The sequence below is a fragment of the Protopterus annectens genome, chromosome 4.part0 (assembly GCF_019279795.1).
Source record: "Protopterus annectens isolate FY-2018-M chromosome 4.part0, PAN1.0, whole genome shotgun sequence".
NCBI lineage: Eukaryota > Metazoa > Chordata > Ceratodontiformes > Protopteridae > Protopterus > Protopterus annectens.
The window spans coordinates 465,828,489-465,972,667 of NC_056733.1; positions in this window are offsets into that span (position 1 = coordinate 465,828,489).

Consider the following 144,179-nt stretch of genomic DNA (forward strand, 5'->3'; position numbering starts at 1 on the left):
AGTTGTACCAATTTCAGTAAGAAGCAGTTCAAATATGCAGGCACTATAAGCCTTTAACCAGAAATTCCCAGCTTAGAAGGGCAGAGTCCAGCCTCTCCTCCCACAAGAGTGCAGACCACGAACCCTTTTAATGTAAAATAACTGGCTTGAAGCCCAAGTGCTTAAACCAGAATTAATACACTTTTAGAATAACAGACAATGAGCCCTCAATCAGCAGTTCCCAACTTAGAAGGATGTAAGCTACCTGTTCTGCCACTACAGTGCAGACCACAAACCTTCTTAATGTAAAACAACTGGTCTGAAGCCCAAGTGCTTAAGCTAAAAGGCTTAGAATGAGTTACACCAAGCAGTAATAAATACAATTGAGTACTTTTAAGATGACGCAAAAGCAAAATAAAGTAGAAAGAAACACAAATACAGTAAAATCAGATAATTTGAGTGAGCTAATGAGATGGGCCCAGCATTATCAGGACAGAAACGAGTGCAAATGCAGGCCTTCAAATATATATATGTATGTGTGTATATATATGTATGTGTGTGTATATGTGTGTATATATATATATATATATATATATATATATATATATATATATATATATATATGTATATATATATATGTGTGTGTATATATGTATATGTATATATATATAGATATATATATATATATATATATATATATATATATATATATATATATGTATATGTGTGTGTGTGTGTATATATATATATATATATATATATATATATAATGTATAGGCAGGCTTTTGGGAATTGGCGATATTATGGACATCGTCAATAAGGTATTATCCAGGCAGCTTGGTTCTTTTTGGAGGCGGAAATTACAGTTCTGCATTAATATGGCAACTGGACTTGATTTTAAGATGTTTATGGAAAATTTAGCAGCAGATAAAGATGATTGTTCCTTTTCCATGAATAGAACTTATACTGGGAGTGAGTCGACAAGTATGGGGCATATGTATATGCAGCAACAATTTAAGCAACTCGCAGACATTTCTAAAAAGGTACGTTCATTGGTATGGCATTGTAAATTATTGAAAGCATATTCTCCAGGCTAAAATAGCTCCATGGGAGCTGCGGGTGTATGTGGAACCAGGGGTAGGCATTGATGATGTAATGTTTATGAACAAATGGAGAACAATTCAACAAACTGCATCTAGTATGTTTATACAGCTACTTATAGAATATTATGAAAAACAGTTGCCTGAACTCTTGTCCAAATTAGAAGCTTGCCATGAACGTACAACTACTTCTTGTGGTTTACCTCAATATGAAGAACAACATGCTGAGATGGCAGATGGATGTGCCTAAATAGAAGAGTATGACAAGCAATTGTTCATTAGTTCACACAGGTAAGATAGGACCACTGAAGGTTCTACAGCCAGTGGCTGAGGTTCTTGTTTTAGACACCAAAGAGAAAACCTTTTCCACTTGGATAGATAAGATGTTCTGATAGTGGGTTTTCTGACCTTCTGCAGAACCTGAAGCAACACGTCCTCAGTATTAAAGGTGCCTAATGGGATGCCCTATCACCCACAGGGGGAGTATAAGAGTTCCCTTCTCCTATGTGAGTAGGTCCATCCTGAGAGGTAACTTGTGATGATTGGCTAGATAGTGTAGAGGGGGAAACTAGTACTGCCTTGGCCAAAAGGGGGTCACCAACAAGATTTGAGGTTGTTCTCTCTGAATCTTCAGCAGAATGTTTTGAATGAGAGGGAAGGGTGGAATGCATAAGTGAACATCCCCTTCCATCAGAATGAAAGAGCTTCCACCTTCCATGTCCTAGGGGAGTATATCCTGGTGCAGAAAGTTGGGAGTTGTCTGTTCATGGGGGGAGGCAAACAGGTCTGCTGGAGATATATCCCATCAATGGACCAGGTCCAAAAACACATCCCTGTTCAACATCCATTTGTGGTATTGAGTCATGGACCTGCTTAGAGCATTTGCCATCACGTTGTCAGTAGAAGGTATGTAGACAGCTAGAATGGATACTTGTCTCTGTTGGGCGATCTCGCATGCCTGCAGAGCCAATCTGCATAGGAGGCAAGACTTTGCCCTCCCTTGCTTGTTGATGTACCACAGAACAGTGGTGTTTTGCCTGTGTGCCATCTCAGCACTCATGGGAGGATATGATCCTCGAAGATTTGGAGGGCAAATATCAAGGCTCTCATCTCCTTGATATTGATGTGTTCCCTCTGTTGTGAGAGAGAGACCAAGTGTCCCTCACTCTCCAGTCTCCTAAAGTTGCCCCCAACCCAAGTCTGAAGCATCTGTGTATAGATCCTGATTGAGGGGAAGGGGTTGCAGGGGAAGGCCTGGATTGGCAGAAATGTAGGCAATCCACCAGTTTAATTCCCTCGCAAGGCAGGGAAGAAGGGGCACCATAAACTCCAGAGGGTGCAGGTGTTATTTCCAGACCGTCCTTAAGTACCATTGAAACCTCCTCATGCGTAGCCTTGCTAAGGGTACCATGGGAATGGTGGAGTCCATGAATCCTAGGAGCCTCAGAAACTCCCTGGCTGACCGGAATTGGAGAGAGAGAATTCCCTGGAAATACGAGGTGAGGGACAGAATATTTTCTGGAGGAAGACAGTCCATCATTTGTCCTGTGAGAATCTTGCATCCCAAGAACACATGATCCTGGGAGGATCAGAGAAGATTTTTCAAGGTTTATGGTAAACCCCAGGCATCTCAGAAGGGAGATGGTGAAGTCCAGGTGCTGTTGAACCATCTGAGGGGATGATGCATGGATGAGGATATCGTCCAGATAAGGAAAAGGTTGGATTCCCTGCATTCTGGTGAAGGCAATGACTGGGGCCAGACACTTTGTAAACACTCTTCATCATTCTTGGTGAGGGTAAGATGCTACTCAAGGTCAGGGTCATACCGGCCTGGGCTACATGCTCAGTAGTCCAGGGAGGTAAGTCTCAGGTCATTCACACCAGCATGGACAATGACTGAGTCATATTTGTACTTGCCTTGGAGTGACCTGAGTGCTTGTGTTATGTGGCGGATCCTAGCGCCCGACAGGCAGCTCACCGTGACCTTCTCCTTGTTCAGCCTGGTGAGTGGGACGTCAGTGTGCCTGACGATAGAGTCACCTATTACAAGTGTATCAGGTGTGTTGTTTAGCCTTAAGGGCTGTGACTGTTCGGCACACTGGCTTTATGAGCTATGTGTTGCATGTGTTTTGTTTTGGGGTAGCGGTTGCTTGGGTGTCTGCTTTGGAGGTCTCTGCTGCTTAGGCAGATTTTTATTTAGAGCCTTAGAGTATATTTTTGTGTGTTTGTGTTTGGTTTGCTGTCGTGGTAGGTCTATGTGAGACTGGAATTGTAGTGAGTGTGGTTTCCTTCTCCTCCTGACTGGTTTCGCCAGTACTGAGTTGAGAGAGCTTAGCCTCCAGTATGGCTATATGGTTGCATCTCTCACATGTGTTGGAATTTGTTGGGAGGAGGAGAGGGTTGTCTGTGTACAAGAGGCAGTTGTAACATTGCCTCAAGATTCCCAGATTCACCAGCTGGACCGGAGAGGAGATTGACAACTGACCTTTGGACATGCTAGAATAGTATGGGGAATTCCTTTATAATTGAAAAAAAGGACCAGTGGGGAACAAGGTACTCAAGGGGAGTTTGTGAGGGTGTAGTGCTTTTAATTTTTTAGTGCTGACTTATATAATTGCTTTAGTGAGCAAGTGCCAGGTAACTTAAATGCAATGTGTTACAGGTAACTTAAATGCAAAAACGACAAACAGTAACTTTCTTTCAAGTGAAACAAGGAAATAAGTACTGTAAGCAATGCAGATATCACTAGGGATCCACAGAAGAGCTGAAAAGCCGCGTTTTAGGTGGAATTAGCTTTTCAGGGAAATAACAAGCAAAGAAACAACAAGCTAGATTCATCAGGCCTGGATCTAGTCTATGCTACAGCAAACAAGGTGTACCAATTTCATTAAGAAACAGTTCAAATATGTAGGCGCTATAAGCCTTTAACCAGAAATTCCCAGCTCAGAAGGGCAGAGTCCAGCCTCTCCTCCCACAAGAGTGCAGACCACGAACCCTTTTAATGTAAAATAACTGGTCTGAAGCCCAAGTGCTTAAACCAGAATTAATACACTTTTAGAATAACAGACACTGAGCCCTCAATCAGCAGTTCCCAACTTAGAATGATGTAAGCTACCTGTTCTGCCACTACAGTGCAGACCACAAACCTTCTTAATGTAAAACAACTGGCCTGAAGCCCAAGTGCTTAAACCAGAATTAATACACTTTTAGAATGACAGACACTGAGCCCTCAATCAGCAGTTCCCAACTTAGAAGGATGTAAGCTACCTGTTCTGCCACTACAGTGCAGACCACAAACCGTAATGTAAAACAACTGGTCTGAAGCCCAAGTGCTTAATCCAAAAGACTTAGGATGATAGCTACACTTTAATCAAGTTACTACCAAGCAGTAATAAATACAATTTAATACTTTAAAGAATGCTTGGATTAGTGCTCAAGTTATACAAACAAAGCTAGATTCAGCAGGCCTGGATCTAGTCTGTGCTACAGCAAACAAGTTGTACCAATTTCAGTAAGAAGCAGTTCAAATATGCAGGCACTATAAGCCTTTAACCAGAAATTCCCAGCTTAGAAGGGCAGAGTCCAGCCTCTCCTCCCACAAGAGTGCAGACCACGAACCCTTTTAATGTAAAATAACTGGCTTGAAGCCCAAGTGCTTAAACCAGAATTAATACACTTTTAGAATAACAGACAATGAGCCCTCAATCAGCAGTTCCCAACTTAGAAGGATGTAAGCTACCTGTTCTGCCACTACAGTGCAGACCACAAACCTTCTTAATGTAAAACAACTGGTCTGAAGCCCAAGTGCTTAAGCTAAAAGGCTTAGAATGAGTTACACCAAGCAGTAATAAATACAATTGAGTACTTTTAAGATGACGCAAAAGCAAAATAAAGTAGAAAGAAACACAAATACAGTAAAAGCAGATAATTTTTGAGTGAGCAAATGAGATGGGCCCAGGAGTTACAGGACAGAAACGAGTGCAAATACAGGCCTTCAAATATATATATGTATGTGTGTATATATATGTATGTGTGTGTGTATGTATGTATGTATGTATATATATATATATATATATATATATATATATATATATATATATATGTATATATATATATATATATATATATATATATATATATATATATATATATATATATATATATGTATATATATATATATATATATATATATATGTATGTGTGTGTGTATATATATATATATATATATATATATATAATGTATAGGCAGGCTTTTGGGAATTGGCGATATTATGGACATCGTCGATAAGGTATTATCCGGGCAGCTTGGTTCTTTTTGGAGGTGGAAATTACAGTTCTGCATTAATATGGCAACTGGACTTGATTTTAAGATGTTTATGGAAAATTTAGCAGCAGATAAAGATGATTGTTCCTTTTCCATGAATAGAACTTATACTGGGAGTGAGTCGACAAGTATGGGGCATATGTATATGCAGCAACAATTTAAGCAACTCGCAGACATTTCTAAAAAGGTACGTTCATTGGTATGGCATTGTAAATTATTGAAAGCATATTCTCCAGGCTAAAATAGCTCCATGGGAGCTGCGGGTGTATGTGGAACCAGGGGTAGGCATTGATGATGTAATGTTTATGAACAAATGGAGAACAATTCAACAAACTGCATCTAGTATGTTTATACAGCTACTTATAGAATATTATGAAAAACAGTTGCCTGAACTCTTGTCCAAATTAGAAGCTTGCCATGAACGTACAACTACTTTTTGTGGTTTACCTCAATATGAAGAACAACATGCTGAGATGGCAGATGGATGTGCCTAAATAGAAGAGTATGACAAGCAATTGTTCATTAGTTCACACAGGTAAGATAGGACCACTGAAGGTTCTACAGCCAGTGGCTGAGGTTCTTGTTTTAGACACCAAAGAGAAAACCTTTTCCACTTGGATAGATAAGATGTTCTGGTAGTGGGTTTTCTGTTCTCCTGCAGAACCTGAAGCACGTCCTCAGTATAAAGGTGTCTAAAGGGAATCAATGCCTTATCACCCACAGGGGGAGTATAAGAGTTCCCTTCTCCTATGTGAGTAGGTCCATCCTGAGAGGTAACTTGTGATGATTGGCTAGATAGTGTAGAGGGGGAAACTAGTACTGCCTTGGCCAAAAGGGGGTCACCAACAAGATTTGAGGTTGTTCTCTCTGAATCTTCAGCAGAATGTTTTGAATGAGAGGGAAGGGTGGAATGCATAAGTGAACATCCCCTTCCATCAGAATGAAAGAGCTTCCACCTTCCATGTCCTAGGGGAGTATATCCTGGTGCAGAAAGTTGGGAGTTGTCTGTTCATGGGGGGAGGCAAACAGGTCTGCTGGAGATATATCCCATCAATGGACCAGGTCCAAAAACACATCCCTGTTCAACATCCATTTGTGGTATTGAGTCATGGACCTGCTTAGAGCATTTGCCATCACGTTGTCAGTAGAAGGTATGTAGACAGCTAGAATGGATACTTGTCTCTGTTGGGCGATCTCGCATGCCTGCAGAGCTAATCTGCACAGGAGATAAGACTTTGTTCCCCCTTGCTTGTTGATGTACCACAGAACAGAGGTGTCTGTGTACCATCTCAGCACTCCTGGGAGGATATGATCCTTGAAGATTTGGAGGGCAAATATCAAGGCTCTCATCTCCTTGATATTGATGTGTTCCCTCTGTTGTGAGAGAGAGACCAAGTGTCCCTCACTCTCCAGTCTCCTAAAGTTGCCCCCAACCCAAGTCTGAAGCATCTGTGTATAGATCCTGATTGAGGGGAAGGGGTTGCAGGGGAAGGCCTGGATTGGCAGAAATGTAGGCAATCCACCAGTTTAATTCCCTCGCAAGGCAGGGAAGAAGGGGCACCATAAACTCCAGAGGGTGCAGGTGTTATTTCCAGACCGTCCTTAAGTACCATTGAAACCTCCTCATGCGTAGCCTTGCTAAGGGTACCATGGGAATGGTGGAGTCCATGAATCCTAGGAGCCTCAGAAACTCCCTGGCTGACCGGGATTGGAGAGAGAGAATTCCCTGGAAATACGAGGTGAGGGACAGAATATTTTCTGGAGGAAGACAGTCCATCATTTGTCCTGTGAGAATCCTGCATCCCAAGAACACATGATCCTGGGAGGATCAGAGAAGATTTTTCAAGGTTTATGGTAAACCCCAGGCATCTCAGAAGGGAGATGGTGAAGTCCAGGTGCTGTTGAACCATCTGAGGGGATGATGCATGGATGAGGATATCGTCCAGATAAGGAAAAGGTTGGATTCCCTGCATTCTGGTGAAGGCAATGACTGGGGCCAGACACTTTGTAAACACTCTTGGGGCTATAGAGAGACCAAATGGCAAAGCATAAAACTGAAAATGCACAGAACCCACAGAGAATCAAAGGAACTTCCTGAAAAGTGAATGGATAGGAATGTGTAGGTAGGTGTCCTTTATATCTAAGGACACCACGAAGGTCTGATGAAGGATCAGGGGAAAGAGTGTAGGGAGGGAGTGGACTTTGAGAAAAGTATTCAGGTGGGACAGATCCAGGATCAGTCTCCAAGGACTTTCTTTCCTGGGAATCAGAAACATCCTAGAGTAGAATCCTTTTCCTCTTAAATGTAGGGGTACCTCTTGAATTATACATTGAGAGAGGAGGGCCTGCAGGATTGGAGGAAAGAAAGCAATTTGGTTTCGAGGGTATTGAGGAATACCTTTGAAGACTGGTCTGGAATTCCACACCATGAAGTAACATTTTATGATTGAGAGGACCCAAGAGTCCTGGGTAATCTGTTTCCAAGCATGAAAGGTAGGAAGAGATGCAGGGAGAGAGAGGTAGCTGAGCTTGGTAGTCACAGACTACCAGGTTTGGCCTGAAAGGGCAGTTTCTGAATGGGAGTAGAGGGAGAAGACTTGGAAGGGGTCTACTTCCTAGAATATTTTTTCCCTTTGGAGGACATATGTCTGGAGGGCCTTCTCACAAAGGTTGTTCTAGCTGGATAGTTACTCTGAAAGCGTGGAACTGGGGACACAAAAATGTGCCCAAAGTACTGCAGTTATTTGCCCTTCCCTTGAAGGGCCTTAAACAGTTCAGCGGCCGCTGAACCAAATAAAGCCTTGTTATCCAAGGGTGTGTCCATTAACTTTGGTTTAATGTCATCTGGCAAAGGCTGTAGCCTGAGCCAGGAGTATCTCCTGATGACGCCTCCATTGCATTATAACTGCACTTTATAGTGTGTCTAGTGACTTGACTGCAGGAATTTAACAGGCTGGAAATCTTAGCTTTATTGGGAGAATCAGGTAGGTCACCCAGTTGTTAAATGGCATCAGTGAGAAGGGCCAAGGAGTATTTGGCTATATGAGTTTGACAGTTTATAGCTCTCACAGCTAGGGTGGCAGACATATAGACTTTTTTGCCCAACCTTTCTACTCTACTTTCCTTATCTGAGGGAAGTGAAGTTGAGGGAAGAAGCTTAGATGTTCTGTCTACAGCCACAGAAATAGATGATGGATCTACAGAAGGGGCCTTGAAGAGGAATTTGGTATCTTCAGGGACTTTATAAAATCTATCTAGCACTTTGGTGCAGGGAGTTGTGAATCTGGGGCTCTGGAAGCAGCCAGGAAGGTATCCAGGAATGCAGGATGCACCAGAGGAACCGCAGATGGGTTAGAGGACTCCATTTGTTAGAGGTCATAATACCTCTTTTGGGTCTCAGTAACCTGACTGCAGTCCCATTTAAGAAAGTCCTTCATTTGTACTATTGTTTCCCCAAACATAATGTCTTCCCCAGGGGAATCGGTTCAGTTTGGCTCCTCCTCTAGGGAAGCATACTGTAGAGAACATGCAATTTGAGAGGTGTAAGTGAGGGATTCATCCCTTGAGGAATCCTCTTCCTCAGAGGAAATATCAGGTAATAGTTTACTCTTTGGATTGGAAACTGAAGGGGCCTGGCATAAGGCTAAAAAGGCATTAAGTAAGCCTTGAGTAAAGGCCTGCCAGTCAGGGGTTTGGTCCGACGGCATGGTCAGATGAACAGGGGCAGAATGTTTGGTTTTCTGCTTCTTCTTCTTGGGAGCAGCCAATGCAGAAGTCTTTGAGATGCGATGTAGAGAAGGGGGACTGGACGTCGGGCGACATTCAACGATGTCTGAAATAACATCTTCCTGAACTACTATTTGGGTAACCCTATGCAGGCTCTCGGAAATGATCAGCCTTGGTTCCCTTGACCCCTGACTTGGGCACCTGTGACTCCCTCATGAACATGCTGGCAGCCTCCTTAATGGCTTCCTCCCGGGAACCCATCAGTGGAAGGTCCACAGGTTCCATCTCACTCCGGGCCTTCACTGGCCTCGAGAGGTAAGGTTGGAATAGAGGGCACGGTCATAGGATCAGGCCTAGTCTTCTTGGCCTTTTTCCCGGCCAGTTCCTCCAAGGATCCTGACATCAGGTCCATATCTTTAGCTAATCGTTTCAGCCTTTGATTCTCTAGGTAAAGATTTAAAGCAGCCAGACAACTTTGAAGTGTTTTAGGGACAAAGGCCAAACAGATTTCATAAGAGGTGTGGTTGTGGTCTTGGCCTTGACAGAATAAGCAGAGCTCATGTGAATTTTTATGTGGAATCTGCCTTCCACACCGATACTTGCCCTTTCCATTTGACATTAACCCACAACACAGTAGCAAAACCAAAACCCCCTACAGGGTACTTATACAAACACAGACAGGCACAACATCACTTTTCAAGTGAGAGATGACTGGAGCTGGCAGTCACATAGGCAGCAGAAAAGTTCTGTGGTAGGTACGTGCTGACATCCCCTTTATACCTGATGTCCGTTTATGGCTGATGTACACTGAGTGATGCGGACCATCACACGTACCTTCGCATAGCATTTATCTGTTGGCCAGATGTAAGAGTCAACCAGAGGCAGACTCCCTCATATTATGGATACAGCAGCATATGAATAGAAGGACATCAAAGGAGACACAACTTATCAGAGTGGAACCCTCCCACTTTAATTTTGCCTTTGATTCATCATATATCCTCCTAATTAACATTATTATTGAATCAGGGAATGTGAATGCTTCCATTGCCCTACACATAAAATCCCACTTTACTCTGAATTCCTTCTCTGCATCAAGACCCACCCGCAGCAGTAGTATTTTCTTACATTTCTTGCTCTCTGGATCATCATTGTTATATTAATGTTGTCAAATGTTTGCCCCCCATATCTGTCAATTTTGGCAAACCCTTTGCCATTCTTTTTGCTATTTTTTTATTTTGTAACCATGGTTTAAAATTTAAATGGGTGGATATGAAGTTAGATCTGATGGGTCTTTACCATCCTTAGGTATTACAACCACCACATCCTTCTTCCAGGATGTTGGTGCTTCTTTTTTAAAATGCTTTTAAACAAAACCTTCCAAATGTTTATCACTTTCTTCCCTTCTAGCTTCCAGACTTCCATATGGATGCCATATTTTCCTGGAGACTTTCCTGCAAATTGATTGTACATTATCATTTTTATCTCAGCTCCTCCAATCTTAACTGTTAGTTGTTGATTTTTGCTTAACTCTCACCATGGTGTACTCAAGTCATCCATGAATATTTCCATTTGTACTTGTTCTTGATTTCCACATTCTTCTGCTTTATACAAATTTTTATAATATTTCTGAAATATCTCTAATACGTCTGTAGGATCTCAAAGTTATTTTTCTTGTTATAGGCTACCTAAGTTAACCAAACATTAGTAGGTGCATGTAACACAAAAGCTGCTCTTTCTACTTTCTGTTGCCTAATTCATTGTACTAAGAGTTTTTGTGTTCTGGAGTTATCAAAAAAACAGTTGCTTAACAGTAATCTACATAAACTCATGCGTATTACCCAGACACTACCTTATTTTCTCTTTAGCACTCTGCAGTTATACCTCTTGTTCTGTGAGATTCCTCATGTTCTGCTATACTTTAACATCTGTCAGACACTCTAAATAATTATTCTTACTTCTTAACCATATTTCTTTTACTTTTATTTCTATCCTATTTTTAAACTTCACTTTCATTTTATCCCACTCACTAGCTATAACTTCTGAAGGATTTTCTATCTTCCCCAATAATTCTCAAATAATTTCCAGTACCCATTCCTTAAGCTCCTCTCTTATTAACAAGTAGGTGAGAAAGCACCATTGTTTCATTTGTATTGCATTACCCTGCATATTGATCTTAGTTGTTAATGGTGTATGATCTAAGATAAATGACTGGATGTTCGTCAAAACTTTCAGTTAAATGCACATGCTCCTGTGAAATATAATTTCTGTCTTGTCTAGCCCAGTTATTGTACCTTGGGGGAATAATATGTAAATTCTCCACCCAGGTTCCTACTACTGAACTCATCTATTCCATACTATTTTTTTTTCATAAATTTCTTTAGAAATCTGCACTCATTTGTTATATTTTCCCTTCTAGGTCTCCCCAGATACATCTTCATTGTTGCAAATCAAATTCCAGTCCCCATCTATAAGTAATATTCTTTGTTGAAAACTCACTATTTCTCCAAAAATTCCTTAAGCTCCATACTAGCAGCTTTAGGTGGAATATAAATACATGGCATCATAATCATTTTCCCTTGCCAGTAGCCCCTTACTACCACAAATCTAGTATTACTATTTTTTTTTTTAACCTCTTCTGCCACTATTGGTGCTCCTCTAAAATTATATAAGTACTCCTCTTTTCCTTTGTCCCTGATATTCTGCTGAATATCCATTATGAAATCCTTTCTTTATCAAATTGACATGATCACTTCTTTCCTAATGTGCATTGCTATTTGCACTATGCATTTGTTAATATTCTTAAGTACTCTTCCCTTTTTGTCTAACCTTTGAGGACATTCATGTTCAAAAATAATACGTTTAGTGTAGTCATTATGATAAGACATTATTATTATTATTATTCCCGCCTATTATATATTATTTTATATATATATATATATATATATATATATGTATATATATGTATATATATATATATATATATATGTATATGTGTATATATACGTATATATATATATATATATATATATATATATTGTTACGTGTCTGTTTACAGCTTTTGTGTTACATGTACCCACTAATGTTTGGCAGTTTCATCTTCTTTACAGTTTCTTTTCATCTCCATTTGAACCTATGTCACATTTTACATGACTTTTTATTTTAATGAAAACCCTAAAAAACACACTCCCAGAACCTATTAACTTAAAACAAACACACAAACCTAAGTACATGTTCAAATAATAAAGTTTAACCCTATTGATAGGAATAGTTGTCCCAGGTTGGCAGCTGCACATACAGGAATAAGTTAACCTAACCTTAAAGTTATCCATGCCAAGATGCATCTCACAGCCTGTACTTCTACTTATACTCATTGGTGTCTGTTCTTTTTTTATCCTCTTTCCCAGTGAGATATGAAAGGCAGTTTATATGCTTTCAGAAATCATTAACCTTTAAAAAAGTATTTTGGTATTTAATTGCATCTCCCTATAGTTACCGTGCCTCCATGAAAACACAAGTACAATGTACAGTTCTTCAAACCTCTCGGCTTATACTGAACATTAACTTGCCAAAGGAAAACTTTCATTACATTCTGTGTCCTCTTATTTACTTGCATATACAAAAATGTTTTTTTAGATTAAAAGGTCATACTCCAGATATTCACCTATGCAAAAAAGAAAGAAACAACACATCAGATTTACATGTATCCTAATCTGTGCACTTTTGTACCTCATCCCCCAACTCAAGATTGCAGATTATTATCTTAAATATGCTTTGTCCAGGCTTACTTCTCTTTTTTTATATTGTAATGCATACATTTCTTAAAACTAAAAATAAGAAAAAAGGCACTTGCTTACCTTATCTTTATCACATACAACAATAACTGAAAATGCTTTACTGTATAACATGCAATTTATATCATGAAATGTTTTTTAAATACCTTTATTGAATTATCACTTGTGACATAGGCAAATTTACATTTATGTAAAAGTAATCAAACTGTATTAACAAGTTCACATTTACAAACATTATACTTCACATATATTGCTATATATCATATAACCTAAGCAACATCACAGAAATTATTCAATTCCTGCCCCTTTTTGTTAAACAAGTAACATCTTTATTAAACCATCACTTACAACGTAAGCAATTATACATTTACATAAATGAAAACAAACCACACAGGCACAATAACAGTTGCAAGCACTGTACATCACAAAGCATAATGACACATTCCCACCTGCAAACATTATACATCACTTATAATCTACCCCCAGTCATTTTCAGTCCAACATTACATAGTTCATTTAAATCCTGCCTTCTTTTAATTGACTGCGGTAGCGTTGTCGCCTCACAGTAAGATGTTGTCCTGTTCGATTCTCAGCTAGAGCGTCTTCTGTGTGGAGACATGCGTGAATGGGCGTACCTTCGTTGAAGGTTGTGCATCAGGGCTGGCAACTCGGCACGTAAAAATCCACTGCCAGTCATTAGCAGACCGGAGTTCCGCTGTGGTGACCCCTAACCGGGAAAAGCCGAAAGACACAACAACTTCTTTTAAACCTCATTCCTCCCCTGTATGTATTGTTCCCACAATTCTTATTTTTTCTATGTAGTTTGCTCCTACCCTTTTCTAAAGATCTCAGTTCCAGTTGTTTTATCTCTGTTACTATACTCTACTTCTAGTATAGTAGGTTTAGATTTTGATTTCCATTTTCTTGTAATTAATTTTTTGGAAGACACAGTAATTAGATTGAGCAAGGCCTTACCATGTCCAGGCAATGCTGATGCTGTACCATAGGTAAAATTAAAATAATTTCCCTTGACACACCAGTCTGCCCACCTAGCATCTCCAACAGTGCATCCCGCAGGGAAACTTTAAAGTATGCTAACTCACCGCACTCCCAGAAAATATGTTCACAATTATCTCTTTTTTCCCCATCACACCTCCAACATTTGCTGACTACCTGAGGAAAAATTCTTTGGCGTCTGCTTGGGGTATAAAAATATCTATGTAAACATTTCCAAATAAAAATCCTAAATCTTCTAGATTTTGTTGCTTATTTGGGAGAAATACATATATCCTCCATTGTTTCTTTATGAATTGCTTATTCATTCTCCCTTTCCAATCTTTTCTAACCTCTTCTGACTGATTCTTATACTTATCATGTAATATTTTATATGCTCTACTGATTATTCCTTTTTAATAGCCGCTTCTGTTCTAGATTCTATTAAAATCTCTACCAGTACTGATCTTTCAATTAGGAACCCCTATTTCTTTTCTTTGCCTATAGTGTGATATCAGTCCTTCATAGTGAAGGCAATCTCTAACTTGCAGTCCAAATAAATTCTTGGTGTCTTTCCATTCTATCATCTTTCTCTCTCTAGTTATTTGTACCCAATACATTGGCTCCTTTATCAGTTTTCTCCAACAAATTCCAGCCTCCTCTTGCCTATCAGCAGAATCTCCTTTCTCCATTCCCATGTTGGCTTAGTTCTTAGGATACTTTCTGCTACTTTACAAATATAATATTCTGTATGACTATTGTTCTCTTTAAAGGCCTGCATTTAAAATCCTAGTCTCTCCTTGTTTCTTGAGCTTTCCCGCTGTTTCATCATCCCTTTCCACTTTGAATTATAGTGTTCTGCTTGTGGTATGTATTGAAGCCTTAACTGTGTAGCTCTGAAATACTCCATCAAATCAGGTAATCCCAATCCACCCTATTCTACTGGAAGAATTAACTTATCCCACTTGACTCTTGCCATCTTCTCTTCCCAGATAAAGTCCTTCAGTTCTTTATTAATTGCTATCCACAGCTTCTCCTCTGGTGGATACAAATATGCCTGACCTGTGTATAAGACTAATGCCACTAAAAACCTTTTAACTGCTTGCATCTTACCATCCATATCCATATAACAAAGCTTGCAGTTTCTCAGTTTTTTGTATTATCCTTTGTTTAGTCTCTATCCTTAGCTGCCACACCAGAATCATTTTTAATCCGTACTCCTACATATTTCATTTTATCCTGTTCCCATAAATATGGATATTGCTGAACCAATTCATATGTGGGTACATAATTTACCTCTGTTGCCTTTGTTTTAGCTTCATTAATTAATTAATTAAGTAATTAACTGGTATTTGTTTACTGGGAAAGTCCACTGGGCCAAAGTAAGCCCATTTTCAGTGGAGGCCCGGGAAGAAAAGCACCAAGGTTACAATAAGACTTGTATAGTAGTTTCAAAATAAGTTTCAAACAATTTCAAAATATCCAGATAATTACATAAATGATCAGAAATTCATATAAAGTAGATAAACTGATAAAACATCATACTGATAGCAAAAATTAAACATATGCGTAGTATAGAGAATAATAACATGACATAACACTAGGCAAAACAAGACTGTCCAATGCTGTATAGTTATGAGTACCAAGGAATGCAAGTATGTTCGGGTATTACATAGAATAATAAGATAATAAGATGTGTGTAGAGAGAAAGACATAAGAAAAGTGTGTGTGTGTGTGTGTGTGTGTGTGTGTGTGTGTGTGTGTGTGTGTGTGTGTGTGTGTGTGTGTATGTATATATATATATATATATATATATATATATATATATATATATATATATATATATATATATAATGTATGTATGTGTGTGTATATGTGTATGTATGTATGTATGTGTGTGTATATATGTATATATGTATATATGTATATATATATATATATATATATATATATATATATATATATAGGAGAGGGTATGTGGAAAGAAAAGAGGAAGAATTGAGATTGGGAAGGGAAAAGTAAATAGGATGGACCATGGGGGGGGAGAAAGAGGAGAGAAGGAAGAAGATGGAAGTAGAGGGAAGTGGGAGAAAAGAGGAGGAAAGGTGTTTAGAGAAAGTAGGAAGAAGAATTAAGTAATTAAGGGTTTGTTATGAATTATCAAGAAAACAATAGTTGGAGCATAATCAAGAATAAGCACACATTTAGGTTTGGTTGGTAGAATTAAGTAATGACAGAGGAAGCAATTGAACAGTGCAGTTTTGAAATTAGAGGGGATTTGTTCAATGTGGATATGTAGGTAGATTATTCCATATCCTGACAATGTTCCAAGAATATTTTTGTATCCCAAACGGATGTGAAACTGCCTCAGAATGTTTCACAACACTGTAATGTCTGTTTCTGGTTTTGTCAGGTGTAAAATAATATAATTTGCAAATAGTCAGTTTTTCTTGACTACCATACCAGTTATATCCTTGAATTTCTGAGTCCCTTATTTTCTTTGCCAGTGGTTCTATATGTAATGCAAATAAAGGGGAAAGAGGACATCCCTGCTTGGTTCCTCTGCACAGGCAGAAATTATCAGAGAAAACCCCATCCACTTAAAATTTTAAGGCTGATTTAGGAGGGTATGCGAGGGATTGAAGGCAAACATTTAATTGGGGAATACAAATGCTTCCATTGCCCTGCTCATAAAGTCCCACCTTACTCTGTCAAATGCTTTCTCTGCATTTAAGACCCACCAACAATAGTGGAATTTTCTTACATTTTGCTTCTCTTTCGATCATCAGTGTTCTGTTAATGTTGTCAAATGCTTGCCTCCCCTCCACAAAACCACACTGATGTATATCTATCAGTTTTAGCATAAATTTTGCCATTCTTTTAGCCACTATTGACATAAACACTTTATAATCATGGTTTGGCATTGAAATGGACCTGTATGAAGCTGGATCTGATGGTTCTTTACCCTATTTATGTATTACAGCTACCATTGTTTTCTCCTAGGATGTTGGTACTTTTCCTTCTCTTCAAATACTGTTAAAACCTTCCAGATCTTTATCATTTTTTTCCTCTCCTAGCTTCCAAACTTCCACAGGAATACCATCTATTCCTGGGGACTTTCCTGTAGATTGGTTATACATCACCATTTTTATCTCATCTCCTCTTATCCTGTTAGTAATTGAGCCTCATCTACCTCTAACTTTGGCATATTTAATTCCTCCATAAACATTTCCATTTGTACCTTTTCTTGATTTCCATATTTCTCTGTTTTATACAGACTTTCACAGAATTTCCAAAATATGTTTGATACCTCTACATGCTCTCTTACTATAGGCTCCCTAACCTTGGTGACAGCCCTTTCTACTTTCTGTTGCTCAACTTATTGTGCTAAAAGTTTTCATGCTGTAGTATTATTAATTAGAAAAAAAACAGTTGTTTAACAGCAATCTTTCTAAACTCAAACATATCAAGGTGATCCCATATTTTCTGTTTAGCATTCTGCAGTTGCTCCTCTTTTTGTTCTGTGAGATTCCCCTTATTCTGCAATACTTTTACATTTGTCAGTCTCTCATAAGAGAAGTATACATTTTATATATATATATATATATATATATATATATATATATATATATATATATATATGGGAGTGTGTGCAAAGAAAAGAGGAAGAAGGGAGATTGGGAGGGGACAAATAAGTAGGATGGACTGTGAGGGGGGGGGAGAGAAAGAGATAGGAGAGAAGGAAGAAGATAGAAGCAGAAGGTTGGCTTAGTTTCTGGTGTCATTCCAGGGTGATCTAGTACCTGACAGCCTGGGAAGATATGATCGACAGACCATGATGCTTTGCTAGAGATGGCCTGCATCTGTATCACCTGTGCTTCAGGATTATGGCAAAGGCTCTTGCCTCCCCTGTAGTATCTTTTTTAGGAAAAGTGATGAGGTTAAAACTGTCGCCATAAAAATTTCAACAAAACACAAATTAAAGGTCATGCTGCTAAATGTTAGGAGTTTAAACATGAAACTGCACTCATTGCAAGAATTCCTAACCCTAGAAAATGCTGACATCTGTGTGGTCACAGAACCTGGTTCAAAGCTGCGGAAAGTACCCCAGCCTTACCTGGTTACTCATCCGGCTCTATATTAGATCACTGAATGCTTAGGTAAGTGAACGGTGATTAATTGACCCCATGTAAGCGAAGGCTTACAAAACCGAACTGTCAGAATAGGGATTTTTTTTCCAAGGGAAACAAAATCGTTCCAACAAAAAAAAAAAAAAAGCACATTAAAACATGAGATTAAGTGGGGGGCTTTGCCCCCACACCCCCCGATGTGGGGGGCTGTGCCTCCCACCCCCCCTACTTAAATATACCAACTCCGAGACTGCACTACAGTGCCGAAAACGGCAAAGTACCGAAGCGGCCAAGCAAATTGTTTCCCAGGGGAAATTTTGCTTACATGCCGCTTCGATATTTTGCAGTTTCAGTTTTGTCAGTTCGACCAAGATGCATTCAAAAATATGCATCTATGGTCTGATGATAGGAACCCACTCATCCTATCATACATTCAGACCCACTCCAAAACACAGAAAAAACACTGACCAAATAAAAGATAAATAAAAGAGCTGCACCAGAATCCAAGAAAGTAGATTTATTTAGCACTCTCGTTTTTCATTGAAAACTTCTTCAGAATACAAAAACATCAAAAACACTGACCCTATTTATACCTCTCCACTTAATTAACTTAATTAGAAAAATCTTGTACCAATAATAGCTTAAAAACCTCAGCTTTGGCCGGTTAAGATCTAGCTGTATTCAACTGGACATATGAGAGAATTTAAGTACCTTTATCTGCACTTTTTTTCAAAGAATACAGTATTTAAATTGATTTAACTGTGTTGCAGGAATATTAACTGAACTGGAAGTTTTGACTCTGCTCTTCAGTTAGTCCCACCCACTCTCCCTGTTTTTGTTTTGGTGTTAATCTTAGTGGCCTTGAAACTGCCCGCCCCTCTTGTAAATTTGTGTTTGGATACTCCTGGGCCCATCTCATTTGCTCACTCAACTGAGTACAGTGAGATCATATCCTGATTTCAGGCACTCCTACTGTGTACAAAGAGAGCATCTGGGAAACAGAAGAAAAAAAAATTTAAGCTTGTTTCCTGCCCTTCCTGTTAAGTGGTATAGACTGTAGGCTTCTGAGCCCCCAAGCCCTTCTGTGTTGGAGGGAAGCCTTCTAGCTTAGTTTTTTTTTTTTTCTTGTATCTAGCCAGTTTTCTAGTTTCAGCACTCCTATCTGTTTCTTTGAACTCAGCACTTGTTCAGAACTCATTGTAAGCACTACATAAGCTGCAAATTACTACAGCACTCAACTTTCCTCACTTGTCTAGTGGAAAGCAGTTTTTAGTACTTAATAAATAAGCACTTATCCAGGCATGTCTAAGGGTCAGCTCCCAGTGATTTCTCCTGTCTACCTGATGAATCTGGGCATCTTGAGGCAATGCAGCAACTGCCTCATGTACACAGACAACCCTCTCCTCCTACCACCCAACACTACAACCTGTGAGAGATGCACTTATATAGCCAAACTGGAAGCAAAGCTCTCTTCACCCAAGACTGGACTAGACAGTCAAGAGGAGAGGGTAAACACTTGCACCACACCACACTCAACACAGTCCCTCAAAACCTACACCACCAAAACACACACATAGAAACACAAAACACACACCTACATTCGCGGAGGCTCTCAATAAAAACCTGCCCAAGCATCAGGGACATCCAAAGCATAAATGCAAGCAAACTCCACCCCCCAACACAATCCAAATGACACATAGCCCACAAACTCAGTGTGCCACTCAACCACAGCCCATAAGGCATAACAATGTACCCAACACTCTAGTCATAGGTGACTCTATAGTCGGGCACACTGATGTTCCACTCACTAGACTAAACAAGGAGAAAGTTACTGTCAGCTGCCTGTCAGGTGCCAGGATCCGCCACATAACGCATGCACTCAGGTCACTCCACAATAAGTACAAATATGACACTGTCATTGTCCATGTTGGTGTAAATGACCTGAGACGTACCTCCCTGGACTACATGAAAAGAGACATGGAGGAGCTCTCCGATCTTGTATCCCAGGCAGGTATGACCCTAACCCTGAGTAGCATCCTGCCATCACCCAGAATGATACCACAGTACAAGGACAAAATGATTGACTTCAACAATTGGCTAAGCTTCTGGTGTCATTCTAAGGGGATCCAGTATTTGTCTGCCTGGGCCAACATGATCGACAGTCCACGATGCTTTGCCAGAGATGACCTGCACCTGTCGCCCTTAGGATTCCGGATACTGGCTAAGACTCTTGCCACCCCATAGTGCCTTTTTTAGGCAAGGTTCAAATGACAAATTCACCACCGTAACCGGTACAAGCAAGCAAAATCTGAGGGTAATGCTACTCCATGCTAGAAGTCTAAACCTCAAAATGCACTCTCTCGAGGCACTCCTTAAAATGGAGAACATTGACATCTGTGCAGTGACAGAGATCTGGTTCAAAGCTCCAGAGAGCACCCCTGCATTACCAGGATTCAATTCATACCACACCTTTCGGCCACCTAACCCAGAAAGAAGCACTAAAGGTGGAGGCGTGTCCATATTCATTAAGGATATCCACACCTCCAGGCTAGTTGCACAGCATAATGCATCCGAGATTATCCAAGTGCAACTAACTCTGGGCAAGACCGCAATCCAAATTGTAGCTTGCTACAGACCCCCCACCATGCCCCAGGATTCACACTCCTCATTTCTTGATACACTGGAAAGTATTAGGGTACAAACCAACACCCTAATAATGGGCGATTTCAACTACCCCACCATTAACTGGGAAAACTACTCATGTACCAACTCTTTTGCTCAATGTTTTCTAGAATTCATAAATTCCAACACCTTGGATCAACTTATTCACACCCCCACCAGGAGCAGCAATATCCTAGACCTGGTCATTGCCCACATGGGAAACCGGTGTTCCACACCAGAGGTCAATTCCTCATTGGTCAGATCCAACCACAAGCTTATCAGCCTAGACATCCACATCCCACTCACAGCCCCAATTAGGGAAACCATTGTAAAAAAAACTTCTCAAAAGCCAACTTCACACTTCTTAAGACAGAAGTGGCAAACTTCATGACACCCATGCAGACGGACAATAGAGGTATGACTGCCGAATCCTACACAAATGCACTTTATAAGCACTTACACGAGTGCATGGATCATGCTATCCCTAATAGAACCAAGATGTTATCCTCCAAAAAAAGGAAGCCAATCTGGTGGTCCTCTGCCATAAACAAACTCTACAACAGAAGAAAGAAACTGTTGCAAAAAGAGTAAAATCCCATGACTGGAGGAACTCCCTGGTCAACCTCAGTAAGAAGCTGAGATCCCTCATAAAATCCTCCAAAGCTAGTTACGAAAACAAAATTGCCACTGACTCTAAAGACAACCACAAAGCATTCTATAGCTATGTCAAGAATCTAAATGGGAACACTCAGATCTGCTCTGAGTTACAGCATAATGGCACTAAATATACAGAACCAACTGATCTTGCCAACATCCTAGCAGATAGGTTCAGTGCTAACTTTACCCCCCTCTCACCCCCTAGAGGGCCCATCTCTATACCGGAAGAATGCAAAGTTCCTATAATCACGGCTGCACAGGTAAAAAACACACTCTCCAAAGCCAAGAACACAGCATCCATGAGACCAGACAATATCCCAGGCTGCGTTCTACACGAACTACAGAATGAACTGGCACCCTACCTAAGCACCATGTTCAATCATAGCCTCACCTCAGGCTTTGTACCCACTGAATGGCGCACCGTGACAGTTATCCCACTCCACAAAGGGGAGCCACGATGGACCCCGGGAACTACCGCCCCATTAGCCTGACGAGCCTGGTCTGCAAGGCCATGGAACGTATCATCATGGAACTCATAAACAAAGACATTGGTAATTTCCAAACTCTGGACCCTACTCAGTTTGGATTTCTAAAAGGCAGATCATGTCTCCTAAACCTGATTGACTTCTTTGAAGCAGTCACCAAAGCCATAGATGAGGGTAAAATGGTTCACACAGCTTATCTAGATCTCGCCAAGGCTTTCGACACCATCCCCCACTCTGGAATTACAGATAAGCTCACTAAACTAGGTGTAAATCTCTATGTCACAAGATGGGTTGCCAACTGGCTCACGGACAGAACCCACACTGTGAAAGTAGCGGATTCCAAATCCGACATCAGACCAGTGACAAGTGGAGTACCACAGGGTTCAGTCCTGGGTTCCTCTCCTGTTTGGTATCTACTTCTCTGAAGTGCAGGCCAACACAGAAGGTCTTTGGCTAACAAAGTTTGCAGATGACTGCAAACTAGGAGCCATAATCGAAACTTCTAACGATGTGGACAAACTACAAAAGGGCCTCACTGAGACAGATACCTGGTGTCAAAGCCATGGCCTGAAGCTCAATGCCAAAAAGTGTATTGTCATCCCCTTTAGTAAAAACTCTGTACCCATGAACTACCACATAGCTGGTAGTCTACTTAATGCCGAAAATGTGATGAGACCTTGGGACACAGGTGGACAGTAGTCTCTCCTTTGATAACCACATCGCCACAGTGATCAGGAAATCCTTCTACGTGGCTCATCTCATCACAAAAGGATTCTCATCCAGAAAAAAAGAGGTCATTGTTCCCCTCTACTCATCACTCATTAGACCCATTATAGAGTACAACGCCCCCTTTGGTATGTACCTCACAAGACATCTACAACAACTGGAAAGACCACAGAAATACCTCACAAAGACGATTACTGGCCACAAACAGATGCCCTATGCAGACCGTCTCAAAAAGCTACAGCTTTACTCCATCGCATATCACCTACTCAGGGGCGATCTCTGCCTAACATACAAAGCTATGTCAAACCCTGAGATGTTGGACATGCTCCACTTAAAGAAATCCCAATCCCTCCGAGCTACACGCTCTAGGGACCTTAATCTTGTCACCAAAATAAACAGAACATGCTGGAGGGATAGATTCCTGTCCCAGACACTTCCCATACTCTGGAACAGACTACCTATCTATGTCAAACAGAGCTCCTCATTAGCACTCTTCAAGAAAAATCTTGATGATTGGATGGGAAATGGGAAATTCACCCCGGGGATCACTTCTGTGGCTCTGCTCGACAGGGGCACAGGAAAATAATTTTCTTGGGTGGCAAAAGCCAGGGTACATTTTTGGCTAGGCTTGTATGGGCCCTAGGGCCAATAGCCTAGTACCTACCTATGAACTAAAAGGTACATACCTCTTAAAAATGCACTCAACATATACAGGACATAAAGTGAACTATAAATATAAAATATGACATACATATTAAATATACACACACACACACACACACACACACACACTAAAATCACACAATATACATTTTAAGAAATCTTGAATTACATATAACCTTCAGCTTTTAACCTAAGAATAGAGCTTAAGGAGATAGTACTATGTAGACCTGGATGCTCAGTGGCATTAGATCTAATTTGCCAACTTTGTTCTCTTAGTTCTAAAAAATCATTGAGTGGACCCCCTCTGTCCCCCAATGTTACTTGCTCTAAAATCATAAACTTAAAACTGTATCCCTCATTTTTATGAACATGTACTGCCAAAGCATTCTTCGTGTCTTGTCTGTTGATGTCATAAAAATGTTGGTAAATTCTGCTGCTAAGGGCAATTGATGGTTTTCCCTATGTAAAAACCTGGGCACTTTGTGCACTGGGCAAGGTAAACTACTGCCTTACTACTACAGGAGAATTTCTTCCTGAGGACATGTTTACCATAATTTGGTACTGCTACCTCAGTGCCTTCAATAATAAATTTACACTGTAGGCAGAAGCCACATTTTATCATACCACCCCTAGCCGTGTTTATTTTATGTGTTCTCTCTAGCATATTTTTAAAAGTGATGTCCTTTTTATATACAATTTTAGGGAGTGTCCCCACTAGGTCCACATAATCTTTACTGGTATTAAACAAGTTCCAGTTATGCTGTATAATTTCACTAATATCTGGAAATTGCTTATTATAGCTAAAAATAGCAATAAGAGGTTGTTTCTAAGAGGCAAATGGGTCATTTCGTACCACTACTTGGAAAGGGAAGTGATATACATGACAATACACCAGGTTTTGAAGCCACTGTTTTTAAAAAATCAGCAATTTTTAGCTGCAATACACAATTTCCAGATATTAGTGAAATTATGCAACATAACTGGAACTTGTTTAATACCAGTAAAGATTATGTGGACCTAGTGGGGACATTTCCTAAAATTGTATATAAAAAGGACATTACTTTAAAATATGCTAGAGAGAACACATAAAATTAACACGGATAGGGCTATGTTAAAATGTGGCTTCTGCCTACAATGTAGATTTATTATTCAAGGCACTGAGGTAGCATTACCAAATTATGGTAAGCATGTCCTCGGGAAGAAATTCTCCTATAGTACTAAGGCAGTAGTTTACCTTGCCCAGTGCACAAAGTGCCCAGGTTTTTACATAGGGAAAACCATCAATGCCCTTAGTAGCAGAATTTACCAACATTTTTATGACATCAATAGACAAGACACGAAGAATGCGTTGGCAGTACGTGTTCATAAAAATGAGGGACACAGTTTTAAGTTTACGATTTTAGAGCAAGTAACACTGGGGGACAGAGGGGGTCCACTCAATGATTTTTTAGAACTAAGAGAACTAAGGTGGCAAATTAGATCTAATGCCACTGAGCACCCAGGTCTAAATCTCCTTCAGCTTTTAACCTAAGAATAGAGCTTAAGGTTTTATGTAATTCAAGATTTCTTAAAATGTATATTGTGTGATTTTAGTATGTTTGTGTGTATATATTTAATATGTATTTCATATTTTATATTTATAGTTCACTTTGTCCTGTATATGTTGAGTGCATTTTTAAGAGGTATGTACCTTTTAGTTAATTAATTATTGGTACAAGATTTTTCTAATTAAGTTAATTAAGTGGAGAGGTATAAGTAAGGTCAGTGTTTTTGATGTTTTTGTATTCTGAAGTTTTCAATGAAAAACAAAAGCGCTAAACAAATCTACTTTCTGGATTCTGGTGCAGCTCTTTTATTTATACATTCAGACCCCAAACTGTGGGTAGTAAAGCCAAAGGAGGTGGAGTTTCAATATATATTAAAGACATATACACCCCCAGGCTGGTCAAATAGTATGACGCACAGGAGACACTCCAGGTGCAGTTAACTATTGACAAGACCCCTATACAAATCATAGTTAGCTACCTGCCCCCAAATCTGACCCAAGATGCCCAAACTGTTTATCTAGACCTCTTCAAATCTATCAAGATTCAACCCTTTACCCTGGTCCTGGGTGACTTTAACTACCCAAACAGACTGTAAGAACTACTCTTGCCAGAACACAAATGCCCAGAGATTCCTCAGTCTTGTCAATGCAAATGCTTTGCAACAGCTGGTCTATACCCCCACAAGAGGTAATAATATCTTGGACTTTGTATTAACCAACATGAGTAACCACTGCAGCATCCCTGCAGTATCATCCTCCTTGTAAGATCCGACCATAAAGTGGTCAAGTTTGTATTCGCCATCTTCCCCGACGCCGCTCTAGCTAGGGTCAATCAAAAAATCTTCTCCAAAGCTGATTACAGCCTCCTGAGGGATAGTATAAACAGCTTCACAGTCCCCTCCCCCTCTCTAGGAACTGGCACCAGTATCCAAAACTATACTAAATTACTATACAAACATTTATATAGATGCATGGAATCAGGAATACCTGACAGGACTAAATCATCCTCTGCAAGGAAGAGTAAACCTGTCTGGTGGACACCTGCAATAAATAAACTGTAGAACAAAAGGAAATAAAATGCTGTCCAGGACCAAAAAGGAGCAGGTGCCCAATTGGAAGCAATCTGTTGTTAGCCTAAACAAGCAAATAAGAGCACTTGTAAAATTCTCCAAAGCAAAATTCAAGTCCAAATTGGCCACATTTACTAGAGACAATCATAAGGCCTTCTTCACATATGTCTGTAATCTCAAAGGTAGCACCCAGATCTGTTCAGAACTGATGGTCAAGGACATCGCATATACAAATGCTGTAGCTATAGCAAACTTGCTGGCTGACAGATTCAGTGAAAATTTCACCCCTCTGTCCCCCCATCAGTAAATCAGAACGTTCCCAGTACCTGCCCCCTTCCCTTTATATCTAGGGATCAGGTCATCACTGCTCTCTCAAAGGCAAACAATACAGCCTCCAAGGGACTTGATAACATCCTAGGCTGCATCCTACATGAACTCAAGCAGGAACTTGCAACATCATTAGGCACCCTATTCAACCAAAGCCCGAGTACCAGTTTTGTCCCAGCTGAGTGGAGGACAGTCACTGTCATCCCTTTACACAAAGGTGGAGCATCCACTGATCTGGGAAATTATAGACCCATCAGCCTAACTAGCCTGATCTGCAAGACCATGGAACAGATTATCATGCACCTCATTAACAAGGACATTGGCAACCTCCAGACACTTGATCCCACACAGTTTGGCTTCGTCAAGAGGAGGTCATGTCTGTTAAATTTGGTTGACTTTTTTTGAGACAGTCACCAAAGCCATGGATGAGGGAAAGACGGTGCATACCCACCTACCTTGACCTGGCCAAAGCCTTTGACACTATTCCCCACTTGGGCATAATAGATAAACTCTCTCAACTAGGCATCGATCCGTATGTTACTAGATGGGTAGCCAACTGGCTCACTGATAGACCCCACCTAGTCAAAATAGGGGAAGCTACCTCAAGCAATAGACCCGTATTGAGTGGCATACCCCAGGGTTCGGTCTTGGGACCTCTGTTATTTGGGATATGGTTTTCTGAGGTACAGGCCAAAACCAATGGGCCATGGCTGACCAAGTTTGCAGATGACTGCAAGTTGGGAGCTGTCATCAATTCTCCTAGTGACGTGGACATCCTCCAAGAGGGTCTCACCCAAACAAATGACTGGTGCCACAAACATGGTCTCAAGCTGAATGCAAAAAAAATGCATCATCATTCCCTTTGGGGAGAGAGATGTCCCCACAAATTATTACATAAATAACGTTCTAAGCATGCAGTCAGCCGTGAGGGATTTGAGCACCCAGATTGATAGCAGCCTGGCTTTTGACCACTATGTTGCTTCCATCGTACGGAAAGCTTTCTACATGGCCCACCTCATAAGTAAGGGTATCTCATCCAGGGACAAGGAAGTCATAACATCCCTGTATTCTTGCCTTATAAGGCCCATTATTGAGTACAATGCCCCATTCGGCATGTATCTCGCAAAGGACATGCAGCAGCTGGAGAGACCACAGAGGTTCCTCACCAGGAGAATCCAGGGCCTCAAAAATCTACCATACACAGATAGGGTAAAAACCCTATGCCTCTACTCTGTTTCATACATTCAGGAAATGCAAATGCTTCCATTGTCCTGCTCATCAAGTCCCAGCTTACTCTGTCAAATGCTTTCTCTGCATCAAGACCCACCAACAACAATGGTATTTTCTTACATTATGGTTCCCTCTAGATCATCAATGTTCTGTTAATGTTGTCAAATGTTTGCCTCCCCTCCACAACACCACACTAATCCATATCTATCAATTTGTCATTACTTTTGCCATTTTTTTGCCTCTGTAGACATGAACACTTTATAATCATGGTTTAGTATTGAAGTGGGTCTATATGAGGCTGGATCTGATGAATCCTTACCCTCTTTAGGTTTTACTGCTACCACCACTTTCTTCCAGGATGTTGGTACTTCTCCTTCTCTTAAAATACTGTTAAACAAAACCTTCCAGATAGTTGTCAGTTTTTTTCCCTCCTAGCTTCCAAACTTCCACAGGAATATCAACTATTCCTGATGACTTTCCTGTAGATTGGTTATACATCATCATTTTTATCTCCTCTTCTCCTATCCTAACCATTAGTAATTGAATGTAATCTACCTGTAACCTTGGCATATTTAAATCTTCCATAAACATTTCCATTTGTATCATTTCTTGATTTCCATATTTATCTGCTTTATACAGACTTTCATAGAATTTCCAAAATATTTCCAATACCTCTACGAGATCTCTTGTTGCTTCCTTGTTATGGCTCCCTAAGCTTGGCGACAGCCCTTTTTACTTTCTTTTGCCTGAGTCGTTGTGCTAAAAGTTTTTGTGCTCTAGTGTTTATTATCAAAAAAAAAAACGGTTGATTAACACCAATCTTTCTAAACTCATGTTTATTAACAAGGTAATCCCTTATTTTCTGCTTAGCATTCTGCAGTTGACCCTCTTTTGTTCTGTATTCTGCAGTACTTTAATATTTGTCAGTTCCTCTAAATAATTCTTACTACTTCTTAGCTATAGCTCCCTTTCTTTTATTTCCACCCTATTTTTAAACTCCACCTTAATTTTATCCCACTCCCTAGCTGTATTTTCAGACGTAATTTCTATCCTCTTGAATGGCTCCTGAATAATCTCAACTACCCACTAATTAAATTCCTCACTTTTCAACATATAGGTGGGAAAGCACCAGTATATCATTTTTATTTCATTACCCTGCATTTTTATTTTAGTTATTATTAGAGCCTGATCTGAAATAGTTATTGAGTGCATATCAAGACATTCAGTTAAATGCACATGTTCCTGTGAAATGTAAATTCTGTGTAGCCTAGCCCTGTTTTGTATCTTGGGGAATAATATGTAAATTCACTCTGAACTCCTATTACTGAATTCACATCTTCCATGCCAAATATTTTCATAAATTTCTTCAAAAATCTGCCCTCCTTTGTTATACTTTAGCTTCTGCGCCTCCCCCCCAAAACACATCTTCACTGTTGCAAATCAAATTCCAGTCCACACCTATAAGTAATGTTCCTTGTTGAAAACTAATTGTTTCTCCCAGTTTTTTTAAGCTCCTTTATAGCAGTTTTAGGAGGAATATAAATACATGCCAGTGTAATCCTCCTCCCTTGCCAGTAGCCCCTTAGCACTACAAATCTGCCATTATTATCTTTTTCATCCTCTTCTGTCACTATTGGAGCTCTTCTTGCAATTAATATAAGTACTCCTCTTTTTTGTCCTAGATATTCTGCTGTCAACCACAACCCCTCTGTTTTGGCCTGAACATCTGAGAAGTATATTCCAAACAATAGGGGGCCCAGCACTGACCCCTGTGGAACTCTACTGCTGACAGGTCTGCTGGTTGATTTAATGTCCCCACCTTTGATTGACTGTGATTTGTATGTGAGACAGTTAGCAACCCAGCTGACAACATAAGGGTTGATAGTCAACTGGGAGAGTTTATAAATGATGCCCGAATGTGGGATTGTATTGAAGGCCTTGACTAAGTCAAGGTAGGCTGTATGTACAGATTTGCCTTCATCTATGGCTCTGGTGACATTTTCAATGAAGTCCACCAGGTTTAACAGGCATGACCAGCCTTTGACAAAACCAAACTGTGTCAGATCAAGGGTCTGGAGATCACCTATATCCTTATTTACAAGGTCCATGATGATTCATTCCATGGTCTTACAGATTTATAAATAAGACTGGTTAAGCTTATGGGTCTGTAGTTCCCAACATCTGTTGCTGTATCTCCTTTATGAAGGGGGATGACCGTTGCTGTTTTCCATTCAGCAGGGACAAAACCAGTACTCAGACTGTGGTTGAAGTGAGTGCCTAATGGAGTTGATAACTCATGTTTTAGAACATTTAAAACACAACCTGGGATGCCATACAGTCCAATAGAGGCTGTGTTTTTGGCCTTAGAGACAGCATTAATGACTTGCTCTTTGGAGATGGAAGGTAGGGGATATGTAGAAGAAATGCTGTGTGGAATGTTGGGGGGGACAGGGGAGAATTTTTCGCCAAACCTGTCAGCTAATAGGTTAGTTATTTTCACAGGATCAGTGTGTGTGATGCCATCTACAGCTGGTTCAGCACACATCTGGTTCCTACTGTTTAGGTTACGGATATAGCTGAATAATGCCTTATGGTTATCCTTGGCTATGGTTGCAAATTTTTTTCAAAGTTACCCTTAGAGGATTTTACAAGTCATCTTATTTGTTTGTTCAAGCAGAGGAGGGTGTTCTTCCAGGACTGGGACCTCTCTTTTTTTTAATTCTTAGACAGCAACATTTTCCTCTTGTTGTATAACTTATTAATACTAGATGCCCACCAAGGGGGCTTGTTTTTTCTTGAGAATTGTGTTTTGATCCTATCAGGTACAGCCTTGTCAGTACATTTGCATAAGTGTTTGTACACCGCATTTGTGTATACCTTAGTATAGTTGTCAGTGCCATCTATAGTAACAGAAACTTAGAAGTTATTTATGCCATCCCTTAGAAGGGTATAATTAGCATTGGTGAAATGTTTTAGCTTGATTTCACTGAAGAGGGGTTCAGGTGTTATAGCTACTTCAAATGGGACTGATTTGTGGTCAGATTTAACCAGTGAGGGTCCTATACTTGTGGTGGTGCAATGGTCACCCATGTTGGTGAGGACCAGGTCGAGAATATTTGAGCCCCTTATGGGGATGCATACAATTTGTTACAGGGAATTAGTGTTAACAAAGTCCAGGAACATTTGTGTGAGCATGTTGGTACTTAAGTAAGTTTCCCAATTAATGGAAGGATAGTTAAAAATTGCCCATGAGTAGAGTGTTTGGTTCTCAAGTAGGTCCAAATAAGCAGCGTGGGTATCTTGGCTCATTGAAGGAGGCCTATAGCTAATGATGACTTGAAGGGGGGGGGTCTTACCCACAGTTAGTTGAACTTGGAGTAACTCCATGGAGTTTTCCTATCTAACCAGTCTAGAGGTATATTTATCTTTGATAAAGATAGATACTCCTCCTCCTTTAGTTCTCACACAATCATTTTGCAGTCTGAAAGTGTGGAAGGCACTGTAGCCTTGCAAGGCCGGGGTACTCTCTGTAACCCTGAACCAAGTTCTGTGACTGCACAGACATCAACATTCTCCAGGGAGAAGAGTGCTTCCAGAGAGTGCATTTTCTGATTTAAACTCCTAGTCAGAAGTTTTGTTCTTGAGACCTTTCCTAAAAAAGGCTCTGTGGGGGAGGCAAGTACCTTAGCCAGGTGACAGGTGAAGACCATCTCGGGCAAAGAAGCATGGTCTGCCACGTCATCCCAGGCTGACAGGAACTGGATTGGATTCCTCTTAGGATGACACCAGAAACTAAGCCAATTGTTGAAGTCCATCATTTTTTGTTTATATTGTGGTGTCATCCTAGGTGAGAGTAGAATGCTTCTCAAGGCTAGGGACATACCTGCCTGGGACACGTATTCAGAGAGCTTAATAATATCTGTCTTCATATAGTCCAGTGAGGTACATCTCAAGTCATTCACATCAACATGAACTATGACTGAGTCATAACGGTATTTGTTGCTGAGAGACTTGAAAGCATGTGTGATCTGATGGATCCTGGCACCCATTAGACATCTGACCATAACCTTCTCCTTGTCCTGCCTGGTGAGTGGGATATCTGTGTCTCACAATGGAATCACCTATGACTAAAATATTTGGATTAGATGTATGTTGCCTTAGGGGCTTGTTTGTATGTGTCTTGAGTGCAGTAAGTGCTGTATTAGGTGTATTATGTTTGTGTTTGGAAGGTCTCTGGTGTTTACGTAGGTTTCTGGTGAGTACCTCCACGTATGATGGTTTATGTGTTGAGAGCATGGTTTACGTAGGAGTTGTAGCATATGGGCTGACAACCTGTTCAGTGCTACTATTCTGTGCATGAGAGAGCAAGGATTCCTGATTCTTAGTTTAGATATATCTTTCACAAATTGTACTTGGGTGATTTAGGAGTAGAGGGTTGGTGTACATGAGACGGTTGTTACACTGCCTAAGGATACCCATGTCAATCAGGCTGGTGGAAGAAATGGAGGGAAACTGACCATCCATAAAGCTAGGTTAAATCCTATTTTCACAGTGGGGAGAGACATGGAGGAGTGTGGTATAAATGGGTGCTCTAAATGGGGGGTTCTATAAAGGTTCTATACTGGCAATTGGGAGACTATGGAGAGAGTTTCTTGTAGAGGATTTAAACCAGAGAGATTTGTGTTTATGCAAGTTTGGGGAGCTGCGTTTGTGCACAGACACAAGGTTTTTATACCAGCAGGATGAAATACTTTTCTAAAGTTAAAACCTCAGGCCAATCGGATAAAAACACAAAAGCTATGGACAATAGCTCCCACCTTGGATGGGTTGAATTTAGTTCCCTACCCTCACTAGAGTGCAAAAAAAAAAACTCCCATTGTAAAAAAAAAAAAAAAAACAGCTGGCTTTGAGCTCAAGTGCATTAACAAATGCTTTAGAACAGAATTAAGAGTTCCTGCAATGTCAGGAATCCTTGGATTTCCTGTTAAGTATAAAGCCTGTTTGGTTTTTAATTATTAAACCAATAAGTATTAAGTGTAGTCTTTTTTTGAAATCTACATTTAGGAGAGATATAGGATGATAAGATGAGCATGAGGTAGGATCACTGTTTGATTTTAATATTGGGGTGATAAGTAAATATTTCCAGGAACAGGGAAGTTAGAAGTATTCTTGACTTCTTCAAAAGTGTTTAATAAGATTTTTAAAATGTTATCAGGCATTAGTTTATATACTCCTGGAATCATTCCAAGTAGATCTTGTGCTGTATTTGGTTTTACATTTTTCATCTGTTCTTTTAGTTCTCTAAAGGAAAAGGGTTTATCTGTTTTATGTTTATGTTCTTTTGATAATTTTTGTTGTATATTGTCTTTTAAGAATTTATCTAGAATGTTACTACTACTACTTAAATTTGGTTTTGTTTTGTTAATTTCATCATAGTACTTATTAAAGCACTTTAATATATCATTCAGATGTGTAACTTTCACTACTTTCTCCCTTTCTTTATATAGAATTTCCTTAATGTGATTAATTTTGTTCATATTTTTTGATCCAGTTGGTATTTTATGTAAGCTTTTGGGGTTGATTGAGTATGATTGTGATTTGATTTTTTTCTAAATTGATGAGATCTTATGTTGAAGGATATCTAGATATTTCTTATTTAGATGTTTGAGTTTATGTAGTATTAAGTACTTGTTAAGACTACTTCTCTTTATTGGGTTATTCAACCCAATAACAATCAATAAGAGAAAGTTGAATACAGGCATTATTCAGTATATAGTGTTAACACAAAATAATTTTAAAATAGTTTTATGTTCCTTAAAGTAAAATTAAAAGTACTTGTTATGGACAGTGAAAAAGAAGTCAAAAGTAGTAACTGTAGGATATAAAACATTTACAACATTCCACATGGAATATATGATTCCAGACTTGATGAATTCTCCATGCAAGCCTCTAACTAACAAAACCATGTGACCTTCATTCACTATATTACTACTTCTAATATATAAATAATTCATATGTAAATATTACAGACAGTTAAAGAAAATACTATTTGCATGTATAGAAGTAAATATTAAACAATAAACTTATTGTATAAAATAATTTTTAGTATTTAGTATCATTTTCACTTCATTTATAATTAACAAATGAGTATATGTGTTGTGTTTTTGTTTAAAATATTTGGTTCTAAATATAATTATAACATATTTGTAAACGTATATGATATGAATTAATCACAGGTTTAGAAAAATCATGTTGTTAAGATTACAGGTCTTTAAAATACCACTGGTGTTTTACATTAATAGATGTTCATTCCTCACCAATAATTTAGACTAAGACAACATAGCAACCAATGTTTTGTTTAGCAGATTTGTATTGTAAGCTATGAGGTATATGTAGTCAAATACAAATTACTATGTAATTCCTTTAAATAAAATGTGGAGAGCACATTTATGTAAGAAAATATTCTAACCTAGGAGCACTAAGTGAATTAATCTGGTCATTAAAATGCATGTGTGCTGCATTACTCGGTGTAAATTTAGTAATATCACACTAGCTGCTTCTAAGATGTATGTTGCACAGTTTCACTTTGTTCACATAGTAATATGTTATTCACATAATGGAAATGAAACCAGTGGAGTGGTTATTCACTGAAGCTCAACCTATCTGCAGATTTTGCAGCCTTCCCACTGTATAAATACTATTAAAACAGAGAGCACATTTAAAAATGTTGAAAAGCTGCAATAGATGCTGTGAAGGATGCCAGCCTAGCTAGATAGAATTTTGTAGATAATTCTATGTCATTGTAAATATTAATGTAATCCATAGGCTTGTTTTACAAATGTAAAGAGAACTATATGTTACGGTTAAACTACATGTTGTACTGAGCTTCAAAAAATGTAACCACAGTGCACCCTGCTGGAAGAAAGCTGTTAAGTAAAGAATTACAACTGTGTTTGATCTCAAGCTCGGAGACAGGAAGTGGGAAGGTGAGTGTGAATTTTACAAGGAGTCTGTTGTGGCATATGTCCTAAACCTCAGGACAAGGCTCAGGGAACTCATGGGCTTGGCCCAGGAGAACCTGGCAGAAGCCCAACAGAAAAACGTCTGGTATGACAGGAATGCTAGAGCTAGAGAATATGCTATAGGGCAGCAGGTAATGGTTCTCATTCCTGTCAGACACAGCAAGCTACAAGCAGCTTGCGAAGGACCCTACAAGGTGGCAAGGAAGGTCAGTGATTTTAACTACATGGTAGAACTGCTAGGCAGGAGGCAGAGGCACAAATTGCACTATGTTAACATGATGAAACCTTACCACGATAGGGAGGCCCTTGTGCTTAGTATTTGCAGTGGATTGCAGGAGGAGTCTGAGGGAGATCTGGTGACTGATCTCCTCTGTGAGGCTCGGACTGACACCCAAGTGGAAAAGGGTAGCAGTGTCCCAGCAGCTATCTCCTACCCAGGTTCAAGAAATCCTTATAGGGTGCCTAAGAGAGTCAAACAGACTGAGGGAGGAGATAAGGAAGTGTTGGAACTAGGGGTAATTCAAGAGTCCAGCAGTCCTTGGGCCTCCCCAGTGGTGCTGGTGCCAAATAAGGATGGAAGCATCAGGTTCTGTGTGGACTACAGGAAATTTAAATAGTCACACAGAGGCAGATGCTTACCCCATGCCTAGGACAGATGAAGCCCTAGAGCAGCTGGATGGGGCTAAGTATCTTACCACCATTGATCTTACCTAGGGTTAGTGGAAGGTGCTCTTGACTCCCATTGCTAGAGAGAGGTCAGCCATTGTGACTTTTTTTGGCTTGTAAGAGTTCACAAAGATGCCCTTTGGGATGAAAAATGCCCCAGCAACTTTCCAGAGGCTGGTAGATCATATCCTAGCAGGAGGGTTTGCCCTTGCTTACCTAGATGATATTGCCATCTACTGCCGTTCCTGGCAAGAGAACCTTCAACATGTCAGGGAGGTGCTGGGCAGACTACAGAGGACAGGGTTGACCATTAAGCCGAGCAAATGTCAGGTTTGTATGGCAGAGGTCTCCTACCTGGGACATAGAGTGGGGAGTGCTAAGATCAGGCCAGAACCTGCCAAAGTGAAAGCCATTTAGTCATGGCCTGCACCTGTCATCAAAAAGCAGGTAAGGCCATTCTTAGGAACAGCAGGGTACTACAGAAAGTTTGTCCCCAGTTATAGTACCATAGCTGCTCCCCTCACAGACCTGACAAGGAAAAACAGACCAGATGTGGTAGTGTGGACCCCAGCATGAGAGCAGGCATTCCAGAAACTTAAAGAAGCTTTGGGAGCACCCCTGTGTTAGCCAGACCAGATTACAGCAAAGAATTTGTTGTGCAGGTGGATGCTTTGAACCATGGGGTGGGGGCTGTACTTGGCTCGATTTCTTCAGAGGGAGAAGAGCACCCAGTGGTTTAGCTCAGTCGTAGGCTCCAACCCAGGGAGGAATGCTATGCAGCTGTAGAAAAGGAATGTCTAGACATAGTGTGGGCACTGCAGAAACTTCATCCTTATCTGTATGGAAGGAAATTCACTATAGTTACAGATCACAATCCCCTAACATGGTTACATCGAGCCAGCAAAATACCACATTGCTAAGATGGAGCCTAGGGTTGCAAGCATATGATATGTCAGTGCAGCACTGCAGTGGGATTAGCAATGCCAATGCAAATGGGCTCTCAAGACAGGGAATGGGGTAATGTATACCCAGATAGACCTAACTATCTCAAGCAGTGTTTCTCAAGGGTCACTTGAAAAACTAGCTTGAGTTCTTGTGGTGGTGGGGGGGTTGTGAAGGTTGCTAGCCTAGCTAGATAGGATTTTGTAGATTATTCTTCTATGTCATTGTAAACATCAGTGTAATCCACAGGCTTATTTCACAAATATAAAAATAACTATGTGTTATGATTAAACTGTATGTTGTAATGAGCTTCAGAAAATGTAACCACAGTGCAACCTGCTGGAAGAAAGCTGTTAAGTAAATAATTACAACTGTGTTTTTATCTCAAGCATGGAAACAGGATGTCTGGGCTAGCAAATTCTTTCTATTGTTATTAAGGCAGAGATAATTGCTAGATTTTACATGTAAAAGTGTCTTGTATTGCTGTGGCTTCCTGGTCAAGTGCAGCTTACCAAGAAAGGTAAATTCTGAGTTTCTGTTCGCCTGTGAACTAAAGGAGAAGTGATAAAAATGATGTAATGTGAAATTACTCAGCAGTAGTGGATGTTATCAATTTAAGACTTTCTCTGAGAGGATGATTGAGCATTTTATATTTTGTCTGAAGCTGACAACAACTCACCAGCACTTTGCCTTATAAGTAAAGTTATTTAGGACATAGTTTCTCTTAGAGTTAGATAGGAATTTAGCCAGCTTAGTCTAGCTGTTTTCTACATTCATGTCAGACTATCCTACAATATTGTTTTAAAGTTCCTGTGTCTGAACTCTTGATTATCACTGTGTTGAATTGATGAGATTTGTCTTGTGTTTTTATTATTTATTATTAAATATTTTTAAACCTTTCAACTGTGGCTGTTTTGTGTATAGATAATTTAAGCTCTTAAGAGAGCACTCCAGTAGTCTTGCTGCTCAGTCACACCTACTATTTGGATAACAGTAATATTACACAGTGAAATTGGTCACTCTTTGGGAAGGGACTTGTGGTAGTTGATAATAGTGGTTGGTGGCAGTCGGTACTACCTTGTGGTCTGGGCAGAAAGGGGCATAGTTGGAGAACCTGTGCCAACCTTCCCCAGGAGTGTCTGTGTGTTGGTATATAAATCAAATCTTAAAGTGTGTGTGTGTGTGTGTGTGTGTGTGTGTGTGTGTGTGTGTGTGTGTGTGTGTGTGTGTGTGTGTGTGTGTGTGTGTGTCAGCTACTTGAGCAGGGACACTGGTTGGACAGAGAGTGTGGGGGAGGTTTTAGCTTGACCACTAGGCTGAGATCTGGACCCTATAGCTGTTCCAGTGGGGAGTCTTATTGTGGATCTGGAGAGAAAGGGAGAAACCAGCCCCGACTGACTCTGATTTCTGTGTGCTCTTAAGAGAAATTGTACTGTACTGTGTGTGTGTACTTGTTATCCTCCCAATGTGTCCTCCCCTCACTGGTGCTAGTGGTGAGGATTGAGGCTTCTCGATTACTGGGCCAGTGCATGGGTGTCACACATGTATTACTAAGTCAAATTAAATTACTAATACCATTCTTCTGTTTCGGGTTTACTTTCCACAAAAGGAATGAGTTAGATGTTAACTTGGTAGTATAACAAAATCTAATAATAAAAAAAATACAGATGGTGCCACCTTTAAAAATCTCATTTGTGTGACATTATAAAGATTCCTTCTTGTTGTGTTTTGCACTAAGAACTATTAAACAGTTTGAAATACATCAGTGTATTAATTTGATAAGCAACTTTTAGTTTAAACTGCTTTACTTGCAATATTCTCTCAAGTACAAATTATATTTTCACTCAGTCAGCCTTTAAAACAGTTTGTTTTTGCATTATTTTATTTTCTATGCAATTTCTGCTTCTGAGAGTTCAAAGGTTACAGCAAACTTCCTTTTTGACATGCAGTCATTACCCTGTGAAGATGAACTGTTGTTCAAGCTCTTGTTTAAAAATATCTCAAAAGCACTGTAAGTAAAGTCATTGGGAGAATAACACTAAAAATAAAAGCTTTTAACACGAATGACTCATGGATGCATTCTACAAGGTGATAATTAACCGAAAAGCTGTTTTTTCATATTCATTTCAAAGGAAAAAGATAAAAAAACTGTTAAGTATTAAAAGCATTAGGCAAGTGAATTTTGTAGACAAAACAACAGCAAACCTAATCTACATTTGAGGACCTTATTACTCTCTAAATTTAAAAAAAAAAAAAAATATATATATATATATATATATATATATATATATATATATATATATATTTTAAGGGCACCAATGAGAAGTTTAAACAGTGAATATAACCTGACTAAGTAAACAATATATATATCAGTTTTTTTTAAATAATTCCCATGCCTATATTTAAACTGATAGAAACGTATGCTACCATGTTGTAAAACTTATATTATTATATGAAGTTGTAAGGGTGAGGGTGTTAAAAAGAAAGCAGTATAACTAAGACAATTACTATTTGTTTATAATAATTACAGTAAGACTGTTAGTATTAATCTGCCCCTAGGTATGTTGTTTAAACATTACTGTAGTGCAAGAGCTAATGTATATTAAATTAGTTCTAATAATAAGAGAGTTACCTTTAGATGATTTTCTGTGGGAAGTGAAAGAGCAAAATAACTTAAAACATTTAACTGAAGTTGTAGTTAAACGATTGACTCTAGGTTTTTTTTTTCTCTGTAACAGACTAGTCACTGTTTGTTGCTTGTCTCTTTAAAGATCCACTTACATCCATGTCTTCAGCAGAAGTCAAAATATTCTTCTCCTGGACAAAGGAAACAGCATCTTCTAAGTTGTCAAAAGTTTTAGTTCCCTCAGGCAAAATAAATTTTGTTGGGAAGATTAGATGGGTCTTGATTACAGCTTTTTTTCTAAGAGTTTAGCAGAGGTATGCAGGCTTTTCTTTTTGAGACCACTAGGGAGGAATAATCATCATCAAATATGATATTTGAATGTCCAGTTTTTAAACGAGATGCTGACCATGCTGTTTTCAGAACAAGGTCTTTGTCTCGAGTAGAAAATAATTTAACTATGATGGATCTAGGATGTACATTTTTTATTTATACGAACAGTAATGAGAGATCTATGAGCTCTTTCTATTCCATAGGACAGAGCTTCTGGGAGATTTAGTATTTTTCGGATCCAGGATGTTAGAAAAGTTTACTATAGTGTCACCTTCCATTTGTTCAGTAACCCCGTATATTCTGACATTATTCCTTCTTGCCCTGTTCTCCAAATTGTCAATTTTTTCAATTAGTTTGTTCTATTGTAAAATGAAGTTAATGTACTCTCCTTCAGATAATCTTCCCTCTATGTCTGTAACAGAGTCTTCCAGAGCTGGTCTTTTTTTTTTTTTTTTTTTGTTGCTTAATAACCTAATCGATTAATTCCATTTGTTTAGTACAGTCTTCTTTTATTTTATCTATTTTTGAATCTAGTTTTCAGGATAGATCCTAGATATTTGAAATAACTGACTGCAGCTCCATCTTCATTGAGTTTTCTTGTAAGACGCCTTAGAGTGATTCATCTTTTTTCTTTAAAAATTTCCTTTTGATATTTTGACAGGAAAATGTATGAAATATTTTTAGATTTTTTCACCAAAATAATCCACAAATCTTACAGTTTAATAATTTAGTACTTTTAAAAGGCATCTGATGAAAATACCAATATATTTATATCAGAAAAGAATGAATGAAGCAGAGCAAAGAAACTGTGCTGCTGTCAGCATGCCATCTTGGCCACAACCCCAGGTTGCTTTCTCATAGCCAGATTTGGAGCAGTCTTTCAACTAACAATTCCTGCTGTGGAATACCAGTCCAGTTGCTTATTTGTGCTTTCATAAAATTAATGCAGCATATTCCTTCCAACTTATCTCATATAGCTGAAAATCTCAGGTTTTCCATAAGTGCTCTGTCCTGTAATTCTATTATTTTTTTAAACATCTCTTCCTGAGCAGTCTCGTATTTAGCCAGCCTTTTCTTCATTTTAATCTCTGATTTTTGCAGCTTCATCACTTCATCTGAATATCTGTTTAAAGCTTCTTCCATTTTTTCCAGTCTTTTGTTGTTTATGTTGATATACTCCATCAGTGTTTTGTTTATTTTAACCAGGTCTGTGTGCAGGTGTCTTATGTCTTCTTATAGGTTTTGGAAGTCATACATGGAGGTTGTATTGCTTTTTTTGCTGAGCAGCTGCAGAACTTTCCCCATTCAGTGTTTCTTCTTTATTTTTTGTAGATGATTTTTTTTCCAGGAGCTCTGTATTTCTTTTTTCTATCCAGGCAGTACATTTACTATCCAGTTACTGAAATTTACCCATAAACTCAAACATCTACTGGTCTTCTCTGTTGAGTTTCCTTTTTCACACTGGGAGAGCTAGAGTTAAGCTGTTACTCAATGTGCAGCTGTCTTGGAAGTCCTATCATGAAATGTTTTATACAAATGCTGTTAAGAACAAAAATTGTTTACTTTTTGTTTTCTTTTTTTCCACCTTCCCTTCAGTAGCCTTCCAAACATTAATGACATGAAGTACGGCATATATGTTTCAGTCTTCCCACAAGTTTAACAGAGTCAATAAAAGTCCAATCTTTCCACTTTTTCATGTAAAACTATATTTCACAAATGTGATTGTTTTATAGTCTCATTTATTTACTAATTTTAATGTTGCTGGTCTTCTTACTGTTTAACCCCATCTGCCTATCCCAGATTCCAGTTCAAGTCCAGGGTTCACCCAATTCTTTTGGTTAGCCTCAGTGATTATTTTTTTCTGTCTTTCAAGCATTTTCCTTTGGAACATTGGAAAAGGTTTCACTGGTAAAATTTTTCTATAAGCTTTATTATCAGAAGAATGAGAAATTGAGTTCCCTTCTGTTTGATGACTCACTTTTTGTTGAACAAACTTTTGTATTTCTCTCCTTCGCCTGTTCTACATCAACAAATGACTGATCCCCCAAGAAAAATATGCTAAAGACAGCTGGGTACAGCAGCTTGAATCTCACTCCTGCATCTCAACATTCCGTAATTGCTGGGATAAATTTACTTCTCATCTGCCTGGTGTACAGTGAATAATCATTTTCCACAAATACCCTATTGTCTCCCATTTAATACATTGCCCTTTTACCACAGTTTTGTCAGTATCAATTCCTCCTCCTGGTATGATTGCATCTTTACTAATACAGGTCTTGGCTGCTTCTCATAGCCAGGCTTGGAGCATACACACAATGTGCCCTTTCATTAACAAGTCCTGCTGTGGAATACCAATCCAGGTGCTTAGCTGTGCTTTCATAAGATTAATGCAGTATGATGTCCTTCTGTTCCAGTGTTGCAGTATTCATAACATGAGGGAGATTCCAGCTAGATGACCCAAACATCAGGCCAGTATGCCAAAGACTTAAGCTACTGCAAGGTACGTGCAACATCGCACATAGTACAGCCAAATATTGGACATAAAAGTGACGTCTGCTTGTACCATCCTCAGAACTTCTCTGCTGCCAGTCCAAACGACAGCTTCCAGCCATCTGTCTGATCACCAAATGTTATTCTTCTTTTCAGATAAGTGCCCTGTTGGGGAACATCTTTTACAAGTTTGCTACTGCATGTTTGTTAGAGGTTAATGTCATCCAAGAAGGGCAAGTGCCATTGTGGAAGACAGATTCCACAGAAAGACAACCATGACTAGTGTCTTTTTGTCTGAGGTCTGATCATAACTACAAGGCCTGTGCCATCTCTCAGGCATTTGTCCTAAAACTCACGTCAGTCATCTGTCTGCCCTTAACATTTACTTACAAAACCAGAGACTTAAGAGGTTAGTGTTGGGTATGGAAGGTACTGCTGGTCCATCAGGTGAGCCTCTGAAGAAGAAGGTTAAGAAGGTAAGGCCTGACTCTTCGTCTGCACCAATGGTCCTGGATGTCCCTCTCTAGACCAGTGAAGACCCAGGGTCTCATGGTTTTGGGTCCTCTTCCTTCTGCGGGTACTACTCTAGAAGCTGCTAGGGAGGGTTCCCATAGCACATCTGCAGAGGTCTTGCAGACATCCAGTTCAGATGGGATGGGGGAACCATGGCTTGCTCCTTCCAGCATTCTGGTCAAGTACCTTCCAGCATTCTGGTGAAGTACCTCTCCTGTCCCTTCCATCAAGGTTGTAAAGACATATGACCAGCAGCCCAGGCCTATGTTGGCTCTTCCTTCCCAGTCTATGGTAGGACTTTCTTTTAGGAGAAAACAAAAACATGTTTCCTCCAGTCAGGAGCTTTCCCCTGACTGGCAAGCCTTTTCTCAAGGCATTTTGAATGCCATCCTGGCACTTAGGCCTTCTTCCTTACCTCCTCCTACACCTGCAACCCCTACCTCCTCCCTCCATCTGCTGAGTTACAGGCATCTGAGGAAGATGAATCCTCTTCAAATGAATCCATGGCATATTCCACTCAGACTCTCCCTTGGAATATGCTTCCCCTGATGTGGATTCCAGTGGTGGGGATTCTTCAGCAGAGGATATTTCCTTTGGAAAAACTATTTCTAAAATGAGAGAGTTTTTCAAATGGGAATGCTCTCCAGTCTCAGAGGTACAGAAGAGGTATTATGACCTCTTGCAAATTGACACTCCTGCTCCTTCAGCCATCCTGCCTGTCTTGCCAGCCTATCAAGATGCTTTCCTTACAGCATCTAAACATTCTGATTCTCAACCCCCTGCACCCAAGAGGCCAGACAGTTTCTGTAAGGTTCCTGAGGACACCAGCTACTTGTATAAATGCCCCCTTGCAAACCCAGCTGTGATGTCCTTGTCTGCTGATAAAACATCTAAATTACTGCCCTCCACCAATCTTCTTCCCTCTGATAAATTCAGCAAGATGATGGAGAGAATTGAGAAAAAGGTATACACCTCTTTCACTTTGGTGTTTAGGGCCATTAACTATCAGACACTCTTGTCCAAGTATGTTTTAGCTCTCCTTTCGCAAGCATCCAAATTGCTGACAGATCTCCCAGACTCTGCAGCAAAACCCAACTCTCTTCCCTTTTGGGGATTTCTTCCCAAGTAACTAGACATTCCATTAAATGCAGCTATGGTGTAGCAGAGGTGTCTTTAAAATCAGCTCCAGCTGGTTCTGTCCTCAGGAGATTTTCCTGGCTGAGATTACAGCCTTTGCCTGAGGACTTCAAAGCAAAGATCATGGATGCATCTTTGGACAATGCTGCCTTGTTTGGCTCTAATGCTGCAGCCCTTTTCAAAACCCTAGGGGGAAATTTATTTAAAAGCAGCACTTGACTTGTGTAATTTAGATTCAATGAAGTCTGTTGTATGCAGACAAAAAGCTGTATTGTGCATTATATAAGCTTAAATAAATTTATGGCATCAACCTTCAACAAAAGTGCCTAACTTTGGATCTGTTTTGCAGTTAGTGATTGTATTTGTTTGGGCTATCTAGCTGGTTCTCCAAATTGTTGCATCTTTTTCAAAACCCTTCAAGAGAAAGAGAAAGAGAAAGAACTTAAACGCATCTTTGTCTCTCCTGTTCCTAAATTTCATAGGAATTACCCCCTCTAGAGCAAATTTTGCAAGAAGAAAAACTCTGACTCCTTCCCAACAAGACAAGAAGAGTACACGCAGGCAGATGTCTCCTAGGTCCCAGTCTTCCTTTGTTCAGAAGACCCCCTTTCCAGACAAGCCAGGTATTCTGTGACTACCTGACAACACTATCAGATATTCCCCTTTCCCAGTGCTCTTATTTCCTCTCCATTTGGACAAGCATTACCGCAGACAATTGGGTCCTATCTGTTGTTCAAAAGGGTTATTACATGACTTTAATAACCATCCCACCTTTCATGGGAATACCACAACCACAACAAGGATCAGATTCACCTTTTCCCTCAAGTCATTCAAGACTTGAAAGGACAAGGAACCTTTCAGGAGGTGTCCCATTTCAGAAAGAGGAAAAGGGTTCTATTCAGGAATGTTTGTAGTTCCCAAGAAAGATGGTCCTTGGAGACCAGTTTTTAGACTTGTCCCAAGTCAGTCTATTCCTTCATGTACCCTCCTACAGGATGCTCACCCTGCAAACTATGATCCCACTACTGCTACCTCAAGCTTACATGTTCTCCTTGGACATAAAGGATGCTTACATCCACATTCCTGTACAGAGAGTGGACTTCTTCCATTTTTCTGTCGTTTCCTCTCTTTTTCAGTTCTGTGCTTTGCCCTTTGGACTCTCTACACCTCCAAGGGTATTCACAAAGTACTTGGCTCCTGTCATTGCCTTTTGCAGGCTCCAGGGAATTCTCATTTACCGTTACTTGGATGACCTAGTAATTCAGGCATAACTCTCAGTCACCTTGCAACAGAACCTTCAAACCACCAGCTCCATTCTCCACAGCCTAGGGTTCACCTGCAACTACAGCAAGTCTTCCCTGACTCCCTCTCAGGACCAGGTTTTCCTAGGTTGTACAATAAGGACAGACCTTAAGATGGCCTTTCTACCCCCACAAAAGATGCAGTCTCTGCAAACTTACTTCCTTCAGTTGCTTCCACTGCCCTCTCTGACTGCCAGGGAATTCCCCCAGATGCTTGGATTCATGGTTTCAGTTATAACAATGCTACCCCTAGCCAGGCTTCACATGCACAAATTCCAGTGATAATTTGAAAACTCTCTGGTCACAGCATGCTCATTCTCTGGAATTTGTTCTTCTACTTCTTCCACGCCTGAAGAGAGAATTGCTTTGGTGGATTCAACACATCTCCCAGAATCCAGGACTCACCCGCCACTACCTCCAGTTCAAGAACTCTTCACAGATGCTTCAGATCTGGGGTGGGGGGGTCAACTCTGGGAAAACTAAAAGTGCAATGTCTTTAGTCTCCCTCCATAAGGAAACAACACATCAACATCAAAGAGATGAGAGCTCTGATAATGGCCCTTCAAGACTTCAGATCATCTCTTCCAGGTCCTTTGAAACTGTTCACAGACAACACCACCGTTCTCTGGTATGTGAGCAAGCAGGGGGAACAAAATCTTATCCATTTTGCAGGTTAGCAATCAAAGCCTGGGAGACTGCTCTGCAAGCAAAGGTAAATTTGACAGCTGTTTGCTCAAAATATTCAAGCAGACAGTCTGAGCAGATCCATGACACAGGCCCATAAATGGATCATCCACAGGGACGTGTTTCTGGACATTCTCCACCAGTGGGGTACACCTCAAATAGACCTCTTTGCCTCCTCTATCAACAGTCAGCTTCCAAGGTTCTGTGCCAGAGTCCCTCACCATCTGGTCTCGAAGGTGAACGCCCTATCATTCTCAAGGAGGGGGATGTTTCTTTACACATTATCCCCTTCCCTCTAATTCAGAAAATCTTCTTGAAGATTCAGAAGGACAAAACGGAAATCTTGTTGGTGACTCCGTTTTGGCCAAGACAGCATTGGTTCCCTCTTCTTCTGCAATTAGCCAAGGGCAATCATCACAAGTTACCTCACAGGGTGGATTTACTCCACAACACAAGGGATCTCTCATTCATCCACATTTATCAACACTGAACCTGACCTTGTGAATAATAGGCTTCTGATCCCTTTCAGACACTTTTTTTCTGAGGATGTGCTTCTTGTCTTGCAGGAGGCCAGGAAATCTACTACAAGGAAATCCTACTTATCCAAATGGAAGAGGTTTTCCATCTGGTGTCTTAATAAGAGGATAGCTCCATTTTCTATTCCTCTAGTCTTACGTGTATGAATTGCTCAAGGATGGATTGACCTATTCCTCAGTTAAAGCCCATCTTTCAGCCATTTTTGCATGTCTACCTTTGTCTCCTCCCTTAGCTTCTAGATTAGAGGTCAAACTTTTCTTAAAAGGCATCCTTCAAATTAGGCCTCCAAGGAAACCTGTTCTGCCTCCTTGGAACCTAAAATTTGTTTTGGAAAAACTGACCCAAGTATCCACTGAACCTGCTTCTTCCCTAAAATTTTGTACTTGGAAATCTGTTTTACTGTTTTACAGGTAGCCATTACTTCTGCTAGGGAAGTTTCAGAATTCCAAGCTTTAATGGCCTCTCAGCATTTTCTGTTTTTTTCACAAGGATAGGGTATCTCTTCATACTAACCTTTCCTTCATGTCTAAAGTGGTTAATGACTTGTCCCTTAAGCAAGCTGTTCATTTACCCACATTTTCCCATCACCTTAAAACTCCAGTGAGAGGGTGCTGCACACCTTAGATGTTCACAGACAAACTCAGATTTTACCTGGACAAAACCAAATCCATTAGGAAATGAGTGGTCATTCATTTTTTTTCACCCCAGAGCACTGGGAAAACCTATTTCTAAACAGACTATTTCTACTTGGATCTCTAAGGGTATTACCTTGTGTTATTTCTCTCAGGGGAAAACTCTGCCTTCCTCTGTTAAAGCACATTCAACTACAGCTGTGGCTTCATCTGCAGCCTTCTTAGAGGCAGCTACTTGGTCCTTCATCCATACCTTTACAAAAGACGACAAACTAGATTCCATTTCCAGATCCAGAGCAGGATTTGCTAGAGCAATTTTGCATGGCTTTGTGGAAACTTCTTGTTCACCTACCCCCCCCCCCCCATTTCTAAACAGACTATTTCTACTTGGATCTCCAAGGGTATTACCTTGTGTTATTTCTCTCAGGGGAAAACAATGCCTTCCTCTGTTAAAGCACATTCAACTACAGCTGTGGCTTCATCTGCAGCCTTCTTAGAGGCAGCTACTTGGTCCTTCATCCATACCTTTACAAAAGACGACAGACTATATTCCATTTCCAGATCCAGAGCAGGATTTGCTAGAGCAGTTCTGCATGGCTTTGTGGAGACTTCTTGTTCACCTACCCCCCCCCCATCCCCCATTTTCACTCATGAGCTTTGGTATTCTACCTCATGTTATAAATACTGCATCACTGGAATAGAAGGGCATAGAATAGTTTTGTAAAATCTTACCATAACCATAGATGCCCTTCTCTTCCATGTTGCAGTATTCCATCCCTTCCTTTTTCCCCCTTGATTAATGCTCTTCCTTTGGGGTTTTCCTGGGAATTTTCTTTACCTCTTATTATAGGGCTGATGTTCTGACTGGGGCATTCAGTTCTTAGGATGGTACATGCAGATGTCATGGCTGTACTATGTGCAACATCGCACATACCATGCAGAAGCTTAAGTCTTTGGTATACTGGCTGGATGTTTGGGTCACCTAGGTGGAATATCCTTCATGTTATGAATACTGCAACATGGAAGAGAAGGCATATATGGTTATGGTAAGATTTTACACAACTATTCTTTCCTTCCAGTTTCACTAGTGACAACAGAAAATGTTAGTTATTTTTGTGTGCTCTGTCCTCTAACAGTACCATTTTTTGAAACAGCTGTTCCTGAGCAGTCTCAAACTCAGCCAGCATTTTCTGCATTTTGACCTCTGATTTTTGCATTTTTTATCAGTTCACCTGAGTATCTGTTTAAAGTTTTTTTTCATTTTTTCCAGCGTTTTGTTATTTAAATTGATACACTCATCCAGTGTTTCATTTATTTTATTTTCTCTGACCACATTTAATTTATTTTTTCTTCTAGATTACTAAAAGCCATGTCTTGTCCCAAAGCTGGAGCTTAAACTGCTTTTTGCTGAACAGCTTCAGGATTCTTCCCTTTCAGTATTTTCTTCTCACATTCTCTAGTCTGATTTCTTTCAGGCTAAGTTTCTTCTTTGTTGGCATCCATGCAGTGTACTTACTAGCCAGTAACTAAATTTACTAAAGCTTGGCATATGTTCATCGTGTTTCACTGTTGCAGTCATTACACTTGGGTTATCCTGCTGGCAGGCGACCCGCAGTCAGCCCGAGTTCCAAAGTCTTGGTCCGGCGTCGGTTGCTGTCGCCTCTTCCCTGACGTCAGTGTGCCAGGGGTATAAAAGTTGCAACTGACGCAATTTTCTTCAGTCTTTTTTGCTGCGCAGTGCCCGAAGCAAAAGCTGTTCGCAAGTGCAGGTCGGCCGACTCCTGAGATTTTCAAAATTGAGTTTCAGAACTGAAGTCTTCAATAAAGCTAAGTACCCCTTTGGGGAAACTTTTTCTTGCTCCAGACCGATGTCAGTAAAAGTTAATAATTGTATTTCTTGTGGGAAGCAAATACCTCATAAGGATTTTCACTCTTACTGTATTCCTTGCCTAGGCCCTGACCACGACGTTACTAGTTGTCGGTTTTGTGCTAGATTCAATAAACACACTATTAAACGTCGGTTTGATTTTGCTTTACATTATTTTGGCTGAAGGTTTAATTACATAATGCCGTCGGAACAACCGACGACTGGAATTTATAAAAAACGCAAAGATAAAGAAAAGGACAGGCATCCGAGGTCCAAAACCGACGACGAAGCCTCTTCTAGGCCAGTCGCCGGTTCTCAGTAAGGCCCTTTTGCAGCCCCTGACACCCGCTACCTCAGAGCCACAGGCCATAACCGACAGCCACATGGAGACACCGAGGTCTGTGGAAACTCAAGGTATTGGGCCTATGGAAACTATATCCTCAGATGGGTCCGGAGCCACTGAGCAGGCATCGGCTTCTGCAGGTGTTTTCAGACCTTCACAGCTTACAATTAAGCCCACTACAGCAGCAAAGGCAAAGTCAAAAACACCATTAAAGACAAGGAAACAAGTACAGCATTCTCCAGAACAGTCATCCATGCCAAAGAAACATGCTTAAAATGGCCGAAGACCTAATTACTTTAATCAGGGGTTCCCATCTCCCTCCTGACAAAAGGCCTGGGCAAGACACTGATTATGATTCCTCTGACCAGGTTTCCATTTCCTCTGATTCCTCTTCTGATCAGGGATATTTTCTCCCTCCCTATGAGGACTCTGATGCAGAAGAGTCCATACCTTCAGCCTCTCCACCTGAGGATTATTCTTTTGGGGAAACCCTGCACACCATGAGGGAGCATTTCCATTGGGAGAGCCAGGATTATTCAGAATCCAAGAAAAGGCTCAGACTTCCTTTTATTGCCTCAGCACAGGCCCTTGGCTATCCCCCCTGTGCTTGATATTGTTGATTATGTTTTTTCTGAATCCAGTCTGTCTCCTGATTCTTTACCCCCTGCACCAGTCAAGCCAGACCGGTACTACAGGGTCCCTGACTCTCATACATTTCTTTACAAAAACCCTGCTGCAGACCCAGAAACAATTTCTCAGGGTCCTAAAGGGGTTAAGGCTTCCACTGCTAAAAATCCTGTCCCCTCGGATAGGGATTCCAGAGCTCTGGACAGATGGGGGAAAAAAGTTTACACTTCTGCTACTTTAGCTGTAAGAGCTTTAAACTGTCAGTTTCACATGCTTAAATATCAACAGTACCTCGTGTCATTGTTTAAACAGAAAATGGTTTCAAATACAGAAAGTCCTGACAGTAAGGAAATGCAGGATTTACTGCATGCAGTTGAACAAGTGGAAAAGCATACTCTGCAATGTGGTTTTGATTCATTAGAGGCTTCTTGTAGAGCCGCAGTTACAAGCTCTGTTATGTGAAGGCATGCTTGGTTGAAAGAACAAAGTTTACCTGACCATGTTAAAGTAAAGTTATTGGATGCTCCATTACAGCATGATACTTTGTTTGGTGTTAAGGCAGAAGATGTGTTACAGAAAATGGAGGATAAAGCAAAGTCAATGCAGACAGTGAAAGATTTCTTACAGGTTCAACCACCTAGACTTAGCAGAAACTGGCCTTCAAAAAATTGGTCCTTTCCAGTTTCAGACAGGCCACAAAGAGGCTGATACAGACGCCCAAGAGGCAGATCTCAGCCCCAAGGCTCCTACAGACCTAAACAATGGGGTGCTTCAGCCCCCAAAGGAGGGGAAGACAAATCACAACCTTATAGGAAACAGTCCCAATGACTTCCCTCTGCAAATGCCAAGCACTTACCTTTTGTCAGCACCCCTAGGGGGAAATCTAGCACTTTTCTCAAAAAATTGGCACATGATCACCCAGGACCAATGGGTGCTGAATATTGTTTCTCAGGGTTACAGGTTCCACTTCCACACACTTCCAAAACCAAAAGGTATGCCAGACCTGCCACAAAACCAATGGGCAGAGGCACAAAAACAGATTGCTGCTCTTATGGACATGGGAGCTATTCAAAAAGTTCCACAGCAAGAACAGGGACAAGGATTTTACTCAAGACTTTTCTTAGTACCCAGAAAGGACAAAGCCTGGAGACCAATACTGGACCTGTCAATCCTAAATACTTTCCTGGATGTTCTAAAATTCAAAATGTTAACACTACAGCAACTTCTGCCCATGCTGGGCAAGAAGGTGTGGCTAGTTACTTTGGACCTCAAGGAGGCATACCTGCATGTCCCAATCAGACAATCCTGCAGAAGATACCTCAGATTCATAGCAGGCTCAATGCATTGCCAACTCTTTGCACTGCCCTTTGGCTTATCTACTGCGCCCAGGGTCTTCACAAAATGCCTGGTATCAGTAATTGCATTTTGCAGACAAAAAGGAATTCAAATATATCCCTACTTGGACGACTGCCGTATTCAAGCAGAGAGCAAGGACATTCTTCTAAAGCATCTGGCATTTGTAAAAAGATTGCTAATTTGCCTAGGGCACACAGTAAATGAAAAGAAATCAAAACGAGTGCCCTCTCAAGAGATAATATTCCTGGGTGCAAGCTTAAATACAGCTGCCCAGATGGCTTATCTCACGCCAGACAAACAAAGGCAACTGACTCATTACTTTCAAATGATGGCAACAAAAACCCAGCTCCCTGCAAGAAAAATTCTGTAGGCCCTGGGCTTCATGGCATTCTGCATTCTACTAATTCCATATGCAAAACTGCATATGAGGAAACTACAATGGTATCTAAAAAATGTTTGGACTCAGTATTGTCACAGCCTGAAGACAATCATAACTTTAATTCCCTGCCTACAACAGGAGTTTCGATTGTGGTCCCAGGCCTGTCACCACAACAAGGGACAGCCTTTCACCTTATCCACAGCCAGGCAGACAATAACAACAGATGCATCGGATTTTGCCTGGGGGGCACATATGGCAGGAAAATGTATTCAGGGCACGTGGCCCAAGGAACAAATGCATCTTCACATCAATCAAAAAGAGATGCTAGCTGTACAGAATGCCCTGACAGCTTTCAAGGACCTAATACATCCAGGACAACTATTAATAAAGACTGACAATACCACAGTTATGTGGTACATAAACAAGCAAGGGGGCACACATTCCTACCCCCTATGCAGACAAGCCATGACTTTGTGGAACACAGCACTGACCTATCAAGTACATCTGCAGGCACAATTCCTGTCAGGAACAAAAAATACACGAGCAGACAAACTAAGCATAAATCTCATGGAACCTCATGAATGGAAGCTAAATCCACAAGTGTTCAGCAAGATAACGAGGAAATGGGGACGCCCAGACATAGATCTTTTTGCCTCCCCTCACAATTGCCAACTACAGAAATTTTGCACAAGAACTTATCACTCCCAAGCATGGAAAGTGGATGCTCCATCATTCAGCTGGAAAGGCCTGATAGTCTATGCCTTCCCTCCGATGCCTCTTCTCACCAAGGTGCTACTAAAATTCAGACAAGAAAGGCCAAAAATGATCCTGATTGCACCAGACTGGCCACGTCAGCACTGGTATCCAATCCTAAAGAGTTTGTCTCAAGGCCCAGCTTGGCTTCTACCTCAAATTCCTCCTCTTCTGACGCAACAGAACAATCAGATTTGCACAGTCAACTCAGTACCTTAAACCTGGCAGCATGGCAGATAATGTAGCCACTCAGACTGCACCTCTTTCTAAAGCTGTTATGGATGTTATTTTAGAAGCCAGGAGGCCCAGCACTAGGAAATCTTATGCAGAAAAATGGAAGAGATTCTGTGCTTGGAACCAGGCACAAAGGCTCAAACCACTTGTCCCTAATATACCTCAGATTTTACAACACCTAACTGAGATGCTGGACAAAGGTGTATCTTTCTCATCTATTAAAATCCATGCCTCTGCCATTTCAGCTCATTACAATACGGAATCTCCTATTTTTTCACATCCTGTACTATGACAGTACCTCAGAGGGGCAAAAAATATAAGACTCCCAAGGAGAGCACCAGTACCTACTTGGGACCTCAATTTTGTTTTAGAAAAACTCACACTGCCTCCTTTTGAACCAGCCAGCACAGCTGATCTAAAATTCTTGTCATGGAAAACTGCTCTGTTCCTAGCAATAACTTCAGCAAGAAGAGTCTCAGCGTTGCAGGCATTAATGGCCATGGAACCTTTCCTCATTTTTCATCAGGACAGGGTTTCTCTTAGGACAAACCCAATATTCATGCCAAAAGTGGCCTTCAATGTGGCCTTAAACCAAACCATTCGTTTACCTACTTTTTACCCAAATCCCCAGAATAAAGGGGAGAGACTTCTGCATGCTTTGGATATACACAGACAGCTACGATTCTACTTGGACAAAACAAAAGCTTTCAGAAAAACTGAGCAACTGTTTGTAGCATATGCTGTAGGATCACAAGGAAAGCCTATTACAAAGCAGACAATCTTGAAATGGATAGGACACTGCATCTGCTTCTGTTATGCACAACATGGCAAATCAGTGCCTAAGGGCATTAGGCCTCATTCTACCAGAGCAGCAGCCACTTCAGCAGCTTTCCTCAGAGGAGTACCAACCAAAGACATTTTAGAAGTTGCAACCTGGAGCTCAGTGCACACTTTCACCAAGCACTACCACTTAACTCTCTACTCCAAATCCAGAGCAGGCTTTGCCACTGCAGTTCTGCAGGACTTGTTAGCCTCTCCAAATCCAATTTAGATCCAGCCACCCAACCTCAGCTTTGGGATTCTACCCAAGTGTAATGACTGCAACAGTGAAACACGATGAACATAGTACAGTTGTGTACCTACCATAAATGTAGATGTTCGAGTGTATTCACTGCTGCAGTCCAGGTTACCCACCCACCATCCCCCTTTTTTCATTGCTGGGACTTTTCTGTACTTCTCATCTCTATACTACCTATGTGGTGTATTTGCTTATAGATGAAGGAAATGTTTATAGTAATATATGCATATTGTTTGGCATAATTTTATCTTTCCAGCCTTCCTGTCTGGGGGCACCTGACATCTGGGGCAAGAAAAACTGAAGAAAATGGCGTCAGTTGCAACTTTTATAACCCTGACGCAATGACGTCAGGGAAGAGGCGACAGCAACCGACGCCGGACCAAGACTTTGGAACTCGGGCCAACTGCGGGTCGCCTGCCAGCAGGAAAACCCAAGTGTAATGACTGCAACAGTGAATACACTCTAACATCTACATTTATGGTAGGTACACAACTGTACTTTCTGGCCCTTATCTCGGTTTCTTTTTTTTCACACTGAGAAAGTTGAAATCAAGTTGTTGATCAGTGCCCAGCTATCTTGGAAGTCAATCCAGAATCTTTTAAGATTTTTCAGCCTTTCTTTTCCAAATTTTCAAAGGGATTCTCTAACTCATTTGCTTTTTGTCAAAAAGCAGAATAAACGGGCTCAACAAAATATAGGTAATTGGACATTTACAAAGTAATGGAAAGGGAGGTCCAAAATGAAGCTTTGAATCTCTCAAAACCAAGGACAATCCAACAAGTCTGAATAACTGTTCAAGAGACCTTGTGACCCATTCCCACCTTGGTGCCTTTTTTCATTTCTATAAAGTTGGAATCTCCAGTTTTCTCTGAGGCAACAGTTTCAGACAAATGGGTTCTTAAGATCATTCATCAAAGTTATAGACTGCAGTGGGATGACAATTCTCCTTTCTAGGGAGTCATTCTTCATCCTCCTGATCAGACCCTTTTTCCCCCCCCACTGGTTCTTTATCACATGCTGTCCCAAGGAGTGGTAAAACCAGTTCCTCCTTCCCAGATGGAGAAAGGATTTTATTCGGGGATCTTCTTAGTGCCAAAGAAAATGCTTGGAGACCAGTTCTCTTTATTTCCTAAATCTGTTTGTGATAGCCCCCAAACTCAAAATGGTGGCACTTCACAACATGTTACCATTTCTTCCTCTTTCAAGTTTCATGGTAGCACTAGACTTAAAAGATGCCTACCATCACATCCCCATTCATCCAGACTTTGGATGTTTTGTAAATGTTTTGTGTGTCTGGATCATATTATTAGATCTGATGTCAGTTTTCATTCTGTCCTAAACTGTTGGGTTCAGATCCGATCTTCATACTCAACTCAGCCGTTACTAAAGGTTGTGGCAACCAAGAAGCTCTCAAGCTTCTCCCTTGCACATAATGCACCAGCCCTAAGCTACCTCAGATCTTGATTGCCGCTTTCTGCGAAAGACTTGGTTGACCTCACTCTCGAGCTTTAATAGATAAATGATCATTATTTTCTTCTAAACTATCATATATTGTAATATTTTCAAATATTTTCTGATATTTCATGTATTTCTCGTCCCTTACCTTTTTACGAAATAGTAATTCTTCAATTAACATAGTTGGCATTTTTCCTTATCTATATCTATTGTACAGTGCTTCTACTTTTATGATTACTATCGCTAGTAATTTTTTTTCTTCACTTTTACTTTTCTAAACTTTAGTGTAGCCTTTTATTATCATTGCAGGTAGTTTTTTTCTGCCTTCTTTCTTTCTTTCTAAAAAAAAAAAAAAAAAAAAAAAAAAAAAATTTCAGTTTCTTAACTTTTCTTGTTTATAGTGGCTAGTATAATGGCAGAAAAAAGCCCTGCAGGATTTAAAGTGTGTGAAGTGCAGGCATAAGCTTCCGATGTCAGATGCCCATACGATGTGTGTTTAATGCCTTGGGCCATTACATTTACAGGAGGATTGTTCCATCTGCCATGGTATTAACCCTAGGGCTCTAGTAGAATGAAAAAATAAGCTTATTTTAAAAGGTTTACTACCATCTGATTTTGGAGAGGCAATATCTGGGGCTGAATCCCCTAGAAGTAAAGTACTGAAGCCTTTGCCTCTGAAACCATCCACCTAGGTTTTTCAGCAATCTAGGAAAAGTGAATCCATGGGTGCAAGGAGGAAAGTTGTGGTTACAACAGCGGAAGTACACCATGGAGCCAATGGAGAAGTTCAAACTACACTGCAGAGGCAACACCCATTGCCACATTTGGAAGCGGTTACAGCAGCTACACAAGCCCTGGTTTTTCCGCTTCCTATGAGGGACAATTCGCTGAACCGGAGAGCGCCTCAGGGGTCAGGTTTTCAACCCAGGGGCAGGAGCAACACACGCCACAAAAGAAAATTCGAAGAAGTGAAGGAGAATACGTACACAATAAAGAAAGCATTCCAGAATGTAAGACATTAATAACTAATCTTTCTAAACGTACTTTAACTAATTCTGAGATTAATGTACCTTCTAGGGGTCTGTCCTTCATACCCACTAGTGATATGAATATAACAGATTTGATTTTTGACATTAAGATGTTCACAAGGAATCTGATGCTTAAATATATGTTTCATCAGAATCAAGTAAGTAATAGTAATGATGTCAGTCATGTCTTTAATAGACCCAGTACGTATGTCCCCAAACAGACAGCACTGATTAATGCTTTTGAACAAATAGTGATAGATGATATATATAGAGTACATAATAGCAAAGTGAATAAGAACAAGTGGCATAATCTCAGTAGGAGTGAATCAGAAGCTCTACATGATCTTGAAAAAGATGATGACCTGGTTATTAGACCTGCAGATAAGGGTGGGCGTATAGTTGTCCTAGACACTGAGCTATATGAAAATTTGATGTATGAGATGTTAGGTAACACTGATTTTTACAAGAAAATTAATTACAGTGAGGTGAAAGGAATGGTAGAATCAGTTAATAATTATATTAAACATTTACATCATGCACAGATGATTACCAAGGAGCTATGTGACTATTTCTTTAATATTAAATATACCATTCCGTATATAAAAGGCTTGCCTAAAGTGCATAAGAACCCCAATAGACCACCCATGAGGCCTATCGTCTCGAGTGGTGGATGGTGCACAGAAGCGATATCAATATATTTGGATAAGAAGCTTAGAACAAAAGTGGATAGCTCTGAAGTCATTCTTAAGGATACAGAGCAGTTTTTGCATGACCTTTTTGCTTTTATGAAGAAGGATATAACTAGTTCTGGCATTATCTTGGTGACGCTTGATGTTGTGTCACTATTTACTGTAATTCCCAATACAGTGGGTTTGGGGTTATTACATGAATTAATGAATGATGTTAATATATATAAACCAGATGAAATAGTGATACTAATTGAATTAATGAGAATCATGCTTAATAATAATGTATTTCTATTTAAGAAACAGGTCTATCATCAAATGAATGGTGTAGCGATGGGTAGCTCGTGCTCAAATACCTATGCCAATGCAGTTGTTAGCCTGGGAGAGAGTACACGTATTGAATGGACCCTTTAGTGACATGATACCTTTCTACAGGAGATTTGTAGATTATCTTTTTATTCTGTGGAAGGGTAATATGACAGAGTTGTTAGAGTTGGTTGATTATATTAACAACACAACAAGCTTTTTAAAATTCACCTTAAATTACTCTGAAGAAAGTGTGAGCTTTTTGGATGTATTAATAGAAAGAGATGAAAAAGGAGCTATTACCACAAGATTATATAGGAAGGAATGCCATGTAAATAGCTTATTATCAAGGGAGAGCATGCATCCTAAATATGTGTTCAGGAACGTTACCCAGAATCAATTTTTTAGGGCATCCAGATTGAGTGTGAGACATAATGACTATGCTTGTTAAGACCTGTTATGAATTGGATGAGAGGGGTTATGAGAGAAGTATGATAGAGGAAGGCTTTATAAAAGCACAGCAAATGAGAGGTACAAGGGCCAGACCTTATTTCTCAGATAAATTTAACAGGGAAGCTAAGACAAGTGAGAATAAGCTTAAGGTCAATATTTCCTACTCTAGGGATGTGAGGAAATATACAGAGATAGTTAATAACCATTGGAAAATTCTGATGACCGACCCAGTAATTAGTGAAGTGGTAGGATGTAAACCACAATTCACCTTTAAGAATAAAAAGAATCTCAAAAGGAGATTATGCAACGGTCGAGACGAAGTGAATCTTGAGATTATGATTGGCATTAGACCATGGGGCAAGTGTAATCAATGCCAGTATATTTGCAGTGATACTCACTTTGTACATCCAGATACAAATGCACTTTATGAGCTTAGGGTTGGTGGTTCATGTTTGACCACCCATGTGGTTTATCTTGCTATCTGTGGCCAGTGCAACTGTTTTTATGCAGGCAAAACAGACCGCAGCCTCAGAGAAAGGGTTAGAGAACATGTATACCACATAGGGAAGGGCTCAGAGAACAACGCTTTGTCTAAGCATGTTTTGAAGGTAGGCCAAAAACATACATTTAGGTTTATGATTGTTGCAAGAACTTATGAGAATATGAGAAATAGTGACATTAGAGATAGAACCGAAGAAGCTGAAGCAAGATGGATAGCTATGCTGAGAGCAAACTTTGGTCACGGGCTGAATGACAGCATGCCCATTAAGCCTATCTTAAGAAAAAGGGGGCTATGTAGGTAAATAGATGGCTATGGGTTCATGTTTTTAATACATTAATATATTTTTATGCAATGTTTGCTATGAAATATCTATATTTATATGTTTTAAGAATTTTATTAAAACGATGCATTAAAATTTATGTATTTTTTAGAAGTTCTATATATTTTTAGAAGCTCTACATTATGAATATGAAGATAGAATGTTTTCTAGATATATATTATGTATTTTAGATTTATTGTATTTTATTAAATAGTCACACTTTTGTTGTGTCATACACACTTAGCTTTAAGCAGTGCTTTCTGATCTTTAAGAGAGAATACAGCTTTAATGGTAAATGGGTTATTGAGTCACATGATTATTTTAGTTAAGTATATATAGGTGTGGTTTACCTTTGTTAGTATACACCTGAGGAAGCAATATGTGAAAGCGCTTGTGTGACAATAAAGAATACTTCTTATACTTTTATTCTTCGATTCAAGTCTGCTTTTTTACCTTTATTGAAGACTGAAGACTGCTTTTTTACTTTGATTTGGACACTGGAGCCTAACCTCAGCATTTTTTCTGGATTTTTGTTTGCCTTTACTGTGTTTGCAGAGGTATTCTGGTTGCTATTGGGCATTTTCTGCATAATCTAGGAAAAGGCCCAAGCTGAATCTGATTGGATCCAACAGTTCCTTGCCCTTGGATATGAGGAAGGAAAAAAGTAATGGATCAGACTATCTTGGATCTGACAAAAAAGCCGTCAGATCTGACTGCCTCCCATTCTATAGCTTTTCCCAGGATGAGATATTTACTGTCCATTGATCCAGTACCTTCAAGGGTGCCCTTGCCCTTTTTGGAACATCAGCAGTCCAGGTCACCCTCTTTTGTTTTGTTTTGACTCATTCATCCAGAAGTTTGAGGAAGATGTGGAAAGAATGATGTGGAAGATCCTCTCAGTGCAGACTCAGATGGGTGCCTTAGTGGCTCCTACCCTTTTAGGTGAGTAGATCTGCCCTTTGACTACACTCCCACTTCTTCAAGTTTCTCCTCTGATTCCTACTGTTGCATCAGACTCCCTGGATCTGAGCATTCTGGATTTGTCTGGTTTGGATCCAAAGATACTCTTGTCTTCAGATCCAAAGCTTACTTTGAGTGCTCTGGTTCAGTCGGATCCAGAGGGCTGTTGGAGTCGAAGCTTCCCTGTCATATCTGAAGCATTGGAGTCAACTCAGAAGTTGTCAGAGCCATCTCTGCACCTTGGAGTCTCACCACTGGATAGCTGGGCTCTAACTTCCTCCTTGGGGAGATTGCTTTCAGAGCAGGGGAGGACAGTGGCCCAGAAACTTGTCTTCTCAGTGATGGGGGTCCTCTCTCTTTCGCTCTGTCTCTCTGGGGTGATCAGTCTTCGAGGTTGTGAAGAGGGTCTTTTCTGGGCTGGCAGAATGGATGCATCCAACCCCCTCAGATCTACAATCTTCTACCGTGATGTCTCTGTGCTTGGAGCTTCATCCTTCCTTACCACAGTCCAAGACCCCAGGCTTTCCAGCAGGGTATAACAATTTCTTTTGATACCTCCCTGGAACATCTTACTGAGAAGGTCCCTAGGAAGAAGAAGTGCAAGAGGAAGCACTTGGACTCTCCACAAGAGTCAGTCATGGAGGATAGATGTAGGTGAAGGGTCCCCATGATCACCCCCTGAGGACATCTCATTTGGAGACATCCTTGGACATCGAGCAACCCATTATCTGAGGAGTCGGTATTACTGGAGGCTTTCGGTACTGGCCCATCTACCTCCTGGGTTACTCTGACTGGCAATGAGCTTATAGATCTGGTCTCTCAGCAGGTGTGGAAGGAACATGACACAGTCAAACCCATACCCAGAAGACCAGACAAAATTCTGGCACCACATTCTGGGAAAGAGTTTTAAACTACAGGGGTACCCGTTGATACCATGCCCATGGTGGAGGCCACAAAAAATGAACTTGATGAAGAGAATACCACTGTTCCTCCACCTAACAAGGAGTCTAGGGTGATGGACACATTTGGGAAGAGTGTCTATGCTTCAGCGACCATCACTGTATGGTCGCTGAATTATATGGCACATTTTACAAGGTAACAGAGGGATTTGATTAAGGAACTGTCAAATACCGTCTCAGAATCCATTACTGCAAAGGCCCAATCATCCATGACGTTTCAATTTGCCATCCTATAATCTATTTCAAATTCATCCATGAGGCTTATTTTGCAAGCAGCCGAAGGCACCTCACGAACAGCGGGTTCAGGCATTTGCATCAGGAGATATGCCTGGATGAGCTTATGTGATTTTTGCGGAGCCCTTCTAGTCTTTGTTCATCAATGCTCCTTTTGACAGCACGTTTTTGTTTGGCCCCAAACTGAAGGGACACTTTTTCCAGTTGTGAGAAGGATGGAAAGACCCTCTCTGCAGTGAGCATATGTTTTTCAACCAATCAAAGATCCTTTTCTAGGAATCAATGAGGTGGTCAGAAAATGTGATTTAGTTAGTCCCAGGGTCCTTTCCAGGACACACATGGAGTAAGTTTGCCTAGGGTCAGAGGGGTAACTCTAATGGTCGACCCCACCCCTGCAGCAGAGGAGGCTCACAAAACCAGGGTTCCAGAGATTCTTTCTCTGACCGACCTTACCAGCACTCCTGAAAAGAGACCCAACTGTCCACCTCTGAAGGCAATTGGGGATCAATCATCTTTGCACCAGAGAGCCTGTATAGACATAAAAGATACTTGGGTGCAGAAGATTATATCCAGAGGGTATATAATACCCTTTTCCCTTCTACCTCCAGTCCCAAGAAAAATCCCTGATGTTCTACCCAGTCAGAGGGAAGAAGCAGCAATTCAAATACAAAAGCTGCTAGAAAAAGAGTCATCCAAGAGGTCCCAACTGACCGGATAGAATCTGGAACTTACTCAAGATTTTTTTTAGTGTCAAAGAAAACAGGGGACTGGAGAAAAGTCTTGGATCTCAGCAACTTGAACCAGTCAGTTCAACATATCAAGCTTCGGATGGTCACAGTTCAGTCCATTCTCCCTTTTTGTAGGCAAGGACAACTGGACGAACTCAATAGACCTTCAGGATGCATACTATCACATAAAGATGAATAGATGCTGCAGAAGGTATCTACACTTCTGGCTGGAAGCCAGTCACTACCAGTTCAGAGCTCTGGCCTTTGGTTTCATCACAGCCCCCAGGGTGTTTACCAAATGTAGGCCAGTAGTAGCGGCTCACTTGAAACTGCAAGGATTCTGGGTGTTTCCATATCTAGATGACTGGCTCATTACCACCCTGACCAAGCATCAGTTGAAAAGGACAAGAGATCAGGTTCTTCAGACTTGTCGTAGTTTATGGTTATTCTGAGATGAGAACAAGTGTCAACTACAGCCAACTCAAGTTTGGAACTTATAGGCGCAATTTTCAATAGAAAGACAATGGTAGCTTCAACTTCTCCCTCAAGAGTACAAACTATTAGATCACAGGTTAGAAAAATAATCTGCAGAACCAAAATTTCAGCCCACTTGGTCCTTCAAGCTCTAGAATCAGTATCAGCAGCAATAACCTCAGTACCTTTGGCCAGATTTTATATGAGGATTCTCCAGTGGATGCTAGCAACACAATGGTCAATACTTTACCAATCCATGTCAATTCAGATAAGAATCACTCAGACATGCAAGAGAGATGTCAGGTGATGGGATTCAATCAGACCACATTCTTCAAGGCCATCCATTCATTTCCCCTCAACCTACGAACATAGTGACCACGGATGTTTCCTGGTTTGGGTGGGGGGCATTTTTTGAGGAAAATAGTCCAAGGCACTTGATTCCCTGAAGAAGCCAACTTGTATATCGATGTCCTAGACATGAGAGCAGCTGTCTTAGTGTTGCAGGCCTTCCAGGATGTTCTCCCTCCAAGGACAATTGCAATTCAAAACATAATATATCAGTAGTTTGGTACATCAGCAAACAAGGAGGGGCCAGATCATACCCCTTGTGTCAAGAAGCACTCACAGTGTGGTAATGGTTGATCTCATCCAACCGCTTTTTCATAGCAAAGCACATTCCAGGGAAGTCCAGTGTGATAGCAAACAAACTGAGCAGGTACATTCTTCTAACTCATGAGTGGTCTCTCAACAGGAAAGTGATGGGAATGATTTTTCATTGATGTGGCCAGCCTTGCTGCACTCTATTTATTTCCCCCTAAACAAGAAACGCAGCAGCTAATTTGCCCTAATCCCCCACACTGGGAATCATTGAGGGCTGCTGTATTTCATGATTGGCCCTTCGGTCTACTTTATGCCTACCTACCAGTCCCATTGATTCCAAAATTTCTGCAGAAAGCTGCGAGGTTGAAGAGCAAAGTTGTCCTCATTGCACCTTAATGGCCTTGACAAGTTTGGTTTCCCTTCCTTTGGCCTCACTTATTTCACCATCCTTGGATTCTGGATCCAATTCCAGACCTCCTGTCTCACCCGACGGGCATGATCCATCCAGATATTTCAAACCTCAGGCTGACAGCCTGGTTTCTCCAATTCCATTAGTAGCCACGATCCTCACTTTCCCTGTCCATCATGTACTTTTATCTTCCCTTAAACCTTCAACATGAGCACTATTTACAAGTAAATGGAAAAGATATGTTTATTGGGTACAACAAAATCATGTTGATCCATTCTCAGCTCTGATACACAGCGCACTCAAGTTTTTAGCTTTACTTTTTAAAGAGGGAGCTAAATTTCAGTTAGCAGCAATATCAGATTTCCACATTGGGTTTGAAGGTTCTTTAGTAGCCTCTCATAAATTGCGCAGAACTTTCTTGCAAGGCACTATTCTTTTGAAACCCCCATTTGAAGGCCCCACTCCCCAATGGGATCTTAATCTGTTACTGCAGGCACTAATACAGTCTCCATTTGAACCAGTAGCTAAATGTGAGCTTAAATATCTTACTTGGAAAACTGTTCTTCTAGTAGCTATTACTGCTGCTAGATGAATTTCAGAGATTCAAGCCTTATCTTCAGAACCTTCATACTTGATCTTTCACAAGGATAGAGTGGCACTACGAACAAATACATCCTTCCGTCCCAAGGTGGTGTCAAACTCTAATATCAATCAGTCCATTCATTTGCCAGTATTCTTTCCTAATTTTGCAAACAAGGGTGAATACATGTTACATTTACTGGATATTCACAGGCAATTACATTTCTACCTGCATAGAACAAAAGAGATGAGAAAAACAGACCAATTGTTTATTTTCTTTGCAGAACTGAGATTGGGTAATTCAGTTGCAAAAGTAATTTTAGCCAGATGGCTAACTAATTGTACTTCATTTATATATAACTAGTTTGGTATTATCTTGCCAAAAACAGTACGAACATATTCAACTAGATCCATGGCAACTTCTTCATAGGTATGTACTAGGCTAATGGCCCTGGAGCCTTTACAAGCCTAGCCCATAGGATTACCCTGGCATCGTGCCACCCGACCTTAGTTCCCAGTGCCTCTGTCGAGTAGAGCCACTGGAGTGATCCCCGAGGTGAATTTTCTATTTCCCATCCACTCAAGATTTCTGTTGAAGAGGGGCAGTGAGGTGCTCTGTTTGATATGTATGGAAAGTCTATTCCATAGCATGGGTAGTCTCTGGGTTATGAACCTGTCCCTCCAGCACATTCTGTTGATTGTGGTAATGAGGTTGAAGTCTCTGGACCTTGTGGTGGGGAGGGATTGGGATTTCTTTTAGATGTAGCATTTCTAACAGAGCTGAGTCAGACATGGCTTTGTAAGTCAAGCAGAGATCGCCTCTAAGTAGGCGATATGAGACAGGGTTTTTTTTTAAGTCTGTCCATATAGAACAAGTGTTTAAGGCCCAGGATCCTCTTTGTGAGGTACTTTTCTGGCCTCTCCAGTTGTTGCAGGTGTCTAGTGAGGTACATGCCAAATGGGGCATTGTACTCTATGATTGGCCTAATGAGGGAAGAGTAGTTCAGTTCAGTTTTTCTATCCAGAGCTTCCATGGACAATATATGTGCAGAAGCAACTTGGGGTACTCCCCATACCTCTGTTACTCATTACAAACTGGATTTGGTCTCCAGGGGTTGAGCATCATTTGGTTCAACTGTGCTCAGGAATATCCTTCCTCCGAGTCTACCCAGGATTGTAGGTAGCTGGGGACTCTGTCCCAACAGTTAAAGATAGAATAAAAATTGACAACATCAGATAAAGAAGTGTTGTCTATTTTCATTCTTCCTCGCCTTCCCGCCCACCAGCCTCCATCCCTTTTGTTCACAAACTTTTGGAAGAATGAGTTCTTAGAGGGATGTCACTATTCTTTATATTGAGCTCCAGATATAGTTTCTTCTTTTATGGAACACATACAAGTTTAAGTTGTCTACAGTTATGCATGTTAAACATTTCCTTTCTGGTAAATTCAGGAAACAAGATCTGAGGTAGCTTAGGGCTGGTGCATTGTGGGTAAGGGACAAGGTCAAGAGCTTCTTGGTTACCACAAGGTTTAGTAGTAGCCGAGTCAGATCCGGGGATTGAATCCGAACCCAACAGTTGAGGAAGAATCAAAATGGGCAACACAGAATGTTATGGTTAGTACATACTACTTTTTCTCTGACTTATTCTTTGGATTATCCAGTGCAGAAAGAATGTTCACAAAGTGTCTAGCTACACTAATAGCTCATTGCAAGCCACAAGGTATCCACATTTTGCCATATTTAGATGACTTGTTTATCTTTGCAGACCATTTTTCAAAGTGTCAGGAATTTATCTCTGTTGGGCAAGAGATCTCTTCCACAAGCTGGGATACCAAGAGAACATTTAGAAGTCTTTCTTGACTCTTTCACACAGGATTGTGTTCCTTGGATGTCAGCTAGACACCTCAGTTCAAAGAGCTTTTCTTCCGCAGAAAACAATAGGTCTATATCTAGATCTGTTTCTGAGATTTTCCACTCAAACTTTGGTCATTGTGGGGGAATATCTCAGGATTTGGGGTTTCATGGCCTCTATGATTATCATGATACCCCTGGCAAGATTCTACACTTGAAAGATACAGTGGCATCTGAAGTCTCTTTGTCTCAGCACAAATCCAGTTGTCTTTTCAAATCCTAGTGCTGGGGTTTGTCAGAAGAGAAATCATTTGGTAGAGACAAAAGATATCTTTAAATCTAGGTTTCCCCTTCTCCCTCCCTGTTACAAAGCGCTGTAGTCACCACAGATGCCTCAACTGCTGGATTGTCAGTTGGCTCACAGATAGGATGCAGATAATAAATATAGGGGAAGTTACCTCCACAAAGAGACCATTCCCCAATGGAGTCCCTCAGGGTTCTGTGCTGGGACCTCTCATGTTTGGCATCTGCTTTTCTGAAATAAAAAACAATACCAAACGGGTCTGGCTGACTATGTTTGCAGATGACTGTAAGCCAGGTTTAGTCATTGAATTCCCAAATGACTTAGCCATCTTGAGGAATGTTTGTCTCAAATAAATAACTGGTGTCAAAATTATGGTCTGAAACTAAGTACCAAAAAATACATTATTGTATCCTTTGGGAGGTCATCTACCCCAAGGAACTACCATATTGATAATACTCCTCTAAGAGTTGACCCAGTTGTTCAGGAATTGGGAACTTGTATGGACAGTGACCTAACTTTTGATCAACATGTGTCTGTTCTTGTAAGAAAGTCTTTCTATATTACACCGTTTTTAAACAGAGATTGTGTCTAGGTCTAGGGATGTCATTGCCCCACTTTACCCAACCCTCATTAGGCCAGTCATTGAATATAATTCCTCCTTTGGCATGTATCTGTTCAGACACATGCAACAACAGGAACGCCCACAGAGATACCCTACTACAAGGATATAAGGCCTAAACAACATGTTCTACATGGACTGACTCAAAGCCCTGTTACTATACTTGGTATCCTACAGACTGCTAAGAGGTGACCTGTGTCTGGCATACAAGGCATTCACATATCCATTACTGATGGATTTACTGCACATCAGTAAGTCAGATGACATCAAAAATACTTGGTCTAGGGATCTAAACTTCTTTTGCAGCATCACCAGAACGGTTTGGAGTGACAGGTATATTTTGCAGTCGATATTGCTGTTGTGGAACAGACTCCCCATCCACATAAAACAAAGTTCATCCCTATCCATTTTCATGTGCAACTTAGATCTGTGGACAGGAAACAGAAAATTTACCCCATGACTACTCCCTGTACTAGTAATGGATAAAGAATGTAGAGTTTTTAACAAGACACGGACTTCTAAGTATTTATTTATTGAAGTCAAAGGTAAAGCTGTGTACTTAGTTTGTGGAGAACAGATTGCTGTGTTTAAGGATTACAATTTGAATCACCATTATGAGACTAAACATGCAATGAAATATAACAACTTGACTGATGCAGAGCTGGGTGCAAACATCTGAAGCTTTGCTAGCTAAGCTGAATGATCAACAAGGACTTTTTAATAAGCTCTACACATCCAGGGTGGAGCAGTCAAGACCAGCTTTGTGATATCCCACAAAATTGCAGAGAGCCATTCTGTGATGGGGAGTTCATCAACGGCTGTTTGGTGGATGCTGCAGTGCTAATATACCCTGAGAAAAAAAAAGCAGTTGAGAATGTGCCCCTCCCCAGGCAGACTGTAACGAGAAGGATCAAGGACACTGCAGGAAATCTGGAGCTTCAGCTGCAAAACAAAGCAGACAGTTTTGACATTTTCTTCTTGGCTCTGGAGGAGAGCTGTGATGTCTGTGACACACCCCAGTTACTCATCTTTGTACATGGGATAACAAAAGATTTTGAGATTACAGAGGAGCTGGCAGCAATGCAGTCAATGAAAGGGATGACGACAGGGAGTGATTTGTTCATGGACGTAAATGCATGCTTGGACAATCTGGGACTGAAGTGGGACAAACTGGCAAGTGTTACAACTAATGGTTGTCCAAATCCGACAGGAAAAATTGTTGTACTTTTGAAACGGATGCAAGATAAAGTGACTGAAATGACGCCAGAACAGAAATTGGTATTTTTGCATTGTATTATACATCAGGAGGTGCTGTGTACATCTGTGCTAAAAATTTACCATGTTATTGATGTAACTAAAACAGTTAACTTTATCAGGGCAAAAACATTGTATCACAGACCGTTTGTTGCACTTTTGGAGGAGTATGAAACTGAATGTGGTGACATAGGATACCACACAGCTGTCAGATGACTCAGCCTGGGCTGGGACCGGAGAGCAGAGATTTGAGAGTTTTGTGAGAAGAAAGGCAAAGACACCTCACAACTCTCAGATGCCGACTAGTTGGAGATCTTGCATTTGCTGTTGATGTGACTGCACTAATGAATGAACTAAATACCAAACTGTAAGGCAAGGGGCTATTTGCACATGAAATGTACAGTCTAGTGAAGGCTTTCATGAGAAAATTGCAGTTTCTTTCAAGCCATTTGGAGAGCAACATTCTCATCCACATGCCAACACTGAAAGAAACCACACCATCAGGTGATCACCTCTGCAGGTACTCATCCATGTTAGCAGCATTGCATGGTGAGTTTGCAAGGCAATTTGAAGACTTCAAAACAAATGAGAGTGAAATGCATATGATTTCTGCTGCCTTGACTTGTATTGTGCATACTGCACCCAGTGATGTTCAGCTCGAACTCACTGACCTGCAGTCTGATGCACTACTGGCAGAGCACTTTTAAGTCAGTATCACTGCTGGATTTTTATTCTTCTCTCAAAGAAGAAAAGTTTCCAAACCTGAGGAGGCATACTCAAAAGATGTTGGTTCTCTTTGGGTCTACCTACATATGCTAACAAACATTCTCGGTGAGGAACATTTAAATTCAGATACAAATCCTCTCACTGATGATCACCTGTCAGATGTCCTTCCCATATCCATCTCAGACATTCAACCTGACTTCAGTGCACTTGTTTAAGCCCAAGACAGATTAGATTTCTCAAACTGACTAAAAAAATGAAAAAAAAAAACAGCAAAAGAAGCAATTAGGCTACAAAAATTGCAATAGCAGTCATTACTTTTTTGTATAATTGCAATAGCAGTCTTATTACTTTTTTGTATAAAGTTAAATGCTGCTCTGAAATAGTGCAAAAACATGGACATTTTCAAAATTGTTTGTGTGACTGTTGATTAAGTAATTAAATGGTGATGTAATTTTGGTGTTTTTACTATGCCTGCTTTACATTTTCATAGACTAATTGTAACATCTACCAGTAGCAGCTATTCTAAAGCATACAATTTACTGCTTTTTATAACAAGATAAAATTAATGTGGAGCAGAATTGAGTTCAGCCTATTGGCCCAGCCCTCCAAAACAGTCCCAATTTCTCATATGGCCCCTTGGGAAAATGAATTTCCCACCCCTGCTCTATAAGTATAGATACAAGGTAAGGAATAACTTGAGTAGCAATCTTCAGGTATTTTGGTAGAAGATTAACTGTGGCTAGGCTGGTGGGTTTTAGTCTGAGGAGATATATTCGATGGCAGAAGTAGGGACTAGTTTAAAGGAGAAATTTGAGTGGCAGTTGGACTGATGAAGGGGCAATGGGTCGAAGGTAGAGTTATGCTTAATTAGTAAGGTTACAGCTTGAATAAAGTGTGTGTTGAATTAGTTTGCAGTCATTCACTGAGGGTTAAGGTTGTGAGGTATACCCAGGGTTTAATAGGTTTTAAACAAATATACTAAATGCTTTGGGATTTTATTGGTGTGTTTCTTATAAATTCTCCTTGTTTTATGTTGCAGCTGCCGTATACGGCAAAGTTACTTTTTCCACATGATTTTATTCAGCTTGCTTTGGCAGGGCAACTATTCTCACTTGTTAGCTTTTCCTCTCAGTTCTTGCAGGTTGTGCTACATTGTAGTGAGTGTACTTTCACTGAGCAGCTTTTCCTCTCAGTTCTTGCAGGCTGTGCTACATTGTAGCGAGTGTACTTTCACTGAGCAGCTTCTCTCAGTTCTTGCAGGCTGTGCTACATTGTAGCGAGTGTACTTTCACTGAGCAGGTTTTTTTTATGTTTTATCATGCTTGTTTGAAAGCACACAGATGTATGTTGTCCAGGTCCACTATGCATTGCAATGGGATTTTTCACTTCCCCGTTGCTGTATGATAATGGAATTGGTATACATAATGCAGGGGTATAAGGTAAAGCCCCTCCATATGATGGTACAGGCCACTTGCTTCACGCAAACATGTCTTATATTATATTTTACCACATCTCAGAAACCAGTGACACCTTCTTCTGGATAAAAACCTGTTTAATTCCACAGTGAATTTTACAGCAAAGTAAGTAGTGAACATTTCACCATAAAAACTCCTAGCGCCTCGGCCGTATTAGCCTTTACAGAGTAAAATGCCAGCTCACAGCATACCTATTTATACCTAAATCTACTGCAATTAATCAATCAATTAAGACATTTAAAGCAGAATCTACATTACTTAAAACTAAAACAGAAATCAAATAAAACTCTGCCAATGACATTCTTTGTTTAGCCCATTAGGCTGCATAGTACTATAACAATGAAAATTGATTCCTTTATTCTTAATAAATATTTCAATAAATCATCGCCAGTAAAGTACAAAAAAATGTTCCAAAACTGTTACCTCTAAACTGTCAATATTACCCATGTGTACTGTGTTAAAATGATATGCTACGTGACTTATTATTTTATTATTTTTTATGTCCCTAACATGTTTTTTTATTCTTTCACTTAAACTTCTTTTGCTCTCACCAATGTAAAAGTAGTTACAAGAACACTTTATTGCATAGATTATTCCCTTTGTTGTACAGGAAAAAGAATCCTGTACTTGAAATTTTTTTCATTAACTTTATCAAATGTGGGTACTATATACTGACAAATGGAACATTTACCACAAGGGTTAGTGCCCAATTTTTTCATACTTCTATTTATTGGTTCTTTTGGTCTAATATATTTACTATGAACTAGAAAATCTTGTAAGTTATGTCCCCTCTGATAAGATGTCCTAAGTTCTACTTTTGACAAACAAGATACTTGTCTCCTTATTAATTTCCAGTATTCTCTCAATAAGTTATTGAATCTCTCGAAAAAACTGTATATTTGGTAACAAAAAATATAATATTATTCTCTAAAGTTATATTTCTGTTTCCTACATTACCCATATGACTCTTATTTTTTCTAATGCTGTAATTTTCATAAATTTAATATAACTGTCCATTATATGTTCTTTATATCCCCTATTCAGAAACATTTTCATAGCTCTTACAGCTTCTGTTTTTGAATCATTGTTGTCACTACATAATCTCTTAATTCTCAACAATTCTCCATACGGAATAGAAGCTAGAGTATGTGGTGGATGGCAACTAGTAGCCTGTAACATTAAATTTTGCTGATTAAATTTTCTATGTATTTTAGTTATAATTTTCTCATTATTTACTCCTTCAATAGTAATATCAAGAAAATTAACTTTCAGTCCAACTTGTGCTTGGTCATACTTAATTCCAAATCTATTACTGTTCAAAAAGTTCAAAAACTCGGATACCTCTTCCCTACCTTCATGACATATAAAAATGAGGTCATCTATAAATCTAAAATAATATTTTTATAATATTTTACATATTTCTGAAAAAAAATATATTTCTATATATATGGGTACCCTCCATTAATCCCATAAACATATTTGCATACATGGGGGCAAAAGCTGCCCCCATGGCCCGTGCCCTGTTTCTGTTTGTAAAGGCTTCCATCAAACTCAAATATATTGTTATTCAAACAGAAATATACTATTTAATGTATTGTGTTCTGGGATTATCTCCCAATAAAAATTGTATAGCTTCCAGTCTATATATATATATGTTGTATATTGGTATATAGACTGGTCACAGCTACGACCACAAAATACATATTTTCTTTCCATTTCAAATTTCTCACTCTATCCAGGAAATCAAAAGAATCTTTTATATACGATGGAAGCTTAAGTACTTCCTTCAACAACACTTCATGTAGAAGACATCCTAAATTATGTGTAAAGTATCCTATGGCTGAAACTATAGGACAACCTGGGGTATGTTGTAAATCCTTGTGAATTTTGGGCACATACAAAAATCTAGCTACTGTGCTCTGTTTATTTATAAATTTCTTTGTTACTTCCGAGGCTAAAAAATAATGTAGCCTCACTCCTTTATCTAGTAAGGCCTGAAATTCCTTTTGGGCCTGATTTAAAACTGTAATATCCACTTTTTTATAAATCTGTTAGTTATTTAAATGTTGCATACACATTTCATAGTACATTGCAGAATTCATAACTAATTTACCCCCTTTGTCTGAGGATTTAAAAACAGTGTTATCATTCTTACTAAGTTGTTTCAATTTATACCATTCATTTTTTGATAAATTATAATACTTATTTGTGTTGTTAAATTCATTCAGTTCTTTTTCTATTACTAAATTCATAGCATTATTAAATCTTTGTATGTTAACATTTTTAAAAGGTGGCATAAAAGTATGCTTAACTGTTATTTTACTTGTGTCTAACAAAGTATATGCATTATTTTCAACATTTGAATCACAGGAATAAAAACTACTATCACTAGATGAATCTGTAACTTCATTTATCAAATTCATATTATATGGTACACTATTATAAAAATTTTCTTTCAAATGCATCTTTTGAACTAATTTAAATAATTCTGCTTTAACTTCATGCATTCTTGGAAAAACAGTGGGAATAAATTTTAACTCCTTTTGTAAAACAGACATTTCATCAGTGTCAAACTCATAATTAGATAAATTAACTATATAAGAGTCCAATATATCTTGCTTTACCTGAAAATTCACTATATTTTGCAGTACCTGTTCAGTTAGTCCATCTGCTTCATTTATATGGGCCTTGGCCCTGGTCCCTGTGATTACCGTATCCCTGCTACATTCATTTTCTTGTGTCATAGTCCATAGTACCTGGTCCACGAAAATTTTGTTGAAAAGATTCCGTGTTACCAGGTCTAGGTAGTAAGGGATATTCTCGATCGATACATTCTTCTTCTTCCATGGAAGATGCCCCACTTTCTACAGAATACACATTTTGACTATTTTGTTGACCATGAGTTCCTTGATTTTGAAAACTAACTCTGAGCAGCTTGGACTGTTGATTAGATGACAATATAAATGCCTTCTTCTTCTCATAATCTCTCAAATCTCTTTGTAGTTTGTTCTTCTTTCTTTGTATTAATTCCTTTTCATAAGTAGTGAGGCGATCATTAATACTCGCCAAAAAAGTCTCTAATGCTGAATTAGATGTTGTTTTAATCACCTCCTCACACATTTTCTTAGTTTCTTCCAATATCTTGTTTCTTTCATAATTGTCTCTATCTATTAGTATGGAAACCCATTCCATACTGCACCGATGTGCTGTAGCAATCCATCTACCATGGAACCTCTGTCCTTGTTCCTCTGATAGTTGGAACAGAGTAGAGGGACTTTTGATGGCTCTAAGCCCCCTTGGTGTAATTTGTAATTCATGGTATCTTTGTAAACTATTTAAGTTATAAAAAGTAGTTGTTTCCTTAAACAGCAATTTTTCCAACTGGGAACAAAGTTCTTGTGCTGCAGGGAAAGCAGACAGTTCTGTTCTCTTGCCTATAGCAGCAAAAGGATTAGTAGCAGTGCGGAACCTAGATTCCTCCCATTTCTTAAAAACATTTGTTTGTCTATTAGATTGTTGTTCCGCAAAACCACTGCTTTGTTGATTCATCATCTCATCACCACTATTCGTTGTAATTTTGGATTCAGCAAGAACATTAACAGGTTCATTTCTTGGAGTAAATTCCAAACCCGCTTCATGAAAAATATGGGGTAAGGAAGAAAATGAGTCACTGGTCATACTTGTAATTAAACCACACTGTTGAAAAAGATATTTTACCATGTCTCAGAAACCAGTGACACATTCTTCTGGATAAAAACCTGTTTAATTCCACAGCTAATTTTACAGCAAAGTAAACTGAAAATTTCACCATAAAAACTCCTAGCGCCTCTGCCGTATTAGCCTTTACAGAATAAAATGCCAGCTCACAGCATACCTATTTATACCTAAATCTACTGCAGTTAATCAATTAAGACATTTAAAGCAGAATCTACATTACTTGAAACTAAAACAGAAATCAAATAAAACTCTGCCAATGACATTCTTTGTTTAGCCCAATTAGGCTGCATAGTACTATATTTAACAATGAAAATTGATTCCTTTTTTCTTAATAAATATTTCAATAAATCATCGCCAGTAAAGTACAAAAAAATATGTTCCAAAACTGTTACCGCTAAACTGTCAATATTACCCATGTGTACTGTGTTAAAATGATATGCTACTAGACTTATTTTATTATATTTTATGTCCCTAACATGTTCTTTTATTCTTTCACTTAAACTTCTTTTGCTCTCACCAATGTAAAAGTAGTTACAAGAACACTTTATTGCATAGATTATTCCCTTTGTTGTACAGGAAAAATAATCCTGTACTTGAATTTTTTTTTTTTAAAAAAAAAAAGAAAAAAAAATATATCCTTGTTTTCCCACTTTTCTAAACTAGAATAGTCCAGTCTTCAGATTTTGCTGATCTCTGGGCTTTGTCTTGGTTCCTGTGCTATCCATATCCTTATTTGGATAAGAGGAAGCTTCTTTGTTCACCAGTGGGAGTGGGGAGCACTGAGCAACCTATTTGTCCCTAGAGGAGTGGTTCCAACCCAGCAACTTGTAGTTTATTGGCCATTTTGGGTCAATTCCTGGCTCTTTTCAACCCCCTGCTATAAAGCCCGTTTTTGCACGCTTTTGCGCGAAGTTGCGCATCGGGCAGCGCCAGTTAATCAAGTTTAAACTATTTCTGGCTCCGTAAAGTCTGCTCTTAAATTATTCCCTTAGAACTGCTCTACTTGCAATCTAAGCAGCCTATACTCTATCTGAAAAGCTCAGCACTTGCTCCTAAAGCATTTTTTATACAGGTAAAGCACTCTTAAACAAAAGAAAGCACTTCATTCACCTAAATTCCCTTGAGCACCCATTTCCCTATAGGTCCTTTCTGACTCAGTTACACAGCAATCTTTTTCACTATTCTAGCATGTTGAAGGGTCAGTTGCTGGCATCCTCTCCTGTTCAGCTGGTGAATCTGGGAATCTTGAGGCAATGTTACAATTGCCTCATGTACACAGACAACCCTCTCCTCCTCCCAACAAATACAAATATATGCGAGAGATGCAACTATATAGCCAAACTGGAAGCTGAGCTCTCTCAACTCAGTACTGGCAAGACCAGTCAGGAGGAGAAGGTAACCACGCACACCACAAACCCAGTCTCACATAGAACTATCACAACTGCAAACCAAACACATAAACACACAAAAACATACTCGGAGGCGCTGATTAAAAATCTACCAAAACAACAGAGGCCTCCAAAGCAGACACCCAAGCAACCGCCACTTCAAGACATAGCACATGCAACACATAGTTCACAAAGTCAGTGTGCTAAACCGTCACAGCCCTTAAGGCCAAATAACATGCCAGACACACTTGTAATAGGTAACTCCATAGTCAGACACACTGACGTTCCGCTCACCAGACTGAACAAGGAAAAGGTCACAGTAAGCTGCCTGTCAGGAGCTAGAATCCGCCACATAACACAAGCACTCAGGTCACTCCACAGCAAGTAGAAATATGACTCAGTCATTGTACATGCCGGTGTGAACGACCTGAGACGTACCTCCCTAGACTACATGAAAAGAGACATAGAGGAGCTCTCTGATTATGTAGCCCAGGCCGGTATGACCCTGACCCTGAGCAGCATCTTACCCTCACCAAGAATGATGCCACAGTACAAAGACAAAATGATCAGTTTTAACAATTGGCTTAATTATTGGTGTCATTCTAAGGGGATCCAGTGTCTGTCTGCTTGGGATGACATGCTCGACAAGCCACGCTGCTTCGCAAGGGATGGCTTGCACCTGTCACCCCTGGGCTTCCGGATATTGGCCAAGGCTCTTACCACCCCCATAGTGCCTTTTTTAGGCAAGGCTCAAATGACAAACCTACCTCCCTAGAAAACACAAGTGGAAAAAAACTAAGGGTAATGCTGCTCAATGCCAGAAGTCTAAACCTCAAGATGCATGCTCTCAAAGCCCTCCTCAGTATGGAGAACATCAATGTCTGTGCAGTGACTGAAACCTGGTTCAAGGCTCCTGAGAGCACCCCAGCACTATCAGGTTTTACCTCATATCATGCTTTCCGGCCCCAAAACTTGGACCGAACCACAAAAGGAGGGGGAGTATCCATATTCATCAAAGATACCCACATCTCCAGGTTAGTGGCAACGCACGAAGCATTGGAGACCATCCAGGTGCAACTAACCATAGGCAAAACTGCCTTACAGTTTGTAGCATGCTACAGACCACCCTCTCAAACTCAGGAACCCCACACAGCCTTCTGAAGACACTGGAGAGTATGAATGTCTCTCCAAATACCATCATATTGGGAGACTTCAACTACCCAAACATAGACTGGGAACATTACTCAAGCCCCAACACCCTATCCCAAAGGTTCCTAGAATTCATAAACTTAAATGCGATGGAACAACTAGTCACCATTCCCAGAAGAGGAGACAATATACTAGACCTGATCATCACAAACATGGGGACAAAATGCTCCACAGCGGAAGTATATCCCTCATTGGTAAGATCAGACCATAAATTAATCTCACTGGAAATCCACATCCCGCCCCCACCCCCTGCACAAAAGACCACAGTGAAGAACTTCTCAAAAGCCAATTTCACACTTCTTAAGACTGAAGTGGTATCCTTCAAGGCCCCTGGGCCAATGGAAACCACAACCCACACTGCTGAATCCTTTACAAATGCCTTCTACGGGCACCTTCAAGAATGCATGGATCATGCAATCCCAAATAAAACCAAGACCCATTCCCCCAAAGGCAGGTGCCCAGTCTGGTGGACCCCAGCCATAAACAAACTTTACAACAGGAGGAGGAAGCTACTACATGACAGAGCAAAATCCCTAAAAGGGAAGGCATCTCTGATCAGTACTAGCAAAAAACTACGATCACTCATAAAATCATCCAAGGCCAACTTTGAGAGAAAAATCGCAAAAGACACAAAAGACAATCACAAGGCCTTCTTTAGCTATGTTAGAAACCTGGGTGAAAACTCCCAGATATGCTCAGAGTTAGTCCAAAATGACACAAAATACACTGAACCCATTGACATTGCCAACATTCTGGCAGACAGGTTCAGTGCAAATTTCTCCTCCCCCCCCAAAAAGGAGAAATAACTATCCCAGCAGAGTGTAGCCTCCCTAACATCTCAGATGCCCAGGTGAGAGCTGCCCTCTCTAAAGCTAAAAACACAGCATCAATGGGACCAGACGGTGTCCCAGGCTGTGTGCTACATGAACTCCAAGAGGAACTAAACCCACACATAAGGCTGCTGTTTAATCTTAGCCTTACTACAGGATACATACCCAAAGAGTGGCGTACGGCAACAGTGGTCCCACTTCACAAAGGCAGTGCTTCTACGGACCCTGGAAATTACCGCCCCATAAGCTTGACGAGCCTGGTCTGCAAAGCTATGGAGAGGATCATTATGGAACTCATAAACAAAGACATTGGGGACCTACAGACATTGGATCCTACCCAATTTGGCTTTGTCAAGGGCAGATCCTGCCTTTTGAACTTGGTCGACTTTTTTGAAATAGTCATTAACGCCATTGATGAGGGTAAGGCAGTTCACACAGCCTACCTTGACCTTGCAAAAGCCTTTGACACAATACCCCACTCGGGCATCATAGACAAACTCACCAGCTTAAATGTAAACCCATATGTCACAAGATGGGTTGCAAACTGGCTGAAGGACAGAACCCACAGGGTCAGAGTTGCTGGAGCTATGTCAGACTCTAAGCCGGTCACAAGCGGTGTCCCACAGGGCTCAGTCCTGAGACCCCTCTTGTTCGGCATTTATTTTTCCAAGGTACAGGCAAACACAGGAGGATTGTGGCTGACAAAGTTCGAAGATGACTGCAAACTGGGTGCCATAATTGATACTCCAGCGGACACAAACATCCTTCAGAGAGGCCTCATAGAAACGGATAATTGGTGCCAGAGCCATGGCCTTAAGCTGAACGCCAAAAAATGTATAGTCATACCCTTTGGGAAAAACAAGGTACCCACAAATTACCACATAGGTGGTAATCCATTAAGTACAGAAGAGGTAATCAGGGACCTAGGGACCCAGGTTGACAGTAACTTCTCATTTGACACTCACATTGCCAAAGTGGTTAGGAAGACCTTCTGTATTGCCCACCTTATCATGAAGGGTTTCACATCTAGATCAAGAGAGGTCATTGTGCCCCTGTACTCTTCTCTTATCAGGCCAATGATTGAGTACAATGCCCCATTTAGGATGTATCTTTCCCGACACCTGCAGCAGTTGGAAAGACACCAAAAGTTTCTCACCAAGAGGATAAAGGGTCTTAAACATATGTCATATGCTGCCCGACTGAAAAAACTCCAGCTCTATTCAGTCGCATACCGCCTACTCAGAGGTGATCTGTGCCTGACGTACAAGGCCATGTCCAATCCGGAATTAATGGACATGCCCCACCTCAGAAAATCCAAATCCATCAGAGCCACGAGAGCAAGAGACTTAAACCTCAACACAGAAATAAATAGGATGTGCTGGAGGGACAGATTCATAACCCAGAGGCTCCCTACACTCTGGAACAGAATCCCAATCCATGTTAGGAAGAGCCCCTCACTAACTCTATTCAAGAGAAATCTTGACGAGTGGATGGGAGATCGTAGGTTTACCCCGGGGGTCATCTCTGTGTCACTACTAGACAGAGGCACAGTAAACTAAACCATAAATGGGCGTAGTATTCTCATCCTAAGGGGTGGTGAAAGCCACACACACTCTGGCTAGGCTTATAAATGCCCTAGGGCAGATAGCCTAGTACGAACCTATGAACCTATATACTGACAAATGGAACATTTACCACAAGGGCTAGTGCCCAATTTTTTCATACTTCTATTTATTGGTTCTTTTGGTCTAATATATTTACTATGAACTAGAAAATCTTGTAAGTTACGTCCCATCTGATAAGATGCTCTAAGTTCTACTTTTGACAAACAAGATACTTGTCTCCTTATTAATTTCCAGTATTCTCTCAATAAGTTATTGAATCTCTCTGAAAAAAACTGTATATTTGGTAACAAAAAATATAATATTATTCTCTAAAGTTCTATTTCTGTTTCCTACATTACCCATATGACTCTTATTTTTTCTAATGCTGTAATTTTCATAAATTTTAATATAACTGTCCATTATTATATGTTCTTCATATCCTCTATTCAGAAACATTTTCATAGCTCTTACGGCTTCTATTTTTGAATCATTGTTGTCACTACATACTCTCTTAATTCTTAACAATTCTCCATATGGAATAGAAGCTAGAGTATGTGGTGGATGGCAACTAGTAGCCTGTAACATTAAATTTTGCTGATTACATTTTCTATGTATTTTAGTTATATTTGTTTTCATTATTTACTCCTTCAATAGTAATATCAAGAAAATTAACTTTCAGTCCAACTTGTGCTTGGTCATACTTAATTCCAAATCTATTACTGTTCAAAAAGTTCAAAAACTCGGATACCTCTTCCCTACCTTCATGACATATAAAAATGAGGTCATCTATAAATCTAAAATAATATTTTACATATTTCTGAAAAAATATATTTCTATATATATGGGTACTCTCCATTAATCCCATAAACATATTTGCATACATGGGGGCAAAAGCTGCACCCATGGCCGTGCCCTTTTTCTGTTTGTAAAGGCTTCCTTCAAACTCAAATATGTTGTTATTCAAACAGAAATATACTAACTCTTTAATGTACTGTGTTCTGGGATTATCTCCCAAGAAAAATTGTATAGCTTCCAGTCCATATATATGTTGTATATTGGTATATAGACTGGTCACATCTACGACCACAAAATACATATTTTCTTTCCATTTCAAATTTCTCACTTTGTCCGGGAAATCAAAAGAATCTTTTATATACAATGGAAGCTTAAGTACTTCCTTCAACAACACTTCATGTAAAAGACATCCTAAATTATGTGTAAAGTATCCTATGGCCGAAACTATAGGATGACCTGGGGGATGTTGTAAATCCTTGTGAATTTTGGGCACACAAAACATCTTATATTATTTCTGATCTACTTTGCACAGTTAAATCTAACTTTAACTCGCAATACATTGATTCACATTAATGCTGGTGAAGCATTCCTATATAATGAATAGATGTATGAAATTCTCTTTTCATCTTGCCTATGCTGTTGTGCGACTTTTATTTTTATTATTTATTTAATTAGGGGAGTGAACTGATCCTAGGACCTTTTCATCCATGACTCAAACCATGAGGTACTAGGGAAATCAAAAACATTTTGGTAAGGGTAAAAGATGTATTCCTCTGCAAAAGTTGGAACAAAATATACACCAAATGTTAAAAAATAAACAGTTAACATTATATTGTCTCTGCAATAAGTAGACGGTTAGTAACAGTAGCAAGTAAGGACACATTCAAATGCCATAAAGAACCACTTTTACAATACATTTGATTTAAAAGAATATTAGTACAAAAGGTAATGATGGAATTATTTATAGATAATCATCAGCAAACATAGTCATGTATAATGTTCAAAATTGGCCAACACAAGCTCAAACTGAAATAGCAACACTTCTACCTTCTGGCAGGAGCACGACCAATTAGTGGAATATTACTGCATGAAAGTTATGTCTCTAGAAATCCCTTGCACAATTAAACAATGGTGCCAACTGAGCCGATCATGTTCTGACAACCAGGCAAGATTTAGTATGTAAAACTGCTACAGTGAAAATGGAAAAACAAAAATAGCATTTAAACAGAAATCTGCAGTCAGTCTAATATTGCTTGATATCTTTATGGTGCCTCTAACACAAATTCTTAGTACAGCTGTAAGAAACCAAAGTAGTGCATCATGCACATAAATAAGGAATTACTATTATTTCTAGCAGATTAGTAGAGATTTCATTTGAAAGGTTCATGAAGACATAAAATGGATTAATAGTGAGATCTTGAGGTGTTTCGGGAAAATAGGCATCTTCTCCTATCTCTCCTTATAAGACTGAATATTATATTATACAGCATGCAAAAGTTCATGAAAACTAGAATACTTGGTACCCCATAAGCGGTACATGAGATTTTTGTTAGGAGGTTGGAACTGGCATGAAATGGACACTGAAACAGCTGAAATTTCAGATGTCTTAGCTGACCTACATGACTGTGATGATGGGTGATGAAAAAGAAACTGAAAAAAGTTCTAGTGCTTTTTCTTTGGGTCTAACTTTAAAGTTCTCATGGTGTATTATTTTGTCAGAGCTTCAAATTATTATAGTTAAATTGAGTGATTTCAACTAAAAATTGTATCGTGATGAAAGGGGATACATTGAAAATGTTTATTTGTTTGAGCACTGGTGGACGCCGTTTTGTTTTTGCAACCAAAGAAAGAAGTAGAGATGGGCTAGTTCCTGGACTTTCTAGGAAAGTTCAACAGAACTGGCCACAAGTTGAGTGATTTAGTCAATAATATTCAGAGAAAGCATGTCTGTGTGTCCAAGATCCCAGAACAAGAAATTTCAAATTGTTTAGAAATACATAAATGGGAAGTTTTGTCTATTTTTTAATGAAAATTACAGGACTTGAAAAGGCATATTGATTTTTTTTCTCATTAGGAGAGGATATGGATATTGGGTGACTTAAAATTGTTGTAGTTGACTGATTTCCTGTCAAGTTTGGAACAAGGTTTCAAGTGTATGGTTGTTGTCAGAAAGATTTTTTAACATGATTTTTTTTCAAAACAAACATTTTAACAACATGCTAGATGCTTTGATGCTCCGAGGGATTGTCACTGAAAAAATAAATAACGTTCAGTATGTTGTATTCTGCTATCCTCGGGTTTGTGAATCCAGTGAGAGCACTGGATAGAGTACACAAATTTAAACTTCAGAATGTGAATGAAAGTTATCAGTGAGACTTTTCTGGAAAAGACAGGGTAAGTCCTATACTATATTTGCCGAGCATAATAGATGATCAATAGATTTTTTTTATTCAATGTATGTAGAGGATTTGCAACAATATACATTTTTTTTCTTTAAATGCAGGCAGGTGCAGTTGCCAGAGTCATTGATGACTGAGGGCTGATGGTAAAGTTGCTGATCCTTGAGCCTGTAAGATTATACTGAAGACTGGGTTGATTTATAGGCAAAATATTTGAAGCTGCTGATAAATTTCTAGGATTTTGTACATTGTTATGCACGACGGATAACAGCTTCATTTGTACAGTTATGATTTCATGAGACTGCTCACCATCTTCTTTTTTGTATGTGAAGTATACCTGTGCGCAAATGTATAGTAGTTTATTTGATAGGTATGATTAATGACTGATTTTCACAGTGTTGTTTTTCACAAATATAATTTTGGTCTTTGAATAATTGGAGGCAGTTTTTGACTCACATTTCTTAGTGAAAACATTTTCAAGATTAAATTTGGATCTCCCTTAACTTAAATACTGAATTTATAGGTAACCATTTGGAATGTCAGGACCCATTAGAGTGAGTCCCAAAACATGGAGATTGAATTGGGGAAAAAAAATTGGACCTGCATATACTAAGTCTGAGATGGCCATTTCTTTGAATATTCCCTCTTCTTTGAGGTGTGACGATTTAGGAGTTTTATATAGTTTGGGAGGTGCAGGGGGTCTTGCTGCCTACAAAAATGAGGTTTAAAGGAGAAGAGCAATGTTCAAGATAAGCGCTCCTTCTGCATTTCTGATATATATTTTTTTCATTGTGTTGGTATTTGGCATTTCAAGTGCCAGCATTTCAACAGGGAACCAGACTTATAACTTTGTGTGTATACATTTGTCACATGGCTGCTTTTATAATTCAAGGTCTTCCACAAATATATTTGGATGTGATTTGTTCAGCCATGGCTGGGTGCAGGGGATGGTGTTTACAGAATAGTTAAGAGGCATAAAGCATTGGCATACAGATAAGTGAAATCCACCTTTCTGGTCTTAATGAGATGTGGGGTTTCTACAACTGATCTACAGGGGAAACACAAATCTGCTCATACTTTTTAACTGTTCAGGAAAATAACGATTCCACTTTCTCATATTATAGCCTGTTAATGATGATAGTTAATTTGAAAACTAAATTTGGTTCCAGGAGTTGGCAGTTGTGAAGAAATTCAGTTGTGACTGTTGTGAGAATTGCACCTGGTTGATGCAATGGATTACATGCGTTTAGGGGACTGTATGAGAATGGTAGTGTCTGCTATGGCCTGCTTTACAGTGAGAAAAATATTTGTGTGGTATATGGCTGATTAGATGCTATCTGATTTCTGTGGCACCTGATTATGGTCAGACCTTTCACAAACCAGACAGAAATAAAATGTTAAGAATGCTAGAAGTATGTTTATATGAGTTGTAGTTAATACTTATGGCAAATCATGACCTTTATATTGAAAGAGTCAGAATGAAAATGCATAATGCAATCAAGATTTCATATGTGATCATTAAAGATATTCACAAAGCTGGAGCTTCTGTATTTTGAGTGTCGAAAAAGTGCTTGAGGGTTACTGGTGCATTGGTGTGTGGTCATGCCAGTGTACATAACCCAATTGTTTCTGTTAAGTCAAGTAATCAAATTAGAAAGGTAAAACCTGACATTTTAAATTACTGAAGGCCCATTACTGGAGAGCAATTGGAGCTTTTCTTCCCAGGCATCCACTGAAAATGGGCTTTTAGCTTATTTGGCTATCCTAGCCTACAAAAACAAAATGTAAATAATATAACATTTTCATTTAAGTTAGATCTGCAGGGTATCAGATATGCATGATAATTAATGAACTCACATGCTTTATCCCACAGAACATCACTGCAGTTTTCTTCATACTCTGTAAAATCTCCCCAAAATTAGTTTATATATTTCTTCATACTCTGTAAAATCTCCCCAAAATTAGTTTATATATTTTTCAAGAAGTGATAATTCAAGAACTAAGTAGGTATCATGTAAAGTATGTAGAAAGAGAGGGCAGGTATAAATATGGAATGGGAACCTAGTAAAGAAGTTACCTTAGGCTAATAGTGCAGGAAGATTTTGGATATTGGCAATATTATGGCTGATTATTGCTGTATATATCATCCAGTATGAAGCTGATGAGTTAAGTGTGGTACTGTCAGCCCTCCCACTCTAAACTAATACTGTTAAAAGTCAGTAATCTAGAGAAATGTTATTCAGATGCACTTATACAGTATTAAAATACAATCTCTCAAAGTCCTGCATGTCTAAAATGTGACAGAAAAAAAGGAAGAACTTGTTGCATGTCCTCCCTGTGTTTGCATGGGTTTCCTCTAGGTGCTGTGGTTCCTCCCACTTTCCAAAGACATGTAGTAGGTGGACTGAACATACTAAATTAGCCAAAGGTGTGAATGTGCATATGAGTGTGTGGCGTGGAAGAACAACCACAGCAGGGCTAGCCACCCAACAATGTAAACCTTGGCTCTAGATGATTGTCGCTGTTGAAGTGACACCCCGACCCCATGTGCAAAAATGGGAAAAAGGGGTTGTGGATGGATGGATTGTGGAGAAAATAAAAAATCTTCAGGCAGTGAAAAGCAAGACACATAGTGGAGAAGAATTGTGAACTGCTAACATATCTTACGAATGAAAAGAATTATTATAAGAGACAAAAAAACTGGAAGAGAGATCTTTAGAAAAGGGAAGCAGCAAATTACATGGAAGTAAATGGAAATTGTGAGAACAATATATGCATGCTAATGTTTAGGAGGAGGAGTGAGGTTTAAGGGAAGGTAGGAATCCAGCAATTTCTTTTAATGTTAGACTGACGATAGTAGCAAAGAAAATATATGTGATGCACTGTATATTGCATTTAAATGGGAAAAATGTTAAAATGGTTTGCTTTCTTTCCTGCTAATGTAGGTTTTCTTTTGTCATAAGTGATAATTTAATAAAGGTGCTTAAAAAGGAGGAAAACATCTTCTGAGCAAGAAAAGAATAATTGAATATATGAAAAATTCATAAGGACGGATGAATGTTACCTTATCAGACTATACAAGTCTAATGAAAGACAGGAAGAAGTGGAGGGGTCTTTATCTTGTCAGGCAGATGAACTAGCAATAATACAGAGAACAGGTTTAGTTTAAAGCAAAGAACAGTTAATTTGAAAGCCAAAAAAAAAAAATACAGAAAAAAGTTGTAAAGCTGGAAGAAAGAGCTCATTGAGGAAGTCTTTGTCAAATATGCTGACATTAAAAGGCTAGAAATAATCCAGAAGTTTTTAATAGGAAATTAAATAGGATGGCTAACACTAGCTATGAGCAGAGATTAAGTTCTCTCAATTTATTTTCTGTTTGCAGTAGAATTGTAAGAGGAGACTTAATCTGGGTATAAATGCTTTAGGAAGCAATAGCTGGAGATAACTTTGGGTGTTAACAATTACTAGTCATATGGCCATTACATGGAATAATTGTTTTAGTTGACTTGGAAAAAAATGAAGTCTAAGCTACAGAGACATATTTTTCATTATAGAGTAGGTAGGAAATGGAGTGCTTTACCTAAGGAATTGTGATTTGCTGAAAATCTAGGAATTTTAAGACATATCAATGGATTGGGCATAGACCACATTGGACCATTCTACTTGAAGTATGGCGTGTAGTGATCTCATATGAGACAGTATATAGCCGATTTTAACAAATGTGCCAGAAAAATTGGAGAGCTCGGACTGTATGTCTTTTATTATTAAACAACTTATAGAATGTATGGACATTCCAGAATAAGAGACAATCATTAAGGGAGCCCATAAGCCTTTAATATCAGGACACTCTGCCAGGAAAATGCCCTAGACCCATTTTAGTTAAATTTCCATTAAAAATAATAAAATACTTTCCAGGCTTTAGAAGAAAGCAACTGACACAGTTTGTGTGAGAGATGTAGTTATATGATGTTATTGGAGGCAAAGCTCTCAAATAAAACCACTACACACAGCAAACACGTTGTCAGTAATGCACAACAGCAGTCTATACCTGTTGCACAGAATACAGACCAAACACAAAGGCTCTGTGCTGAGGTTCTTTAAAGTAACCTCCCTAAACCACAAAGGCCTCCTAAATGTAACCTAAAAAACACATACCCTAAGCAACCTCACATTCAACTCAGGCAACACACACCATGTATGTATGACTAAGTCTCTCAACTCATACGTCCAAAAGCCAAACTTCAACACAATCCAACTTCCTGGTCATAGATGACACCATAGTGAGACACTGATGTAGCACTCACTGGACTAAGGAGAAGGTCAGATTTAGTTGCCTATCAGGTTTCAGGATTTGCCTCATCATGTTGAACTCATGTCCTTGCAACACAAGTACACATGTGACACAATCTTAGTACATGTAGGAGTAAATGACTTAAAGCCTACCTCCCCTGACAATATATAAAAAGGCTATCAGTCACCAAGGCAGTTATAAACCTAGCCTTGAGCAGCATTTTACCATTGTCGACAATGATACCACAATCTGAACCAAAGATTATTGATGTCACCAATTGGCTTAGGTTCTTGTGTCATTCAACAAAGGGTCCAATTTACATCAGCCTAGAAGGAGATGGTAGGCTATCCTAACTGCTTTGCTATGAATGATGACCTGCATCTATCTTCCCAAGGCTTTCATATATTGGCTAAAACCTTCTCCACCCCATAGTGCCTTTTTTAATCAATGCCAGTCCTGAAAGGCTGACATCTTAAGCAAATAGAATCTGGATAACATGAAGGCATTGCTGCTCAACACTAGGAGCCTCAATAAAAAACATCACTCTGTACAGACACGGCTTACCCTTAAGTGCATTGATATTTACAGAGATGTGGTTTAAGACCATTTAGGGCATTCCATTAGTAAAGGGTTTCAACACCTACCATGCATTTATATTCACAGCACTAGATAAAGGTGCTAAAGGCAGCTGTGTCACTATAGCTGTAAAACAAAATTTCAACTCCAGGCTCTGACAGCATAATGGTCTAGAACTCCTCAACCTCCAGCTTACCATTAACAAAACCCCTTATCACATCAGTGCTAACTACAGAACAGCTCTATGCCACCATTGTGAAATACCCACTATTTCTTTAATATAGAGCCCCCATGTATTTACCAAACACCATTCTCCTAGAGGACTTCAACTACCCTTCCATCAGATGGGAGAGTTATATATCCCTGATATGTATGTCCAGAGATTTTTAGACTTAATAAATACAAACTCTGTGGATCAGTTAGCCTGCTTCCCAACTAGGGGAGACAAAATCCTGGACTTGGTCTGCACCAGCATAGGACAGCTCTGTTCCTCACCAGGTGCATCCCTTTCTTTAGTCAAATTGTACCATAAATCAGTCACATTCTCCATAAGACTGAAGCTGGAAGCATCTGTATTCAGAGATTATGTGAATGCTAATCTGCTAAAACTGAGTGACCCGGCTTAATTCAACAACCCTGTCCAACCTGATGACCTCTCTGCTTTTGTGGAATCCTTCACCAACAAATCCCTATGCACATGTGAATAACCACATAGATGCATCTGTCCCCCTCCAAAGTAAATACAATGCCAAATTTAAAAATAAACCTATATGGTGAAACCCAAATATAAATAAGATCTGCAATAAAAGAAGAGAAAAAAAATCAGTGCATGCAGTAATACATGTAATTCTCAAAATGTCAAAAAAACTCTTGGTAAACTTAAGAAACTACTGTCCCTGAGCCAAAGTGAGATATTAGCTAAAAATAGCCAGACAGGCAAAGGACAACCATAAGGACTTCTTCAACTATGTTAGAAACCACAAAAACAATGCTCAGCACTGCACAGAGCTAATAGTAAATGATATCACGTACTCAGACCCTGTGAACACTATGCTAGATTTATCCACTAGTAAATTGGTTAATGTCACCCCATCTCTCCCCCTACTTCCCTAGATCACATACCATCTACACCACCCTCAAATATTCCAAGAAAAAGTTCTCAAAGTACTTTAAAAGACCAACAACACTGCGCTGTGAGGCCAAATAACATACCAGGCAGCTTAACTGCCAGCCTAAAACAGGACCTGTCAATCCATCTACAGAAGCTTTTTAATATCAGCCTTAAAACATGTTTTATGCCAGACAGATAAAGGACTGCAACAGTCTTCACCCCTCACAAAGGTAGTGGAATGTCAGTGGATACAGGCAATTGTAATCTCATAAATCTGACCAGCCTCATCTGTTAAGTTATGGAGAAGTTCAGTATAGAATTAATAAATGATAACATAGCTAACCCACAAACTCTTGACCCAAACCAGTTTGGTTTTGTCAAGGGCAGATCCTGCCTGCTTAACCTGGTTAAATTCTTCAAAAAGGTTACAGAAGCAAGAGATGAGGGAAAATCGGTACACCCCACGTACCTAGACCTTGCAAAGGCATTTGACACCATTCCACACTCAGATATTGTTACTAAACTCTCCCAGCTAAGTGGACTTCCAAGATGGCTGCACATTGAGTAACAGCTTAATTCTAGCTCTTCCAGTGTGAAAATAGAAACTCAGCAGAGAAAGTCAGTGGACTTGTATTTCTGGGTAAATTTCATTAACTGGCTAGTAAATGCACTGCCTGGATGCCAGAAAACAAATGAAATACAGAAGACCTGAAAGTAAATCAGCTACAAAAGATGAGGAAAACACACTGATTGGAAGAGTACTGCAGCACTTCAGCAAAAAAGCAGTGCAAGCTCCAAACATGATTTCCAGTAACCAACAGGAAAGTATAAGACAGCTGCACACAGAGCTGGTTAAAATAAACAAAACACAGATGGAGTATAGCAAGTGAAATAACAAAAGGCTGAAAAAATGGAAAAAGCTTTAAAAAGATATTCAGATGATGTGATAAAAGTACAAAAATCAGAGATCAAAATAAAGAAAAGGCTGGCTGAATATGAGACTGCTCAAGAAAAGATGTTTCAAAAATTAATAGAATTAGAGGACAGAGCACATGTGGAAAACCTAAGATTCTCTGCTGTACCAGAGAAGTTGGAATGAACAGATTGTACTAATTTTATGAAAACACAAATAAGCAGCTGGACAGGTACACACAGCAGGAGTTGTTAATTGAAAAGGTACATTGTGTGTATGCTCCAAACCTGGCAATGAGAAAGCAACCTAGAACTGTAACACTAGAGATGCAATCCTACCAGCAGAAGTAGATCATTCTGACAAAACTGTGGCAATAGGACAAAGTACTAAAAGTGAGAGACAGCAGAGTATTTGTGGAGAATGATTACTCGCTGTATACCAGGCAGAACAGGTGTAAATTTATTCCACTGTTCAGGAAATGACAAGAGGCAGGTGTGAGATTCAAATTGTTATACCCAGCTGTCATCAAAATATTCTTTCCTGAAGGGACAAAATCATTTTTTGATGGAGTACATGCAAAGGAGGAAATACAAAAGTTTGTCCAAAAAAAATGAGATGTAAAACAGAAGGCGATTCTGCTTCTTGTTCTTGTGACAATAAAGAGCACAGACAGACCATGCTATTGAAACATTTTCCAATGTTTCAATGGAAAATGCTTGATGGAAGGAAAAAAGCACAAGAGATGACTAGAAGAATCAAGAGTAGTTTGGAAATTACGTGATGATGATGAAATGGAGGGAAGCTCAAGAAACAAGCACAGACTAGGATTTTGGATGCAGGCCTTTAAGGAGAACAATAATCATACTGAATATTATATACATAAAGTAGCAGAAAGTATTACAAGAACTAAGCCAACACGGGATTGGAGAAAGGAGATTCTGCCAATAGGAATGACTGCAATTAGGGATATAGACAATAGGTGGGGGGGCTGGAATTTATTGGAGAAAACTGTTAAAAGAACCAAGTTATTGGGATCAAATAACTAGAGAGGGAAAGATGATAGCATGGGAAGATGCTAAGAATTTATTTGGACTTTAGGTTAGAGATTGCCTTCGCTATCAGCGATTGATATCAGAGTATAGGCAAAGATAAAGAAATAGGGGAGTCTCTAAAATAAAAGACCAGCACTGGTAGAGTTTTTAGTAGAATCTAAAGTAGAAGCTGCCATTAAAAAAGGAATAATTAGTAGAGCACATAAAATATTGTATAATAACTATACAAATCAGTCAGAGAAAGTTAGAAAGGATTGGGAAAAGATTTGATAAGCAATTCACAAAGAAACAATGGGAGGATATTTGTATGTCCCCCAAATATGCAACAAAATCTAGAAGATTTAGGATTTTTACTTGGAAATGTTTACATAGATAAGTCTATACCCCAAGTAGACTCCAGACAATTTTTCCTCAGGCAGGCAGCAAATGGAGGTGTGACAGGAAAAAATAGGTATTTTTTTCTGGGAGTGCAGCGAATTGGCGGACTTTAAGGATTCCCTGCAGGATGCACTGTTTGAGATGCTGGGTGGGCAGACTGGTCTGATGAGGGAGATGGTTTTTCTGAGCTATGATACAGAATTGGAATTGCCTAGACATGGAAAGGCCTTGCTGTGTCTAATAATGGTGGCTACCAAAAAAGAAATTACTAGAAAATAGAAATTAAAATCTAAACCAACTATACTAGAAGTAGTGAATATAGTAACAGAGGTAAAACAACTGAAACTGAGACCTTTAGAAAGGTTTAGCAGCAAACTACATGGGAAAAATGGGTATTGTGGGAATAATACATACAAGGGATGGATGAGGTTTAAAAGGCAGCAGGATTTAAATGAGCTACAGTATGTAATGCTTGACTGAAAAAGATTGGGTAGATTATAAGTGATGTATAATGTTTGCAACTGGGAGTGTGTCAGTATCGTTTGTGATACAAATGCTTGCAACTAGGATTGTGTCGGTGTGATTTATTTTAATTAATATAAATGTATGATTGCCTATGTAGTAAAGTGATGGTTTAGTAAAGATGTTTCTTGTTTAAAAAATGGCAAGAATTGAATAATTTATGTAATGTTGCTTAGGTTATATGATATATACCAATATATGTGAAGTATAATGTTTATGTTAATTATCGTTTGATTACTTTTATATGAATGTATATTTGCCTGTGTCACAAGTGATAATTCAATAAAGGTGTTTGGAAAAAAAAGTATGTTGGAAATGAAACCGAGACAGGATTTCGGATACGGAGATGAACAGGAATAAAACCAGTAACTTGGAAAATGACAAATGTGAGATTACAAAGCAATAATTTTATTTGTGAAACATGACAGAACAAGAATATCTGGAAATATTGGGCTTTTTTGACTTTATTAAACTTGTAGGGAACTCTAAAGCATATGCCCTACTTTGTGTCAGTAATGTTTGGAAAATACTTAGAAGAGGGGAAGAGGAGGGAGAAAATTAACTGTAAGTAAAACAAATGTTCACATAGTAGTAATATATTTATAGTGTATTAATTTCTTTGCATGATATAAAGTAAAGTTTTTCCAGTTATTTTATGTGTAATAGGGATACTAATGTAAGCAGGTGCTCCTGTTTTTTTTTTCCTCCTTTCTTCGATCTGTCTACTTGTTCAGTTTTAAGAAATGTAAGCAACTGCAATGTAAAAAAGAAGAAAAGTCTGGTCAAAAGAGCATTAAAAAAGAAAAAATAATGTACTTTTTCTCATTTTGCTTAGGAGGATGACTGGATTAAGGCCCTTAGATTGATCTAGTTACAAGTGTTTTAAGAGAAAACAAGTAAATAAAAAAGAACATTGAATATTTAAAGCTTTTTTTCTAGCAAATAAATATATGCTATTGGTAGCGACTTTGTATCTGGTCCTCATGTTTCCATGGAGACAATCTGATAAAGAGAAATGTCTAGGAGATGATGTTTTCTGAAAGCATTCAAATGTTTTCCCAAGTGGGAGAGCTATAAAGATAAGAAAACCAGACAGCACTTAGTAGAAGCACAGGCTGTACCATGCATCTTGGCATAGATAACCTGTCTTTTAGGTTAACCCAAGTTTATGAGCGTGGCTATCAGTTTGGGACACTTGTTCCTATTAGGAGGGTAAAACTTCAATATTTGAAGATGTACATAGTATTGTGTGTTGGTATTAAGTTAATAGGTTTTAGGGGCATATTGGGAGTGTTTTTTGAGAGCTTTCAATAAAACAAAATGTTTTGTAAGATGTGACATAGGCTCAAATGGGTATGACAAGAAACAACTGTGTAAAATATCAACCTGCCAAGCAGTATATGCATGTAACACAAAAGCTGGAACTAGACACTTAATAAAAAATGTTACACATAAAAGGTGGGAATAATAACTTTTTGACACAATGATGCTTTCTCTAATGTCTTTAAATGTCAATGGTCTTACAGATAAATACAAAAAAGAAAGAGTAATGAACTATATTTAAAAATGTAATGTGCAAATAGCTGTGCTACAAGAGACACACTTGAAAAGAACTGCACTTGTGAATTTGATAAAGAATTGCTTTCAGGATGGTTATTCAGTGGAATACCTGGGACAAAGGAAAAAAGGAGTACTTATATTAATTGCAAGAGGAACACCAGTAGTGATAAAAGAGAATAAAAATATAATAATGGTAGATTTGTAGTACTAAAGGGCTGCTGGCAAGGGAGGAGGATTATACTGGCATGTATTTATATTCCAGCTAAAACTGCTATAATGGAGCTTAAGAAAATTCTAGGAGAAATAATCAGCTTTCAGCAAAGAATATTTACTTATAGGTGGGGAATGGAATTTGATTTGCAGTGAACATGAGCTGGGGAGGCCCAGAATGGAAATATAACAAAGAAGGGTAGATTTTTTGAAAAAAAATATGAAAGTATTTGGAATGGAAGATGTGAATTCAGTACTAGGAATTTGGGATGAATTTATATATTATTCCCCAAGATACAAAAACTGGGCTAGGCCAGACAGAATTTACATTTCACATGAGCATGTGCATTTAATTGAAAGTCTTGATACACCTAATAACTATTTCAGATCATGCACCAATAATAACTAAAAGAAAAACACAGGCAATGAAACATAAGTGAGACACTGGCACTTTCCCACTTATCTGTTGAAAAGAGAGGAATTTATGGAATGGTTAGTGGAAATTATTCTGGAGCTATTAGAGAAGATAGTAATTTCTTCTGAAAATATAGCTAGGGAATGGGATAAAATTAATGTGGAGTTTAAAAATAGGGTGGAAATTAAAGAAAAAAAGATTTGGTTAAGAAGTAACAGTTATTTAGAGGGACTGACAAATGTTAAAGTATTGCAGAACAGGGGAATTTCACAGAATAAGAGGAGGAGAAACTGCAGAATGCTAAACAGAAAATAAGGAATTACTTTGATAATATGCATGAGTTTAGAAAGACTGCTGTTAAGCAATTTTTTTTTTTAATACTAACTCTAGAGCACAAAAACTGTAGCATAATGACTCAGGCAACAGAAAGTATAAAGGGCTGTCACTAAACTTAGAGAGCCTATAACAAGGATCCTGTGGAGGTACTAGAAATATTTCAAAAATTCTATGAAAGTCTGTATAAAGCAGAGAAATATGGAAACCAAGAAGAGGTACAAAGGGAGATGTTTATGAAACAATTAAATATGTCAAGACTAGAGGTAGTTGAGGCTCAATTACTAGCAGTTTGGATAGGAGATGAGAAAAATGGTGATGTATAATCAATTCATAGCAAAGTCCCCAGAAATAGATGGTATTCCTGTGGAGGTTTGGAAGCTAGGAGAAAGAAACTGATAAAGATCTGGATGGTTTTGTTTAACAGTATTTTAAGAGGAGGAGAAGTACTAATCCTGGAAGAAAGAGGTGGTGGCTCTAATACCTAAAGAAGGTAAAGACCCATCAGATCCAACATCATACAGGCCCATTCAATCTTAAACCATGATTATAAGGTGATTATGTCTATAATGGCTAAAACGATGACAACACTGATGCCAGAAGTGATATATGGATCAGTCTGGTTTTCGGAAGAGGAGGCAAACATTTGACAACAGTAGCAGAACATTGATGATCCAGAGGGAAGCAGAATGCAAGAAAATACCTCTGTTGTTGTTGGGTCTTGATGCAGAGAAACCATTTGATAGAGTAAGCTAGAAGTCAATGAGCAGAGCAATGGAAGCATTTACATTCCATGATAAAATTATAAGGTTGGTTAGGGAAGATTTATGAGGAATTGAAGATGAAAATTGAAGTGGGTGGGTTCCACTCTTATAATTTCCACTTGAACAGAAGAACCAGCCAGGGATGTCCTCCTTCCCCTTTGTTATTTGCATTGTATTTAGAACCATTGCTTAAGAAAATAAGGGACTCATTGATATGGTACTCAAAAGCTGGCTCTATTTGCAGATGATATTATTTTACACCTGAAACAATGAGAAAAGGACATTTCATTCTTGTGAAACATTTTGAGACCGTTTCAAATGTTTTTGGGACACAAAATTAATGATGCTAAAAAGGCAATAGCTATAAATTACGTACCCACACACAAACTAGTTCAGCAATATACATATTTATGGGGATATGATAAAATGAAGTACCCAGGAGTATAGATTAAAAAGGATTCTGTTGTGGCAGCTAAGGATATGTGGGAAGAGACTAAAATGATAATAGAAAAACTGGGAAATCGGAAGCTCTATTATATGGATATGGATAGCAAGATGCAAGCAGTTAAAACTGTTTTTAGTCCCTTTTGTTTTATACACGGGTCAGGCATATTTTTATAAACCAGAGGAGAAGTTGTGGATACCAATTAATAAAGAGCTGAATGATTTTATATGGGAGGGGAAGATGGTAAGAGTCAAGTGAGATGAGCTTATTCTTCCAATAGAACAGGGTAGATTGGAATTACACAATTTGAAGGGGTATTTCAGAGCAACACAGTTAAGGCTCTTATTCATAGCACAAGCAGAAAACTATAATTCAAAGTGGAAAGTGATGATGAAACGGGGGAGCTCAAGAAACAAGGAGAGACTGGGATTTTGGATGCAGAGCTTTAATGAAAATAACAATAATCATACAGAATATTATATTCATAAAGCAGCAGAAAGTATTCTAAGAACGTAGTCAGCATGGGAATGGAGAAAAAAGATTCTGTTGATAGGGATGACTGCAGTTAGGGATACAGACAACAGGCAAGAGGGGGCTCTAATATATTGGAGAAAACTGGCAAAGGAACCAAAGTATTGGGTGCAAATAACTAGAGATTGTAAGGTGATAGAATGGGAAGATGGCAAGAGCTTATTTGGAATGCAGGTTAGAGATTGCCTTCCCTATCAATGATTGATATCAGAGTATAGGCAAAGAGAAAGAAATAGGGGGTCCTAAGTGAAAGACCAGCACTGATAGAGGTTTTTAGTAGAATCTAGAACAAAAGTTGTCATTAAGGAAGGAATAATTATTAAAGCATTTAAAATAGTGCATGATATCTATAAGAATCAATCAGAGGAGGTTAGAAAGGATTTGGAAGAGAGATTAGATAAGCAATTCACAAAGTTATAATGGGGGATATTTGTATGTCTCCCAAGTACACAACAAAGTCTAGAAGATTTAGGATCTTTGCTTGGAGGTGTTTACATAGGTATTTTTATACCGCAAGTTGACTCCAAAGAATTTTTTCTCAAGTAGATAGCAAATGTCGGAGGTCTGATGGGGAAGAAAGGGGTAACTGGGAACATATTTTCTAGGCGAGTAATGAGTTGGCAGACTTTAAATATTTCCTGCAGACTGCTCTGTCGGAGGTGCTGGGGGAGCAAATTGGTGCAACTAAGGAAATTATTTTTTGAGCTATAATACAGAGTCAGAATTGCCTAGATATAGTAAGGCCTTGCTGAGTCTAATTATGATGGTTGCCAAAAAACAATTACTAGAAAATGGAAATCAAAGTCTAAACTAACTTTACTAGAAGTGCTGAAGATAGTAACAGATATAAAACTGGAACTAGGATCTTTAGAAAAGGGTAGGAGCAAATTATATAGGAAAAAAATGGGTAGTGTCGGCAGAGTAGTAACAGGGTTTAAAAGAAGACAGGAAATGAATGAGCTATGTAATGGATGACTGACAGTGACTGGATATATTATAAATGATGTGTAATTTTGCAGCTACAGTTGTGTCAGCATGGTTTGTAATGTATAAGTTTGCAACTGAGATTGTGTTGGTATGGTTTATTTTCATTTATATTAATGTAATATTGTTAAAGTATCATGTATGACATACACAAAGATGTTTCTTGTTTAGAAAATATACTGTTATGGGTAAGTAGGACTTGCACAACTGTGCTATGTTCTTTATTCACACTGCTGCAGTTGACTGTGGGTAGATTACCAAAGCTTACCCTACCTGGGAAGAGGAAGGATAAGGGTCCAGGATCCCCTGAAGAGTGGTCCTAGCAGTCTGTCCTGGTCCTAGAGAAGGAATCCAGTTTGTAGTGCTTTGTGAAAGTATAAATAGAGGACCAAGTTGCTGCATCTAGAATAGTTCTAGGATGCACCTCTTTCCAGTGTGCCACTGAAGAGGACAAGGCCCTGGTAGAATGTGCCTTTACTTTGCCTGGTATAGTTTTACCATAGTGGGAACAGCAAAAAAAAAAAAAATCAAAAAAACAATAGCAGAAGACAACCATCTGGATATATTCTGTTTAGACACAGGTTGCTCATTCTTAGCCCTAGCATAGGAAACAAGCAGCTGGTTAACCTTCCTAAAGGACTTGGCTCTGTCAAGGTAGTACCTGAGCTACCTGTGCACTTCCAGTCTATGTAGAATCTGTTCACCCCTGTTTTTTGTCTCTGGGAAGAAAACTAAGAGATTGATGGCCTGATTCAAGGTAAACACAGAAACAACATTTCATATAAATGAAGGATTAGTGCATAATGTGACCCTATCCCTGTCGAAAACCAGAAGGGTTCACCTAACATGAGAGGTTGCAACTTAGGTATTCACTTGTAGATGTAAATGCAACAAGTAAAACAGTTTTCCAATTAGTGAACTGCAGGTAAGCCTGAGAGGCCATATCAAAGGAAGTTAAGGCTTTTTCTAGAACAAAATTGAGATCCCAAGGAGGAGAAGTTTGTTTATTAGAAGGTCTCGTGCAACATTTCTTTCAGAAACTGACCAGAAACGTAGAAGAAAGAGGGGGATCCATAGGCAGACAACCTGAGATGGGATGATGGAAGCATACAAGTGGTTTCTAATTAGCTTATACAAATATGCGAGAACCAGAGGTGCCACTTTCCTTTTGGAACCCCTGTGACTGGCAAGGTACCAACTAGAAAATCATTTTCATTTGCCAAGATGACTTTCTAGTAGTAGGTTTTCTTGCCTCCTTTAGTACCTGTTCCACATCTTCAAGAAGAAGATGCCTAAAAGATATTAAAATTGAATAATCCAAGTAGTTAGTTATAGTTGATTGATGTGGTGTAAAAACACTTCCCTTATTCTGTGTAAATAGATCAAGTCTGTGAGGAAGCTTATGTTAATTGGCCTTGTCCAATTCCATAAAAAAGCAGAAACAATTTTGTCTGGGTCAGAATGGAGTCACCATGATGATTTTTCATAATTCTTCCACCTTGGAAATCATAGGAAAGGGAGAAAAAGCTTGCAGGAACATACACAGCCAACAGAATGACAGAACATTTGTTTCCTATGCTTGACTGCAAGGATGATTTGAACACTATTTTCCGAGTTGTCTGTTTTGTAAGGAGCTGAACAGATCTACTTGGAGGTGTCCCCCACATCTGGATTGAGTCCAGGATCTGCTAAGTCTGCCATAATGTTTTGTTCTGATGGAATGTAGGAGACCTGAAGAGTAAGAGAATGCTGGACTGCCAACTCCCAAACCATCATTGCCAGTTGGCAAAGAAGGTATAACGTTGTACCTCCTTGTTTGGTAAGATACCACATCACTGTGGTGTTGTCTGTAGCCAACTGTAAAGGCCTGTAGATGGTGTATAGATTTCAAAGCATTAATCACTGCAAGTATTTTTTTAAACAAGAAACATCTTTATTAAATTATTTTGTATGACATAGGCAATCATACATTGATATAAATGAAAACAAACCATACTGACATAAATTTAGTTGCAAACATGCATCACAAACCATATTAACATAATTGTAGTTGCAAATATTATACATCAGTTATAATCTATCCAGTCATTGTCAATCAAACATTACATAGCTCATTCATATTCTGCCTTCTTTTAAATCTTGTTCCTCTTATGCATGTATTGTTCCCACAAGTCCCATTTTTTCATATGTAATTTGCTCTTACCTTTTCCTAAATATCCCAATTCCAGTTGTTTTATCTCTTATTACTATATTCACTACATCTAGTAAAGTTGGTTAAACTTTAGACTTTGATTTCCATTTTCTATTTGCTTTTTTGGCAGCCACCATTATTAGACGCGACAAGGCCTTATTATATCTAAGCAATTCCAATTCTGTATCATAGCTCAGAAAAGTCATTTCCTTAGTTACACCAATGTGCTCACCCAGTATTGACAGAGCAGTCTGCAGGGAATGTTTTAAGTCTGCTAACTCATTACACTCCTAGAAAATATGTTTCCAGTTACCTCGTTCTTCTCCATCATACATCCAACATTTGCTATCTACCTGAAGAAATATTCTTTGGTGTCTCCTTGGGGCAAAGATCCTAAACCATCTAGACTTTGTTGCATACTTGGGAGAATACATATATCCCTCATTGTTTCTTTGTGAATTGCTTATCCAGTCTTTCTTCTCAATCTTTTCTAACCTACTCTGATTCTTATAGTTACCATGCTATATTTTGTATACTCTACTAATCATTCCTTTTTAACAGCAGCTTCTGTTCTAAATTCTGTGAAAAACTCTACCAGTGCTGGTCTTTTGTTTAGGATAACTGTATTTCTTTTTGTTTGCCAATACTCAGATATCCTTGATAGGGAAGCTGTAGTCCAAGTAAATTCTTGGCCTCTTTCCATTCTATTACATTTCCTTCTCTAATTATTTGCTCCCAATACATTGGTTCTTTTACCAGCTTTCTCCAATAAATTCCAGCCCCCTCTTACCTATTGTCTGTATCCCTAATTGCAATCATCCCTATCGGCAGAATCTCCTTTCTCCATTCCCGTGTTGGCTTAGTTCTTAGAATACTTTCTGCTACTTTATGAATGTAATATTTTGTATGGTTATTGTTATTCTCTTTAAGGATCTGCATTCAAAATCCCAGTCTCTACTTCTTTCTTCAGCTTAACCTCTGTTTTATCATCATCCCTTTCCACTTTGAATTACAGGTTTCTGTTTGTGCTATGTATAGGAGCCTTAATCGTGTAGCTCTGAAATACTCATTTAAGTTGGACAATCCCAATCCGCCTTGTTGTATTGGTAGATCAGCTTATCTCACTTGACTTTTGCCATATTCCCCTCCCAAATAAAATCCTTCAGCTCTTTATTAATTGTTATCCACAACTTCTCCTCTGGTTGATAAAAATATGTCTAAGCTGTGTATATAAGACTAAAGGGACTAAAACATTTAACTGGTTGTATCTTACTATCCATATCCCAGTAGCAGAGCTTCTAATTTCTCAGTTTGTGTATTATCTTTTGTTTAGTCTCTTTCCATATATCCTTAGCTGCCACACCAGAATCCTTTTCAATTTATACTCCTCTAAGTACTTCATTTTATCACGTGTCAATAAATATAGCTATTGCTATATCAATTCATGTTTGGGTACATAATTTACAGCTATTGATTTTGTTTTAGCTTCATTAATTTTGTATCCTGAAAAGATTTGAAACTGATCGAAGATGTTCCACAAGACTGAAATGTCCTTTTATGGTTTTATCAGGTATAAAGTAATATCATCTGCAAACAAAGACAGCTTTTCTTCACTACCATACCAATTATATCCTTGAATTTCTGAGTCTCTTTTCTTTGCCAGTGGTTTTAAATATAGTGTAAATAACAAAGGGGAAAGAGGACACGGCTGCCTGGTTCCTCTGCTCAAACAGAAATTATCAGAGAGGTACCCACCCACTTTAATATTCACCTCTGATCCATCATATATCCTCCTAATTAACCTTAAATTTTTAACAGGGAATGCAAATGTTTTTATTGCCTTGCTCATACCAGCTTGCTCTGTCAAATGCTTTCTCTGCATCAAGACCCACAACAACAGTGGTATTTACTTAACATCTGGCTTCCCTCTGGATCATCCGTGTTCTGTTAATGTCAAATGTTTGCCTCCCCTCCATAAAACCACATTGATCCATGTCGATCAATTTTGGCATCACCTTTGCCATTCTACTGCAAGCATTTTCTTGATATTTATGTGCTTTAGTCTGTCTGAGGAGTCCCACCGATCTTGTAAATTTACTGCCTTAGAAAGTGCACGAGAAGCAGTCTGAAGAGTCTATGTCGACAGACTGAACTGGGTTTGGAAAAAAAGAGTGTGTCCTGGATTGAGAGCCATTTCATCCCCCACCACTGCAATTCTTGTCTTACAACCCCCTGAATGGGAATCTGATAGTCAAACTAGTGAAAGTGCTAGGTCCAAAAATTATATATATTTTTTTACTAATGGTACCATTGAATTTTTCTCGTGTAAATCTGTTAAGTGGTATCATGAGGATTGTGGATGCCATGAAGCCTAGAATCCTGAGAAATTCACTTGCAGGAGCCTGAAGCTGTTGAGAAAAAACTCCAAAAGATCTGTTGGTAAGTTATTACCTTTTCTTTTTAAAAGGATGGTCTTTTGCTTCAGTGTATCTATCAGACATCCCAAAAGACAATTTTGTGAAAGGGTGCGAGACGAGACTTGCAGGTTCAGCTGAAAGCCCAGATATGACAGGAGGTTGGACACTTTGTTAAGGACTACAAACACTGCAGAAATCAGCAAGTCATTTAATTGGTCTTACCTTGGGAATTGCCGATTGTTTTTTTTTTCACTCAGGCTGTTTTTAGTAGTGGGTGTAGCCCCGCTACACTTGAGCTCACGCCATTCTTCTACCCTATCCCCATTCCCACACACCCCGCTTTAATTACATTTATACTCTTTAAGACACTCCCTCAACATACATTCATCCAACCATAATCCAACACTGTGATTACATCACTACTCCACACCCTTATTAGCTCTTCTTACATTCACACCCACTCTTCCTCACTAAACAATTACATTTGAACAGACACACTAGTATTCATACTTCCCATTACTGCTATAAGGCCCAACACCACCACACACTACTTCCATCCAAAACCTACACTAGAGTAAAGCTAGTTCTAGAATAACTATACCTACTTCTTCTCGTAACATGCCCTATGTGATACTATTTTCTCAACCAATACTAGTAACAACCCTTGTACTGCTTGCACACATCACCTCATAGCAAACCACACAACATACTACCCCATCATACCACCTCAACCTTTTACACAACAAACAAAACCCCTCTCACACCTTACATCCCCCCATGTATCCTACACATTCACACCTATCCTCATACTCTTAAACCTAGCTTATCCACACACCTTACCAGTAACCTATCCATAAAATATGACAAGCACATAAATAACATCATAAGAACCAAAGTATAAATAGCAGCCAGACTCTCTCTCATTGGAAACATACATACATCCAAATCCCGGCCCATCTGTTAACTATACCCAGTTATCCAATTGTAATCTATCTCAAAACAAATTCCAACTTCCAAGAAAAGTAAATGACCTGCGCATTCTAAATATGAATGTTAGAAGTATTAGCAATAAAGTCCATGACCTTCATGCCAATGTTTCACAATACTCTCCAGACATAATATTATTAACTGAAACTTGGCTGAAACCCGATATCTCCAATAATGAAATCCTAGCACCAGGCTATAACATGCTACAGAAGGAATGAACTTCAAAAAAGGGAGGTGGTGTAGCTATACTATTTGAAAACCAACTACTTGTTGAAAGCCTAGATATTAGCACTCCTATCTTAGGTGATGCAGATATTATACTTGTAAAATTAAAACTTACCTCTGGAAAATGTATTAATATAATTGGCTGCTACATACTTCCCAGCAACAACACACCTATCCTGGAGACCCTACTTGACTGGGCTTCTGAGTTTCTTCAACATGAAACCATCATGTTGGGGGACTTCAACATTGACTGGTCAACCTGTGACTCCAGTTCCCCATCAAACATCACCAACCTCCATGGATATTCTCAGCTTATCCACTCCTCCACTAGAATTGACAAAAGCTCCAACAGACAATCAGTACTTGATTGGATTCTGACAAACAGACTAACCCTTATATTTCATTCAGGCTGCCTCCCTGACAGCATGAGTGACCACTTACCTACATATATAATTAGACATTGCACCAACCAGAAAAAGCCCACTACTAAGATAACATGAAACAAGAAAAACTTCAATCCATCTAGCTTTAATATAGCAATAAAAGGATGTAAATGGACTCCTCTCAGGAACCCTAAGCTTGACAATGCAGTCCAGTACTTCAACTCTACCTTCTTAATATCTTAAACTCCCAGGCCCCTCCCTGAAAAATTAGAGTCAAAGCCAACGACTCCCCATGGTTGGGCAAAAAGACTATATCTCTGCTGAAATCCAGAGATAAAGCCTGGGTACAAAACTGGATCCCACATAGATAGGCAGGCAGGCATATTTAGAACTGCGCAACAAGTCTAAGAAAATGTCAAAAAAGACAAAATCATCTACTACCACAGTATACAAACAAAATATCAAAATAACCCCCAAAAATTCTGGTCAGCCATCAACAACATTCTCCTTCCTGGAAAATCAGGTACTACCCCTCCAAAAACAACCAACATCACACTCAGCGTTGCCACCCATTTCAACAAATTCTTCACTGAATCCATTCTCGCTCTAGCTGCATAACTCACAGACTTGCCAATCCTCTAACCTTCCACCTGACAATCATACTAAACAATGGCTTTACTCTACATCCTGTCTCTGACTCTATTAAAAAGCTCCTTATGAAACTTAAACCTACCACCCTAGCCACTGATAATCTCCCTGCAACTGATGCTATTGCATACTCCGTATCTATTATCAACCATTCAATCTCTGAAGACTTAGTCCCTGAAATATGGAAAACTTCTTATATCATCCCACTCCACAAAGGAGGTAATTCAAGCGTTAACTATCGGCTAATAACAATACTCTCACCACTGTCCAAAATACTTGAGAGGTGTGTATACACACACAACTCATGAATTACCTTAACACCCACAACCTCCTCACAAACACTCAGCATGGTTTTAGGCCCTATCACAGCACTACAACAGCCCTCATGTCATTCTGTCAAACGGTATACAACCACGAAAACAATGGTAACTATGTCTCTGCTATCTTTCTGAATCTCTCTAAAGCATTTGATATGGTTAACCACAACAAACTCATTAGTTCCCTCTCAGAACTTAATCTTAATAAACCCACCATCACATGGTTTCAAAGCTACTTGTCCAGTAGGCAGCAAGCAGTACAGTGGAGAGAGGAACTCGCCTCTATTATCAGTCACACTGGGTGATCCTCAGGGCTCGATCCTGGGTCCTTTAATTTTCTCCATCATCACTAATACCCTCCATACGTCTACTCTACATGCCTCAGTCATCCAATATGCTGATGACTCTACACTAATCTGCGCCTCTCCCTCCCACTAAGAAATCCACCTACAAACACAGGCCTCTTTCCTTCCTGTAGAAGAATGGCTTACTTAATCTTGGCTAATACTAAACCCCAACAACACCAAAACTTCTCATATTCCAACCTACTAACCACTCCACTTCCATACCCACCTTTTTATCACCTCTAACAAGACAACTATCTCTCCAATTACTCACACCAAACTCCTAGGAGTTGAAATCGACTGTTGTATGAAATTTGACATCCAAATTACTCACACCAAACTCCTAGGAGTTGAATTTGACTGTTGTATGAAATTTGACATCCACATTTCACTCACCATAAAGAAATTTCATAAAAATTGGGGGCACTATATAGAAATAAACAATTCCTCACAAACACCACCAGAGCTAAAATAGCATCTCATCTCTACACTTCTTTATGCCTCCCCTATTCTCACCAATCTTAGCAAATCAGACTTCTCTAAACTTGCATATAAAATTGCAAGGTTTACCAGCAATAGTCCACATCAAACAAACCACTGCTCACCCTTTAAACAACTCAACTGGCTTGAACTTGCCCATCTTCTCCTTTATAACCAGCTACTCTAACACACAAGATTCTCTTCTACCCTGATAAAACTGCATTACAAAACCTAATACACCCTTACTCCAGTACTAGAGTCTTGCATTCTAACAATAAACCTATCCTTCAAGTCACTAAACCCAACAACTCCGCAAGAGCCTCTCCATATTCAAATTTTATAGCTAAAAATGGAACACTCTGCCCACCAACATTTCAGCCACAATATCTCTAGCTCAGTTTAGGAAGGCTCTAAAACCATGCCTCCAAAGTAACTGGATCTGCAACTGTGACTCCTCAGGCTAGTCTAACTCCATCTTCTCTTAACAACCTTACCCTCAGGCAATGGACAGATGAAGGCATCCTAGCTTTATTTGATGTAATGTTTTTTCTGTTGACATCCTAGTTTTATTTGATGTAATCTGTATAAAGATCTTAGCATTACTTGATGTAATGTTTTTTTCTATTGTCATCCTAGTTTTATTTGATGAATAAAGTTATATTTGTGTAACTGTGTAAATGGACACTATTATACATGTTAAATGTGGAGTTTTTCTCCCCGGGCCTCCGCTGAAAAAGGACTTGTATCCAGTCGGACTTTCAAAGTAACCAAATGTAAAATAAATAAATAAAAATAAGGAAAAATGTGGATGCCCTGCTGTAAGAATTGATAGGAGTGTAGATAGTCTGGAAGAAACTGGAAAGAGGCTGGAATTAATGTCTTTATCTTTCTACCTAGAACTGTGCTGAACAGGTGCCAGTCTCTGCTTTTTGTGCCAAATCTAGTACCTTTCAAAATAAAGGCTTGCAGCTCTGTACTTTGGTTAAGAATGTTTTAGTATGTACAGTGGAGGTAGATGTAAACAATATCCGAATCAAGTCTTACTGTCTCCAATAACATTGATAATAAACTGAAATAGACTGAATTATGTCCATAGCTTCTGCACTCATTTTAATGTCCGCAGGTTTTGTACTCAAAATGTCAACAATATCCAAAGCAAATCTGCCTCCAATAACAGTATTGATAGACTGAATTATAATGTCTGTAGCAACTGCACACATTATGCTCAGAATTATTCCTTTCCTCCTGAATAACATAATTAATATTCTGGAATGCTGAATATTTGACCTGACTTCTACACTCACTCCTGACTCTGCACTCAATCTTGAGTGTCTGTACCAAACTTCTGTGGACTGCACTACAATGACTTGAGTATCAGTCCAAACTGACTGACTCCCTTGTATGTCTGAAGTACATCTCTTAATAATACTAAAACCCTATAACTTTCCTACAAGTTCTGTACACCTCTTTAACATTGGTTTCCAGGCCTTCTACCATTTTATGAAGATCTGCTTTTACTCAATGCACTGAACATTCTGTTAGTACATTTTATTTTTATCAGTATTCAAAAGAAGGTTATTTTATTTGTACTGAAACATTCCTTTCTACTGCATGAAAATGAAGCTATATGTCTCCTTTAATATGGCTGCCTTTCTAGGTCTATGTGAGCAGAATACTGTATTTATGTCTGACAAACTGCATTTAAATGAAACCTAATTTTACAATTCCCTGAGACCCCTGAACAGGGGTTACAAAAAGTAATTTTTGTAGTTACTTTAAAATATGAAATATAAATGAAACATAGGCCTGATGTTACATTTTCGGGCCTATCTAAAGTCTATTTTACTAACTGTATTTGTGTTGGATTTATTAAAATATAACAATTGTCTCTAAAATTATTGAAATGGGATATATTTTTTAATTACTTTATAAATTAATTAATATAGTCTGTAAAGGATACCATAATGATTACTAGAACTAATATAACAGTGATAAAATAATGTGCCCTTATCTGATAAATAAAAAAAGAAATCCGTGGTATCCCTCGAAGTCTCAGGAGAACTCAGTGTGCAACCTATACTGGGTACAAAACAAACCAAGAAGAAAATTCTCAGTGTGGAGGGTGTAATGTTCACTTCCTAAATTATGTTATGCACTTAGTTCACTTAAAAATTGAACTGTAAAATATAACTATAAAATACGTTCTAAAAAAATCAAATAAAAAAATAGGTAGTCCACAGCTGAGTTAAAAATAGAATATCCTTTATTGAAACACACAAGCGATCCTAGTTGAGTATAATGAAAAGCATCAGAAACATTCCTTATATATAATCAGGTTGTTTGGAGCAGGATAGTAGTTACAGAGGGTGGTTCTGTTAAGAGCAATAAAAACATTAAAATCATTCCTTTAGCCAAGTCCCCCTTCCCCCCCTTAACACCATAGTGTTATCAGAGACTGTGCTAACTAAAACTAAATCTAGAAAGCTATAGCTAAATTATTGACACTTTGTACAGGCTAACCAACTAATCAAAACTTTATTAATTAAGAAACTAACTAAAAAATGACTGACTGACCAACAAAATGATCTACCAATATACATCTACCAGAATAAATATTAATAAATATACAACTTTTAACAAAGATCGCTTTTGTATCAAATAAATACTTCAGGTTTGTGTGTCAAAAGCAAATCATAACATGAATGAACATGTGTATAGATATACAACTGAAAACCTAAGTAGGATGAAAAAACAAAAATAATTGCTAAGCTGGAAATACAGGGATAAATGTTAAAAATAAAGCACTAAGGTTATGGGGATCTGTTAAATTCTGGCATCTAAGAAAACAATTAGTTTGACAGTGTTAAGACTGCACTCGAGTAATGGCAGCCTTAAGCACACACTCCAGGTGCGAACAAGAAGGAAAGACCTTGTCTGCTGTGGGTCTACGTTTTCTAGCCCAAAAGGTCCTTCTGTAGTAACCAATGAGGAGGTAGAAAAATGTGGTTTTAAAAAATCCCAGGGTCCTTTCCAGGAGTCACATGGAGATTGCCTATAGGGGAACTGAGGGAATCTCGAATGGAAGATGCTGCCCTCACAGCAAAGGTGGTCCACAAAACCAGGGATCTTGAGATTCTTTCTCAGGTCCTATCAACACTCCTGAAAGGAGGCCCGACTGTTAGGGGTCATCTATCCCTGCACAAGAGAGCCTGGCTAACTATCACAAAAGATTCATGAGTGCAGATGATTGTATCCAGAGGTTATGTGGGTCTATATTAGTTCGCCGAAATGTGATTTCAGCGAACACCTCAACATCAACCGCACTTCAGCGAAAATCATTTCAACAATTTGCTGAATTTACCAAGGGCAAAGAAGCTGTTGGCCAACTACTCAACTTTGCCCTTTTCTCCACTGTAGTGTGATCTTGGAGTTGGTATATATAGTTACAGGGTGTGGGGGCAAAGCCCCCCACTTGGATGGGTTTGATTTACTTAAATGTTGATCCATTGTGCTGCAGGGCAAGTATTTACTTGCCCCTGGTAAATTCAGCAAATAGTTGAACATTTTTCACTGAAGTGCGGTCGATGTTTAGGTGTTTGCTGAAATTGCATTTTGGTAAACTAATATAGACCAGGTTATATCATGCCATTTTCTCACCCCCGCCAGCAGTTCAGAAGAAAAGCCCTGATGTTCCACCTAGTCAGAAAGAGGCAGCATCTCTAAAGATAAAAGAACTGCTAGATAAGAGTCATCCAAGAGATCTCCCCAGACCAGAGAGGATCCAGAACTCACTCAAGATTCTTCTTGGTCCCAAAAAAAAAGATGGGGACTTGAGGCAAATTCTGGATCTCAGCAAATTAAATCAGTTTGTGCAGTATAAAAAAAGTTTCAGATGGTCACGGTTCAGTCCACTCTACCCCTTCTGCAGAAGGATGATTGGATGTGTTCAATAGATCTTCAAAATGCATATCATCACTTCATAATGATCAGGCATTCCAGGAGATACTTATGTTTCCTTCTGAATGCCAGTCATCATCAGTTCAGAGCATTGACTTTTGGTCTTGCTAGAGTCCCCAGGGTGTTCACCATATCAATGGCAGGTGTAGCAGCTCGAGACTGCTAGGATTCTGAGTGCTTCCATATCTAGATGACTGGCTTTTGACTGCTTCAGCCAGACATCAACTGATACAAGCAGGTGGCAACATACTCCAGCTGTGCTCCTATCTAGGAATATCAGTCAATTACAAGTCTCCACTTACAGAGTCTGGAGTTCATAAGTGCATGTTTGGATACACTCAGTCAGATAGCTTCACTTCCCTCAACTGGAATAATCACTCCACAATCCCAAGTCAAGAAAGTGATCCAGAATTCATCCTATCCAACCAGACAAACTACAGACTTTGGGTTCCATGGCAGCAGCTATCACCCTTGTCCTGGTGGCCAGGTTCCATAAAATAATTCATCAGTGGACTCTTATCAACTCAATCGTCCATGCTACATGCTACATCATCCATTATCCATGCCAGTTAAGATAACTCGAGAGCACAAATGATACCTTTCATGGTGGATTCACTCAAATCAGCTCTGCAAAGGTCATCCCTTTGTTCTTCCCCTCACCAAGGCCACAGTAACCATGGATGCCTCCCAACTTGGGTAGGGGGCACAGCTTGGAAATGATGGTCCAAGTTACTTGGTACCCCATAGAGACCCAGGTGCATATCAGTGTCCTTGAGATAAGAGCTGTCCTCCTAGCCTTGCAGGCTTTTCAAGATGGGCATGTCAGTAGTCTTGTATATCAACAAACAAAAAAAAAATCAAATCTTACCCTCTTTTTTGAGAAGCTATGAGAGTATGGAAATGAGTGATCTCTTCCAATTGCCTTCCAATAGCAATGCACATCCCGGGGGAAATCTAGCGTGACTAAAGACAAATTAAGCAGGTCCATTCTTATGCCTCACAAGTGGTCTCTCAATGTCAATGTGGCAGAGAGAATTTTCTGTCAATGAGGCCAGCCATGCTGCAAGCTTTGCACTTCTCCCCTCAACAACAAATGCAGCAGGTTCTTTGCCCTGATCCCTCCAATGGAGGAGTCACTAAGAGATCACAACTGACTCTCCGGTCACCTTTATGCTTTTCCACCCTTGCCACTAATTTTTAAGTTTCTTCAGAAAGGAGTCTGGTTGAAGAGAACAGCCATCCTCATTTTACCCTTTTGGCCTCATCAGATTTGGTTCCCGTTCCTCTGGCCTCATCTTCTACATCCACCTTTTATTCTGGATCCAACTCCAGACCTCCTGTCTCAACTGGCAGACATAGCTCCTCTGGATATATCAGGCCTCAAGTTGACCACATGGTTCCTCCAGTTCTGCTGATTGCCAGACCGCCAAGGCTCTCCTTCCCTGTCCACATTTTGCTAACTTCCCATAAGTATTTTACTAGAAAGATTTACAAGAGTAAATGGATAGTATTTCTCTTTTGGCCCTCAGCAAAGACTTGGATCCCCTTTCAGTGCCTATCCCAACTATCCTTGAATTCTTAAGTGAAGTGGTTCCTTTCACAGAGAAAGGAATTCGGCAGTCCTTCCATTCGGTGTAGTGCCACTTCAGAGGAATGAGCTTGGGTAAATGACATTCGTTGAAACATACTTTCGTTTAAAGAAAGTAGACCCATATATATATATATATATATATATATATATATATATATATATATATAAATATATATACACATACATATATATATATATACACATACACACACACACACACACACACACACACACACACACACACACACACGTGCGCATGCACACACTTTACTAAAACTGAAATAATCTGATCTGATTCTGGAACTTTACCTCTCTGTCCTTTGCAAGTATGTGAAGTTTCCACATATAGTAAAATTACATTGCATTCTTTTCCTGATATGAAATTTGAACCTGTGGCTCCAATAAGATATAGTACTTATGCTGCACTCTTTTTTTGCATGGGATATAAACTTTTGATTATACTGTCACTTTTAAAATTTTGTTAAAGTAGGAAGCACCAGAACAGAAATGGCTTACACCATGTAGGTTTGAGCTGATATATTTATTTCATTTAAGCCGACAACAAGCATTAACCGACTGACTTTAAAATACTCTCTGTCAAGACTTAATTATCTTTTACAACATAATTTTAGAGTCTCTTATTGTAAAGCTGTCTTTGACTGATGCTCTTGCCAATGCCCAAATGGCAGCTTTCCTTTTGTTTCCACTTCTGCTGATGAAGTTTCCTCAGAAAATCTCCCTCACTAATCCAATCAAGTCTCTTTGCTTATTTATACTGTTGTCAATTCAACAAACTCCTCATTTTAGAATTCCTTCTGTCAGCCTCATGCTACCCATGAAGAAAAGTGTAGAAAATGAAGAGCAGTGTAGAACAGTCTAGAAGGGTAAGCCCATGGATGCCAAAAATCTATACTGCTGTGCCCAACATGCAGTATACTAACTACGCCATGTGAATAACACTATGTAAATCAGTTTACTTACACAGACTAGTTTATTCTAAAAATTTCCCCCTTTGTTATTTAAACAAAAAGTAAAATGGAACCATTTTATTAAAACAGTTAAGTAAAACCTCAAAACTGTATTAACTCTTCTGTATTTATAGTATTAATTTGGTTAAATGTTTTAGTTACACAAAGCTTTATACATGTAAAAACAATACCATTTAGAAAAATGATGACAATAATTGCAATCAATTGGTAATGATCCATCTGGACTATCCTGAAAACAGACTATTCATCCAATCACTCCAGTCAGTACTCTAGGTTTTCCTGGATTTTTCTGACACCTCTGCTATTCTTTCTAGGCATTGCTTGATGGATTCTGAATTATCTTAATATATGTATAATATATATGACAATCTTATTTCTCTGCCTTTTTGTCCTTACTTTCAGTTAATTTACACTGATCTGTGTGCACTAAAATGTTTTGTTTATCCTTTTTCACGTTTTACTTTATACACCACTGACTATATTTGCTTTACAACTTCATATGACCCTTACCAATTACTGTTGAATGGCCCTGACCTGTTGAAATTACTTACTAAAACATTTTCTCCTACTACCAGTTTTTCTACTTTGGTTGTATAGACCATAGGTAAAAAGCATGTTCTCCTGCTATTCCATCACACACCTCTTGTATGTCCTTTAACCATTTTTGATGCTTCACCACCTCCAGCAAAGATCTCTCCAGCCTTACTTCAGGGTCAAATGGAAAACTTAGAGGCATTTGTTTGCCTGTCATGACCTCAAATGGTGAAATTCCCATCTTACTATTTGTAGTACCCCTAATGCCATCAGAATAGCTGGTAAATGAGAAACCCAGTTATTTGTGTTTTCCATGCACATTTTCTTTAGTTTGTCTTAATTGTGTGATTCATTCTTTCCACCATCCCATTGGATTGCAGGTGATAGAGAACATGAATATTCAGATGATGACAAGTGCATATTGCTTGTTGAATACTGCTAGTATCCCTTGGTAAAAGTGATTTTATACTGCCCTTTTTAAATGAAAAGTATTTTTCAGCAATGATTAGTTTTCATGTGGATAAAGTATATGATGGCTTTATTAAACAGAAAAGGGACATCTGTTATAATTTAACTAAGAATGAATAGTCTACTTTACAAGGTATTAGCACAGGAATCTTGTCATTAAACCATCTGACAAAGGCCATAACATAGTTATCATACATTGCACACAATATCTAAAAATGTGTCAAGATAATTTAAATGATAATAGTGTGTATAAAAACATTTTTATATCTGAGTATAAACAAGCTGTTTGTGATTTTTGTGTCTTAATTAATAAAAGTTTTAGGTTGGGTTATCTATCCAAGGAAGACGTGGAAAGAAAGTTTGTTACTCAGGGTTGTTCTATGGCAAGATTCTATTGCTTACTGAAAGTACATAAAAGCTTATTTTCACCACCAGGTCACCCCATAGTGTCTGCTGAGAATTATTTTTTTACATAATGTGGGTTTACTTTTGCATAAATATTTATTGAAACCAGCTGTTAAGTTTTTATTTATATATTTGAGACATTTGATTTTTTAGAAAAAATTTAATATTTGGGATGGAAAAAAGAATACTACTGACTCACACTTTATGTGAAGAATTTATACACTAATATTTTACATTCATTAGGTGTTGAGGCAGTAAAGTATTTTTTAGGGGATAGCCCTTTAGTTAATTATATCATTGAATTATTACATTTTAGTTTAACACATAATTTTTTAAATTTAATAATGAATTATTTCATCAGATTAAGGGGACTGCGATGGGGACTTTATTTGACCCCATGTATGTTAGCTTCTTTATGGGGCTTTTTGAAATTAAACATCTTTATACGTTGGAATTTTTTTAAAAAATATGTTATTAAATACTTTCGGTTTATTGACGATTTGATATTTCTTTGTGAAGTAGTGAAGTATTTATTAATGAGTTTACGAATGATTTACAGGAGAATGGGTTTGGTATTAAATTTCGTGGTTTGCAATTGGGGAATAAAGTGGTTTTCTTGGATGTGGAGTTAGAAGGTGTGCCAGATAATGGTATAATAACTAGGGTGCATAGGAAATTCCAGGACACTAAGCATTTTTTTAGATAGCAGGAGCTGCCATCCTCCACATCTGATAGAATAACTTCCTTATGGGGAACGTCTACGCATTTCTAGATTATGTAATGAAGAACAAGTGAAAATTGATGAAATAAGTAGAACTTGTAATTTGTTTCGACAAAGAGGTTATGATATACACATTTAGAGAAAGCATTAAATAGGTTATTGGGTGATTGTCAAGACTTTAATAAAGATAAAATTATAAAATATACTGAAGGAATAAGTTCTAATATAAATCTGTGTTAAAAAAGGAATCAAGTATATTTTGTGACTACGTATAATAATAGAGAAAATTTTTGGTAGAATTTTGACCTATTGGTCTTATTTGAGGAAGGATAAAATCTTAAGTAGTCTTTTACCTATTAAACCATCTTTGTCTTTAAGGAGGGGATGCAATATTAAGGACATGATTGTCCATAGTAAGTCCATCTCCCCAGATACACAAAGAATATAAGAACATGGAATGTCTGGTACTATGCCTTGTAGAAGTTGCTGTATATATAAATACATAGTAAGAACTTTTGAAAACATTAACAATGTTAATTTTGAATCTAGGGAAGTTTTCAATTGTAATACAGAGGGAGTATTTATATTAAGATGCTCCTGTAATTTATTTTATACAGGGGAGACCAAAAGATTGTTTAAAGTCAGGATGCAGGAACATCTTAGAGATGTTAAAAATAAAAGAGTTGAAAGTCCAGTAGCTACACATTTTATGTTGTGTCATGGAGGTGATGCTAGCTTATTAAGTGGTAGTATTTTGGAAAAAGTAGAAGGTTTTGATAGTTTTGAAATTAAGAAGATGGTATTATATAAAGAAACTGTTTTTATTTTAAAGTATGACAAATTGATGCCTAATAGCTTGAATGCAGAGTGTAATTGGAAGGCATTACTATAAGATAATAAGTGAATTATTTTTATTGGATTTTTTTTTTAATTGTTAATTGAAGTGTTAATGAGGATGTATATTTAATTGTGTAGAATGGTTGCTTTTTTAATCTCTGTGAAGGCTTTTAAGCCGAGGCAAGTCTGCTTGGGGGGGGTCACTGGCCTCGTGGTTGTATGTTATTTTATTTTAGCTACATGTTTTGTTGTTTTAGTGATAGGGAACATGAAACCTTTGCTGGATGCCTAGAAGATCATATAGCTCCTTTAACATTTTACGAACAAACTGTGGACCGCTGTCTGACTCTCTAACTCTTGGCCAACCCCAATGGACAAAAACGTTTTTCCAAAGTGCTTCTGCTGTAGCTTTAGCTGTTGCAGTCTTGATTGGGATAGCTTCCACCCATTTTCAAAAAAAAAAACATCTACCACAACCAGTAGATATCTGTAACCCCCCCCCCCCCCCGGTTGCCAGCAATGGTCCTGCATAATCCGTTTCAATGGCATACCATAGGCCATCTGCTGATGGAACTCTAAGCATCTGCAGTTTTCCTGCTGTGAGATTTGTTTGTAAACAAATTAGACATTAATCCTGTACTACCCAACACACATTCTTTAGATTTAGATGCCTGTATTTTTCCTTCACCACCTTCCATAGCTTTTCTTTTCCTATGTATCCCAATAATTGGTGATTGTACCTTAACCTTACAAGCTGTTTCACCAGACCATAACGGATATAAGGTAACTCTGCTCCCTTTAAGATAGGGTATACATAATATTGCTTCATTCCTGTACCTTACTTATCAACTTGCACTGTTTTAACTCTTCTTTAATTCCTTTTTTTTTTTGTACCTCTCTCAAATCTTCCTGTAGTGCATCACATTCTGCTACCTTTTTGTTTATTGCTATCTCTAAGAACTGTAGTTCACCCTCTGTCTACTCCAGGTATAGGGGGTAACCTGTTTCTGCTGCTGGTGTGGCTTTTGCATCCGCTAAAGGATTATCCTCTGCATCCATATTGTTTTGTTTTTGATGTGCTTTTACTTTTAAAATGCTAAGCTGCTCCTGATGATTATGTTTTTGTATGATGTCCCATATATCTTTTAAAACCTGAGTGTGCTTTAAAGGTTTTCCTACACTATCAACAAATCCTCTTCTAGCCCACATGTCCATGTGTGACATTAACAAGTTTACAACATATGCACTATCGCTATAAATATTAATTGGATTATAGTGCTGCAGTACATATTTTATTGTTTTTAAGTCAGCTTTTTGAGCCACCATGTGACCTGGTAATTTAGTACTTCTCCATGCCCCTTCTTTGGATCTGGAATTGGGAAACCTGTATGATATTTTCCATTTTTCAAAAATCTCACCCCATCTATGTATACAGTGGGTATTCTAGAATCAAACTCAGGTTTTAGAAGAGACCTTTCTGGTTTTCCAATACTTTCCATGCGGTTGTGTTCTTTTCCTGCATAATTTGCTAGCTTTGACAGATATTTATCTGCCATCTCAATGTGAATCTTTTTCATATTAAATGTGGTTAGCCATTTTAAGAATACTGTTTGACTCGCCCCTTCCATTATTTTTTCCATTTCTGTCACATACAGTAAAGTTTTAACTGACTGATATGGGATTTGAACTATTACATTTGAAAACATCATCAAATATTCAGTTAGCTTAATCCCCCAGCAAATTCCTTGCAGTTGCTATATGCAGGTATGATATCCCTTTTCCACCACTGTGAGTTTCCTACTACAAAATGTAACTGGTCTTAATTTTTGCTCTGTTCCCAGAGACTTCCCTAATGGCCACACCTGTAGTAAAGCTACAGATATGGTTTCTGGACCTGCTGCTGCTCGCAAGAAGAAAGTAACCTTGCTATTTGGAGCTATCAACTCTGTAGCCTGTGCCAACTTTTGCTTTAACATTTTGAAAGCCTCTTCTTCTATGGAACCCCACTGCAACATTACATAAGTTTTTTTATTCTGTTAACATCCTATACAGTGGTCCTGCTACTGCTGTATAATCCTTAATAAATTCTCTGTTGTAATTCAGGATTCCTATAAATTTGTGTAAATCTGCCACCGTTAAAGGCATTGGTAAACCTAATATTCATTTTACCCTCTCTTTACAAGGTGTTCTTCCTGTAGGTGTTGTTATAGTCCCCAAAATTTTACTTTTTTGCCTCATGAACTGTATATTTGACTTATTTACTTTGAACCCTGCTTCTTGTAATGCCATATCACCTTCTTTAAATGCCTGTAATGCTCTTCAGCTGTTTCCATCTGTAACAAAATGTTGTCAATGTAATTAATTACATTATCTGATAGCTTTATTTTCTGCAACACCTGTCCCAGGATTTGATGAAGAATCACTGGGCTACTTTGAAATCCTTGAGGTAACCAGGTCATCATATACTGTTGATTTTCAAAAGTGAATGCAAACTTTTGCCACTCCTTTTCTTGCAATGGAACAGGGAAAAATGCATTTGCCAAATCAATAACTGAAAACCACTTATTGGTGGGTTTAATTCTTGCTGACAATTCTGGAACCCCAGGTATTAGATGAGCCCTTGGGATTGTACAATTATTTATCTTTCTAAGATCTACGACCAACCTGTAACTCCCATCTTTTTTTAACACTGGCCATATAGGCAGATTTGTTGTGCTAGGCCCCTTTTTGATAATGCCTACCTGCTCCCATTCTTGAATGTACCTCCTCATGTCATTTGAGCCTCTGTTGGAATTGGGTACTGTTTTTGAAAAGGCAGAATAAAATCATTTGAACTACCTGCCACTATAGCCTCCTTTAGTTTACCACAATCTGTTTTGGATTTTGCCCATAAATCCTGAAAAGTGTTTTCCAACTTTTTTCCAGACTTCCTTTTGCTCATCTGACATTTTCCACCTCAATTCTTTCCTTTGTCTATTTGATCTACTTCTATTACCATACATTGTGCATATTTGATTGCCTCCAGTCCCAGCATGTCCTCCATAGAATCCTGTTTGAGAAATCTATCACTATTCCCAGATTTGATAATATATCCATCCCCAAAATAGTTGTACCACAGCTAGGATGCAAAAAACAAGTTGCCTTGGGCAGTTTTCAATCCTCTTCAAATCTAATGTCAACTAGTTGACTACTGACAGTTACTAGAGAGTTTCTGTTGAATACCAAAATATCTGTTTCTTTTGATGATTGATTTTTAATCTTCTATTTGTTACTGGGACTGCTGCTCCGGCATCTACCAGAATATTTTGTCACAGTATGCCCTCTACCGATAGGGTGGACCAGTGGTCTCCCATCACCACCTAGAGTAAAAGAAACTAACCAGGTGATGTGGGCACACCACTATTCTATCCCTCCCAAGGGTGGGTCTGACATCAAATGTGTCATTGAATACACCAAATGAACTGCCTCTGTTTTCCCTTGTTCCTCATCATCAGTGGTAACATATACAATTCTATTTATTTCTCTGAAAATATTTTCTGACTTTTCATTTTCTGGATTATACAGTGGATCCCTTTTTATGTACTTTGCTGTGCATACATTCCCTCTACTATATGTTTGTGATTTTCTACAAATTTTCCTGTTGGGATTATAGTAACAATTCCGATTCTCCTCTGTATCATTGTTCTGCTGGATATACTCCCTTGTCTATTTTCTTACTTTTCCATTTTTTATAATGTTGGCAATCCTATTTTACATGTCCTGTCTTCTTGCAGAAAAAAATGTAATTTCCTGGTTTGGGCCATCCTTTCTTACATGAGGAGGGGCTGATGCTGTTCTTCCCCTCTTTTTGGGCCTCACTCTACCTTCTTCCTCATCCTCACCCAACTACATATACCTCACTCTGCACTTTCTTATCTTCCTCATCACAAAAAACATTTTGCACTGTATAATGCTTACCATCCATTTTCTGTCCTTTCATCAATCTGGTAACTACTTCCTCCAGTGTTATGGAGCCTTCCTCATGAATACTATTAATGTCGCCTGGTACTCCCTTAACCTTTTCTAGAAAACTGTGAATTAGTTGCTTCTGGACTGTTTGGTCTTCCATCTCCTGATCTAATTTGTCATGCACTATCCGATACGTCATTTTAAAATGTTTGCTTGCTGCATCGATCTAGCAGATATAGTTATATTAAAGTTATCTAATAACTTGGTCATTAATGGTTGTCCCTGCATATACTCCAGCAAAACTAATCTCATTCTGTGAATAGGTGTAACTGTTTTGTCTGTATATATTTAGCAAAACACTTAGGGAAGAAAACACAAACATTTTTCCAAAGGCTCTGACCAATTTGTACCACCTATATGTGTAACCCATTCTTCAAAGGCCACCATGTTGTAGAAAATTCCCTTTTTATCATTCCACTGTGGGATTACTTGTAGTAACCTAGACTGTTGATATAAATCAGTCGATGTATTTACTAAATCTGTGTCTTTTGATTTAATGTGTGGTGTACTTCTAGGTTGTACCTGCAATTACTGTATTTGTTGCAATAACTTTGCATTTGCTCTATTGCATTTTTCTTTAACTGCCTGTACTCTAAACCTTCTTTCTGTCCTAATATCACCCTCTCCATTTTTATTAACTGTGCTTTTGTAGTAGTGATTTCATCCACCCCTTCCTATATACTTTCTGGCAAAGACTGTAATACAGTTTGTAAAGTAGTTAGAAGAAAACATGTAGCCTGAGTGTACTACCTAAGCTCTGCATCATATTTCTGCAATTTTTCCTTAAAACTCTGGTCAGTCACCAGTGGAGTTCCTTTGGGCTATTCTGGGCCCGCTTCTCTTTGTCATCTACTTCTCAGATGTTAAGGCCAATGTTAGAGGCCTCTAGCTGACCAAGTTTGTAGATGATTGCAAACCGGGAGCAGTCATAGAATCCCCCCAAAGTGCAAGCATCTTACACGAGGGACTTACACAGAAAAATGAGTTGTGCAACAGTCACGGCTTAAAATTCAGTAACAAGAAATGCATTATTGTACCTTTTAGAAGCAGGCCACCCTGTGCAACTATGTCATTGATAAAACACCCCTAACAGTTGACTAGTCAGGTATTTGGGACCACATTTAGACAGCAATCTGACCTTCGACCAACATGTGTCCAAGGTAGTAAGGAAACCCTTGTATTTTGCTCAACTTATAAGTAAGGGCATGGGACTTAGGTCCAGGAAGTCATTGTACCATTACACTCAACCCTCAGACTTATCGAGCATAATACCCCTTCAGTATGTACATGACCAGATACATGCAGCAACTAGAATGTCCACAAAGATTCCTTACAAAAAGAATACGGGTCGTCAATACAATGTTCTATGTGGATCCTCTCTCTATATTCTGTCTCCTGTAGATTACTGAGAGGACCATCTATGCCTGGCATACAAGACATCTCTATACCCCGCTTTTGAAGAAACTTTTATATATCCGCAAAACAAACCGCATCAGAACTGACCAAAAGTTTGCTTGTGACACAAACAGGACATGTTGGAGAGACAGATATGCATCTCAGAGGCTTCCCATTCTTAAAAAAAAAAAAAAAAAAAAAAAAAAAACAGCACTATGAATACTCAAAAACTTTCTCCTTCAGCTTTAGCTGCCTCTGACCATTCCAAACAGTACTATTCAAATAAAGAAATTAGAACTGGAGCCTGAAAATCCTTATATTGTATGTTATATTCATGAGTATGTCTCAGTGGTTTAGTTACTGCAATCACTAAAACTGTAGCATCTGGTTGTGTTTCTGGTAACTGCATGTTACCCTGACACTTCTGACAGATAATATTAGCTATATCAACACAGTCCTGACAGTATGACGTAGTGATTTTGACTTTTGTACATATTGATCAAAACCTACCACAATCTTAGCAAGACATGCAAAATCAACTTTACTATATTTTAAAAAAAAAATCTACATTTTACTTGATTTACATCATACCGTTTCATTAAAAAATCCCATACATGGGGATTCAAAGATGGCCGCCATTCTATAAGCACTGCAGTACTTCAGCTCTCCAAAGACCAGAGAAAAAAATCAACCCTGCGGATGTACATTTGGAGTTAATCAACTAATTGGCAGCAATTAATAAACTACTAGAAGTCAGTGATCTTCTTGAGGGAAAAAAATTGAAAAAAAATACTTGGTGACAACAGGATTGGAACTGATTGCTAGGTTGACTCTGAACAGAGCACCAAACAAAGGACTGAACTACCTCACTTCTGAAACTTTTCCTTGGCATATATCTTTATCTGCAGCATTACAAAATGTTGAAAGAAGATAAAAATATGGATACTACAACTACTAAAACTAAACTGTCAGCATTACAGTCTCCAGAGAAGGAATCTATAATTAAGAGACAGAAAACAGTTAAACAGCAAGAGACTGCAAAAACAGGGGCAACAACGAAACCTGATCAACAGGTTACAATGGAAGAAATTAAGTCTGCATTACTACCTATACAGGAAGCTTTAAAAGACCTAACATACCAAACACAAACATTTAGTGATACATGCAATCGGATTCTTGCAAGAATGGAGAAAGCGGAAACCAGAATAGCAGCAAATGAAGACAATATAACATTGCTCACTAAAAGAACTGAGTCCCATGAGGCTGATATTCAAATGATGCAAAACAAAATTCTGGACTTGGAAGCAAGATCGAGACGTAACAACATAATCATCAGAGGGATCCCAGAATCAATCCAATATAATGATCTGACCACTTCCATTATACAAATATTTGAAACACTATTTAAGGACTCTGTGGCTGTTCAGCAAATTGTCATTGAAAGAGCGCATAGAGCATACAGGGACTCCCAAGCTTCAAATACACCCAGACCAGTGTATGTCAAAATATTAAACTTCCAGGATGTGAATAAAATTCTTCTAACCATTAAAAAATCTGGTGGATCTATAATGTGGCAAAGTTATAAAGTTTCTATAACACAGGATTTACCAATACAAATAAGGCAGTCTAGACAAATGCTGGCTCCATACTGTAAGTTTCTAATAGACAAAAACATTAGATTTCAAATGAAATATCCTAACAGTTTAATTTTTACTCTTGATGGCATTAAATACACTGTAAATACAAAAAAAGAAGCCAGACCTACTTTTTTGAAGCTTTTTAAGGCTTTGCCACCGTCTGAAAACTTATCAGTCTAACTAGGCTTCTTCCAGCATCAGAGTGAATGGGAGACTTCATTTACGCGGATCCGAGGCTTTAAAATACTTTGTCTGTTCTTGTTTGTTCATCAGGCCTGGTAATTCTTCGTTTTATCTTCTTATCTCGTCTTCCAAGCTGAAACACAAAGATTCTACGATGTTTTATGGCTCTAACGAGCGCTTCTGACCCACGAGGCAACAGGAAACAAGGTAAAGGAAGCAGGGGGACCATTTTGAGCGTGGTGCAGCTGGGAGGTCTGTCCGCGAATTGGTTCCCCCAGCGCGAGCGCAAAGATATGTAAAAAGAACTGCCTGAACTGCTGCAAATGCTGGGAAGAAAGAAGAGCTCCTGAGGAACTAAAACGAAGCTTTTCTGGACTTATTTGATGGTAAAATGACTGTAGGACGATCAATGAGGTCAAGTGTGTCAGGTAAAGACTAAAATGAACGGTTTGGCTGTTGCAGTATGACATCCTATGGCTTAGTGGTTAATCAAGGTAATGCAGTCTATGTTTTTTATTTCTTTTTTCTTTTTCATGCTTGCCTTCTGTTTTACTGTGTTCTGTCTTGTAAATAAATAAGTATCTTTTAAATTTTTATCAGTTTAGAGAAAAAGCATAATCTGTAACCAGATAATGATACAGTGACACTGAATTTAATAGAGGTAAGGGATTTGGTGGTAAAAATAAAGAATATGTAATAATATGGTTAAAGATGTCTAAGATAATGTATCTTCCCTCTATTTTATTCTTTTTATTTGTCTGCTCTCTTTTGTTTTTTTTTAATCCTTGTTTTTTTTTCTCTTTCTTTTTTATTTCTTCTTGTTGACTACTTACCAGTACAAGTAGTAAATGTGCATTATAGGTTATGTTTAACTGTAATGATCTACAAAAATTAACATGGAATGTTGTAGGATTGTTTTGGAGAAAAATAGCTGACCAACATAATTGCATTGTTTTAAACAAAATGTATAACAACTGTGTGCTCATTATGTGAACTGTTAGTTAAAATGTTTTAGAACAAGTAATTACAATGCTAATATGTTATTGCTGAATATAAAGTATGATAAAAGTGAATTATTTGACATGTCAGGTACAATTAGTTTATATGAATATTGGGGAAAATGTACAGAGCTGTAGTTACTTGAGTGCGGTGTTTAGTAGGGAATGACTGGGTTAGGCTTTGTAGACGTAGATATAGTTGGTGTAGGTTTTTTGCATGATATTTTATTGTTAGTTAGTAGAATTAGTAGATTAGCTACTTGGGGAATTTTCAGCAATGTGAAAAACCTATGTTCATCCTGGTCCGAAGGAATAGTGGATAGGCACTGGGTAGGGATGGGATGGCAGTTTTGCTTCCAAAAAATTTACGAAATGCCAACACTTGTCAATTTAAGGTGGAAAATAAAAACTAGATATCATTATTCATCAATGCATAGCTTAGAATGTGGATAATAGATTCCTGGAACGTTAAAGGACTCCAGAACATGAAAAAAAGAAAGCTGTTTTTGCATCTGTTTTTTAAATCAATAGCAGGTTTTATTCTATTACAAGAAACGCATTTGACTAATGACCAGTGGGAAACAATGAAGGACAAGAAATGGATTAGGAAGATTGTGACGGCGGAAGGGACTACGAATAGTGCGGGGGTGGCAATCATAATCAAGAATCATTTTCAAGGAGAAATTTTGGAGGATAAAATAGACAAAGAAGGCAGATGGTGTTTGGTGGTTCTCAAATCCGACAGTCTTGATAAACCGATAGTACTTATATGTGTATATGCCCCTAATGTGAACCAACATCATTTTATAGCTTCAATTTACTCCATTTTACAGTCATATAATAACTGTTACATAGTGATGGGGGGAGATTGGAATGCATACCAAGATTCTAAACTTGATAAGTTGGGAGCTTCTACAGCTTTTAATAAGTAGGCAATGGTAGCGTTGAAAGAACTGAGATCTGATTTCAAACTGTATGACCCTTTTAAACACACACACATACAAGCAAAGGCAGAGAACTTTACTTTTTATTCTAGCTGCCATAAAATGTGGTCGAGAATTGATTTTTTTTTTAATTCCAGAAGTATTCATTTCACTTGACCCTAGGGTTTCTAATAAAGCTAGACAGCTCTCTGACCATTCTAAGATAACTTTAACTTTAAATACCAATATTTTGAAAACTAAAAGTCACTGTGGATATAATTGGTCCTTAAACCCATACCTATTGACCAAAGAAGATATAGTACAGGAAGTTAAGAAGATACTTAAACAATTATTATATAATATTCCCCGTAACAAACATCCAATAGATATAGAATGGGCCACAACTAAAACTTTGTTAAGAGGATTATTTATTCAGAAAGCAACATATTATAAAAAACTGCAAAATAAAGAACAACTGGATTTGGAAACCAAAATACAATTACTGGACCAGGAGTTGATGAGGAACTACACTGAACAGACAGAAAATGAGTTGTTAAGATGTCAGAAAGAGCTGTTTCTTATGCATAAAAGAAAACTGACACTGTATGAACAAAGAAGTTTAGTTAAGTATGCAAATCACATTCAAACTCCCTCGAAAGCGTTAGCCCGTATTATTAATCAGACGAAATTGACGCGATTAATTACTGAAATAAATCATAACAATACTTTATATACTGATAAGTCAGATATCATGAAGATTTTTGAATTAATTTTTAATCAGATATATGGTGAGCAACAAATACACGTTCATGATAAAGAGAGAAAAGAGTTCTTACAGAAAATTAATTTTCCCAATATTGACAAAGATTCTCATGGAGAATTGACTGCTCTGATTACAGTCGAGGAAGTTTTGGAGGCAATTAAGAAATTGAAGCCCCATAAAGCCCCAGGACCAGATGGTATGACCTCCGAATTCTATAAATCTTTTAGTGTGATTCTGAGCACTGTACTTTCACAGACTTTTAATTATATCATTTTGAATGGCAGCAATGATCTTCACTTTAATGCTTCAAGGACAATCCTGATATTGAAAGAGAATAGTGATCCCAAAAATCCAGACAATTACAGGCCTATATCACTGTTGAATATTGATATGAAAATCATGACATCTATTCTAGCTAGTAGACTGAAAAAAATAATAAATTTGATAATATCAGAGGAACAGGCGGGGTTTATAGATGGGAGACAGACTACGGACAATACATTAACTCTTCATACATTAATATCTTATGCGAAGTATAAAAATATGAACATATATGCTTTAATTGGTGCTCAAAAAGCATTTGATAGAGTTAATTTGGCATATTTATTTGATATATTATCATATTTCAATATACCTCAGGTCTTTATTTCAACGTTAAGGAAGTTATATAATAATGCATACACTAGTTTATCTATAAATCATGAATGCTCCAAAAGGATTAAAATTAAAAATGGAACTCGACAGGGATGCCCATTATCTCCCATACTGTTTAATCTGTATTTGGAGCCTTTATTTCTTCATATGAAGCAAAATGTTTTTTATAACTTTCCTGTACTTCTTGGGATAAAGGTTAGGATGGCCGCTTTTGCAGATGATCTAAACATATACAGTACCACACCGGTGTCGGATACGGAAAAAATACTAACAGCAATACAAAACATTGAGAGAATTTCTAATTACAAACTAAATTTAAAAAAAAACAAAATATTCCCTTTAAAGACACCTACACCTTTTTCAATGCTACCATTGATAGGACAAGTAAGGACAGAAGAAAGAATAAAATATTTGGGGATTGATTTCTCAACTGAAAATAGAGAATTCTTTATTAATAATATTAAGGCAACTGGAGACCGAATAACATTGGATTTGAAAAGATGGAGTAAATTGAAGCTACCGATGATGGCAAGAGCAGCGATAATAAAAATGAATGTTCTCCCCAGAATGCTTTATATTTTTAGAGCAGCACAACTCAAAATCATGAAAACATTCTTTAAACAGTTTCAGATAGGATTGGGGAAATTTCTGTGGGAACCCAGAAAAAAGAGAAAATCTTATGAGAAACTGATGGCTCCTAAAACTAGGGGGGGGGTTGGATTTACCGGATTTTGAGATGTAGTATACAGTGATTCAGGCCAATAGGATTTTAAGGGTGTCTTACTTGGACAGTAATAATAGAAAATGGACACCCAAATGGGTGCTGTTAAATTCTAAACATATAAAAGGAACGGGAATTAATGTTAAAGCTGTACCATTTTTAAATATACGAACACTGAGCAAATATGATTTAATGGAGCACATCAAGATATGGGCAATGGCAACTCAAACTCTGTTTGCCTCTTTGAACCTATTAAAATATATGATGATGTTTCAACCATTTCATGGGAATCCCAACATGACTATTGGTAATCAATTGACAGATTTAAAGAAATTTCCATTTATTAAGGATTTAACTGTAAATGACTTATACCCCTTCTTAGGAGTAGCAGTACAGGATATCTTAAAAGAGATGAATCTTCCCATTTCTTATTTAATTATAATGAGGCAGATAAAAGATCTTGCCATAAATTATTTTAATAGTTCCGAAATCAAAGAAGAGGAACTAGTTATTTCACGCCATCTGTGGGAAGCATTGCAACAAGACAGAAAATACATATCCTCAGCGTATAAAATGATAAAAGAGAGAAAATATAATAATCATATTCTTTTATCGAAATACTGGAAAGAGAAATTGGTATCCCTAGACGATAGTAAGATAATAGAGGCGTTTAACTTAACATTGAAATCCGTATCACTTCAAAAACTGGTCTTTACTCAACTGATGACATTTAACAATGCGTATTATACCCATCTCACTCTTCATAAATTTGATTTGAAAAATTCACCTAAATGTCCACAGTGTTTAGATCAGACAGCAGACCTGCTACACATGTTCTGGAGTTGCAAGTGCATTTATAAATTGTGGAACTCATTAAAGTTGCAGCTACAAAAAATGGGTTACCAAACCTCAACACTCACCTGGGAATTTTTGATTCTACATATTCCACCGGGGAATTTAGACAAATCAAAAAAGATAGTAATTATGAATATCAGTTTACTAATGAAATTATATATAGCCACAAATTGGTTGAACCCAGCACAGACATCGTGGCAAAAATTCAGGCTGTTAGCGATCAAGCATATTTTAGCGCATAAATTATTAATTAGTAACAATAAGAAAAGTATAAATAGTATAAAAATTTGGGAACAAATCTTTAACATTATATTGGCTTAGAGGTTCCTATCCACTTTCTTTTAGGACATTATGCAAGTGTACAAACACATTCTTAGATTACATAGAAGATGTAGAAACAATACAGATTGTTGGCTTGAGTTGGTTTATAATTGTCTATAGTAGATATTTTTATGTTTTTTTTACATTTTCCTTTACTTGATTAATAAGATATCTATTCTTAATGTATAATGTGGAAATTTGAAATGGAACTGAACATTGGAAGCAATTTTGTACATAATGTAAATAGTATGTGAATTGTATTGTGGTTTTGAAAAACAATAAAAATGATTATTGAAAAAAGAAAAAAAAAAAAAATCCCATACATCTTTATAACTTAACATTTATACTGACTACATCTGGACACTACACTTAAGTCTCTAATGGCATCCATGTTGTGACAGAAGAAGGCTTACTGCAAGCTAACAATCACCATATGATCAAGCTGAAAACTAGAAATTCCCGTCAAAAATCTTTGTCAGATAAATCTGTGATCAGTAAAGAGTAGTTGCTTCAAACGACGTCTCGTTCACCCTTTTCGTCTGGAAGAAGCACAAACTTGCACTACTTTGAACGATATGTCATACTGGATGTTGACGTTAACATTTAAAATTTATGAGTATTTTAAAGATTTACTGTCAAATTCAAAACTTTAATCCAAAAAACAAATGCTTGGTGCTGATATCCCAACCAGAGAACAACGATTGAGAAGCCACAAAAACAAAAGAACTCTGGAACGGTGCTGTTATGTATCCAAAAATTTTAATAAAACTCTGCCATAAAAAACATACAAACTTCTGAGAGGTAAGCGCTTTCGGGTGTTAACCCTTCATCAGACAAAGGTAAAATGGTGCAGAACACAATTTAAATAAGAACACAGCCAATGAACAATTAGTGAAATCAATTCAGTAAAAAACCCGCCTATTTTTTAAGGTGGGTTTAATAGGAACAACATAATTGAGCCCTGGATTCCTATGTGCCATAAACTCTAGGATCTTCCTTGACTCTATCTGTTCTGTGTAGTGTTTTATATCACCTCCATCTTGTTAAGCCTTACATTGACTATGGCCCTAAAAGTAAAACAATGTGTAGGATGTTCACTAATATGTCTGAACAAAGCATTATGTGTGTCCTTGTTTCTTATACTAGAAAGATGTTGCAATATTCTAACTTTGAACATATTATTCGTCTTGCCCACGTAAAAACATGGGCAGGACTTACAATTAGCCAAATACACTATATCCTTAGTCCTGCAAGTGGCTTTAGCTTTCAACATATAGGTCCTATTAGTAACAGGATGTATAAAAGAGACATCTTGAGAAATATAAGGGCAGGCCTTGCATCTACCACAAGGCTTGCTGCCTACAGATAAAGCAGGGGTACAAGATAAACTAACATGTTCCCCACATAGAATGTCTTTTAGACTCTTATTCTTCCTATATCCAAATACTGGAGTTGGCCCTACTATGGTGTTGATTCTATCATCACTAGTAGGGATGTTCCAGTTGTCCCTTATAATTCCAGTGATATCTTTTATATCACTACTATAAGTGAACATAACCTTAAATGTAGCGTCCTGTTTCATTTCTCTTGAAGGTATAGCTAAGTCCCTAGCAGGCCTAGATAACCAGGGCTTATATTTATGACCCCTTTTATCTCTATGCTTCTCTATAACATCTTTGACCATGGTTTCATTATACCCCCTCTCTACAAAAAGATCCTTCAAACTCTCCAATTCATTGTTGAAACAAATATCATCCGTGCAGTTCCTAGATAACCTGGCTAGCTGTCCTTGTACTATGTTGGGAAAAGTGTATCGTGGATGCATACTATCAAAAGTTAAAAATGTATTTTTCCAACACCCATTCCTATACAGACTGGTAGAAAAACCTTGTAAAGTCTGTGCTATTGTGACATCTAAGAAGTCTATCTCAGTATAAGATGTTACTTCCGTAAACTTAAAGAAATCTGTTGTGGAGTGTAGAAAATCAATAAATAATTTAAGGGAGATGGTATCACCCTTCCACAAAATAAAAACATCATCCACAAAGCGTTTATAAAAGCCAATAAAATATGATTATTGAAAAAAGAAAAAAAAAATCCCATACATCTTTATAACTTAACATTTATACTGACTACATGTGGACACTACACTTAAGTCTCTAATGGCATCCATGTTGTGACAGAAGAAGGTTTACCGCAAGCTAACAATCACCATATGATCAAGCTGAAAACTAGAAATTCCCGTCAAAAATCTTTGTCAGATAAATCTGTGATCAGTAAAGAGTAGTTGCTTCAAACGACGTCTCGTTCACCCTTTTCGTCTGGAAGAAGCACAAACTTGCATTACTTTGAACGATATGTCATACTGGATGTTGACGTTAACATTTAAAATTTATGAGTATTTTAAAGATTTACTGTCAAATTCAAAACTTTGAAAGTGCATATTTTGAAACTGGTCTGGATCTCCACTGCTAAAGTGGCAAGCACCAGAACAGAAACAGATTTACACTGTCTAGGTTCAAGTCGATATATTTATTCCAGTTAAGCCAACAAAAAACATTAACCAATTGACTTTAAAATACTCTCTGTTGAGACTTCATTATCTTTTACAACATAAATGCTTTAGAGTCTCTTATTGTACAGCTATTGTTAGGCCAATGCTCTTGCCTATGTCTGATTGGCAGCTCTCCTTTCGTTTCCCCCTTCTGCTGACAAAGTTTCCTCAGAAAATTTCACTCACTAATCCAGTCTCTTTGCTTATTTATACTGTTGTCAATGGAACAAACTCTGCATTCTAGAATTCCTCATGTTGCCCATGAAGAAATGTGTAGAACAGTCTAGAAAGGTAAGCCTATGGATGCCAAAAATCTATACAGCTGTGTCCAACATGTGTTATACTAACTACGCATATGTGAATAACACTATAAAATCAATTTACTTACATAGAACAGTTCACTCTAACAACATTGACTTTAAATGCCAGATTATATAAAGTAGCAAAATATCATTTAGTATCTGTAAATGCTCTTCTGTCTGTATCTGTATTTATGCATTGTAGCACTTTATTACCATAATTCAAAGGTCTTAATGTCTGCTAAAACAAAACAACACAAAAAATCATTTGCCAGATCTGTAACTGTAAATCATTTATTCTGTGAATTTAACTTGACTGTCATTTCTGGTATACCATACACATGTGCTGTATCATTTATTTCTGAAGACTGTAAATTAGAATTTATTACAATTTGCATTAGAAGATGAATCATACTGCAAATCATTAGAAAATGTGTCTGTTACTTCACTCAGAGTGTGCTTCTGTGTATTAACTCTTTTGCACCTAGAAAGATATAAAGTACAGTTGTGTACCTACCATAAATGTAGATGTTCGAGTGTATTCACTATTGCAGTCATTACTCTTGGGTTATCCTGCTGGCAGGCTACCCTCAGTCGGCCAGAAGTCCAAAGTGTAGGTCTGGTGTCGGTTGCTGTCGCCTCTTCCCTGACGTCAGTGCACCAGGGGTATAAATGATGCAGCCGACGCCATTTTCTTCAGTTTTTCTTGTCCCAGATGTCAGGTGCCCCCAAATTGGTAGGCTGAAAAATGTGCCAAGAAAAATGCATGCACAAAAATAACATTTCCTTTATCTACAAGCAAATACACCAAATAGGTTGTATAGGATAGAGAAGTGCAGATAAGTCCCAGCAAAGAGAAGGGGGATGGTGGGCGGGTAACCTGGACTGCAACAGTGAATACACTTGAACATCTACATTTATGGTAGGTACACAACTGTACTATGTTCATCGTGTTTCACTGTTGCAGTCATTACTCTTGGGTTGAATCCCAAAGCTGAGGATGGGTGGCTGGGCTGAATAGGATTAGGAGAGGCTATGAGGCCCTGTAGAACTGCAGTGGCAAAGCCTGCTCTGGACTTAGAGTAAAGAGGTAAGTGGTAGTCCTTTGTGAAAGTGTGCACTGAACTCCAAGTTGCAGCCTCTAAGATATCTTTGGTTGGTACTCCTCTGAGGAAGGCTGCTGAAGTGGCTGCTGCTCTGGTGGAATGAGGCCTAATGCCTTTAGGCACAGATTTGCCATGTTGAAAATAGCAGAAACGGATGCAGTGGCCTATCCATTTTGAAATAGTCTGTTTTGAGATAGCCTTTCCTTGTGATCCTGCAGCATATGACACTAAAAGTTGCTCAGTCTTTCTGAAAGCTTTAGTTCTGTCCAAGTAGAAGCGTAACTGTCTGTGTATGTCCAAAGAATGCAGAATTTTCTCACCCTTGTTCTGCGGATTTGGATAAAAGGTAGGCAAGTGAATGGTTTGGTTGAGGGCCACACTGGATACCACCTTAGGCATAAATGTAGGGTTTGTCCTGAGAGAAACCCTGTCTGGATGAAAAATGATAAAAGGTTCCACAGCCATGAGTGCTTGTAACTCTGAGACTCGCCTTGCAGAGGTTATTGCTAGGAGTAGAGCTGTTTTCCAGGATAAGAATTTTATATCTGCTGTTGATGCTGGCTCAAAAGGAGGCAGAGTGAGTTTTTCCAAAACATAATTGAGGTCCCAGGCCGGAGTTGGTGCTCTCCTTGGAGGCCTAATGTTTTTGGCCCCTCTAAGGTACTGCCTAAGTAAAGGATGAGAAAAGATACGTGGTTCCGTATTGTAGTGGGCTGATATGGCAGAGGCATGAATCTTAATTGATGAGAAAGAAAGGCCTTTGTTCAGCATCTCAGTTAGGTATTGTAAAATCTGAGGGATATTTGGTGCACACATGTCAATGCCTTGTTCCTGGTTCCAAGCACAGACTCTCTTCCATTTTTCTGCATAAAATTTTCTGGTACTAGGCCTCCTGGCCTCCAAGATAACATCCATAACAGCTTTTGAAAGAGGATTGTTTTGAATGGCTACATTATCCGCCATGCTGCCAGATTTAAGGTCCTGAGTTGGCTGTGCAGGATCTGATTGTTTTGTTGGGTCAGCAAGTGAGAAGTTTAAGGCAATATCCATGCTGGACCTTGAGACAAGCTCTTTAGAACTGGGTACCAGTGCTGGCGTGGCCAGTCTGGTGCAATCAGTATCATGTTTGGCTTCTCTTGTCTGACCTTTAGGAGTACCCTGGGAAGGAGAGGCAGTGGAGGAAAGGCATATACTGTTAGATTTTTCCAGCTGAAGGATAGGGCGTCCACTTTCCATGCTTGCTTGTGATAAATCCTTGTGCAAAATCTCTGCAATTGGCAGTTGTGAGGGGAGGAAAATAGATCTATGTCTGGGCATCCCCATTTCCTTATTATCTTGCTGAAGACTTGTGGATCCAGTTTCCATTTGTGGGGATCCATGAGGTTTCTGCTTAGTTCGTCTGCCAGAGTATTTGTTTTTCCTGGCAGGAATTGTGCTTGCAGGTGAACTTGAAAAGCAAATGCTGTGTCCCATAAGGTCATTGCTTGTCTGCAGAGGGGGTAGGAATGTGTACCTCCCTGCTTGTTTATGTACCACATGACCGTAGTATTGTCGGTCTTTATCAATAGCTGTCCTGGATGAAGCAGGTCCTTGAAAGCTGTCAGGGCATTTTGAACAGCTAGCATCTCTTTTTGATTGATGTGAAGATGCATCTGGTTTGCAGGCCATGTGCCCTGAATACATTTTCCTGCCATATGGGCCCCCCAGGCATAATCTGATGCATCCGTTGTCAGTGTCTGGCTGTGGGTAAACTGAATGGCAGACCCTTGTTATGGTGACAGGCTTCTGCCCACCATTGAAACTCCTGTTGCAGGCAGGGAATGAGTGCAATTACTGTCTCCAGGCTGTGGCAGTGCTGAGTCCAAACACTTTTTAGATACCATTGTAGTTTCCTCATATGCAGTCTGACATATGGAATTAGTAGAATGCAGGATGCCATGAAACCCAAGGCCTGCAGGATTTTCCTTGCAGATAGGTGGGTTTTTGCCAGTTAGTAATCTTTTTACAAACGCCAGATGCTTTAGAAGAATGTCTTTGTTCTCTGCTTGAATTAGGCAGTCATCCAAGTAGGGATATATTTGAATTCCTCTTTGTCTGCAAAACGCAATCACTGGTGCCAGGCATTTTGTGAAGACCCTGGGTGCAGTAGATAAGCCAAAGGGCAGTGCAGAGAATTGGTAATGCATTGAGCCAGCTATGAATCTGAGGAATCTTCTGCAAGATTGTCTGATTGGGACATGCAGGTATTCCTCTTTTAAGTCCAAAGTTACGAGCCAAGCCTTCTTGCCCAGCATGGGCAGTAGCTGCTGTAGAGTCAACATTTTGAATTTTGGAACTTCCAGAAACATATTTAGTATAGACAGGTCCAGTGTAGGTCTCCAGGTTCCATCCTTTCTGGGTACTAGAAAATGTCTGGAGTAAAATCCTTGCCCCTACTCTTGTTGTGGTACTTGCTGAATGGCCCTCATGTCCATGAGGGCTGAAATTTGCCCATTGATTGTGTGGCAGGTCCGGCATACCTTTTGACCTTGGTAGAGTGTGAAAATGGAACCTATAGCCTTGGGACACTATGTTCAAGACCCATTTGTCTTGGGTAACCATTTGCCAATTCGATGAAAAAAGTGCTAGTTTTCCCCCTAAAGGGGCTGCCAAAAGAAAAGTGCTTGGATCTGGCAGAGGAAAGTCATTGGGACTGTTTCCTGTAAGGTTGTGATTTGTCTTCTCCGCTTTTGGAGGTAGGAGCACCCCATTGTTTAGGCCTGTATGAGCCTTGGGGCTGAGATCTGCCTCTGGGAGGTCTATATCTGCCTCTTTGTGGTCTGTCTGAGACTGGAAAGGACCAATTTTTAGAAGGCCAGTTCCTGCTAAACTTAGGTGGCTGTACCTGTAAGAAATCCTTGACTGTCTGCATGGATTTTGCTTTATCCTCCATTTTTTCAACACCTCTTCTACTTTAGTACCAAACAAAGTATCATTCTGCAATGGTGCATGTAATAATTTTGCTTTAACATGATCAGGCAGATTCTGTTCCTTTAACTAAGTATGCCTTCTAATAACAGAACCTGTAACAGCGGCCCTGCAAGAGGCCTCCAGTGAATCATAACCACATTGCAAAGTATGCTTACCCACTTTTTCAGCTGCATGCAATAAATCCTGCAATTCCTTGTTCTCTGAACGTTCGGTATTTGTCAACAATTTCTGTTTAAGCAATGACATTAAATATTGCTGGTATTTAAGCATATGAAACTGACAATTTAAAGCCCTTACAGCCAAGGGAGCAGAAGTGTAGACTTTTTTCCCCCATCTGGCTAGAGTCCCTATCAGAGGGGACAGGGTTTTTTGCAGTGGAAGCTTTAACCCATTTGGGACCCTGAGATATAGTTTCTGGGTCAGCAGCGGGATTTTTATATAGGAATTTATGAGAATCCGGAACCCTGTAGTATCTGTCTGGCTTAGCAGGTGCAGGGGGTAAAGAGTCAGGGGACAGGCCGGACTCTGAAAATACATCATCTACAATGTCTAAAACAGGTGGAATAGCAAGGGGTCTGTGCTGAGGAAGAAGCAGAAAGTCTCTGAGCCTTTTCTTAGATTCAGAATAATCTTGGCTCTCCCAGTGGAAATGCTCCCTCACGGTATGCAGGGTTTCCCCAAAAGAATAATTCTCAGGAGAAGAGGCTGAAGGAATGGATTCTTCAGCATCGGAATCCTCATAGGGAAGCATGGAGTAATCCTGTTCAGAAGAGGAATCAGAGGATATAGAAACCTGATCAGAAAAATCATACTCTGTCTCTTGCCTAGGCCTCTTATCAGGAGGGGGATGGGAGCCCCTGATCAAAGTAATTAGGTCTTTGGCCATTTTGAGCATCTGTTTTTTAGGCATGGAAGTTTGAGTAGGAGAATGCTGTACTTGTTTCTTTGTCTTTAGAGCTGCTTTAGTCTTTGAAGCTGAAGATGGCTTTATATATAGTTGTGTAGGTCTGAAGACACCCTCAGAAGCCGATGCCTGCTCTGCGGCTCCGGACCCATCTGAGGGAATGGTTTCCAAGTGTCCAATACCTTGAGTATCCAAAGGCCCAGTCGGCTCCACGTGGAAGTCAGAAGCGGCCTGTGGCTCTGAGGTAGCGGGCACCAGGGGCTGCGAAAGCTCCTCACTGAGAAGCGGCAACTGGCCTAGCAGAGGCCTCGTCATCGATTTTGGACCTTAGATGCCTATCCTTTTCCTTGTCCTTGTGTTTTTTTGTAACCTCCTGTTGTCGGCTGTTCTGACGGTATTGTATAATTAAATCTTTGGCCAAAGTAATGAAATGCAAAATCAAACCAACGCTTAATAGTGCGTTGGTTAAATCTAGCACAAAACCGACAGCTAGCAACGTTGTGTTCAGGGCCTAGGCAAGGAATACAGTAAGAGTGAAAATCCTTATGAGGCATTTGCTTCCTACAAGAAATACAATTGTTAACTTTTTCTGACATCAGTCTGGAGCAAGAAAAAAGGTTTCCCCAACGTGGTACTTAGCTTTAATGAAGAATTTGGTTCTGAAATTCAGATTTGAAAATCTCAGGAGTCGGCCGACCGGCACTTGCGAACTGCTTTTGCTTCGGGCACCGCGCAGCAAGAAAGACTGAAGAAAATGGCATCGGCTGCATCTTTTATACCCCTGGTGCACTGATGTCAGGGAAGAGGCGACAGCAACTGACGCCGGACTTAGACTTTCGAATTCTGGCCGACTGAGGGTAGCCTGCCAGCAGGATAACCCAAGAGTAATGACTGCAACAGTGAAACACGACGAACATCATTCCTGAACTAATAACATTGAAATTTAAAGGAACATTTCTGGAAAACAGTTTTTAGACTGCTTTACCCAATTTTTAATATTAAACCACATATTTACTGGTGCCTTTACTGTAGAAGTACTGTTTGAAAAATTTATACATTTTACATTTACTGATGTATTTAAACTTTTCTGAGATTTGCTGTCTGATTTAGCTAGAAGATACACTGTAAGAAAAATGAAGCCTCACATAAGGAAAGTTAAAGTTGTATTGAGCAGGTGGGCAGGCATCTTGCAGCTTTTTCAAACTCCTTCTTGTAAGGATTCATTGGCTTTGTGAAATCACACTAAAAACTTGAAAGTGTGTCATCTACTTTGGAGATGGTGAAGTTTTCTGATAAGTTGTTGTTAACTTGAAGAGTCTGAAGTTCTTTGAAACTTTTACTATAAATTTTCTGAAGTAATATTGTGATGGAATACTGATGCTCTGTAAAACACATGTGATGTACAACTGTAGATTTGCAAGGCTGCTGTGGGGTTTTGGGACTTACTTTAACTGCAGTTGTCCCCCACCCCACATCAATGATGGCTCACCACTGTAAGAATTGATAGGACTGTAGATATACTGGAATAAGCTGGAAGAAACTGGAATGAGGCTGGAATGAATGTCCATATTTTAATTACCCAGCAATATGCTAAAGAGTGCCAGTCTTTCCTTTATGTGCCAAATCTTCTTGTACCTTTCAGAATAAAAGTCTGCATACATTATGGTTCAGTTAAAAATGTTTATTATATACAGTGAAGGTAGAAGTCAACAATATCAGAATCAAATCTTACTGTCTTTAATAACAGGGCTAATTAACTGAAATAGACTGAATTATAATGTCCATAGCATCTGTACGTATAATACTGTCTGTAAATTCTGTACTCAGAATGTCAACAGTATACAAATCAAATCATACTGTCTCCAGTAATAGTGCTGATAAACTGAAATAGACTGAATTATAATGTGTAGCTTCTGCACTCATTATGCTCAGAATTATTCCTTTCCTTCTGAATAATATAATTAATGTTCTGGAATGCTGAATATTTGACCTGACTTCTGCACTCACTCCTGAGTGTCTGCACTCAGTCTCAAGTTTCTGTATCAAACTTTTGCGGACTGCACTGCAATGACTTTCTGTGTATCAGTCTGAACTAACTGACTCCCTTCTGTGTTTGAAGTATAATTCCTAATAATACTAAAACCCTGTAACTTCTTCACCTCCTTAACCTTGGTTCCCAAGACTTGTACAATTTAAACAAAATCTGTTTTACTCAATGTACTGAACATTATGTTAGCACATTTTATTCTTATCAGTATTTTTGATGGAAGGCTATTTATCTGTACTGAAACATTCCTTTCTGCTACATGTAAAATTTAAAATGTAGATGTAAATCTCTCTTTAATATGGCTGAATTTCTAGGCCTAAGCAAAGCGAATACTGCATTAATGTCGAACAAACTACATTTAAGTAAAGTCTAATCATACACCTGCAATCTGTAGGGAGCCACCTCTGGGGCTAGACACTATGTGAAAACTCAAGGTACAGCTGAGAGCCCAGAGGTTAATACAGAGCACTGTAAATGTGATCCAGCTGCAACACACCTTAGAAATTTCCTGAAATTGTGAGCAATGGGTATGTGATGGTAATCATCTTTCTGATTCAGTGTTACCATAAGGCAGTGGTCTGGAAGCAGAGAAAGCACTGACTGAAGAGTCAACATCTCGAATATTGAAACATTCACCTAAAGGTTGAGAAAAGATCATTCTAACTCAGGTCTCCATGCATGCCCCTTCCTTGGCATAAAAAATATCCTGGAATAAAAAGCTTTGCCCATGTGATTTGAATCTACTGGTTCTATGACCCCTGCTTCTAACATATGTTGTAGTACTGGTGGAACCAGGTCGGTCAGTTCTGGTAGATATAATTCCCCCTAAAAAGAGGAAGAGGAGAGTCCACTCACTGCCAAGTGAATCTTCTTGAATCACCTTCAACAACCATCTGTTTGAAACCATTACACCCTTGCTAAGGTGTTAAGGGTCAGTCGTGAGAGAGGTATGGAACCTGTTGTAGGACTTGTGGGTAAGGTGATCGGATTCCCGGCATAGTTCATCATTAGCTGGAGCTTGACTCTTTTTGGGAAAGTAACTTCTTTTATTTGGTTTGAAAGAGTTATCCTCTTGCTATTTTCTTTTGGGGGCCTGCTTGTTATTAGGTTGGGATATTTGTTTATTCTGCTCTCTAAATTGTTGAGACGTGGTCTTGTTAGGACAGAACCAGGGTACCTGAAAAATATTAGAGACTCCATGCATCAATAAACTCTGTCATCCCACTGTTTCAGATCTGTGTATCTGCAGGCCCATATACCAGATCTGGAATACATGGAGAATTAAGAACTTCAGGCATCAAGCTATCAGAAAAATTCTGATTACACAGCCAAACAAATCTTCTCAATACCATAGAAGAACCAGACTTCCAAGATGGCTGCACACTAACAACTTAATTTTAGCTCTCCCAGTGTGAAAACAGAAACTCAGAAGAGAGAGCCAGTGAACTTGTCTTTCTGGATACATTTCAGTAACTGGATAGTAAGTGCAGTACCTGTATGGCAGCAAAAAAGAAAACAAATTCAGAGACCCTGAAAGAAAATCAATTTCAAAGGTGAAGAGAAAATACTAAGAAGAATTTTGCAGCTGTTTAGGGGAAAACAGATGAGCAAACTCCAGCTTGGGTGCAATACACGACTTCCAGTAATCTAGAGGAAAAATAGGTCAAATGTACTCAGAGTTAAATAAATAATGAAGGGCGAACTCCGCCCGGTGCTTAATAGTGCGCTTGTTGAATCTAGCACAAAAACGGCAGGCCAAGACGTCGTGGTCTGGGCCTAAGCAAGGTATACAGAAAGAGTGGAAATCCTTATGCGGTATTTGCTTCCCACAAGAAATGCAATTATTAACTTTGTCTGACATCGGTCTGAGGCAAGAAAAGTTTCCCCAACGGGGTACTTAGCTTTCAAGAAGACTTCGGCTGAAATACTTTCGTAAATCTCAGGAGCTGGCCGACCGGCACTTGAGAACTGCTTCTGCTTCGGGCACCACGCGGCAAGAAAGACTGAAGAAAATGGCGTTGGCTGCCTCTTTTGTACCCCTGCCGCACTGACGTCAGGGAAGAACCGACGACAACCGATGCCGGACCTAGACTTTGGAATTCGGCCGACCGAGGACCCGCCTGACGGCAGGATGACCCATCTGTAATGACTGCAGCTGTATGCACGATGAACATCAGACTGTATTAATTTTATGAAAGCACAAATTAGCCAAATAAGCAAATGGACTGGTATTCCACAGCAGAAGGTGTTAATTGAAAGGGCACATTGTGTGTATGCTCCAAACCTGGCCATGAGAAAACAACCTAGATGTTTAACAGTAAAGATGCAATTCTATCAGCAGAAAGAGTTGATTCTGACAAAACTGTGGCAGAAGGACAACATACTAAAAGTGGGAGGCAATTAGTGTCTGTACACCAGACAGAAGAGGAGTAATTGTATTTCCAGTAATCAGGGAAGGTTGAGAAGCAGACATGAGTTTCAAGCTGCTATATCCAGCTATGATCAGAATATTATTTCTGGGAGGGTCAAAATCATTTTTTGATGCAGAACATCCTAAGCAAGATATAAAAAAGTTTGTCCAACAAAAAGTGAGCTATCAAACAGGAGATTCTGCTTCTTGTTCTTCTGGTAATAAAACCTCTAGAGAGACTATGCCAGTGAACCCTTTCCCAATGTTTCAAAGGAAAATGCTTGCGAGACAGGAAAAAAAACACAAGAGTTGACTAGAAGAATGGAAATACATTGGAAATGAAGTAGAGACTGGATTTAGGAGATGGAGATCAACAGGAAGAAAACCATCAACTCGGACATTAAATAATAGGGATTACAAAGCATTAATTATATTTGTGAAACATGATAGAAGAAAACCTAGTAATATTGCACTTTTTTGACTTTGTTAAATTTAAAGGGGAACCCAAAGCATATGCCCTACTTCACGTCATTAATGTTTGGAAGAACATTTAGGAGGAGGGAAGAGGAAGGAAAGAGTTAGCTGTATGTAAAACAAAATTGTGTTCATAACAGTAGTATTTTTATAATGCATGACAATCTGCATGCTATAAAGAAAAGCTTTCTCTGTTATTTTGGGGTGTAATTGGGATACTCAAGTAAACAGGTGCCCCTGTTTTTTTTTTTTTTTTTCTTTTTTCTTTCTCTTTGTTCAGGTTTAAGAAATCTAGGGACTGCAATGCAAAAAGAAGAAAAGTTTGGTCAAAAAAGCATGATACAAGAAAAAATCGATGGCTTTTTCTTACTCTTGCACAAGGGAATGACTGAATTAAGGCTTTTGGCTTGATCTACTAACAAGTTTTAATGGAAAGTAAATAAATAATAAAGAAAACTAAATATAAGAAAATGTTTTCCTTTAACAAATAAATGACTGATTGTAGAGGTAACTGTGTATCTGATTCTTATGTCTCCATGGAGGCAATCTGATAAGGAGCAATAAAAACAGAATACTTCTTTCTTTCAATGGCTAGGAGATAATGTTTTCTGATAGCATTCAAGTGTTTTCCCAATCTAGGAGAGGAATAAAGATAAGACAAAACCAGACAGCCCTTAGCTGAAGCACAGGTTGTACCATTTGTCTTAGCATGGATAACATTCCTTATAGGTTAGTCCAGGTCTGCGAGTGTGGCTGTCAATATGGGACAGTTTGTTCCTATTACAAGGGTTAAACTTCAGTAATTGAAGCTGTACATAGTTTTGTATTAGTATTAAGTTAATAGGTTTTTGGGGTATTCTGTGGGTGTGTTTTTGAGGGCTTTCGCTAGAATAAAAAGTTTTATAAGATGTGACATAGGTTCAAAAGGATATGACAAGAAACAGCTGTATAAAAGATCAATCTGCCAAACAGTATATGTATGTAACACAAAAGCTGTAACTAGACAAAAAGCAGTTACACATAGGTGGAAATAATAAACTTCTCAATGTAGGGACAACACTTTCTATATTCTCACAGATATATACAAAAAAAAAAAGAAAGAAAGAGTAATAAACTATATCAAAAAATGCAACATGCAAATAATTATGCTCCAGGAGACACATTTGGGAAGAACTGATCATAGGACTGTAATAAAGGATTTCAGTATGATTATTCAGCTGAGGATCTGGGACAAATGAAAAGGAAAGTACTTATATTATTTGCAAAAGGAGCTCCAATAACGATACAAGAGGGAAAAAAGATAATGGTAGATTTGTAATACTAAGGGGCTACTGGCAAGGGAGGAGGATTATACTGGCATATTCCACCTAAAACTATAAAGCAGCTTAAGAAAATTCTGGGAGAAATAAGCTTTCAGCAGGGAACATTACCTGTAGGTGGGGACTGGAATTTTATTTGAAGCAGTGAGGATGTATCATGGAGTCCAGAAGGAAAAATATAACAAAAGAGGGTAGATATTTGAAGAAATATATGAAAAAAAATATGAAAATATTTGGCATGAAAGATGAGAATTCAGCAGTAGGAGTTTGGATTGAAGTTACATATTATTTCTCAAGATATAAAAACTGGTCTAGGCTAGACAGAACTATTTCACAGGAGTATGCACATTTAATTAAAAGTTTTGATATGCATCCAATAACTATTTCAGATCATGTGCCAGTAATAACGAAAATAAAAAATGCTGGGTAGTGAAATAAAAATTAGACACTGGTGCTTTCCCACCTATCTGTTAAAAAGAGAGTAATTTAAGAAATAGTTAGTGGAAATTATTCAGGAGTTATTAGAGAAGATAGCAATTTCTTCTGAAAATATAGCTAGGGAATGTGATAAAATTAAATTGGAATTTAAAAATAGAGTGGAAATAAAAGGAGGGGTATAGTTAAGAAGCAACAATAATTATTTAGAGGGACTGACAAAGGTTAAAGTATTGCAGAATAGGGGGATCTCACTGAACAAGAAGAGAGCAATTGCAGAATGCTAACCAGAAAATAAGGGATTACATTTATAGTATATATAAGTTTAGAAAGATTGCTGTTAAGCAACTGTTTTCTAATAACTCCAGAGCACTTAAACTTTTAACACGACTCGAGCAACAGAAAGTAGAAAGGGTTGTCACCAAGCTTAGGGAGCCTATAACAAGGAAGATAACAAGAGATCCTGTAAAGGTATTAGAAATATTTTGGAAATTTTATGAAAATCTATATAAAGCACAGAAATATGGAAATTGAGAAAAGGTACAAATAGAAATGTTTATGGAAGAATTAAATATGCCAATGTTAGAGGCAGATGAAGCTCAGTTACTAAAGTTATGATAAAAGGAGATGAAATAAAAATGGTGATGTATAACCAATGTACAGGAAAGTTCCCAGGAATAGATGGTATTCCTGTGAGGGTTTTGAAGCTAGGAGGGAAAACAATTGATAAAAGATCTGGAAGGTTTTTAACAGTATTTTAAGAGGAGGAGAAACACCAAAATTCTGAAAGATAGTGGTGGTGTATGTAATACCTAAAGAGGGTTAAAGACCCATCAGCTCCAGCTTCATATAGGCCCATTTCAATTCTAAACCATGATTGTAGAGAGTTTATGTCTATAATGGCTAAAAGAATGGCAAAAGTGATACCAAAACTGACAGATGTGGATCAATGTAATTTTGCAGAGGGGACGCAAACATTTAATCTTATGTCAGTTTTCATTAATTCCTCAGCAGTTGTTACAGTTGGGTTCAGATCAGACCCTTGGATCTGAGTCAGCTGTGATTTTAGCTCATGGCCGCTAAAAAGCTCTCAAACTCCTCCCTTACTTGTAATGCACCAACCCCTAACATTACCCAGATTTTGTTTGCCACTTTCAAATTTGGATTTGGTTGCTTTGAGCTCTCAAGTGTTTCAGTAGAGTGAGAGATAAGTTTATTTCTTTTTTTTATACCCTTTAGGGAACCTTCCCCATATCTTGAATTCCGCCTGCACTCTAGGCCTCATTGGTAGCTTCTTCTCATTCTTCCAGACGTCTGACCAAGGCTGATGTGGACAGAATGATGAGGAGATTTCTCTCAGAGCAGATTCAGATAGGAGTTCTCCCAGCTCCCACCCCTTGACTCCTTCTTAGATCCAGTCTTATGTTTTGGAGCCCTTGGATCTTAGTCTCCCAGGACCATCCAGATTGGCTCCAAAGATGATAATATCTTTGGCTCCAAGACTGCCTTTGAGTGCACCTGCTCCAGTGGTCTCGCAGCTGGACAACTCTCGGAGTTGAATTGTCCCTGCCAAATCCGAGGAGTTAGAGTTGACTCTGAAGTTTTTGGAGCCATCTCTTCTCCTCAGAGCTTTGGCATTGGACAGCTGCACCATGACCTCTGCCTTGGGTGGACTACCTTCAGGGCAGGGGGAGCCAGTGGAGTTGAACTCCAGATTCTCAGCTCCACTGGCTTCTTTTTCCCTGAAGCATTCTAGCTTTGAGGTGGTGGAGAGAGTGTTCTCTGCTTCCACAGGATAGATGGTTCCTACCCCCTTGGATCTTCCCTCTGGATCCCATGTGTCTCTGCATCTTTAGCTCCATCATTTTATGCCACAGAACAGCCAGCCCAAAGTCAAAATGTTACCAAGCAAGATATTACTCTCTCTTTTGATACTTCTCTGGAGCACCCCATGAAGAAGCCCCTAGGAAGAGAAAGTAGAAGAGGAGGCACTTGACTCCCTTCATGAGTCCGCCACTGAGGATGCTGATTTTGATGAAAGGGGGAAAAGTCCTCAAGATCACCACCCAAAGAAGTCTCATTCGGAGACATCCTTGAGATTCCTAAGCAGAGGAGTGGTTGGGTCTATTGATGACTCTTCCCCAGAGGAATTGGTATTCTTGGAGGCCATTGGGTCTGGCCTGTGCACCTCCTGGGTAACTTCACCCACCGACGAGCTCACTGACTTGATCTCAAGGCGGGGATGGAAGGAGCCAGACACAGTTGGGCCAATCCCCTAAAGACCAATTCAGATTCTGGCACCACCTGTAGGAAGGGAGATCTGGAGCAAGGGAGTGCCCGAAGATGCTAAGGTTGTAGTGGTAGCCACCAAGAAGGAACTAACAGTGAGTATAGGGCTTTAGACAGATTTAGGAAACATATGTATGCTTCAGCAATCTTTGCCCTTGGATCTCTGAACTACTTGGCATACTTAGCAAGACTACAGAGGGACTTGATTAAGGAACTGTCAAAATCCCTTTCTAGGACCACTACTGCCGAGAATCAGACTACTGTGGTCTCACAGCTGGCAACCTTACAATCCAGTTCTAATTCATCCATGAGGCTCATCTTTCATGCAGCTGAAAGTACCTCAAGGGTGGTGGTTTCAGGCATTTCCATTAGGAGTCATGCCTGGATGTGCTTGTGTGATTTTGTGGAGCTCTTCAAGTCCTCATTCGTCAATGCACCTTTTGACAGCATTTCATTGTTTGACCCTAAAGTGAATGACACACTCTCCAGGTGTGAGCAAGATGGAAAAAGCCTCTCTGCAGTGGGAGTATGTTTTTCAACTCCTCAAAGAACCTTCTCTGGGAAACATTGAGGTGGTTAAAAGATGTGGTTCAGAAAGTCCCAGGGTCCTTTCCAAGATCCATATGGAGATAGTTCCCCCAGGGGCAGAGGAGGGAACTCTAATGGAAGACACTATCCACGTGGTAGAGGAGGTCTGCAGTACCAAGGGTCCAGAAATTCCTACTCTGACAAACCCTACCAGTGCTCCTGAAAGGAGGCCCAATTGTCCCCCCTCTGGGGGCAATCAGGGGTCAATTATTCCTGCACCAGAGAGCCTGGCTAGACATCACAAAAGATACGTGGGTGCAGAGGATTATTTCCAGAGGTTATACAATTCCCTTTTTCCTTCCACCTCCATCTGTATATAAATTTCCTGATGTTCCACTCAGAGGAAAGCACCAGCACTAAAAATACAAAAGCTACTAGAAAAAGAGAGTCATCCAAGAGGTCCCACCAGACCAGACAGAATCCAGAACTTACTCAAGATTCTTTTTAGTGCCAAAGAAAATAGGGGACTGGAGACCGATTTTGGATGTCAGCAACTTGAACAAATTAGTTTGACACACAAAGTTTCGGATGGTCGCAGTTGAGTCCATTCTGCCCTACTTGTACAAAGACAATTGGATGTGCTCAGTAGACCTTCAGGATGTGTATTATCACATAAAAATGAACAGACAATCCAGAAGGTATATATACTTCCAGCTGGGAGCCAGTCATTACCAGTTCACAGCATGGCCCTTTGTCCTCCAGGGTGTTCACCAAATGCATGGCAGTGGTAGCAGCTCACTTTACTGCAGGAATTCCTAGTGTTTCTGTACTAGGATGACTGTCTCACTACCATCCCGACCAATTGTCTACTAATAACAGCATAAGATGAGGTACTCCAGACTTGCTCCCATCTGGGGATAACCATAAATTACAACAAATCTCAGTTAGAACCATCTCAGACATTGGAATTCATAGGAGCAAATTTCAAAATGGTATCAATGACAACTTCTCTTCCTCTCTCTGGAGTACAAAACAAGATTCCAGGTCAGAAGAGTAATTCACAGTACCACAATCTCACCTGATTGATTCTACAAGCCTTGGGATCAGTGTTGGTGGCTATAGTCCTAGTTCCTCTAGCAAGATTTCACGAGGCCCATTTCAATACTGAACCGGGATTATAAAGCATTTATGTCTGTAATGGCTAAAAAAAATGGCAAAATGATGCCAAAATTGATAGATATGGATGACTGTGGTTATGTTTAGGGGAGGCAAACATTTGACATTAACAGAACACTGATAATCCAGAGGGAAGCAGAATGTAAGAAAATACCACTGTTGTTGATGGGTCTTGATGCAGAGAAAGCATTTGACAGAGTAACCTGAGACTTTATGAACAGGGCAATGGAAGCATTTGCATTTCCTGATACAATTATAAGATTGATTAGGAGGACATATGAGGGATCAGAGGGGAAAATTAAAGTGGGTGGGTTCCTATCTGATAATTGCTGCTTGAGCAGAGGAACCAGGCAGGGGTGTCCTCTCTCCCCTTTGTTATTTGCATTATGTTTAGAACCACTGGCAAAGAAAATAAGGGACTCAGAAATTCAAGGATATATTTGGTATGGTAGTCAAAAAAAAGCTGGTAGATGATATTTTATACCTGATAAAAGCAGAAAAGGACATCTCAGTGTTCCGGACCATTTTTAAACAAATCTTTTTGAGATACAAAATTAATGAAGCTAAAATAAATGCAATAGCTGTAATTATGTACCCACATATGAATTGGTCCAGCAATATTCATATTTATATGGACATGATAAAATGAAATACTTAGGGGTATGGATTACAAATGATTCCGGGGTGGCAGCTAAGGATATGTGGGAAGAGACAAAAAAAATAAATAAATAATACAATAGTGGTAGAATTTATTGGAGAAAACTGGCAAAGGAACCAAGGTATTGGGAGCAAATAACTAGAGAGGGAAAGGTAATAGAATGGGAAGATGCCAAAAATGTAT